The sequence below is a fragment of the Phocoena phocoena genome, chromosome 6 (assembly GCF_963924675.1).
Source record: "Phocoena phocoena chromosome 6, mPhoPho1.1, whole genome shotgun sequence".
NCBI lineage: Eukaryota > Metazoa > Chordata > Mammalia > Artiodactyla > Phocoenidae > Phocoena > Phocoena phocoena.
Window position 1 is genome coordinate 7,142,579 of NC_089224.1, and position 144,179 is coordinate 7,286,757.

Genomic DNA, 144,179 nt, shown 5'->3' on the forward strand with positions numbered 1-144,179 from the left:
TCAGTATTTTCACTTTGCGGTACACCTGAAACTAACACAATGTTGTTAATCAACTATACTCCAATATAAAATAAAAAGTTATAAACATAAAAAGTAAAAAATACAGTCAGTATTTTCAGTCTTGAAAAGACATCAGGGGACAAGCTCCTAGAAGGAGACCTTCAAGGTCCAATATATCAAAATGAGGGATAAAGGTGAGCCTGGAAGGCTGCCTGGTCCTTTACAACCTTGGTTATTCTGCTGATAGAAGGGGACCGAGACTTACAGCAGATTTAGGATCCAGGCCTCGGGATCTTCGTGTCCAGCCCCGTGTCACGATAGAAATAAAACTGTCCACGTTTCTAGAAGGCACATGGCTATGGAAAAGTAATGAGAATGGAGCCCCGAAAATGGTAATTCATGCTTGTTTCTCCTATTAGATGGCTTACATCCCAGTGCCTCCTATGTAGGGATTTATTGAAATGCTGAGAAATGAAATTGAAATGAAGGGAAAATGAAATTACCAAAGCTTTATGTACAAGGAGAAACCAAGAACCTTTGGGGAACTTGAATAGCTATTTCAGGAGACCAGAAAGTTCCCTCAGAGCAATAAGTTGTGTATCAGTAGGCTCAACGTATTATTAAAATATTCTAAATTAACTAACTTTGACTCATTTTGTACATGAACATGTATTGAAAAGTACAAGGAGTATAAGGCAGGTCTCATGCCCTAATTTCGTGGACAAGTGAAAATTTCCTAAAAGCAGAAACAATGCAGTGGAAATGTGAATTCACTAAAACCGACCATACATTCTGACAGAGGTCAGGGGAAGTGGGACGAGCAGTGGGAAGAGCCATGGAATGGGTGGGAAGGGGTCAAGGTCTGAGCTGACCTTGGCGAGCTGGCAGGACGTGGACCAGTGGGAGTGAGAGAGGAGATCAGGCCAGGGGCAGAAGTAGCAAGCCCAGAGGCCACGTCTAGAGATGTTCTCACTCCCAGAGGTTGGCAGACCACACCCACCCAATCAAAAAATAAAATCCACTGAGTTCTTTCTGTCTGAGAGATGGGAAGAGGTGCCAGAGGAGAAAAAGTGTTTGAGAAGGAGAATTCATATTTAACAACTCTCTTCAAAGCTCCAGGCCTTATGCTAATTGCCTTACCGTTGACTCTATACTTAAAAAGTTCGCACTCTAATAAAAGAAATTTTAAAGAACACACCAATAACTACGGTACAAGGTAAAGCTGAAAGTTTTCATATAAGAATTATCGTGTTAGAGAATTTCCAAGCATAGAGATACGACTCTAGCTAGGGGGAATCCAGGAAGGCTTCTTAGAGGAAGAGGCATGTTTAAATAATATAGTTAAATTGTACTCTGTGTGCAGTGAGGGGCATCAGAGGTGTAAACAGTGGAATGGAGTTATAAAAGCTTTTGAGGAAGGTAGTCTGGTGAGGGGGACAGAGTAAAGACGGATGAGAGCCTTTGTTCAGGCAGAGGGAGGGGGCAAGTCACCAGGGGGAGAGAAAAGAGCTGAAGCTGGGAGTGGCTGAGGAAAGAGCTCTGGAATAGGAAGTCAAAGAGCAGAATTTGGGTTCAGGCCCCATCTCAAGGTCCACAACTATATTGCAAATTTGGGCAGCTCCTTTACACTCTTTGACAATCTTCTCACCTGTAAAGAGAGAAAATTGGACAAAAGGATTTTTAGGTCTTTAAGTCTATCATTCTATCTAATTATCATTCTATTTAAAAATAACTAGATTATGTTCCTATTGATATTTCTGGCCAAAAAATAAAGGGTTTTTTTGAAATTGTAACAGTTTCTTTACTAAATTCAAAAGGCCCCTCAGTGATCCCTTGATTAAGTGACTGAGACTTCTAAGTAAAGCCTTGTCAGGAAATTATTTGTAGGTGAGAAGCCTCTTTGCCTTTCATTTTCATCTGGTGTTTTTGATATGTTAAGGTCCACTAACATAAACAGTGCTTTTCCTAATTAATTAGGTTGAGAAAAAGTGTGTGCACAGATAAAATCTACTAATCAACCTTCAAATTATTGAACTTTATGACAGTTTGGTCATCTAAGTGGATCTATCACAAAACTTTCAAGCTCCAAACATCTGGAAGATCATCTAGTTCAAGTCCAGTTGCAGATTCAGAAATTAAAGCCCTCAGAGGTTCAATTACTTATCAAAGTCACATAGTCAGTGACAAAACTGGAACTCGATTTGAGGGACCTTGATTGTTGGACCAGTGTCCTTTGCTCTGGCCACGCTGTCTCTCCATAATATACCTGATCTTTTTTTAAAAAGTTTTTTTGTACACACACACACACACACACACACACACACACACACAATGGACGCATTCCATAACATCAGGCAGCAAGTCCTGACTTGACATTATCATTTGAGTAACCCTAAATTTGTGTGACCCTGTGCAGGTAGAAGAGTACCCTGGAGTTTAGAAATCCAGACTGGTGGATTCACATCCTGGTCCTGCTGCATACAACCTTAAGCAAGGTACTTAACCTCCCTTAGACTCTGCTTACTCATTGGTAAGTGGGGAAAGAATGTCAACCTCCCAAATGCATTATAATATCAAAAGAGAAATGGTAGGTAAGATACTTCATGTAGTTCACTATGTTTTCTTCCTCTCCTCTGTCTCATTTTCTGAGGAAGGCTGATATTCACTTAGTTCTCCTCCAAAATTGAGACATTCTGAATTTTTGGAAAAAATAAGTGTATGGCATGTGATGTATGGTATTACGGAATGAATGGCTTTTCCTGACCATGCTGTATTCTACTACAGTGCTTTCGCAGTGATGTTATTCATATAACTTGCAGAGTAAGTGAAGGAAGGAATGAGTAAGTGACTAGGGAAATGAATTAATGAATGAATGGAAAAAGTGGATGAATAAGAGTTAGCCCAGGACTCTGAAGTTCCTTGGGGCTGTGACGGTCTCAGAGACTTTCTCCAAACTATCGTGGTAAACCCTAGATGAGCTCAAGTCCCGTCAAGTCTGAGGGACTTCTCAGAGTCCTCCAAAAATAGCTTCATGGGGGTCCCAAAATTCTAAGCAAATATTTGCAAGGCTGTGTGCATATGGATCTCTCCAAGGTAAAGCATCCATAGCTTTCATTAGATTCTCAAAATGTTCTATGATCCCCAAAATATTAAGAACCACTGCCCTCCACCTGGCCCACACCTCCTAAGAAAAGGCCTTCCTAACAAACAGCGGGACAGCCTTACGTTTTGACGGAGGCCTTGTTTTATTTGCCAATACCGCTTCACAACCATTAATTGTTCAGAGAGGTAGCTTCCAGATCAGGATCTATTTGGGAAATCTTATTCTGATGTCTTTAAGAGCCAGAGTTAAATACCAAAAGTACATAATACAGAAAGTTTTCTCAGGAAAACAGTGAGGAAACTGTCAAGTATATTCAAGGCATTATGCTGAAATTCAGTGTGAATATGTAGTTGAAATTCAGTTAAATGAGAGGCCTCATTCCATGTATATGGGTTGTACATGGAAAGCAAACTGAATGACAGGAGTGTAATTTATACGTACTTAGTAATCGTGAGGAGGTGAAGTCATGACACTTGGTAAATTATCAGACGAGGGTCAACAAATATTTATCAAGTTTCTACTGCGATTGAAGTTCTTTATATAAAATACTTTGCATTTAGCAAGTCTTCTGACCCACCAGTTGGAACACATTTTATGTTGCATTAAAGAAAGAAAGTTCCATTTTAGCAATAAGATTTTTCATCAATTAGGAGTTGTATCTTTGCATATAAATGTGAAATGTTCTCATTTGCTTCTTCACCCACTCTTAATGTGGCAGTTTTCTTCATGTGTTAACTCAGTTTCTGAACAGTGATTTTTGTACCCCTCGATTTTTCCTAATATCAGTTTCTCAGTGAATAAAACTCCATGAATGTGGCAAGTGGGGCTTTCAGACCTCAACGCGGCCTTCTCCTGAGGTATCCCAGGAGGAGGAAGAATATCTGCAGCCCTGCAGATGTTTTGCTGTTGAAACCCCTACTGGGGACACAAAGGACTCTCCGTGAGATGGAAGATTCCTTGGTGGAACGCTCAGTGGAGCTTCCATTCTCTCTGTTTCAGAAAGAGCACCCCAAGTCTCCTTGGAAATTGATTGCTCTTCTAATCCGAATGTGTGTAGTCCTGATGGAGCTAACTCTACCACCTACTCCAAAAGTGAGTATTTGACCCAGTTCTGGTGAGTGAGAGCAGTGCAGAGTCAGTGTGAGTCAGATTTGCAACCAAAAGCAAGCCTGCTTCGTTGGCCCAAGTTCATGTTTCTTCTGGGACAGTTCTGTCACTTCCAGGTTAACGATGCCAGCCCTCCCATAACTTATATTGGTGCCACACTTCCTTAGCTACATTTCAAGACAGGCTATTACCTTTAGCCTTTGGCAAGAAAACCTATGTTCTCGTGATTATAATAATAACATTTATATAGTGTGTTATGGTTTAGGAAGCGCTTTCACGTTAGAAACCCCTATCTTGTATGTTTCACCTCTTCTACAGACTAAATTTTTCTTCTAACCTTCTCACGACCATTGGAACCAGTTCAAAAGGCCATGAATAACTTACAGGAATGCGATCATCCTGGCTTAAAAACAGAAGAGTAGTCATTTTATTTAATACGTACTGAGCGCTCATGAACCACCAGATTCTTTAGATTTATTTTTCTCATTTACACCTCAAGCATTTCTTCGAGGTCAATGTTATTAATCCCATTCTACAGTTACGGTTTAGAGATGCGAAGTAACTCAACAAAGAGCGCACAGCTCTTCGGTGCTGGGGTAGAGATGAAAACCTATTCCTACCTGAGTCCGGAATCAGGCTGTCTAACCACTAGGTCAGGTTGCTGCCGCACCCACAGAGAGAAAAGCCCGGACATTGAGAAACTCCTGGGGGAGCCGCAAGGCAGGACCTTCCCAAGTGGATGGATGTACGTGTTCTCACAGAAGATACGGTTAATTAATGTGGACTTTATCCCCCGCGGTTTCTGTTCCAACAACCAGGATTTGGGGTACTAAGAACTGAAAATAAGGAAAGCATTGTTCCATGATCTCAATCTTTAAAAAAAACAAAAAAAAACAAATCAGCTGGAGAACATGTACAGCTTGGGAAATGTAATCTCTGCTGAAATGGATAAAGGCATTAAAGTGAAAAATGAAATTGTTAAGCTGAAGTGATGGGAATTAAAATGGGTCAGAGGCGGGTGGGAGTGGAAATGAACTAGGTCTATCTGTTAGGCTGCTCTTCTGTTCAGAGGGGCTGCTGGTGCCGATTTTGAAATCAAAGGTGAACTTGTATTCCATACAGACTACTCCAACCTCACATGTGGACATAAAATTCCAAGAAGGAGGACACAAAAAATTGCTTTGATAGATTTGAACGGATATTGGCCAGTCACCCCAACTATAAAGGAAAAAAGGAAAAGACTGTTTAAGCATCACATGTCTGGCACACTCTTCAGGACTCTTCCTGGAGATCAGTGGGTCACTGCTGGGAGGAAGAAAAGGATACCAGAAGGAATGATTTTCCCAACAAGACCTTGCTGTAAACAGTTTATTCCTTGACCTACAAAAGACCACAATTATTCTTCACTTTTAAAACACAAGCTCGGAATTAAAAAGACAAAGAAAGAAATGTGCGCAAGCTAGTTGGAAATGATCTAATTTGAATTCTACAGCTGTAAAGAGTTCCATCCTAATTGTTCGCTAGTGCTCATCAATTTACCCTCTCTGTCAGAGTCACTGTCTGCTCCATTCACTTATCATCCCAAAGCAGGAAGTTTATCATAATTTATTCTAGGATATTCTAAATTTACCCTGTTGATTATGACTGTGTAAACAATGTCTGCTGTGGGCTGGGATTGGATGATTGAGGGTCGGGACTGGAGCTGCTTTGGAGCTGCCATTCGCTGAAGAGTCCATGGTCGCTGTATCAGCACAGGCTGCAGGGATGTCTTACAAAGAGTTCAGCGGTTATGGAGAAAAATGAGGCTCTTCCTCTATGTCACGGTAATGGCCAGTTACTCAAATATCTCTCTTTGGAGAGGCAAGTCCAAATGGCGTAAGGTTAAAGACCATTAGAAAGTGGTTTGTGCGTGTACAACAACATGGCTTTTCTCATTCAAAAAAAAAAAAAAAAATAGTTGTGCTAAAGACATCTGTGGAGTACAGCACTGCAAAGTCCTCTTAAGGAAAATACCTTCCATGACAGTATACAAACTAAATTGTGTTAAGTTTTCTCGTGATTATAGCAGAAGCTGTCCAAATTGGAAGGAAGGACTTATTTTTTAATTTACTATGTTTCGAGTCATAAGAAAATATTTCAGAATTGATTTGAGTTGGATTGAAGATACTGAGCATTGACTAAAATTAGTGACCCCTGGCTGTTCCTTTCCTGCAGACATGGCTCATGACTCTTCATGTTGTTTTTCCCACTATTTCTCCGGCTCCATTTTCAACCACCTGTTGGTGGTAACCTAGTTATCCTCAACCCCTCAGCCTATGGCATTAAGAACTTGATTCTCTGGAAGCAACCTAAATGTCCATCGAGAGATGAATGGATAGAGAAGATGTGGCACATATATACAATGGAATATTACTCAGCCATAAAAAGAAATGAAATCGAGTTATTTGTAATGAGGTGGATGGACCTAGAGTCTGTCATACAGAGTCAAGTAAGCCAGAAAGAGAAAGACAAATACTGTATGCTAACACATATATATGGAATTTAAGAAAAAAAAAAAAAAAAGACATGAAGAACCTAGGGGCAAGACGGGAATAAAGACACAGACCTACTAGAGAATGGACTTGAGGATACAGGGAGGGGAAAGGGTAAGCTGGGACAAAGTGAGAGAGTGGCATGGACATATACACACTACCAAACGTAAAATAGATAGCTAGTGGGAAGCAGCCACATAGCACAGGGAGATCAGCTCGGTGCTTTGTGACCACCTGGATGGGTGGGATAGGGAGGGAGGGAGGGAGGGAGATGCAAGAGGGAGGGAATATGGGGATATATGTATATGTATAGCTGATTCACTTTGTTATACAGCAGAAACTAACACACCACTGTAAAGCAATTATACTCCAATAAAGGTGTTAAAAAAATTTAAAAAGAACTTGATGCTCGCCATTCAATGTTACCTTTACGTTTGTCCTTTCCTATCTTTCTGAGTAGAGAAAATTGATATAAAATCTTATTTGAATATTTTTGTCTCTGCTGGAATAGTTTCTTGCATCTCTTTATTCCCCATCTTCCTCTAAGAAAAGCTCTATTATTCTTTTCCCCACAGATCTTTGTGTCAGGCAAAAACTCTAATATGCCACGTTTCTTTCTAGATAACACTATTAGAAAGCTGGAAGAAAATGTCACAAAACCAAGAAGGTTTATCTAAGATATTTCTCAGCGCGACTTTCTCCTTTCTCTTCGGCTTTAGCTCAGATCAAATTCGGGCTTGAATTGTTTCTTCTAATGCTGCTTCATTTCTTTTTTCAGTAGCACAGTTGCCTCATTGGACCTCTCTTTAATTAAATTGATAGTTAATGAGTATCTCTGAGTGATATGATTACTGTTCTAGATAATCCATGAAATTCTAAGTGTCCTATTCACAGTCCCATTCTTTGGAAAATGGCCTCATAATGCTATCATTCCTTGCGCAGTATTACCTGCTATCATGTTCATTGAACAAAGACTAGCTTATCCAAGAGGCAGCTCTGAAGAAGGTGGTCACCTGCCTTAATAAACGTCACCTGCCTTTGTGGCATCTTCATGCGATACTGCCCAGCTTGACAGGACAAGCTAACCCAATCACACCCCTTCAGGACACCTAGCTATTCTCTTTCTTCGGACGTTCCTCCTAATTCTTCTTCCCTTTTTCTCCTCAGTTTTTCTTTTGCTACATCCTCTTTATGGTTTCTTCAACCTAGTTATTTTCAATCTCTTAAGTTTTAGCATGGATGAAGACTTGATTTTTGTCACCCAGTTTTACCTTTAAATTTGCTCTTCCTGTTAAAATTTCTTCTCCATTTTGGCTCTTTTAGGGAGGGAAATACAATGTAAAATTTTATGTGGATATTTCTGTCTCTGCTACGTAAGTTACTTGCCTCTCTTAGTTGTCCCTTCTTCCTCTTTGAAAGCCCCTCATTATGGGGGAGTATAAACGTAGGATCCATACAGAAGAGGCAAAAGGGAGAGCTACAGGTACCCTCTGCAGTAAGGAAGGTGAAATGACCAAGGCCCGAGAGCTTCGCTCGAACGCTAAATTAGGATTGTTCCAATTCTACAAAGCCTAGGCTCTAGAATCACTCACTCTACAACTTCCGCATGCTTCTATCTTTCTATGCTCCCCAGGTATCTCTACCAAAAAACCATATTTCTTTGAAACTTTAAAGAACCTCAGGATTGCCTTCCAGTCTCCTTGAAACATTTGTCCTTGAGTAAGTTTATCTTCTTCCTTTCTTCTGATCTTAACCCAGTTTCATCCTGTTACAGGAAAATACATGAGTTCTACTTCAGGGGGAAAGTATAAATCCAAACAGAACAAAGTAAGCTGCTGGAAAGAGCTTCATACGTGCCTTCTGCAAAATCAGCAAACATGGTATTATTGTTTTAGCTATAGTACAGTCAAGATGAGTGAGGTTAATAGTGAACGTATCTCCTTAACTAGTACTTAAGAATACATTAATCCCTTCCAGTATATTTTTCAGAAATTAAGCCAGTATTATATTTTTGTGACATATAATTGTAGTCAGTTCGTTAAATGAGCTGGAGTCAGGAAGAAGCAAACAGAACTTTATTCTTTCTCCAAACTTCCCTCTTTCAGTCCTACCCTATTCTTACTTATTGCATGAAATTGTTCAATTTCAGTTATTAAAAAATCTGGCCATTCTATAAGCAATTCGTTCTCTTTAAAATGCCAATATCAGGGCTTCCCTGGTGGCAGAGTGGTTAAGAATCCACGTGCCAATGTAGGGGACATGGGTTCAAGCCCTGGTCCGGGAAAATCCCACATGCTGTGCAGCAACTAAGCCCGTGCGCCACAACTACTGAGCCTGCGCTCTAGAGCCAGCGAGCCACAACTACTGAGCCCATGTGCCACAACTACTGAAGCCCTCGTGCCACAACTACTGAAGCCCACCCGCCTAGAGCCCGTGCTCCGCAACAATGAGAAGCCCCCGCTCGCCACAACTAGAGAAAGCCCTCACACAGGAACAAAGACCCAAAGCAGCCAAAAATAAATAAATAAAATTAATTAATTAATTTAAGAAAAGTCAATGTCATGATTAGTAACTCAGAGTACTTGGTAGAGAAAACATGGCTTACAGAGATATTGGACTCCTCATGTTAATAATTTAAAATATTGAAATGTACATATAACATTATAAATATATCTCATTAATTAAACATCTAGTGCAAGTATATAAACATATAAAGAACAAATGTTTCAAATCCTAATATCTGTAACAAAATGGGAAACTACAGTACTACCACTACTAATAGCTTCCTTTTTTTTTTTTTTTTTTTTTTGCGGTATGCGGGCCTCTCACTGCTGTGGCCTCTCCCGTTGCGGAGCACAGGCTCCGGACGCGCAGGCTCAGCGGCCATGGCTCAACGGGCCCAGCCGCTCCGCGGCATGTGGGATCTTCCCGGACCGGGGCACGAAGCCGTGTCCCCTGCATCGGCAGGCGGACTCTCAACCACTGCGCCCCCAGGGATAATAGCTTCCATTTTTAACCATCAATTACGTGGCAATTCTGGTCCTGCTAAATTCTTTATACATTAACTCATTTAATCCTCATAGGGACCCTGTAAAGTCACCATTGTCACCATTTTAGAGATAAGGAAGCTGATATTCAGAGGAGATAAGTCACTATCCCCTAAATAACACAAAATAAGTAATTACCTCAAGCTCTTAATCAAGTTAGCAAATAGATCAAAACTAGCCAAAGACTAGGATAATGACTAATTATATTTATTATTTTCTGATGTTTTCCTATATGTTATAGCATATGTGTAATACTGGTAAATACAGTCAGCAAATGGGCCACATGGCCCTTCCCACTGCGGGACAAGAAAAAATTTTTGTACAACCTTTAAAGCATCCAGATATTACACACTTTGACAGAAGTATGCAAATGTAAATTCATGAAATTTTAAACAAGAAATATGACCACAGTTATTATAATACTTATTGCTCTGATGAATTTCTTTAAATAGCATAAGTCAATCTCAGTTGTGCAGATTTGTTTTATTTTTGGCTTACAGGGACAGAGAGTTTTGTTTTTTGGTTTTTTTTTTTTTATGCAGTGTTTCACGGAACTAACCCCCGAGGTTTTTGTTTGTTTGTTTGTTTATAATTCTACAGCATTTCTATTGATTGATTGATTGGCTGCGTTGGGTCTTTGTTGCTGTGCGCTGGCTTTCTCTAGTTGCGGCGAGCGGGGGCCAATCTTCGTCGCGGTGCGCGGGCCTCTCACTGTCGCAGTCTCTCTTGTTGCAGAGCACAGGCTCCAGACGCGCAGGCTCAGCAGTTGTGGCTCACGGGCCCAGTTGCTCCGCGGCATGTGGGATCTTCCCAGACCAGGGCTCGAACCCGTGTCCCCTGCACCAGCAGGCAGACTCTCAACCAGTGTGCCACCAGGGAAGCCCGAGTTTTGTTTTAATGACAGTGTATCCATTTTCACTGGTATAAATACAGATTGTTCAATTTGCAGATGGCAACCTTAAAATGAGAGATGTAGTCTTAAATATAAGCTCTGACAGGGAAGAATACGGAAAGTTTATTTTGACCTCCAAAAAGGAGAGCACCTCTTCGATATTTATAAGGACAGAGACGTACAACACAGAACCAAAATATAAAAATAAAAACAGATATAGGAGACATTCAGGGAACAAATGGGGAAATTTAAATATAAATTTGGGAAAGGCAATGCCAGAAGTATATAGTGTCTTTGTCACTGTGGTGACAGAATGGAGAGCAGCCTCTCCTGGGAGACCTTCCTGCTGAGCTGGGGTTCCTGGCAGTGCCTCTAGGGTTAAGGTCAGAAAAGGCCCTAATGGCTATTCAAAGGGTGCATCTTTTCTTGAGACAACAGAGGGTATCAAATCAGCCCCTGTGGGTTCCACCAGAAGCACTCAGCCTGTAAACATAGTACCCAAGAACACAGTCATGATTTTCTCCCCCAAAACTACCACAATCCAGCTGATCACACACCTAGCAAGTTGTGATGCTGAAATGTGACTTCTGGTTGTCTGTCTCCAGGTATATAAATAACAACCTGGAGAGCCCAGAAATAGAACCCCATGTGCATGGAAGCATCACTCACGACGCACAGCTTTGGCATAACAAGTCATCGGGGCGATGATGCTGATGAGACAGTTTTCTTTCTGGTTGAAAAAATAAAATAAAAGTATCCCACACCACAGACAAAAATAAATTCCAGATTTATTTTTGTGTAAAGAAGTTTAAGATAATATAAGAATATCTTTAGGACACATCCAGATAGGAAAGAATTTCTTAAGGCACAGAAAAGAGAGAAAGGTTGATCATTTTTTAAAGCTTTTGTTAAAAAGTCTTGAAATCCACTGCACACTGCCTTAAGAAAATCTTTCCCTAAGCAACTGCCTACAATTAAGATTTATTAATTTTCCAGAGATATTCCCAACAGTATAAATATCATTCCAGGATAATGTCTATTAAATTTTTGATGCTTGGGTTTCTAATAAAGTTATGTGATTTCATGAAACCAAATACCTGTACAGTGAACATGCACTAATATTTTCCATAGATGGGCATTTACTAGGAAACACTGAAGGTCAAAACGGAGGGGCAGGGAGGGAAGAAAGAAGATGGTTGGAATAAAAACCATCAATTACTATTTTTGCCTTTCTTTTTGTCCACGCCTGCGCTGTCTTCTTGAGAAGCCAGGATGAGATCACTCCTCACATACATTCCTATTTACTCATTGGCTTTTGGTGGCTTTATCTGTTCTGAGTAATTAGCTGGGATGCTGTGGGAATATGAGGGATGTCGGACCTGTCAGTCAGAGGAGCCATGTGGGAGGTCTTAGAAGCACTAGTCGAATGTGGTGCAGCCTTTTTTCCTTTTTTACAAAAAATCTTTTCATCCTCTTTAAAAATCAGTTTGTCAAAGTGCACTCAGTGATTTCTGGTCACATCTGGAATTTCTGTACAGTGAAATTTCTGTGCAGCTGTTTGCAAGGTCTTACAATGAGGGGCACACATAGGTCAAGCATTACATTTGAGACACACAGACACATACACACCCCTAGAATTGTACCTCTATCTATATTAATTATTTTGTACCTTTATGTTTTAAAACTTACTTGTAGAGTTCCCTAAGCTACACAGTAGTAACTGCATGGCTACTGCCTGTCCAGTGAACGACCTTCAGTGAATTATTTTCATTGAAGTGATCTAGAGGAGATATTTCAGTGACTGATTTTTATCTCATTATCCTCAATCAGTCTTATCAGTTATATTTTCCACATTTAGTAGCAAAACTAGGAGTCCCAACATCCGACAAGGACCTCAAGTGGCAGAACAATTCGTCAGCACAGTGTTTCATTTGCCATAGTTCTTTGACCAAATGATACACACGTGCCTTGGATCGTTTTCCTTTGGGGCATTTTTAAAACAAGGGGAAAAGCATGCAAAGAAAGGAGCAAATGAGAATCTAACATTATTTTCTTTTTATCACTAATGCCAATTCAATATCTGAAAATTAGAGAAATGAAGGTGGCTCTAAAGACCTGAGTTTTGGAGAATAGCAGAGACAGAAAAATGGTTTGTGAAGCGCTTTTGAGAAATGGGAGAAGGTACTGGGGAAAGTTCAGAAAACTGACTGGGGCAGGGAGAGGGCAGAAAGGATCTAGTTCTATTTCAGGCCACAGACTACCAAAGAAGCAGCAGTGAATGAATGAAGAGGACGGTTAAGCCAGGGAGAAGAAGGTTAAGGTCAGCAAAGAACAGACCGTCCTAATTTAGTGCACATGACATGCACGGCCCTGCTAGAACATTACAGGGTCTCACAAGTGCACACAGATGGATCAGCCCACAGGCATGTATCTTAGTGTGATCTTTCCTCTTGCTCTGACCCCCTTCCCCTCGAGAGCAAAAGGCTGAAAGAGATTTAGGAACCAATCCCCCCAAACAGAAAAGGGTATAGTTCTACAGGTGCCTGATGGAAAAATTTCAAGTTAAAATGAGAGACTTAAAGCAATTGAAATAATTTGCATATTAAAAGCATTTTGCATTAAACTTTTAGAAGAAAATGCCCTCAAGTAGCTGAATTTAATTACATATAATAATTTGGAAGAGCAAATTAGTGTTGACAGCATCAATCATCATTTTGTCAAGGAGAAGACAAGCCACACAAATTGCTCATATAAACAACATCATCAGGGGCCACGTGATTAAAATTCTAGATTTATGATATTAAATATCTGAGATATTGCCGTCTCACTGCAGTTCCAAGTGACTTGCTAAAAATTAGCATTCAGTGGGCACTGTTACAGTTTTAAATAAAGTTGTTCATTAAAAATGTATTCGTATATTGCTAAACTAAAGGATATTTATGTTCATTGAGGTAGGGAGAAAGTAGCTCCATTACAAGTTTTTATTTGTACATTCTAGGACTGAGGTACAAATTTTGTTTTTTTCATTATTCCTTAACTAAATCTGTATAGGTGAGATGTCATATCAGTGATTTTAATCATGTTACTCTATTGACTGTTTCAGTTTTTTGGGTTTTTTTGTGGGTTTTTTTGCGGTACGCGGGCCTCTCACCGTTGTGGCCTCTCCCGTTGCGGAGCACAGGCTCCGGATGCACAGGCTCAGCGGCCATGGCTTACGGTCCCAGCTGCTCTGCGGCATGTAGGATCTTCCCGGACCGGGGCACGAACCCATGTCCCCTGCATTGGCAGGTGGACTCTCAACCACTGCACCACCAGGGAAGTCCCTGTTTCAGTTTTTTAAAAATATTTTTTTAGACATTTATCAGAAAGACTCTCAGTGTACTATTCTGTGCAAACTACGACCGAAATTATGTTTTCCTACCCTGATAATTAAACCTTTCGTGTCATAAAGACGTTTCTTTTTGCTGTACTGATTAGAGTTGTAACTTAATTTCATAGCCTTAATATCCAGTTTTAACATTACTGAAAACCTATCTCCCACATACTAAATAACTACCATTACCAATATAATAACATATATATTATATATATTAGTATAATGCTTATAATACATTAGTATTATAATACTTATGTATAATACTTATATATGTATATATTTGTATAGTATATATAAATGCATGTATATCTGTATTACATGTATTTGTAGTATAAGTATAGCGTAGTATATATTATATATATATGATTCCTTTAGCTCAAATATTCTGTTTTTGTCATTCTTTGGGTTTTTTTCTTTTTTAACTCTTGAATAGCTTATTTCTGTTTTTGTCATTCTTAGTAATAAGTTTCAGAATAAGTTTTACAACCAAACGGGGTTTATGCCTTGATGGTATCCTGTCTAGCCATTAATCATGGTAGCTATAGCAATTTATAGATTAACCACAGTAAATAGAAACATGCATGTTTTTGAAGAACAATAAATATGACTAATTTTATCTTAACTTTTTACTCATGATATTACCCATTTAAACCATTTCACAAAGCATCATTTTAGCTCATCTATCGAAAAAAAAGTATCATCCTATTCTTATTTTATAAAAGAAATTTTTCAGTGTTTGGAGGAATTTCCAAATTGATGATAAAAATAAACTCAAAGAAGGAATAAAATTTCCAGACTAACATTTTCTACGGACCAAAACTGGCTTTGAACTTCAAGTTAAAGGGAAATATGTCAAGAAAAGTTTATTTTTAACAATTAGTTTCAGTGTATGTCTACTGGGTTTTTTTTTCTTTCTTTCTGTGTGTGAGCTAGCATCATAGCTCTTTTTCATTCTGCTTTTCAAAACACAAAAGATGCTCTGATCCATAAAGTATAGATCTGGAACAGGTATAAGCTTCAGCCATAAAGTTGTGTGCAGAAATGTAACTACTGTAGTGATCAAAGAGTTCTTTTATCTGATATAGAAAACTTCATCTAAGTCCTCACCCTTAAGTAAACTCAACTGGTTACTTTTATCAATCACTGCAGGCTTAAATGTGAACTAATTGAGAATATACCCCTCTCCTGTTTTTTCTTCCTGACATTGGTGCTAAATGCTAGGTGAGTCCTGTCCTTCAGTGATGGGAGGAGTGACCCTCTCAGGTGTCAGATGCCGCTGCCCTCTGCTGACATCCTCTGTCATCTGTCCCATCAGGTCCCCCTGATACCACCACCGGCCAAGGTGCAACCGTGACTCATCCAGTCCCAGCCTCAGAGTCACTCCTCGTCCTCTGTTGGCTTGTCCTTCATCTGCAGAAACATCCGCAGGGGTCTCCATCTCTCTCCCACCCCTTATTCTTCTCCACCTCCTCCGATATGCCCTGCTCTGGGGCAGGCAGAGGCCTCCTAGGATATCTGAGCTCTGGGAAGCTGAGCAGGTCACCCCGCCCCTCGAGTGTAAGTCACCAAGTCACAGACACGGCAGGGCCTTCCCAGTGAGGATGTGTCCTCCTGTTTGTCTGGGGAGTGAGGGACCAGGGCCTCTCTGCTCTCAAGTCCTTACACGTCAGAGGGAATTCTGTCGCATTCTGCCCTGAACTCGCTGCCCTGGGCCCAGGACGGGGGAGGGCGGGGGCCCTGCGACTGCCTCCGCCTCCCACCCTGCGCTGTCCACGGGGCAGAGAACCTGCTCAGATTTACGTTCTTCCAAGTCCAAAGCTTCCAGGTTTCAAGCCCAAACCTAAATTTCCAAATATTCACAAAGTGTGTGTACCTTGGGTTTCAAGAATCTCTTCCAAAACTCACAAAGGCAGTGAAGGTGGGAATCTTTTCCTCCCTGGGGGGAGGGGGAGGGGCAAGACTTATACATCCGGTAAATATAAGAGAAAAACATGTAAGAGAAAAACAAATATATAAGAGAAAACTAACTCTCTGTTAGTATCTCAGGATTATTACCCGGCTACCAGTATCTTCCGTGATTAGCAAATATAAGAAGAGAAGACGAGGACAAGTGTAACTTGAGTATATTTAAAGCACTGAAAGATGGGAAATTTTTCGTCTATAAGTGGCTCTTTGATTTTAATTTCCTAATTGTGACTTATGAACATTATGGCAGTTAAGTTTTTACATCTTTATATAATAAGATATGTATCTTTTTAGTGCTTTACTAAGAAAGAAATAAAAGCACTTCAGAATGCTTAAGGTAATTAAAAATTATCAGGACAAATTGATGCCCACAGAAAGGCATTATTACTAAAAAACCCTTAAAAATCCCCAAAATTTACATCATATAATAAACAGTCATCTCAGAATAGAACATGCAGATGTGTTTTAATTATATACAATGCTTTCTGGTTTCCCTCATTTTATTATAATTACCAATATTGTGTCTACAAATGTCACAATGCTCCATTAAATTGCTTTAAACGTCAATTAATTGAAAAACCCAGTCAAACCAGATGTAAGTCAAAATCACCTCTCGTTTCAATTAATGTTAGTCCACTGACACCTCAAATATACAAACATATATAAGCACCTTTGCTTTTATACAGAATCATACATCTTCTTTAATAAGGCATGCTAGTTTGATATCAGTGAATAGAATAAGATTTTAGACATGTGTTATATAATTTGCCAAGTGCTAAGTCTTACCTGGGAAACTCATCTTCAGAGTCTGCTTCTTACCTCTTTCACTGTCACACTGTTTACATTTTTTAAATGGGATGGTGATGCAAGACAGCAAAAGGGGAAAAGGAAGGAAGGAAATTAGAAAGAAAAAGAAAAAGACATTTTTATATGGTGGTCTTCAAAATTAATCATTTCATTTAATTATTTCTGATACCTTTTATTTTAAAGTTCATCCCTTCCTTCTTCTACACCTGCCCATAGGTTAGCTTCCTCATCTTTGAAAAGAAGGGGTGACAGAGAGGGTCTAGGATTTCAGAAAGGGATGTTCCAAACTGCTGACAAACCACAAGCCAAAGAAAAATGTTCATACCAGTGTTTGTCATTGTAGAACATGAAAGTGTTTACCAAAAATGTAATTGTTTGCTTGTAGGGTATGTTCAATGTCTCAGTGCTAAGAAATCTTCCAGAGCAGATGTAACTTACTATCCAGTGAGGAAACATCCTTGGGCAGTCTGGCTTAATTCTCTTTTAAACTTGTTAAAGACAGATAAGGATTGATCCTATAATTAAACACTTCCCAAAATGCTTTTAACTTCCCCAAATTATTTAGTTATTATTTTTGTTATGGGTTATTGATCCTTTTATAATTTTTTGGCTGTAATAGCAGAGACAACGTTGATCTTTCTGTTCTTTAGTGTACGCTAACGATGATCTCTCTACTATATCCAGGCAATGAATACGAATATGTGTTGATGACCTATTAAAGTGACAATAACTTCTGTAGGAGGATATAAAAATCTACAGTCATCAGAAAACATATAAAGAAAATAAGATACGAATGGCTAGTTTAAGGGAGAAGCTGAATAAAAGGCAGCAAAGACAAAGTTTTATCTGAGCTCAAAAGAGGAACACATACCGTTTGCCTGAGGGCATCAAGATGATTTTATAATGCAGGTGCCAGTTCATGGGGCCTCCAGGTTGGTCAGGAAGTGATCAGGTGAAGCAAAGCAGGCCCTTTCCAGTACAAAGAGCTGAAAAGGCAGGAGAGTGAAATGATTTATCCAGAAAACACCAAATGCCCTAAATCACAAAATCTTCAAATGCTGACACATCCTTCAAGTACTATGGCGAGGGCGGTCTTTTTTAAAATGCAAATTAAATATATGAGCATCCTGTATCAATCATTTAAAATAAAAGCCAATAAAACATAAACCTTTTCTAAGTTTCTGACTTCACCACCAAGCACGAGAAGTCATTAATGTCCATTTTAATGTGAACACGGTAAAATGAACGAGGGTCAGTAGACAATTCTAATACGAATCATGCCATGCGTTTGCTGAGTGACCGGAGGGAAGTTACTGGACTCTCTGGGTCTCACCTAAAGAATGGAGATGATAAAACCTGCTCCATCATTGTCCCATGGTTGTTGCGGCTATTAAAGAAGATGGAATTCAAAGGGAAATAAACACTTTCAAAAATTTATTACTTGGTAACACAGTTATATGTGAATATATACTATGCAGCATGTTGAAAAGTGATGCTTGCATGCTTCAGTTTTCACACACACACAGGTGTTTGCTCCTTTTCTTTTTCTTTTCTTTTTTTTCTTTTTTTTGACTAGAGAGAGACAGCAATGTGTGTCTGGATGTGCTGTAGGAACAGGTCTTCCCACAGCACCACCAAGCCTCCAGCAACTTATCTTGCATCAGAATGGAGCTCTGTCCTCCTTCCATGAGACCTCTGAAGGTCCATCACGAACATCTCCCCAGGTTCTGGACTGACCATTTTAGTCACGGTTGTGATGCTTTCTAGAACACTGACCATCAGGTCCCCAAACCACGCAGTGAGACTTCTCATCTAGATATCAAGAACCACATGTGTTTCCTATTCTTCTTTGCAGCCTTGAGAAAACAAAGGATTCATTTCATTTCAGCCATCAATGAATGATGAATTCAAGTGCAGGTTTGATGTGTGTTATGTGGCTTGAGAGGCACATGTGGAATGCTTTCTTACTCTGCATCACATTTTTAAAAATATTTTTTAGGGAATTCCCAGGCGGTCCAGTGGTTAGGACCCGGTGCTTTCACTGCCAGGAACTGGGTTCGATCCCTGGTCGGAGAAATAAGATCCTGCATGCCATGTGCTGCAGCCAAATAATATATATATATATATATATATATATATATATATATTTTTTTTTTTAAATCATCTTGTAATATAGTAGGCATGAAATTATTTGAATGGTGTAAACTACTATCTAGTTGTATGCTATTACTATCTAACTTGCAGTATTCTTCAAAAAATAAAAAAAAATCTTTCTTTAAAGAATAAAAAGCAAAGTATAAAAATCCTATATCATAGGCTCGGTAATAAAAATAAAATCATCTAATCATGAGAGTAAATGTGCACAGAATGGCTACATCCTACTCTTTATTAAACTAATGGCACAATGGTTTGCTATTAAACAATTGTTTCTTATCTGATTATGGATATTAACAAAAAAAAGAAAAAAAAGAAAAGAAAAAGAAAAGGAGCAAATACTGTCTGTGACCGACTTTATTTTGTATCCACGCTCGAATTATGTGAATTTTTGATGAAAAAATCATTTAGATGCATGCATCCTAAGTTTCGCTCCTAAATCACTTGGTAACAGCGATGTTAATCTTCCTCCAAACAGCCATCTTTGCCAGTATCTCTAAACGACACGGTTGCAGGCAAGCTCTCCATCAGCTGTACAGCTGTGACACAAGATGATGTGCAGTGAAATCTGTCCTGCCACATCTGCTTGGTCTCTCACATATTTAACTAAGCTTTCATCTCTGAAGTGCAAAGATAATTATTTCCAGAAGTCCCTGAAAAAAGCAGGACCATTGGAGGACACGGGCTTTAGAGATTTGCTTGACTTTCAGACGGGGAGCAAAAGTGAAAATCTCCAAAAAGAAGGATTGGTGAGATTCTACAGGAAGTATGTGTTTTACTGTTCAAGTTTGATCTTAGGGAATGAGAAGTCTACTATCCGTCAGTAAATCCCACCAGGGCAGGAAGCGTGCTGTTCCACAGTCATTCATTCCAGTGCGTCGGAGAGCTCCACGGTTATCCAGAGATGGAGTACAAAACCTGTCCTGCAGGCGGAAGAGCCTTTCTCAGGGACAAGGTCCTGGCTTGGGCAGAGGGCTGCCCAGGGTCCCAAAAGAACAAGAAAAAGCAGGCTTTAATAAAGGAGCATTAATTTAAATATTTCTGTTAACAGGCTAAGATCTCATTATCATTCTGCTAAAACATATGTGATTATCAGATATCTTTTTTACTAAATGAACAAATAAAAATGGTTCTCGATTTGCTTAGAATTTTGCAAGTGTTGTTAATTTGGTTTCTATCATGTCATAACATTCTGAAATTGCCTATTCTTTTTCCTTTTCACCCATTCTTGACTTGGTTAGGACAAGATGAAAAAGTAATTACTCATGGGTTCTTTATTTGTGATAAATAATGAAAAAGTTATATCCTATTCAATTAAAACAGGAAAAAAATCATATATAGCAGGGATATACTTGATAGTTATCCTGTTAAAAAAACATAACTTGTAAAAGTTAAAACCGTTCACTTTAAAGATGACATATCAATATTTCACCATGTTCATGATGTTAACCATTACTTTGTGAAGATTACCATTAAAACAATTAATTTGCTTAATATATAGTATGTGCCAAACACTGTGCTAAGAACTTTTCTTGCATTATTTTTTATCTTTTTATACTTTTTATTACGGACATTTTCAATAATACACAAAAATAAAATAATATAATGAGTTCCATGTACCTCATAACCCATTCTCTACAATTACAAAATCATGGCCAATCTAGTTATTTCTATATCTCCACCCACGTCCTCACAAATGTACTATTTTGACGTAAACCATAACCTTCATGTGACCTCATCCGTAAATCCGAATGTCTAGAAGAGAAGGATTTTTTTAAGCAGCGTCGTATTATATAACACTCAAAACAACCTTATGGAGCTGGTCGTATTAATACTCCCATTTCCCAGAGGAGAACCCTAAGGCTTAGAGAAGTGAAGTATGTTGTCCAAAGTACCCCGCTAGTGCGTAGCCTACTGGGGATTCAAATACAGCTCTGTCTGAAGCCAAAGTCAAAGATCCTGGACCTTACATTGGTTCTCTGAAGGAAGACAGTTTCACTCTCTAGAAATTCTTCTGACTTTTTTAAGATCTCAATACTGACTGGGACTCCATGGTGACAACACCAAGGAAGTAAAAATTCTCCTAATCTCTTCAAGAATTGAGAATCTGACTCAAGATGACATGAATTTCTGAAAACCGAGGTGGTCACAGAAATCATCACAGGCCTTTCTTTACTCTCTCAAGTTCATCAAAACTTGTGACCTCAATATACAGACTCCTGAGATTCTGGCTGTACAGTAAGAAAAACCTCTGGTCACTGGTACTCAGAAATGCTGAAGGTAAAGAGCCCTGACATATATCCAGGCAGGCCAGGCGGAAGACTTCCCAGGAGATGGGTAAGTCCCAGACATTAATACTTCACTGTAATTTAATGTTCCTCCACAGCACTGCACATGCTTTAGGTGGGGCAGGGTGGGGCCGGGGGGAGGTGAGGCATAGGTACTGCTGGCTGGTGACACTTTTAGTTGTTGTTTGTTTTTAATGTTACCATTCTACACAGATCCTTATTCAAATAAAATATACCTTTGAAAATAATTTTCCCACCTAGATATTCTTCCCTGAGACGAGTCACTTATGTCACTCTACTACTTGTAAAGCCAGCATGGAAGTATAATACTTTCATGTTCAGCTATATGAATAATAACAACTATTACATGACATAGAATTTCTCAGTTGAAATAGAGCTATATAATCACAGTGATTTCCACGCAAATTATCCTAGACATCATTCTGACCTAAAGAAACCTAGACTGCAATTTTCAATTACCAGATCACATAGAAGTAATTGTCGCAGAGGCAGGCTCACGGAATAGTCAAGGATTCGGCAAAAAAGAGTAGTTTCCTTGGCTATGTGGTGATGGGATGTCTGAGGAGGCTGAACTGAGAGGAGAGAAAACAGAAAAGTCTTTGCTTGGGATTCCTGGAAACCAACTTAACGTCCTTGTCTGCATTAAATAAGATTCCTTTCATTCCAGCACATTTGGACCTTGACACAAACAAGTCAAAACTACACCATAATTTTTCACTTTCCATTTAGTTCATTAGCCTACTTCATTGTAGGATTTGATTCCATAAACAAGCACGATTTGCATACATGGCGAACGCAAATAGGAACCAGTCATAGACCCGCCATTACAATCTGGCAGAGAGAGAAGTACGGCAATGACTATGATACATTGTAGTATAAGATGTCTCAGCTATGAGAGGAAAGAAATTATAAGTAGAGAGTTTTGGGGTTGGAGATGAGGGTCCAAGGAGGGACTGATACTATTCAACTGAGATGGAATAAAACAAGTCGTGACATTTGGGCAGTGGGCCTTAGGACAGCCCCTCTCGGCTTGTTTCACCCCTACTGTTGCTCTGTCTCAGATGAAGGGTCACCTTCTCTGGGAAACCTTCCCTGACTCTTTCTGAATTCTCTGTCTTTCTTAAGTCATTTTTCTACACTATCAACATTTTATTGCACTACAGTATTTTATTATACCACCAACGTAATGTGAAGAAGGAGGATGAAGCCAACCTTGACCTCAACATGCCACCCATGGCCCAAGACCCAAGCATATGAACAAATCCCATAAACCATCAGGGTCTATGCAGGAAAAGCAGGTGACTTTCTCCGAAAGTTTCTCTATTGAGCTCTCCTCTTCACCCAAGGCATCAATCCAGGTACAAAGAGGAAGTCGAGAGCATAACCACCTGATCAGTGAGTTGAGGCTGGCCTGAATGTCTTCTAGAAGGGACCAAGGTGGTGTCATTGATCACTTAAAGTTAGGCACCAATTTCCATACCACCTTTTCTGAATGGATTTTTCCCAAGGCAGGGATAACTTCCCACAGTGTGTACATTGTAAGTCAATCATCCCTGTAGGATACCTTTCAAGAAAAAGTCATCTCATTCGGAGAGACCTTCCCCCCCAACTGACGGCTGCATAATCTACCGGTGGTGTTTCTTCAAACCCTTGAAGGACACCTGTGATCACCCTGATGATGCAACTTACCATATTGGGAGGAGAGAAGCAAGTTAATGCCTGGCTTTTGTACAATAAGTATAAAAGTATTGTCCCCAGTAGTGCATGTGTTGCCCCCGGAAAGAAAATGTTGTTTGCAATGGTCAGAGCTCTCCAAGTGGAACCCAGACAGGTCACATAGCACAGGGTGACAGTCCTCCAAGGCAGCCCCAACACATGAAGGGTCGCAATTTTAGATAAAGTGACAGGGAAAGACTGAGAAGTTAGAATAAGGCCTGAACAATGTAAGACCGGAAGAAACTTTTTGAATATCTGGAGTTGTATCATTCTCTTATTCATGCAGAAACAGAGTGAATAAAAGATTGCTAAAAAATACTTGACTGAAAACTAGGAAACCGGGTTAGAGAGCCAGCACTGCTCCTGACCATTTGTGTAAACTAGGGTCCAGTCAACTGGAATTTCCTGTTCTCAACATGGTCTACAGAATGAAGGGGATAGACGAGGTACGTGTGAAGACCTTCCTGCCTTCCATGATGATGTACACCTGCAGAAGTCTGTGGCACATATGAGTAAATCTTCAGTTCCTCAGCATCAATAACGTCTGTACCTGAGAATCTGGACCCTTCAAGATGACCCCCTTGGCTAAAATGGCTGGTTCCCATCACCATCACCTCATCAAAAGCTGTCAACCCACACTGATTTATTATTTCTCATAGTAATCTTTTCAATCTGAAAGGACATTTTTTATTGTTTATTTCTCTCAGTAGAACGTAGGCTTCATGAGGGCAGGGATTTTGAGTCTTTTTCGCTTCCATATTCCTAGCAAATAAAATAGTGCCTAACAGATAGATATGTGCTGCATGTTATAGTTTAATTATGAACATACTTGAGTTGTCAGATTTCCTACTGAGATGCATGCTTACCTACTTAGAATCCGTTTTCAAGTCAAATGGATCCCAAGAGTATTCCCTACTTATAATTTAAATATCATCCATTTCCTGAATTAGAGACATTTTGCTAAAGATAATGTTATTTTTAATCATATTTCTAACTAAAAGAAAACACATAAAGTCATTTGACTGTATTGCTTTCATTGCTTCAAACAAATACACTAATTTTTAAATTTGCTAATACTTAAAAAAAATTATCTGTTTCAGTAAGGTGACTTGAGGAGGAAAACCAGGTTGGATCTCCTAGATAATCTAATGAAATAATATATTAGTTCTTGGGATGACTGAGCTATTGAACAAGGAATTTATTTTAACTATCTACTTATATTCACATTTTCCCCCTCAGAAAAACATCAGCTTTGTTGATTTTGAGAATTAACCCGAATTAACGAATGAACAGACGTCTTCTTTTTATATAAATTTATTTATTTATTTATATTTTATTTTTGGCTGTGTTGGGTCTTCGTTGCTGTGTGCGGGCTTTCTCTAGTTGTGGCGAGTGGGGGCTACTCTTCGTTGCGGTGCACGGGCTCCAGGTGCGCGGGGTTCAGTAGTTGTGGCACATGGGCTCAGTAGTTGTGGCTCATGGGCTCAGGAGCACAGGCTCAGTAGTTGTGGCACATGGGCTTAGTTGCTCCGCAGCATGTGGGATCTTCCAGGACCAGGGCTCGAACCCGTGTCCCCTGCATTGGCAGGAGGATTCTTAACCACTGTACCATCAGGGAAGTCCCGAATTAACAGATGACTTATTTGTTAATTGTGATAACAACATTTATCATTTTTTGATATCTCACAGCTGTTCAATATGTCAAATGGAATAGATTTTTTTCAACTTTCCATAACATGACCAACAAAACAAAATAGAAGTATACAAACAAAAATAAAACTTTGGACAGGCCGTATAATGTGTGGTCAAGAACATAAATTCTGGAATTGTATAATTTGGATTCAGTTCTGACACTAACTCATGATCTTAGAAAAGTTATTTAACCACTAGAAGCTTCACTTTCTCCATATGTAAAAACTGGGTTAATAGTAGTATTAACCAGTTGGGAAAGCCAAAGGAGATAACATTTGCAAAGCATTTATCACAGTATCTGGCAAACAGTAAATTCTCACTAAACCTTTGCTATCATTACCATTTTAAACTTCAATTGGCTAAACATCTTAATCAAAATCTCTTCTGGCCAGTGTAAGTCTTTAATAAATATTCCACATGTGTTTACCAAGAATCTACTAAGTTAGCGATATCACAGTCATAAATATTCATAATGTTGCTGATACACCCTATTTTATCCCAGTTCCCCGGAAACAGAGCCCCAGGCCAAAGCAGATGTACTGATGCTGGTTGAGGACTGCAATCCAGAAAGGCAGGCGTGGAGGAGATCAAATACAAACAATGCTGGACACAGCTTCACCATGAGCTAGTCACCCATTTTCACAAGGTATCTCCAGTGGGCATTTACAAAGCTACTGAGCCTCTACTCAGTCTTTCTTTTAAAATTTATTTTATCGAAGTATAATTGATTTACAGTGTTGTTTTAATTTCTGCTGTACAGCAAAGTAATTCATTTATACATATATATATAATTCTTTATATATATATATATATATATATATATACATACACACATTCTTTTTCATATTCTTTTTCATTATGGTTTATCACAGGATGTTGAATATCATTCCCTGTGTTATACAGTAGGACCTTGTTGTTTATCCATCCTATATATACTAGTTTGCATCTGCTAATCGCGAACTCCCAATCCGTCTCTTCCCCACTGCCCTCCCCCTTGGCCACCGCAAGTCTGTTCTCTATGTCTGTGAGTCTGTTTCTGTTTCGTAGATAAGTTCACTTGTCTACACAGTCTTTTTATGATGGAGGAAGAGAGTAGCATTTATCCACTAACCTTCCCATGGTTCAAAATTTGCCCAAGGTCATTGACACTTATGTGTAACACATGCATGGGCTCCCAGTGATGCACTGTTGTCTTGCTTCTCAGTAACAGGGAAGCCACAGGGATAGAGCAAGAAGAACCGAGGAAGGAGGGCAAGCTGATGCTTTAGGGGCACATCCATGAACCACACGGGGAAGCAGGGAGCAGCTGCCATTGTAGGCCTATTGGCTTGAAAAGCAGGGACACCTCCTGTCAGAGCCGTGCACAAGCTGACTCTGATACACAAACTAGCTAAGGCAGCTCAGAGTTAAGGAGCTAGGGCTGAACATTCCTAAATGAATCAAATCATGTCTCTTTCCCTTCTAAATTATCTGGGCCTGGGGTATATCAACTTTCTCTGAATATCTAAAGCACACACCCGTGGACTCTATACGAGCATCTCCATTAGGCTCCAAAAACATCTGCTACTGTAATTAAGCTTCAGTCTTTTCAAATACCACTTCATTCTCTGGCATGTGAATGAGCGAAATAACAAAAAGTCAAACACAAACCAAAACCAAAGTAGCTGAAACCGTCTATAGCCACTCAGCTAGAAAATATGTTATGTGTGAAGAACAAAAACCATGTCAATTATTGTTTTCAAGAGTGATGCTAAAAAGTGTTCCTATTAAGTCAAGTGTAGAGAAAAGTATATTTAAGCCTTCCATACAAGTTAATATTTGACACATATTTTACTGAGATACTATGATCCCAAGATATAAACCAGAACTATTTGGGGGTGTATCATATAACTGAAGAATATCTACTTTACCACAAAGAAAATGTAAAATCATGGGAAAATTTTGAGGTGTATTCTGGTTTAACTTGAATGGAAGGATGGGGGAAGGATGGAGTGGGAGTTTGGGGCTAGCAGATGTAAGTTACCATATATAGAATGGGCCAATAACAAGGTCCTACTGTGAAGCACAGGGAACTATATTCAATATCCTATGATACACCATAATGGAAAAGACTATAAAAAAAGAATGTACATATGTGTGTGTGTGTGTGTGTGTGTGTGTGTGTATATATATATAACTGAATCATTTTGCTGTACAGTAGAAATTAACACAACATTGTAAATCAACTATACTTCAATAAAAATAAATAATAAAAATTTTAAAAATGTGAATGGAAGGAGAAGTTGGAGGGTGAAAAACATGAAGATTTTTAAAAGACGATGCTTAGCCCAGAGGGATTCTGCTTTACTCTGTTAGATCAGCTTCAACCAAAGGTAGATAAGTTGCCACTCTATCGAGGTAAGTTTGATCATAAAATGGACAAAAATAACATCAGTTTTAGGAATTATAAAGAATTAAAGGGAAAGTGGTAGACTAGATAATTTAGAGTAGTTCTCTGCTATGTATTAGGAAAGCTGGGCCAAACATATAAAACATCTGCTTTAAGGCATGGGAGAGCTAACATGTTAGTGAAAAGTTACTGCTTCAGGATCTTGAGGTATAAAAGGGAACCAGAAAAGTGAGCACAGCTCTGTGACCACTTTTCATCTTTTTTTTCTTAATTTGAAAGAGGAAGAATGAGAGAGTGAGAGGTGCTTTTGACAGAACAGAGACAGTCCAGAGCCTGCCCATGGGAGTTCCCAGTTGAATCCCGTCCCTTTTGGTTGGAAGGACCACACCTTCAGGTGATAAGGGTGAAGAATAAGATAAGAGTGAGGTGTGGGGTGTGGCACTTGCTGGATCTACAGCTCAGCTTAAAATCATCTCAATACAATGAAATACATCTCAATACAATGAAATACATCTCAATCTCAATGAAATTGGATTAACATGATCCCCACCTCACAAGTGCTCCCGGATGCCTGTTGGAGGGAAAAGGAAATCCTCTCTGGCAATTACAACATTATCTTCTTTTCCAGAATCTTTTTTTTTTTTTTTTGGCTGCACCTCAAGGCATGTGGAACGTCCCTAACCAGGGACCAAACCTGCTCCCCTGGAGTGGAAGCGCAGAATCTTAACCACTAGATCACCAGGGAAGTCTCATTTCCAGAATATTTTTAAAGCAATCTATAGACATTATGGGCAGGGGTTATTATGCAGGGAGCAGGCACAGAAAAGTGACACTACTGAGAAATAACAAAAATAAACAATAGAAACAGTCCCACGGGAACTCCAAATTTGGAGTTAAGCTTATTCTGTTCAAGGACATAAAAGATTAAGACTTCGAATTTTAGCAGAAAACTAAAATCAATTTTTTAAGATAGAAGTTCCAAAACAGCAACAGCCAAACAATTACCAAAGTTAAAATTTCAGTGAGCAGGTTTTATAAACAGTAAACTAAAGATATTGAAGAGAGAATTTGTGAACTGAGATGTAGGTCAGAAGAAAATTTTCAGAATGAAGCATGGAGAAACTAAAGAATGAAAAATGAAAAAGAAAATAAGAATTATAAAGGGATATAGTATAAAAGTCTAACATAAATGTAGTGGAAGTCCCCAAATAAGAACAGAACGAGAATGGAACAGCAGTTATGTATAAAGAGAAAATGACTGAGAATGTTTCCAAACTAATGGAATAAATCAAGCCCATATTCAAGAAGCCATCAAAGTTCAAGTAGAAAAAGCTGAAAAGAAATCAGTATCTGTTCACAGCACGATAAAACGGATGTTGAGAACCAATCCTAAGAGAAATCTTAAAAGCAATTAAAAGAAAAAGGAAGCAACAATTAGACTGACATCTGACAACTGCCTTCTCAACAGAAGCAATATAAGCAAAAACAAAAAAGCAAACAAAAATCCAGAAAGCTATAAAGTATTTAGATAAAATTAGTTTAAATTAAAATTATATGCATGGCAAAAATACCTTCCAAAACTAAAGATGAAATTAGGACATTTTTCAGAAAACAAAAACTGAGAAAATTTATCTTCAGCAGACTTACATTTAAAATCTTTTTCAGGCTGAATACAATTTACCTCTGAGGGAAACTCAGAAATTCAAGAGGAAATAAAGACTACAACCCAATAAATATGAGGATGAATCTAAATGAATTTAGCACCTGATACTCAGCCATAAGAAAGAACAAAATAATGCCACTTGCAGCAACATGGATGGACCTAGCAATTGTCATACTGAGTGAAATAAGTCAGACAGAGAAAGACAAATATCATATGATATCGTTTATATGTGGAATCTTAAAAAATGGTACAAATGAACTTATTTACAAAACAGAAATAGAGTCACAGATGTAGAAAACAAATTTATGGTTACTAAGGGGGAAAGCGGGGAGGGGGGAAAGACAAATTGGGAGACTGGGATTGATAAATACACACTACTATGTATAAAATAGATAACTAATAAGGACCTGCTGTACTGCACAGGGAACCCTTCTCAATACTCAATGACCTATATGGGAAAAGAATCTAAAAAAGAGTAGATAGATGTATATGTATAACTGATACACTTTGCTGTACAGCAGAAACTAACACAACATTGTAAATCAACTAGACTCCAATAAACATTAAAAAAAAAAAGACAAGAGAAAAAACAAAGACTTCTGTGGTGAATGTCTTTATGCTGTTGCTCTCCAAGAACTAAAAGCTAGAAGCATGTATCAGTCTCCATTGTACGTCTAAGCTGGCACACGTGATCATGAGTTCCGCTCTCTCACTTGAGTACACTGCTAATACAGCGGCCACTAGCCACATGTGGCTAGTCTAAATTCAGATAGGTTGTAAATATCAAATGCACACTGGATTTAGAGAACTTAATTTTTTCAAATATATATATTATTAATATTTGACATTGATTAAACGTTGGGATAATATTATGGATTTAGAGAACTTAATTTTTTCAAATATATATATTATTAATATTTGACATTGATTAAACAAACGTTGGGATAATATTATGGATCTATTCGGTTAAATACAATGTTATTGAAACTAATTCCACTGTTTCTTTTTGCTTATTCTAATGTGACTATTAAACCACTACAAATTTCAAAATGATATATATGACTCTCATTCTGTTTTTGTTGGGCAATGCTGCCTGAGAGCATGAATTCTATTACTTCCAAATGGAAAGTTTCCTATCTGATATCTACTCTCTGAAGTCCCTGTATGGAGTTTATTCATAGCAGAGACATAGTAATTCATGAACACTATGACTTCTCCTCTCTAAGATAAAGTCATGTCTTAAACTTATTTATCACTTTAAGAGCTACCTCCATCCTTCAAACAAGAGTCCTTCACAAACTAGATCTGCTTGCTTGTAAGGATATAGTTGTACACAAATATGCAGATTTGCAGGGGTAGGTGGATCCCCAGCACCACAGCATCTCTCCCTTGAATCGCTATGCCTGGTGGGAGTTAACCATATCCACACTGGTGGAAGCTCCAGTCACCTTTGGAATTATAAAACATTCAACCACTAAAAAAGGAAAGCAGTTATGACTTAGGGATGGTTCATGTTTCTTATTTATTACAGTCTCTTGGTAAATACTTCAAGGTTTTGACATGTGAACAGCACATGGGAAATGAAATGAGAAACGAAGACCAGCCCATAAACTGTGACTGTGAGTGTGCCCTGCGCAGAGAAACCAGACACACAGCCCCAGGTGCGTATATATGTAAGGGTATGTATATTACGTATATGCACAAGTCTCCCGTCCTGAATTTGAAAGGACGTTGAATGTGCTCTTCCTCACAGAGTGCTCAGTGATCAGCTGTCTGAGAGGCAGCTTGGTGTCCCTGACATTATCTTTTTTATCTACATTCCAGACTCTGTTCCCTTGGAGGTCAGTGTGTGCCCAAGATAAAGCAGTGATGCTATAGAAATCTTACCAGCTCTTTGTGGGAACAAAGTAGTTCTGCGCTTCTTTCAATTCATACCAAACCTGAAGCCAGGGAGATGATGCAATGGGCACATCGTCATCTAAACCTGGTAGAGGAAGAAGTTGAAGGGAGAGAAGTGATTGAGAAAACACTTTCATGTGCCCATAAATTAACCCCTGGAAGTATTCCAATGTCATTTCTTCAGATTACGAGTCCTAATATCTGTGCTTCTACTTTGCACGTTAAGGTCCTTCACAACCTGACTCCTGCTGCGGTGACCTCACCGCTTCCCCTGGTGGCTTACATCTATTTATTCCATATAAGGAAGCTCAAACCTCACAGCTCAGTAAACCTTCACCTCATTAAAAAAATGATTTTTGAAATCCATTTTAAAACAGGGCAATGGAAAACAGGGAGAAATAATGTCATTCAATCGAGAATAATTTTTTAATTTAATCCACTTCTTAAATTTTTATTGGAGTATAGTTGATTTACAATGTTGTGTTAGTTTCTGCTGTACAGCAAAGGGAATCAGTTATACATATGCAAAGAAAGCCAAAGCCAAAGGAGAATTATAGAATAATTATAACATAGTATCATTATAATATTCTCATTCTGTTCTTTTTTTTTTTTAGATTCTTTTCCCATATAGGTCATTACAGAGTATTGAGTAGAGTCCCCTGTGCTACACAGCAGGTTCTTATTAGTTATCTATTTTATATATAGTTGTGTGTATATGTCAATGCCAATCTCCCAATTTATCCCACCCCCCAGAATAATTTTAACAATTCCATTAACATTTATTCAAATGCAATGAGTTTGTAAAAAAACAAAACAAAACCCCTAGACTATGCATACACACATCTATTAATATATATATATACTTTCATAATTTCTCTCTGAAGATGATATGAGGAATTCAGTGTACACACATGTACATAAATATAGGCACATACAATATTAATGTTAACCAAAAAGAAAAATTTGCCACTGTATTTGTTAATGTTTTGGAAACAAAATCATATTTAATAGTCACTGGAGATATATTTGCTCTTCTTTTGTTGTTAGAAAATTTCCTCACTAAAATGACTAAAAATGTGAGCTTATGATGAAAAACTAAATGGCGCAGTATGCAAAGGGACACCAAATTAAAATCTCAACTTCAGTCATGACAACAAAAACATGTTTCTCGGGCTTCCCTGGTGGCGCAGTTGTTGGGAGTCTGCCTGCCAGTGCAGGGGACACGGGTTCGAGCCTTGGTCTGGGAGGGTCCCACATGCCGCGGGGCAACTGGGCCCGTGAGCCACAACTACTGAGCCTGTGCGTCTGGAGCCTGTGCTCCGCAACAAGAGAGGCCGTGACAGTGAGAGGCCCGCGCACGGCGATGAAGAGTGGCTCCCCACTCGCTGCAACTAGAGAAAGCCCTCGCACAGAAAACGAAGACCCAGCACAGCCAAAAATAAATTAATTAATTTTTTAAAAATTCCTCCATAAAAATACCACTAAACTTTTAAAAAACAAAACAAAACAAAAAAAACCAAAACAAAACCAAAAAAAACACAAAACAAAACATGTTTCTCTTCAAATTTAATTTCCATGAGAAACTATTCTAAATTAAAACCTTCCAGTGCAGTGTCCTTCCATTTTTTGCATTTTTACTACCTAGAGATCAAACAGTTTGACACTGCAAAAATTCTGGTAAGTTAGGAAGAAATGCTGATTGGTTTGTTGGCTGGTGGCCGGGGGAATGTTATGACCGAGTAATTATGTGTTCTGGACAGATGCATTAACCAGGCTTGGGGCTGGAGCCACTGGATATTATTTTAGTCATAAGGGTAGAGGAACTGAATCATTTTCAAAGCATTGGCTGGCTGACATTGTCTCACTGATGCCTGTTCCAATGACTCTTTGGCAGTAACTTCCAATGCTGCACTTATGACATGGTAAACAAAAACTACATTAAAGGTTTGCTTTTTAATCATGAAGGAGTTCAGCATTTCCACTAAGCTCTCTTGCTATTCATCAAGTCACATTGAAGGCCATTGCAGATTTTCACAGCCCTGTCTTCCTACGGAAGAATTTTAACAGCGTAACAGGCAGAAAGGCTTAGATTTTTCATAGCGATCAAAAGGCCCATGATCAAACTTCAAAATTGTGATACATTTTTTACTATTGTTCTCAGCTATTAAGACTGACAGTTGACGATAACTTTCACTTTTACCAATGACTTATTTCAATTCATAAAATGCCATTCCTTATAAAGCATCTATGTTTAATGATTAGAAAAATATACATAATAAGACAATCATACAGTCAACATGGTAACTTTCTGCTTCTAGGAAAAGACAGTAAGTCCCATAATAATCAATTGGTTAGCTTTAGGCAACTTTTCTTTTTATGCCATCTACACTTGAAATTTTACTTTGACATCTGGTACTAACTATACATTTAGTAATAATTTAATTGGAATATTTTCATAATGATTATTTTAAAACAATCTTTTTAACATGATTTAAAATAGAAGAATTTTTACTTTTTTTAATGTGTTTGAATTATGAGGGCCTAGTGACATTTCTCTCCAATGTAGCACTACTGAAGTAAAATGCAAATAATAGTCAGGTTTCATCACATTTGAAAGACTTGAATTGTTTTTTCATATCAGCAAATGATTGATTTTGATAGATAGCAAGGCAGGTGATGGATGAATGGATGAATTAGTAGACAGACATAAGTAGGTGAGAGCCATAGATAAAGGTGGGAGTGTTTCACTGGGTTTTGGGTTTTTTTGTTTGTTTGTTTTTTGTATTTTTAGAATATAATGACTACAAACTTTAAAACTATTAAACAAAAGAAGTATTGGAGGATATTCTCCAAAATCAGATGTGCTTAAAAACATTCTTTGGAGATTCATCATTTTGTTTCAGTTTCATAATATTATTGTGATTTTTAAAATTTTGATTACTCACAAATAATCCACCTGGGGAAAATGAAAAATCACTTGCTGATAGAATTTTTTTCTTTCATTACACGTAAACCCTCAGCAAATTATAGTATTCGTGCATATGCTACAGCTAAGTTATATGTCTCAAGTAACTGCAATGGAAATTTCTCAGAAAAATACTTCATGCAATAATTATAAATTAGCAAGGAAATACATTACTGTGATCATTGTAACCATCTTATTATTTTTTATTAACAAAGTTCACTATTTAAAATGTTGTTTGTTTGTTTTAAATGAGCTCATCCAGGAAATGCTATTCCCTTTTACTAAAGAGTTATCAAAAGTCTGGAGGCCTCGGTTAATTGGAAGGTACTTAATTAACTTGTTAGGAAAAATTTAGAAAAACTCCCTCCTAAACCATCAAGCAGCTCCAAAAATATGAACTGACTCTTCTTGTTATATCCAGGAAGAATTTACTGAAAGAAAACTTTAAAATATATCTGAAAAGCAAAAGACATAAATGAAACCATGATGATGAAAACTGTATTTCATAGAAAATGGAGAATGCAGAAATAAAAAGGAGACGACTAGGTTGGTGAAGAAAAGGCAGAGCAAAAATCACTAGTTGAAATGTCTTAAGTCAAAATTATACCATGTTCTAAGAAATGGTTGTTCATGATTCAAAAATACAGGATATATCAAAATATAATAAATCTAATTAGATTAAAATTTGAAATATATAACAAAATATTATAATGATACTATGTTATAATTATTCTATAATAAAACATTTTAGTCCATTAGGATTTAACACATAACCAATCTAACAGAAAAGCTTTTACAGGGAAAGAATATGTGCTATAGCCCAACATCAAGAACACACTGTAGAAACATCTCATTTAAAAATTTCTATTTCCTTCTTTGCACTAGGAATCAAACATTTGCATAAAATAAAGGGTTTTTTTCTTACTATTTTAATCATTTTAATAAACTTATTTTGCTCTGAATTGTTACTAATTTTACTAATAGTGTTAATTAGTGGAACTAACTAATTGCCAATCATTGGATAAACGAGTAGAATATGAATTAGTGCTATTTTATCATATGTGGCATATTCAATTCCTTTCTGAAAAACAAAAAATCAAAATAGTTTGATAGTGTTGTTTAGGTTGTAAAATTAAAATATATAATGCAACATCTACCACATAACAACTATTTACAAAATATCACAAATAAATAAATCTGTTCTTAATAAATGGGTTTTTGTTTGTTTACAAAGTCTAGTATTCAGGACTTGTTGAAACACTTACTCTTCCCTCATGTATTGCTTTCATTCAGTATATATATTGGATATATGCATCAGTTATGATAATTCCTGTTCAAAAGTTTTTGTTTTTTGATTTTTAAAAAAGCCATACAATCAGATGTTCACCTAGTTGAAGTATCCCCACCTACCCACCCCCCCAACAAAAAAGGAAAGAAACTTTGAAAAAAGAAGTCTTTGAACAAGCAAAGTATAAAATATGGTGAAAATGTTGAAAGGTATTTTATTACCATAGAGTGTAGTAAATGTGAATTTAGCATAGAGTGACCTAAATTAAATACAGAAACTTATACAATATATTCTCTGATGGACCTAATGAAAATACAATTTTTAAGCAAGGTTTTAAAAAGAATACCAAAATTGCATGTTAATGTGAAATGATCCTTCACTAATGATTTCCTTTAAAAAAAAAAAAAGAAAGAAACTTTCTATAAAGCCTGAACAAGGCAGAAAAGACACACAGACACACATCTGTCATACGTTTGCTGCTTTATAGTTACTGCTTTAAGAAAGGATGTGAGTTATGAAGTGAGTCCTTTTGTAAACATTCTAATAAACTCTGAGTAAGATATACAAGGCATCAGAGCCCTTCAAGCTGCTGTTCTTTAAATAATACTAAGAATTATACGAGAGTCTCCAAGTTCTTTGTATAAATTGCTACACCAACTCAAAACACTAGGCTGCTTTATCATTTTTTAAATCTTTTTAAGAAACCTGCGTTATTCTTCCACTTTATAGAGAGGTGAGAACACAGCAGCGAAGAATCTACATTTTATAAGATGCTTTTTGGAGAAAGGTGGTCAGTACATTTAATTTCTGAGCCCTATTTCTTTCTCTGTTTTTTCCTCCTAAAACCTCAAGTCTTAAGCTCTATTGAGGGAGATGGCATGGGCACAAGCACATTCTAGGCATTTATTCTTAAGAAAGAGGTTCCTAAGGGGATACAGAAAAGCCAGTTAACCTCTGATTACTTTATTAACTGTAGTCTTCCAAAACTAAAATGAAAAGACACTAGATTTTAAAAGCTCAGAGCGAGCAGTAGACTATCTCCTCTTGTTCTCACCTGTCTTTTCTACTGAATACTTCTGAATCAAATCACTTAAATCCTTTGGGATTAATTTCCACAAAGACTGTTTGAAGAACTTATACCCCTTCCTGTCTTCAGACTGTAGTAATGCTAGTTCAGCCCTATTCCTGATGACTCTTTCACAGCTTATTCTTATCATTCACTTCCAAGCTAAAACCAACTCCTAAAAAAGAAAACGTTAAAAATCTAGTCCACTAATTGAAGACAAAAATTTTTTTCTTGGTTTCTAAAAATACCTAGGGAAGGCAATGTTAATATTGTAAGAAAATCTGAAGCTAAAAAACTGGACCTAACTCCAGTGAACAAGTTATTATCAAATTATTGATTGTTAACAAGCTTTCACTGTTTCATGACTAATTACAGTGTTACTACTTGAAAGCAACAAAGAAATATAAGCATAATGGCGGAAAAAATAAATTTAAAAAACAGCAACTAACAGATTTGTTTATGGGCTCATGTAGAATGTGGAACTGTAATCAACTTCCTAAGACACTCTAATTAGCGTTTACTGTTATTTCGTAAGGATTTGTGTTCCTTAAATTTACTGTTACATTGAGTCTGTGAATCTAACATTACGAATTTATTTCTCTTTTCTTCAATAGGAATTCCCTGTGGATAAGTGTGGCTACTGAAAAATTAGATGTTAAGAAAAGAAGAAAAATAGAGAGCAAAGAGTCTGAGATGATAGAAGTTAGAAGGATATTTTAATTCTTAACTTTCCTTTCTGTTAACAACACCCAGAAACTCTGGGACTCACCTTCTTTAACTGATGCTATGGAATATTTATGCGTGCATGACAACAAAATATGTTTCAATAAAAATATATTTGAACGAGCAAAGCAAAACTGCTTTAAGCTTTTGATCTGTCTCATAGCTCACATGGCTGAAAGTCTTTTCCTTTCAACAGTTACATTCAAAAAGTCAAAGATATACAGCTGACGATTCAAGCTGAATGACAGCACGATAAACTATGGTTTCTCCTGAAGATAAAATACATCATAAATCCGTGCAACACTTACCTCATTTTAAATATTACTGTCTCCTTTTATCAGGTAACACTATATGACCTCCCCTTACCTCCCTTCTTCCCATATTTTACATGGGATTTTAATTCTAGGCAATGATCACAACCAGAATTTTTTTAATTAAAATAGGATATATGGCTTTAAAGGCTTAGGTTATCTGATAGACAGATTTAATTAAAAAAAAAAAAACAAGGGCAGTCTGACTTCTGATGCCGTATAAAATGTGGCAATAATGGAATTTTATCTATTTTTAAATGGCAATAACGCTTTAAACTTAGCTGCAATTGATCACATGATATAAAATGATAGGCAACACGTTTTAATAAAATAGAAATGCATTCACGACTAAATGGCAAAGAGATATTTTTTGCAGGGAGTGTTATGACAACATAACGTGTAGTTTTTTCTCATTAATGTATCTACTCATGAACTATCGCGACCTTATCAACACCATATTTCCAGTGAACTGCTTGATTTATACTGTCCAGTCTCCAGCCAGAAGTCATCCTTTCTCTGGATACTCAGATCCGGATTACACTCCCCGAACTATTCAATGCATTCGGTGTACTAGTATAAATGCTGATTACCAGCTGCACAGCTTCACGATCGTATGCCGCATCCTCCCAGGCCTGCGGAGAGGTGGGCTGTCTTCTCTGGCTGCAGGGGAGAGGAAGGGGGGCTCCCCTGGTCAGGAAGGGGGGCCCCCAACAGCAGACAGTGGGGTAACCGGGCTGCTTTCTGCCCTTTTCCTTCCACAGCTGCTCCAGAGCAGACGTGAGCACGGCCCTTCCAGTCACCTCCACCTTGTCCATCACTGGGAAACATCCGTCTCAAAGACTTTTCCCATTTTCCAGTTGCTCTTATCTGAACCTGGGGTTGGGCATAGAGACCTGTGGACTCAGGTCCCCAAACTACTCCATCTTCTGTGTTCTTTTCCTCCAGAACACCTCAGACAGAAGCCACGGAATGCACTCTTAACCATATCCTTTCATCAGAAGGGTCACGCCACCAATAGCTGAGGATTATGTTAATATCACACGTGGAGGGAGATGCCCAAGATAGCTGAAAATCTCTTTTTTGATTTCACCGATCCATTTTAAAATTATTACCTTTTTGTTCCTACGCAAGGACTGCTGACTACGTGAGACCTTTGCATACACCGGTAAATAATGCATCCTATTTTCATACAATATGAAAAAGAAAGAAAATGCCTCTGATTCCATTCTATAGATTTTAACGGTTTCCATTGAGGGCATGCTCTGTGGGAGATTTGTGTTGATGGATGTCAGAGTGTTTCACACCCCAGGCTCTGTGAACCGTTCGCCTCCCCACTACCTCTAGCTGACATGGGCTTGGCAGTGCAGCCTTTACCCTTGCATCAGAATAAGGCCAGTTAGTCCCAGCATACTCCCCCAAGGGCTTCCCAAACCCATATTCTCGAAGCCCCAACTTTACCCCAAGGGTGAGGCACCCAGCCTTGAACCCTGCCAGCTCTGAACAGCATTATCTCTATGCTATAGTTTTCTTCCCCTTGCCTCAAAAAATCGACATCCGTCTTCTCCACAAGTAAACATCTCCACCTGGGCTTAATTCCATCTTCTCTTTTCTCCATGAGGACTTTGCACCATCAATTATCTGCCTTTGACCTCCCCACGGACTCCTCCCAACGTGCCTTCCAAGACACATGGATCCAACTGGAAAAACAAAATTATTTCGTGTGTTTCTACCACATTCCTCCAGTTATTTTTCCATTTCTATCCTTTTCACTGCTATAAACTTCCCAAGCACTCATTCTTCTTCTATGGCACATAATCTATACATCATTAATGACTGGTTTCCTGTGTATCTTCACAAGAGATCTATAAACTCCATACAGGCAGAGATTAAGTTGTCTTGTTCAAGGCTCTACCCTCAATGCATAATACAGATTCTGGCACATGGTAAGCATTCAAAAACCATTGATTATTTTTTGGATTATTTCACTTTAATAAGTGCTTCTTTTTTCCTCTTACCAATTTCACCGTAAATCTTGAAAATCTGGTTTCCACCCCTCCACTCACATGAAAATGTACACTTATCAAAAATACATGGTTTATACTTTCTCAACAGTTACTTACGAATCAATAAAAACAAAAGCATTGTCTCAGCCCTCTCTCTTTATGACCCTCAAGAATCGGAGGTTGCTGAGCACTGTCTTTGGGGACCCTCCAGTGCACTGGCTCTCCCTGCATTCCAGTCGCTGGGGCTTCATCTCTGTCTCCTTCGTCTAAACTTTACAAACCCTGGGAATTCCCTGGCGGTCCAGTGGTTAGGAATCCACGCTTTCACTGCCGAGAGTCCAGGTTCGATCCCTGGTCAGGGACCTAAGATCCCCTAAGCCGCATGACGCAGCCAAAAAAATTCAAAAAATGAACTTTACAAACTCACCCCACCGTTTCCACCACAACCTCCTTGCCTGGGATGTTGTCTTAGACCCCAATCTCCCTCGTGTCAATCCACACTGAACATTATTAGGAGACATTTCTCCTGTTCAAAATTTTCAAAGCTTCTCTCTGCCTGTATCATTAAGTCTAACTTCCTTATCCTGGCATTCAAGGCCTTCACAATCTGTATCTTAATCTCTCCAACCCAAATTACTTATAGTCACCCGGGTCTACTTACTAAGACCACAAATATCTTATGTTTTCCTCTGTAGGACTTTCGCTTAATGTCAGTTGAATTCAGAATGCTTCCCCCTCTTTTCAGACTATCCACATAGTATCCGTCTTTTAATATTTGGTCCAGATTACTATTTCTTCATTAAGAAGAGTTCATAATTTAAAAATTTCAAGTATAATGGTGTCCATTTGCACTATTGTTTTGGAAACCAACCATGTACTTAAATATTGATTTTCTTTTCTTTTTTTAGTTTTGGAATAATTTGGTAATACATTCTCGGTGTTCAAAAATCAAGAGGTGCAAAAGCATATACCAAAAAAAAAAAAAAGCCTCTCTCTCTCATCCCCATCCTTCAACCAGCTAGGCTCCCTCCTGGAAGTAACCACTGTTGTCAGCTTCTTGTGTATCCTTCTCGAGATATTTTATTAGAAGCAAATAAAATTCACTGCCTTTTAATATGTTTTACATTTTGTACCAAACAATATGTATCTACTTATCTCCTTTTATAGATATTTAACATCTTATTTACTCACATATTATCTTCCCGCTTATGGAGACTGTGTGTCTTGGCGTCTTTATACAAAAAAATCTGTCACACAAATATTCCTTGATTGTGCAATTCTTTCTTTCAAGTTTGGGATAGAGTGTTCAATGGTAAGACTGAATCTCCACCACCTCCTCCTCAATTAAGGATAAAAATGTAAGCAATAGGGTTTTTTAAAACACTTCCTCCCCATATGCCGCCATTAAAGGAACATTAAAGCATGACTAATCACATATGCAGATGTGCATTGTTTTACTGCGATAGTTTAATGCATTCCAGATACAAGCACATATTATCATATTTCCTTTGGTTCTGATACATCTGCTGATACAAAGATTAACAAAATCACTGATTTGCAATGGGTGATTCTGTTTCATTTTAGAAATCTTTCATTACTGCAGCATTCCCAGTTCACCAAAGGTATGTTTGCATTGAAATTTTTGTTTCAGAATTGTGTCCATCTCCATTTCACATTGCACATATGAGAAATGACATGAAAGCCCACCCACCTTGTTACTGCTTCCTAAATGCCCTACAGTTTCCTATAATTATACTAAACATTTACACCAAACTGTGAAATGATAAAGCCTCCAAAGTTTTAAAATACAGTTATAAAATAATACCTAGGAGTCAAGCATTGGAATCAAAGAAAGTTTCACTCATAGCTAAACATTGTACCTAGCAGTACTAATTTAAAGCATTACCTAGTACACAAGAAAGTACATGTTTGTAATCAAATGGTTTGTTTGGTCAATACGGAGACAAAGCAGATAAGCCAGAATCCCTCAGAATCCATTAGGTAAAGAGTCTTTAACTATGGAATTGGCTGTTTTTAATGGATCAAACTGAATAGATAGTTTCAGATACTCACTTTAGTTCACATCATACCAAACAGAAACTTAATGTATACCCCACACATGTCCCTTGAATTACGATATTTCTTTCTGATTAATCTTGTATTTAAATCAATATCCAAGGTTTAAGTATTAATTATAAAGCCCTAATTTTTCTTAGAAAAAAAGTGTCTTGAACCAATAAATAAAATTCTAGTTTAAAAAAATTAATCTAGATTATTTTTATCTACACTAGTACTGATGCTTTTTAAAATCTGAAATTGTTTTCCTCAGAGCTCTATGGAAAACACTAGCATCTCAGGCTTAAGAATTTTAGTAACTCATTAAATCACCCTAATTGTAACAGTTCTGGTTCATGTTTTTTTTCTTAATGGCATATGTCCTTCCCAACTAAATACATACAAATATTCATGTTTGCTTTTATTCCTATGGACCTTCTACCTAGGAGAGTCTCCTAAGTATGAAATTCATAGTAAGTGATGAAATACTCAGGTGTGAGTGAGATTAAGTGGGATTCAATAATTCTGATCATCCTCAAAAAGATTGAGTTTATTTTTTATCCTCAACTTGGATAAATTTTGTTTGGGGTTTTATTTTAGGACTTTTGCCAGCTAAGAAATGAAGTAACATTTAACAATTGAACATAATGCTCAAGTGAGATGTTAAGACACTCTGAAGGTAGGTTGGAACTACTTAGCTTTGATAGGCATGATATATAGCTAGGGAAGTGAGTGTCCCCAAATAATTACGCTGTCTTTGAAAGAGTGGCCTATTTATAAGTCAAACAGCCAATGACACTGAGGTAGTAGTTGTCAACTTTACAGGAAGTAATTAAAGGAGCAGCATTCTCTTCTTTTACTGGCTGTTTCTGGATTACATAGAGCTTATGAAGACAGACAAGAAAAACGACAGAGGAGCCTAAACAGCCCATCAAACTTTCTACTAAGAAAATTGTTTTTCTCCCCAGATAAACTTTGTAATTAGCAAACGCTTCCAGTTTTTATTTGATACTCTATCATGATTTTTCTCACACAAAAAATTTGATTTCTACATTTAGCAGAAAACACAGGGATGTTTATTCCTCAAAGGACTCCTTCCCTGTTTCACCAGCATTTTGTAATCTTCTCCATCCTCCCTTCCTTTGGTGGCTTGCCATGGGCATTATGCCTTTGATTTCATGAATAAGGTCCCCAATTGTTTCTGCAGCTGCTATCTGGGCAGTCTGACCTGCTGTGAATGGGGATAACAGAGAAAAGCATCTCCATGACTCTCACAGTGTTTCATTCCCGTGGCTCTCTTCTCAGACTGTGCGTTGTGCTTTTCTCATGTTCATTCCTCACCACAGATGGTGACAATACTAGACCCTGGGTTCAAGGAAAATATAAAACTGCACTCTAAAATGGGCAGAAGACCTAAATAGACATTTCTCTGAAGAAGATATACAGATTGCCAACAAACACATGAAAGGATGCTCAACATCATTAATCATTAGAGAAATGCAAATCAAAACTACAATGAGGGCTCACCTCACACCGGTCAGAAGGGCCATCATCAAAACAATAAATGCTGGAGAGGGTGTGGAGAAATGGGAACCCTCTTGCACTGTTGGTGGGAAGGTAAATTGATACAGCCACTATGGAGAACAGTATGGAGGTTCCTTAAAAAACTACAAATAGAAATACCATATGACCCAGCAGTCCCACTACTGGGCATATACCCTGAGAAAACCATAATTCAAAAAGAGTCATGTACCAAAATGTTCATTGCAGCACTATTTACAATAGCCAGGACATGGAAGCAACCTAAGTGGCCATCGACAGATGAATGGATAAAGAAGATGTGGCACATATATACAATGGAATATTACTCAGCCATCAAAAGAAACGAAATTGAGTTATTTGTAGTGAGATGGATGGACCTAGAGTCTGTCATACAGAATGAAGTAAGTCAGAAAGAGAAAAACAAATACCGTATGCTAACACATATATATGGAATCTAAGAAAAAAAAAAAGTCATGAAGAACCTAAGGGCAAGACAGGAATAAAGACACAGACCTACTAGAGAATGGACTTGAGGATATTGGGAGGGGGAAGGGTAAGCTGTGACAAAGTGAGAGAGAGGCGTGGATATATACGCACTACCAAACGTAAAATAGATAGCTAGTGGGAAGCAGCCGCGTAGCACAGGGAGATCAGCTCGGGGCTTTGTGACCACCTAGAGGGGTGGGATAAGGGGGGTGGGAGGGAGGGAGCCGCAAGAGGGAGGAGATATGGGGACATGTGTATATGTATAACTGATTCACTTTGTTATAAAGCAGAGACTAACGCACCATTGTAAAGCAATTATACTCCAATAAAGATGTTAAAAATAAAAATTTTTAAAAAGGGAACCCTTTCCAGTAATTGTTGTTTAAGTATATTCATTCATCTATGACTATGGAACCTATTCATTCCATACATAGTACGTACACATGTAGGATTGTTCACATTCATGGTTGCTGATAATCCTTCTAACTGTACAATTTCTCTCTCCTTCCAACCAGTTGTTTCTTATGTCCATGGCTTCCATATCCACCTAAGGCAAAGTAATCATTTTCAAACTGTTCTCCCCAAGAGCCCAGGGAGAAGAAGTGGAAGAGTTGTGAGGGACGGGCTGCTACCAGTCTAGTCGTCAGATTATGGGTCCAGCACCACCCTGTCAACCAGGGCAGTTCTTTTTGAATGTATTTCATGTATTGAGCTTCCAAGTAAAATTCCATTTGGAGAAGGGGTTTCCCTACTAATTTAGAAGGTAACTGAATTTACTCACTACTACAGGTGTCCTCAGGCCAGTTCAGCCCGCAGATGGACAATATGTCATTGTCGTTGAAAGGGTCTTTATTAGCAACCTCCCCCAGGACATCTCCCCTTGTGACAAAACTGCCTAGAATCTCTACTTCTAGGCCCACCCTTTTTTTAAGGCATCGAAAACATCAGTTTTAGGGGAACTAGAATAGATTGGCCAGGAGGACTCATTAAGTCATCCATTAGCACTTTCATATGTATAAGGTTGTTTATTAATTCATGGGACCTAATGGGGTCTGGAGAAAACCTGGTAAGTTTCAGGGGAGGGGAAAAGAAGGAAAGGATTGGAACCGTGAGCAACAGAGGGCTGTGATAGGAAACCTAGGCTGTGAAAGTCGATGTCTGTGAGCCAAGGAGAGAGGAAGGCTGATGGCTAGTCAGGGAAGGGGGTGGTCTTCACCTGCCGCTCCTTTCCCCACCTCCCCAACCCTGCCTTGGTCAACGGAGCTCCTGTCTCCAAATCAATAGAGTTTTTCTTCTAGGATAAAAATACTTTATTCTTCTGATCGTGTCAACTATAAAAATGTTTGTTTTAATTGAATTTTATTCTAAAAGGCTTCTGTTGTCACCAATACCAATAATAATGCCTAACATATATTCATCTTGAATTCTGTTACTTTCATAAAGCCTGTCTATTCTTCTCCACATTCAGGCAAGAAAAGTTCTCAGATCTATGCACAAGGCTTATTATACACACTGATGTTTAGTGCCCCTATTTTTGCACAGGAAGAGACTGATAAATACTCATCTAGGGTACAAAGGTAAGACGTAATGCCATAAATTCCCTCAATTACATTCTCCCTGTAGCAAGGTATGGGCAGAGTCTTGCACAATTTGTAGAATGAAGGAAGGAAAAGCCTACTGGGTCTAGTTTTTACATTACATTAAAGTGATAAGTAAAATTGAGTTACAGCCGCGACTCACTCCCTGCAAATTGCTAATCCCACGTCTCCAGGCCTGCACTGGAGGACGTTTCCCTGAAGCATACCCCTGTACACACAGTCATGCTGTGCTTCTGAATTGAGGGTGAGCCGTGGTTAACTCTAATGCCAAGTTTGCAGGCAGCTTAACTGTACAATGGAAGAGGAAGGTAACAGGATTGTATTTTGCAAAGATTGTGTAAAGTTTCAGTAAAAGTCAATTTCAGATGAGAGTGGAAGTGAAGGAGAGGTGGCAAAGAACTTCAATGAAATGGAACCAGAACTCTACCGAGAATTTCCTTACCAATCGTCCCCATATTTGTACATGGAAGTTTCAGATACACCTAGTAATAGCGTCATCTAATCCTTTACAGTTGAAGAAGTGCTTTCACGTGCATTTTCCCTTTTCTGCAGGCTGTAAGCCCTGGACATCAAAGAGTCATCCAGGATGCTACTTGAGGCTAAAGAAGAGCCCTCTGGACCTCAACTTTCTTCAGGCACCACCTGTGGGAAGGGACACCCACGCGGAGCGCCCCAAGGTCCGCGGGGCCCAGGACTGCGCATGCGTTGGCGTGCACACCATCTCTACGGCAGGTAGCATGGTCAAGGAACAGCTGTACCTTCCTGCAGGTAAGAGCCCTCTCTTCTGCAAAGTCTACTGTCCATCACATTCGGAAGCCACACCGAAGTCCAAACACCCCTCTAAAGCTCTCAGCGCTACCAACGATGCAGACAGTGATGCCTTGCTGAGTTACCCAGTCCTTTGATGATCAGATAAAATCAAGTCCTGTTCCTCGATGCTGTTTGATGTGCAGCTACATCCAGGGAGCCCTGCCTGTCGTTCACGCCTAGCCTCCCAGTCCCCTGGCATCTGTGAAGGGACCGATGGTAGGATGCTCGCGGCAGGCTCTTCCTGAACGTTCTGGGTGTCTTTTTCTAAAGCTCTATTTACATAAGTTACTTCTTCCTTTTATTAAGCAACCAGGATTTATTTTCTCTTCTCCTTGTATCAACCATGCACACACACATTCGGTGCTGGAGAACCAACCAACGTTTTGTGTTCTTATTTATCTTTATTTCTAATGAGGCAAGTTCAAATCAAACAGCAAAGACAGAGAAAATAATCACACAGCTCGAGGAGGGTTTTTTGCCTTTGTTTTTAGTCTTCTCTTTTGTGGATCATTTTCAACTCTCTTCTTCATCAAGGGGCAATTAAATCAGCATCCCTGCCCCCAGAAGGGGGGCAGGCCATAGCCCCAGGCTCAGGCAAAATCGCTAAGGCCCTGAAGCCTGCCTTACCTTGGTAGTAAATGGGCAACTTCCCAGGGGAGACTTTCAGTGGAGGAAGAGAGAGGGATTGAAAGACTTTCCAGCAAAATCAGACACTGCCTAGAAACTTGGTCAGTACTGGCTGCCCTTGAGGCGATGCTAAGTCTTCCCCAGGCAACACCTCTGTCCCCAGAGAGGAAGAGGCAGTGAGATCCCAGGTAGGTAGGGGGAGAAAATTCCCTCTGTCACTGAGGGACATGACCTGCTTTTTGTCTTGGAGTTGGCCTGGTGTCACTGAAGGTCCATGGGGCCAAGATTCCATAGACGACACTAAAAATATTGAACTGCTGACTCCATGGCTCGAGTCAAGACCAACACTAGTTGAGAAGCAACACCCTTCTCCCACTGCCTCACAGATGGAAGTGGGCTTATCGAGGGGAAAAGTGTAGAGGGTGTTGCTATCTGCTCTGTAACACGGCGGGTACGCGTTGTGGAAAGGCTGGGGAAAGAAAGGCAGTGTGACTTGACTTATTATGTAATAGGACTGCACACAATAAAGAAACCTCTTAGGTGACAAGGAGATAGGTTCCAACCAGATGGCTAGGACTGTGCCTTATGCTGCTATTCAAAACTGCATCCTCTCAGTGTCCAACCCAAAGTGAGTCCTAATATAAACCTGATCCTCCCCGCTAGAGTGGACGCTCTAGAAAAGGGTTTTGTTGTTGTTGTGTTTTTTAATTGCTGCGTCCGGAACACCTGGACCAGTAGGCATCCAATACATATTTGTTCACTGAGTGGTAGAACAGCAGAAGTGCCCCTCCCTCCCCACCGCCATGAAACAATGGGATTTACAAACCAAAACCAGTGAAAGAAGGAAGACGCTGGGACTGACATGCTCTCTACCCGCAGTTTTGGGAAGCAGTGGCCACCCAGGAAGATAAGGTCCTGACTCAACAACACCTTCACCTACTCTTTACAATAAAGGGAAGTAAAATCACACGTGGGAAATGAACACTCATAACGACCCTTCCTGGGATTCTTGGAGAAAAGCGATCCCGGGAACCGGGGGGCCCAGATGGAAGGCAGCATAAACATCAAATGTATAAACGCAAAACTGCAGACCTTTCAACTACGTAAAGGAAGTGTATTCGTTCAAAATACAGCTAACTGGTAAACGCCTTTTGGAAACGGCTCTGGTAAGAGAATTGTTGATCTTGGACCTTCGGGTTTAGACTCTTTCTCGGCTTCCCTCCTGTGGGTCCTTACGGAAAGGGGATCCTCCGTGGCCAACACCAGTGTCCTCTCGGCCGCTCAGAGATCAAACTAGACAGTCTACTCCCTCGACGCAAGGCCAACGGAGATGCCAGATTCGGTTCCCGGCCCCCCGTCGCCATCGTCACAGCCCCTGCCCCCAGCTACTGACCGAGGCCGCGTGCAGCTGCCATAATGTGTATACAAGAATCTCACCCCAGAGATTGGTTTCCTCTGTTCTTGTGATGCTCTTGGCAGATCTTCCACGGTTTCCGCGTCTCTTGGGAGTCTGAACAGACATCTTCTTGATTTCAGACTAGATGCAGAGTGTTAACTAGCTTGCGCCCTTCCTACACCCTCCCTCTCCTCCTTCCAGCCGCGGTCGCGCGGGGGCGCGGGCGCGCGCGCCCTGGCCGACGCCAGCCTTTTGTATCTTCCACGGGCACAACCTCCTTCAGAACCAGGACGATTCAAACTGCCCGTGGGTTGTGCGCCGCCCGAAGACAGAGGGGCCGGTGCGGCCACGTTACAGCTGCTGCGGACAGAGTGCTACTGTCCCCGGAGTGCGTGCGCCCAGGCCCCCGATCTGCGGCCAGCTTTTCAGACGCCAAGAAAGCCTCCGTTCATTGGAATTCATCCCTTCTACCGGTGGGGAGAGGAACGGGTGAAGCAGAGCCCCCGTGGAGGTGGGCTGCGGGGCAGGGGAACTGGGAAATGGGAACTACGCCTCTGCTGACCTTGGGGTACTCGGCTTTGATTTGGGGCGGCGGCGAAGTTGGCTAGTTTCGGTCCTGGAGCTAGTTACGGGCGATCAGCTGGTGCGCGGTTGGGGCAATTCATTAGGCAAGAAACGGATTCGTTGCTTATTATCTATAAACATTCTAACCACAGCAACCAATCATAAAACCGCGGAAGGGCCTGTAAAGTAAGGCAGCAGCAAGCCTCGGTGTGGGCAGTGCGGGCTCAGCCATCGTTCCTGGGAACGAAGGGTCGATTAGAGAGAGAGAGAGAAAGAGAAAGAGAGAGAGAGAAGGGATTTGGGGGGCGTGGAGTCAACAACAAAGCCATTTGTCGGAAAATCACTTCCTAGATTGGGAATCACGATTTTTTCTTTGACTGAACGGGGTAGCAGAAAATTTAGGGTGAGTAGGAAAGGGATGATGAGAGTGAGGAAGAAATAAGGCGTGGAAGGCAGCATTGGGTCATAAGTGGGGTTGATGCCAGCAATAAAACTATTGATTAAGTGGGGAGAACAATTTAGTCTTTGGTTCTTGGTGAAATCGTCACCCACCAGGAAAGCAGCCTAATAATATTTTATGGAGGGAAATTACATTTCAAACTGGCCTCTTTCTAGTGACAGAAATTCACTTTTGAGTATAGCTGAGATGCTTCTTAAAATTCTCCTTTGGGATAAAGCATTTTCTAATAAGAGTTCGTCTCAAACAATTAAATACCGTTTTAAAGTATGAAGTCTGGTTGTTGTTTTTTTAACCAAATAGCTATTTCGTTTCTTTAGCAATTCTCTTAAGACAAGATTTAAACTCTCATTGCTTATTTGATATTTTACTATATTAGAAAGTCATCCGATTTTTATGCTGGTTTTCTAATAACTAATTCAAGTACATTGTTCTCAATCTGATTTAGAACCTATTACTTAGAAATCAAGTCACTGGTAAGTTTCTTAATACAGTTTAACAAATATATTGGTTTGGAAATTTATTAGAAATAAGTTTTAGAAGGTCTAGTGACGTACACATATACCAGAGGTTTCCTACATCTTAGATGTTTAAAACTTAATGGAAGTATAACTATCTAAAAAGGGCCATGAATCATACGCAAAAAGCTTGATAAATTATTAAAAACTATACATCTTATGTAACTACCTAGATCAAGAAAAGGATTACTGGAAACCCCAGAAGTCCCCCTCACTTAAAAGAAAAATATTTTAGCTTTTTGTTTGGAGATATGCTATTTTTAAATAGCTGCTCATCACATGCTCAGATTTCTTTTCAGGACCAGTATGGTGGGTTCTTTTTTTCTAGGGGATTATCTTCTGGAAAATAAAAATAAAATGCTCTGCACTTTCCTGTGTTGAGGAGGGAACAAAAACAGGCTCCAAATCCATTTTCCCCCCCGGCAAGCCACAGCCCTTCCCCCAGCTTTCCTGAGTCCACACCGGGAGACATAACAAACAAACGATTACATGTTGAAAAACACATCTGAAAACAGAAAGGTCACGTTACCACTGAGTCCTGGGGAACATTAATCTCGTGTTTGGAAAACAGTTGACAGTTGAAGGTTGGGGGTTCTCTCTCTTCTACTGTTGGACTAAAACAGAGAGAGAGAGAGAGAGAGAGAGAGAGAGAGAGAGAGAGAGAGAGAGAGAGAGTCATTTGAATGAGAATAAAAGGGAAGAGATCATCACTGTGGCCTCTTCAGAAATAAATGCTTTGGGGGACTACCAACTTTTCAACACAGATTTAAATGAATGAATGAATGGATGGATGGATGAATAAATAAATAAATAAAGCCACAGGGACAAAGAATCTGAAATGGTTCGCCTTTCTCAAAGTGTGGAGGGGTGTATGTGTACTTTGCTAAAACAATTAATGCGAATAGTGAGAAATAGTCACGGGAGCGTCAAGTCCAGAACGCCTAAGGGCAGAGTTTGCTGGACGAAAACCAGTCCCTTCCCTAATAGCTTGTGGGAAGGTGAAAGCTGACTGCCTGACCACTCGCCTCGCTTGGCATTTCACTGCGCCTGCGCCCGCGCCCACTCCTGGTCGCCCACCTCCCCAGTCCTCTGGCTCTGCTCAGAATTCCTCTTTGTGGCTTTGATGGGCGCCCAGAAACCACTGCCCGGGGGCCAAAGCGGTGGGGAGGTGAATTGGGTGACTAGCACCCTGATATCTAAGATCGCCAGACATTCCTCGTATCTGAATTTGTGAAGTAGAATGAGGAAAGATCTGAAGTACATTCCTGGGATGATAACTGGAAATGTCACACTGAAAATTATACTGATCCATTGCAATGACTGCAAACAGTGTTCCCCTTTTACAAGCATCCTTACATCCTGCTATCTCTAAAACAATGAACTTGAGAGGCTGGACGGTGGAGGGACCAGGCAGTGATAGCGGGAATCAAGGGACTTAGGATCAAGCAGCAGTTTTCCTAGAGCTTTACGTGACCTTGAGAATGTCACTATAACCTTGATGGGCTCAGGCTTCCCCGTGCACAAAACGATATCTGATGATGCGCTCTCGGGCTCTCTGACTGCTGGACAGCAATCAGGCCCTGGCGTGCTGAGGCGGTCGGTTGCTAGAACCATCTCCCCGCGCCCTTTGCCTGTCTGATAAAGTGCAAGCGCGTATTTAGAACCCAGGAGACGCGGATGGGAAGTCTGAGGGCAAATACCGCGGGTCGGGGCATTTCGCGCAGAGCCCGGGCAGTGAACCAGCCTAGAGCCGGCGTGGTCAGGACGAGTGAGATAGCTGTGCCCGCTCTGTCCGAGCTGACAGTGATATATGCACCGGTGACACAAGCTGGCCGTGAACCTGGATGGTTGGACGGTACTTGGGGGTTGCGCGGAGTTAAGGCAGCACCGCGCAGCACAGGGCGGAGGGAGATCCTGCAACCCGCACGCCTCTCCCAGGCCTTCACGCCGGTGCTCACAGCTCCAGGGCGCGGAGATGGCAGTTCTTCCTGCTTCGTTCGATTCAGTGTCAAAGCCCTCGGTTCACTGAAGGCATTTCCACTTCTGGACGTGTCGCCCGCGGGCCCCGTGGCTCTAGACCCAGCTCGGGATGCAAGTCCCGCGCCGATGGTCGGAACCAGTCGCCCTAGAGTTCAACGCCAATTGCCTTGATGATGGCGGGCGGGGAGGGCGAGTGGGGAGCTTTTGCCTAGGGGAAGAACTATCCGTGATCATCTATTTTAAGATGTGAACTCCTGCGGAACCCAACAGCGGCTGTGGCCTTAGCCCCAGCGCCAGGCAAGCGGCCAAACCTCGCTCTCTGTGAAGCAGCGAGACGGTTCCATCCGGTTGCAAATATACTGTTTTTGTTTTTTGTTTTCTGTTTTTTTCTTTTTTTACAACCACCGTCCACAGCAGCTGCAGCACCGAGGCTGGCGGCGGCCTCCCGGGATCACGAAGCGAACGCCTCTGCCGGGCAGGCCTCCGGCGGGGCCGCGGGACACCTGATGAGTTCCTTGGATGCTGGCCTGACCCTTCCCGGTTCCTTTACCAACCCAGGGATTCGAAAATTCATTTTATAACCATCTCCGGACAAAAGCGCGCGACTAAGATTGCCAAGAGTTCAACTGAAGTCAGGCATCCATGTTTCGGGGAGATTTTCCCTTGAGACTGGGGCAAGGGGCTGTCCCCCTTTACGAGTCGCCCTATTTCTTCCAACTCTGTGGTCCATTTGGTTCCAGAGAGAGAGACGTGGACACGGTCTGGAACCAGACAGGGCGGAAAGTGCGACTCCTGTCCCTCGCTCAGGTGTGGAATCTCGAACCCACCCCCATCGCCCCCACCCCGTCCCGGAGGCAGGGATGCGGGAGAAGCGCGCATCTCCGGGCACCGGTGGGAAGATGGAGAGACCAGGATGCGACAGTCAGGCCTTAACGCTCTTCGGGGATGAGGTTTGGAATCTTGAAGGAGTTGCGCCCTGCTTCCCTGCTGTGCCTCTTGTTTATAGCGCGCGCGCGCGCGCGCACACACACACACACACACACACACACACCACACACACGACGCACACACCTAGAAGTGGATGGAGAGGGGCCTGGAGAGACACTCCCTCCGCCATCCCCACCCAAACCTCACCGCCGCCACCCCCAGGCGATCAGACTCTCCTAAGGCCACGGGATTCGCCCAGTTCTGGTGGAGGTCACAGAAGATGTTAATGAGAAGATTCAGGAAAGGTCCGACGCGGCAAAGCTCAGAAGGAGACAACCCTCCTTCATTCATAAATATTTTACTCTAATGTATTCAAGACCCTAAATGGCTTTTATTCTGTTTGGAGTCTTCGCTGAAAGGGACCTGGTACGGTTTATGCTCGTCAAGCGCCAGAACGGTTAAAGTGAAAGGAAAAAGGCAACTAAAAGAGTGTTTAAAAAGATGCACGTAACATTTTAAGACAACCACATACAAAATGCTCACATAATTCTTATGAGAACAGTTACAATGAAGAAAATCCATCTCTGATTTAGTAAAATGTAGTCCTTTTAGTCGTTTCCACAGTCATTCTAAGCTGATGCTGTTTGATTATACAACTTGACTTTGCAGAAAAAATAGTACCTTTGGCTTTTTAAACATACACAGTTATTTTGAAGCAAAATGTTTTTTAACTATCTGGCATGCACACAAAACGCTAAAAACACGGTCACTGTGTTTTAGAAATTGTCATAATAAGTTCTCCTCTATGAAATCAGAAGTTGCCCCATTTAAACCAAGAAATAACAACTAACTCTTTGGTTTCAACAGGTTTTTCTTCTTAATTCCTAGGTGTGGATTGAAAAGTAGTGAATGAATATTTGCAAGAAATCATTAAAAAGCAAGATTAAAATGGTGTATAATCTTCCTAGATTATAAAACATTAACATATTAAAACATAATTTACATACATTTCATCTCTGCCCATATGAAACTGTCATTTATAAATTTTACACTTTTATGAAACATAATTCACTTATGTTATATGTATTTTACAACAAAACAGAAGTCGTTTAGTTTAAGCACATATTGTATTAATTCTTTTCTTGATTTATTTTTGTCTTTAAAAAACCTCTCTCCCAAATGAGAGGACTTTTTGTTTAAACAGCAACTTATATCAAAATATAAAATCTGAAGGAATTGTCTATTTGAAAGACTTTCAACAACTTTAGAGATATTTGTTGGGGTTCCTTTCCCTCTTTCTTTCTAATTTCCGTAACTTCTCTATGTGAATATGCGTTTGTGTGATCTTCACTATCTTTTCCCACATAAGTCATGCATATCAGGCAGGAAAAGTGAATTTTGAAACTCTTATTTGCTTTAAAAATGTTACACACTGTGTGTTTGAGGCGAATAAGCCAAATTTAGAATATCTCTAGTCACAATGATAGAGCAAATGCAAGGAATACTAATTATTGCTGTTAAAAGACAAAACCTCTCAGGTAGAAAATCAACTACTTATCTTCTTTTAATTAAAAAAAATATGTACATTGAATTCTTTGGTCAGGCTCTATAAGTAATGTGTCCTCAATAGCTTTGATTGTCAGTAGTAATGTTGAGATTATGAGCTAGATTTAAACCAATTAAAGAGAATTTCTGAACAACACAAACATAAAAGGGAAAAGACATCTCCCCCCCCATACCCACACCCCGAACTTCTATCCCCGATGCAGTAAGAATAATCTTTTTATTCCATTAAAATTGTCACTAACCTTATAATGATAAAAGAATGTTTCCATCTCTTACCTGAAGGAGACTTGTCAGTATAACAGCAACTGAAATTGGGACTGTTTTGTGTTGTCTATTACAGTACAGGGCTCTGTACTGCTTTGCCTCTTTGAAGGCTGAAGTAACAATGTATGACTATTGCCTCCTGGGACCTTATGAAAATGAGAGAAATAGCTGGTTCCAATAAATGCTATAGACCTTGACCCTGCGACAGAGATGAGAAAAACAAATTATTTCACATACACTAAAAAATAATTTAAATGTTATTCTAAACTTTGTTTTTCTTGCATATGTTATTTTGTATGTGCATCTGATGTTATACTCGGTCACTCAAATATGTAAGAAATGATTTTACTTATAAAAATACTACTTAAACCTTTTTAAGAGGGGCAAAAATCACCTTAGAAAGCAGCTGCATTGCAACTTCCACTTTTCAAGTATGTAACATAAATGAGTTTTACATAATGAATATACATGCTTTCAGCTAAAAAAGAAAACAAGCTTTGTATCTCAACAATATATTATGAAAACATGTTAGGATATTGTCAACCTAAGATCAGCCTGATTTGAAAACAAAAAGAATAAGTTCTTTTAATGAACTACTAGTCTGTGTTATATGTATACTTATTTTGCTGATTTCAGAATGGAAATTAATTCTCCTGAGAAAGAAATTTGAGGCAGATTACCTATGAATTTTTTTAGCCTAAATGTTAAGGTACTAAAACATAGTCATATGTTTTGCTTTTTAAAATATTTGCAAAAGACAGTCTGAAAAATCAAAAAGACATTAGAGGAATACTGAATTTAAAAGTTATTCTGCTTTTTTAAATTACCAATCTTTACGCCAGGAGAAATATGTTTAAGAATCATTAACACTTTAGTCTCATTGAAGTAGAAGCATGGAATGTTATTTTGAAAAAGAAAAACATATTTATACATCTGCATATGTATTCTTTTTATAAAAAGAGGGCTAAATGGGTTTAATAATTTTTGGTAACAAAAAAGGGAATAAGAAGTATCACAGCCTAAAGCAAGAAGAAAGCCAGTCATGGTTTTTAGTCAAAGGAGAAAGGGCATTTTCCAGGGTAAATTTAGTTTTATTTGGAGCAGTTGGGGTGAAGGAGGGGTAGGTGCTTATATCAAGTTGAAACACCTGGATATCTGTCTACACAGAGCAATGACGTCCAGTGGTAACTGATCCTTTATTAAACAGCTATCTACTGATGGCTTACTAAGTGCCAGGCACTGTTCCAGGAGCACCAATGCACAAAACAAACAAAATCCTTGCTCTAGGTTGACTCAGGGCAATTCTTCCTGGAGGGTATGGAAATTAATCATTGGGTGGGGGGAGGGGAATCTTGTAGTTTTCAGGTTGTCCACTAGGTGGCAAAATGTGAAAAACCGACCGCAACGTGGAGCAAAACTTGGTGCAAAGAAGACAGTATTTCTCTGAAAATCTCACTCATATTCTGTTTAAAATGTCTCGTTTTGAGCACCACGGTTAACGGCAAATGGTCAGGATACATCTTGTGTTCAGTTTACAAAGCATTGCCAGCTGCTTTCCCCAGACTCACGTCTGCAAGATCCCGAAGCTTATCTTAAGAAATTTTGCTCTTTTCCTTCCCATATTTCTCAGTACCTTCAGGTGGGCGGTGTACAGAAATTTGCCTAAGGATATGAACATCTGGCTTTGCCTAGGGCCCCACGAAGGCTTGGATCAAGTTCATTCAACTTTACATAGATAAATTCAGGCATTCGACTTCAGCTTGCTAACTTGGGGAGTTACTGTCCAAAACACTAACATCTTAGCATAACATTCATGCTGACAAGTACCAAACACATTTGCTAATATATATACACGCATGCAATCATGCATAGATTTTGTATTCAGAGACCCCTTAAGTAAGACCTCACACTTACATTAAAGAAATACAATTACTTCATTTAATCAGATCTGTTCTTTGGCATAGAATCAAGATATTAGTTCCAAATAAAATCAGATCTGCATTCATTTTTAGATCTTCCAAAGACATGTTTAAGGAATCTCCCGTTCTTAGAAAAATGGTTTATACAGGATGTAGAAACACTTGTAGAGGGGCTTAAATGAAGAATTTGAGATTTTTCTCTGCTTTTGTACTTCTGTGAAGTCAGGATCTTTGTTTCCAGATGAGTGTTCTTTCGATCTAAAACTGAAATGTTAGAGATAAACATGTCTATGTGGAAAAATGCTCTGTCCAACAAGTCTGTGTGCTCTTTTCCTTAAGGACAGTATTAGTAGAACATTCACATTTTAATAAGTGTTGCGGAAAATTTTCTCCTTGCATTTTCACTCTGGCCTTGGGAGTTCTTCATGCATTTGAAATGCATGGATCACAGCAAAATTTATCAGTTTGGTCATCGGGTTTGATAACAGCTGTGGATAAGAAGGAAAGCTTATTTTATACGGAAATTGGAAGCGTGGGTAAGTTTTCTGGCAGATGTGGTTGGTTTTGAGTTCGTGGAGTTCTAGGGTAACCGCTATTTAAAGGGAAGTGAAAACATGCACATGAAGCTCAGGGCTTTCAATACACACCAGGCACCGGTTTATACCCGCTCTGCTTCCCTGGGGGTCCCACAGAAAGTTGAACTGTAACAACATGCATTCATGCAGAAATCATTTGTATAAAATCCATTTGGAGCTCTCAGTATAGCCAAGCTAAGGATGTGGTGCGGTATTACTACTGAACGATCTCTTCTTAACGTGCCTTAGCATGGTAACAGGATTTACCTGTCTGAACAAAAGAAGGAATAATTAAAAGGTGTTCACATATATGAAGCGCTCCTCACTGAAGCTGACGGTGAGTTGTAATCCATTCCCACTGACCGCAAAACAAGAAAAAGCCTCGAAGTGAAATATAGGGAGACTGGGGCCCTTATGGTAGAAAAAGGTGGGAAAATTCTAAAGAAATTAAGGTTATAACATATATATATGTGTATAACTGAATCACTTTACTGTACAGCAGAAATTAATGCAACATTGTAAATCAACTATACTTCAATAAAATAAATATTTTTAAATAAGAAAGAAATTAAGGTTATAAGTCATGGAATGGATTATAATGGGAGCTCATGGAATCTCCTTCTCTTGAGGACTTTATCAGTAAAATGTTATGTCAATAATCTGGGTTTGACTTTCTTGTTTTGTTTTGTTTTTGTTTCTCGCTCTCCCCAAATGTCCACATTAATTCTGCTTCGGATCTCAAGACCTGGGAATACAGCTTTTACTGGTTTCATAAAGATTCCATTACAACATTCTTTAATGAATTTATTATAATGAAATTTTATTCTGCATTGCAATCATTTTAGACTTTTCTCATAGACTTACAGCCTTTTACTAGAATTTTGCTTTTTATATTTCACAAACAATATTATAACAGGAAGAGTAAAGCTTCAAATGAAAATGTTTAAAACACAAAATTCTCAACAAATCAACGTCTTTATGCAACCATATTTTAAACTTATCTTTTTCAATATACAAATATATCCTCTTCACAACTGTAATTATTGTATACATTCTGACTAGGTTTTTTTTTCACTTAATATTTTATTACAAATAGTCCCCTCTATTCTTAACTAGTTTTTATATTTTTCTAGGTTAGTAGCTAAACACACTTGAATTTCTTTCCTAAACAAATTCTTCGTCATAGTAAATGGCACCATCATCTACCCAGTTTTTAAAGCCAAAAATCTCGGAGCATTCAATTTTTTTGTATCTCTGCGGCCACTGCCCTTTTCCAAGCCTCTGTGACTTTCCATCTGAACAACCTCAAAAGTCTGAAAACTGGCCTCCTTACTTTTATTCTTCTTCCACCCTATTGTCCATTGTTCACACAACAGTCAGAATGATTGTTTTAAAAACATAAATCACATCACATCACTCCTCTTTCTAAATCCTGCCGTAACACCCCACTGCACTTGAACAGAACCCCATTGTGTTACTACTGCCTACCAAGATCCACAAGCTATGACCTCTGCCTTCAGCCCTAAGACCATTTTCCTCTATGGGTTCTCCTATTCATTCATTCGTTCATTCATTCATACATTCCTTAAATATTTACCGACTTTTTCTTATGCTTCAGTGACTTTTTTAGGTGCTTGGAATAGAAAAGTGAATAAAATGTCATCTTCCTTCCTGAAGCTTCCATTCTACGGTACAGGGGCCAAACTTGTTCTTGCCCCACAGCCTTTGCATTTGCTGCTCCCTCTGCTTTGGCATACCCTTTTCCAGACCTGCTCAGGGATGGATGGATATATTTGGATAGATACAGATGCGCAAATATGTCACTATAGCCAGTATATCCAGAACTCACTAGCCTGTGACCTCTAAGTAAAGTCACGTTTATGTTCTCAGCCTGCACTTGTGAAGATTAAATGAGTCAGAGAAACATTATCTGTAATTTTGATTTTATTAAGATCATTGCCAAATAAATATCTCCATAATATTTCCAGAGATTTCTGAGACACAGTTCCTTAGGGTTTTGACCAAACTACAAAATGCGCTCCTCTGTAGAGGGATTCTAAGTTACAAAATGCATTTCCAACAAGCTGAAAGATTATTTCCCTCCAGAGCCAGAGCTCTGCTGTGTAGCCTGGTGCAAATACCCGCGGCTTAACGGTATGGTTTTTATCATGGATGCTGACTGGAAAATAATTTAGAGATGTTTTTGATTGGAAACAAATTTGGACCCATCGGTGCATTGCATCTAAAATGTTTCCCCTGCAAAGTGTTTAAACTTTTATTTTTGCATTTATCACATTGTATTATAGTCACGGGTAGAGCAACCACAATTCCTAGTTTACGCCTGTTGTCTTGAGTACCATCTGGATTAGCATTTTAGCACTCTCAGAAGTGTCCTGGTATAGACAATAAACTCTAGTCCCCCAGGTTATGAGGCAGGTGCCTGGCTGGAGAAGCTGAGGCGTGCTGGGTGGTCCTAAGCCGAGTGTGGGTCTGTTGGAGAAATTGGTGAGGCTGGTGACCCAGGGATGTCTGGCTGATTTGCATGCAGAGAAGGGCTTTGAGGGGAAACTGACACGCTGGAGGCTGAGGGCAGAATCAGTGGAGGAGAGTCAGGAGGGCCTCAGAGATTATGTCTAAGCCTGTGAGGAGAGAGTTTCTCTTCCCGTTTCTGCTAAGAACACATCATAATCTAAGACAAGGAAACTGCAGGGAAGAGTACCATCTTAGTTATTTATTTATTTATTTTTAAAGAGGACCATTCTTAAAGTCTTTATTGAATTTGTTACAATATTGCTTTTGTTTTATGTTTTGGTTTTTTGGCTGCGAGGCATGTGGGATCTTAGCTTCCCGACCGGGGATCAAACCTGCACCCCCTGCTTTGGAAGGTGAAGGCTTAACCACTGTACCTCCAGGGAAGTCCCCATTTTGGTTGTTTCAGAGCTTAGTTACGTTTGTATCAGGAACAGCATCCTGGCGGAGGAAATGAGGGCAATGAGACATAACCCGAAGGTACTTTGCAACCCTCAACCTCAGAGAGCTGTGAAAGCAACTCAACCTGGGCTTCTAAGGATTCTGAGAAATATTCAGGTTGGGGGTTGGGTAATGGATTTGCGTGGGTCTTAACCATCAGTGCAGGATTTAACTTGGTTTGGTATCATTTTAGTTTTGAGTCCTCAAGTTATAGGGCCAATTGCAGCCTATCCATTAAAAAAAAAAAAGGCTATTTGATAAATAGAGCCCTTCTTATCCTGGCAGGGACGTGGATTGGCAAGAGGAAACTTTTCTGAATAGATAGGACCTTGGTGATTTAGTGAAAGGTTCTTTCCATTGCAACAGGATGCTATCTTTCTCTATCCAAGGCTTGCTATTAAAGTACTCCGAGATTTTTGGATATTTGAGAACACTTATCAATATCAACTTGCTCATTCAACAAATAGTTCTTTAGACCATACTATTTTCCGTGCCCTGTGTGAAGTGATCATGACAACCTCAGTATATGGATCTATTCCTGTGGTTTCTTCTGTCGTGTGTATGCAGAGGACTCTCCCGAAATGTAAACTTAGCATCTATCTCCAATCTCTGCGCTAGATTAAGTTTCAAACTACCTGCTGAATTCCTTCACATAACTGTCCTGTCTGCACTTTAAATCTACTGACCTAAAGGGGATTCATCCTCTCTCTCTCGTCACCACCTTACCTCCAACCCAAGTCAGTTGCCCTGCACTTGTGTTCTCTCTGTTTATAACAGCAACGCCTTCTTCAGACCATTTGGAGTCTTTTTTTTAAAATTTTTTTATACAGCAGGTTCTTATTAGTTATCCATTTTATACATATTAGTGCATATATGTCAATCCCAATCTCCCAATTTATCACACTTAACTCCACCTTTATGGCCAACATTCAGTCTTTCCCCAAGAGGGTTTACTTCCAAAATGCCTCTCAAATCTTTCCTCTATCGTTTCCACTCCAACAGCAATACTAAAATTCAGATTTCCACCTTATTTCACTTGCCTAATTCCAGTAGCCTCTTCACTGGTTTCCTTATCCTACAATCTGTTGCATTTCTGTTTGACATTTTAGATTGGCTTTAGAAAGTTCTTCCCAAATCACAGATCAGAAATTCCATCTTTGTTCATGAACATTTCCAATTGCCTACAAAAATAAAAAGTCCCAACTCTCCATTTTAGCATCTCCTTTGTGCAATCTATATTTTCCAGCCCTTTCTTCCACTATGTCATTGCTCAGACCTTACCCTCCAATTCCAGCAGATTATTCACTTCCATGACCGCAGACACTTGGATGTTTCCAGGCTTTTGGTTATGCTATTGCCCTACCCGGGAGGACACCTACTGAAATCACATTCCTCCCTTTATACTCAGCTGGTTAGTACTAATTGATCACTCTCCTCTTCCTAAAATACTAGGTTTGGTTTTGTTTTAAGCTCTTTGAACACACTTCTTCTGCTGTACATTACGGTTAGTAATACACCAAATGTACCTGGGGGTCTGCCTCCCCTGATCCCTATAAATGGTCATGTGAATTTCCAAAGCTCACATAGCATCTCCAGACCTCTGCAAAGTTGCAGTGGTAGATATAAAATATTATAGAACTGTATGTGATTACGGTTGCCTTCCTCTCACTGAAGTCTTGGATGACAGGGCACAGTTTTTTTCATTTTTGTCCTCTTTCGCCACACCTGGTTAACTCCTTCCTTGCACAAAGTGAGCCATCTTTGAAGACTTAAATATTTATGTTAAAACTTCACTGTCATGTAAAATGTAATGCCCTAAATTTATGTCATATTATAGGTACTTGGGGGCTATAGTAATCTTGAATATGTGAGAAATGAGATTTCTCTGAAATAGAAAAGCACAGAATGCATCAGAATAACTTTAGGAGAGCAGGCCATGCCCGAAATGTGATTGACTATAGTAAGGTTTTAAATAAGTTGATATAATAATAACAAAAGTATTAGAGACATTCTGAGTCGATGACAAGGGAAATTGCTGAGAAGGTCAAAACACTGTTGCACTTAACAGCATAAAATAAAGAGACACACAGCAGCAAATACTGACAATATCTGGTGGCCAGTGACTTCAGTTATCAAAATGTATTCATGCATTTATGTATTTATGTCTATTTATTTATTTATGGCAGTAATCCCATTCAGGAGGGCTCCAACCTAAGACCTAATCACCTGCCAAAGACCTTACCTCTGAATACCATCTCACGGGGGATTAGGTTTCAACATATGAATCTGGGGGGGACACATTCAGTCTATAGCACTAGGAAGTTTGACTTGAACTAGTGTGGCTTGCTCTTTGCTGCCCTTCCCAAAACATCTGTGGCCCCCTCCATCCCATTCTTATCACAAAACCCACGGTAGTCAAAATGCAATTCTGATACGGGTTGGAGTCGTTCTTCGGTCTCAATGATACCCATCTCAGGTTGCCAACTGCCTGAGAGGTACTTCTTTTGGGGGTATTATAATGCGTGAGTATTATTTTACTAGTGTATTTGTATAAAGTGGAGGAAACTGCTGCTGTTTACCTGGTGTGCCATCTCCATGACGTACGCATCCCAGTCTTTGAACAAATACATGCATTTATACACATACACACGTTGAAAAAGGCAGGGCCACTAGCTCCAAGCAGCTAATGATGGGGTCCTGGAAGTGGGAGGGGATGGGAGGGACAGGGTCCCCCCTATCATGTCCTTTATACTTTTCTTACAATTTTTTCAATTTTACATTTTTAAATTTTAATTTAATTTTGTTTTCAACTTTCAACTGTGCAAAACTCATCTCTATTGAGAGAGAGATGCATTTGGATATTTTTGTCTGATGCAAAACACAAAGCATTTGATTCTGGTAATTTTCCCTGCTCTGATTCCATGACCATCAATCAACTTTCTGTAGGCTGGTAAAGAGAATGTACTGATCACATTCGGTAAGTCATCACAGTAACATCCCCTTTAGTTCTGGATTTAAAAATCAAAGCCACAAATAACCAAATTGAAAAAAGAGTGAGAGAGAAAAAAAATAAATCACACAAACAAAATATCAATGCCATGAAAAATATACTTTTTTTGAGGTGAGTTGATAAAACCAGATTTCTGAGGAGGTAACCAGACCAAGAACACATAGAAATTCAACCTGGTAATAAACACCACCTGCGAGAGCTGTTTGCATGGGCTTCACCTAACCCAACAGGAACTGGGCCTCATGCAAGAGTTTCTCATTTCTCTGGTTCATTATTGACAATGGCCATAATCTTTTTTGGATGTATTATTTTCTTTGTTCCAGAAAAAAGGAAGGAGATTAATTGAGGGAGGGAGAGAAATATATATATATTTTGATTTATGATGTCAGTAAGGACAAAAATCTCCAAAGTTAACTAAAATAAATAACTGTGAATTCCTTCATAAACGCAATTGTCTACATTAGGGGAAAAATATACAATATAGCGCCCAAACTGCAATAACACGAAAATTCACACACCTTGAAAATAGTGTCTATAGTTTCTGAGAATTTTGGAAATGCAATAAACTATTCGATGGCCTCAAGATTGCAAATACTCTGGAAGAAACTCACTGCAGGGCAACGTGATAGGTGACAGTGGTGCTGGTATATACACACAGGGCCTTATTTTGTTTCTTGTGTTGTCTTCTCGGCAAGAGCAGCAGCCTCGATCAGCTGTTCTAGGCCTCTCCACTTTTCTGTGATTTTCTCAGATTTCCTAGCACGGGAACGAAGCCAACAGTCAATGGAAAGCCCGGCCCTGGCTGAGGGTCTTTCTCTTCAGGTTGTGTACACGCACACAGCTCAGAAGAGACCACCATCCTGATGCTGTTTAACAGGAAAGCACTCTTTGCTAATTTTTTGCTTTGATAAAAAAAAAATTGGCAAATATACATTATGTTATATTTCTACAAAGATAGTCCTACATTAGTATGGTTTCCTTATGTGGTTAATTAAGCAACAAAGCAAAAACACATATTGTATTTACTCCTGATAACTGGCCACATTCAGTAATTTTGTTTTAGCTAATCATATCATTGAACATTTTAAAATGTAAGTTCATAAGTACGAAAGAGTGTATTATGTCAGATCACAAATTTATAGCTTATTTTAAAAACTTGATGACAAAATTAGGTCATGCTAATGGTTAAAAAAAAGTATTTTCGAAAGTAAAAAATAATTCTACTTTTTAAAAAAGTTCCACCTTAATTCTTTAAGCAAAAAAAGAAAAAGAAAAACAGCAAGTGAGCGGAGCTCTTGGAATTCCTTTCTTGTTTAATTTTTAAAATAATTTAGGGGGAAGGGACATACTGGTAAAGATTTTGTCTTTAAATAGTTTCTTTTGGAAAACATCAACAACTGAAATATTTAAAAAGTGATTAACCACTTGCAAGAGACTGAAAACATCCTAGGTATGTGCATTCCCAAAACATACATTTTCCAATTGAGACTTTTAAACTGTCGATACCCAGGAGACAATGCCATTGACGTGTACCTGGCACTAGTTCTGCCAGTTAATTTTTTCCCCAGAGAGTACTTTTGGGCGACAGAGTGGCGTCCTGGCTTCCCAGGTTGTTGCATTGACAAACTGCAGTGGAGTAAAGTCAAGGGGCCTGACAAAATCTCATTAATCATTTTAAATTAAATCCAACCCTCCTGTCCAACCAGGCCGAGAAGAAAGCCAATTTTTTTTTTTTTTTAAACAAATGAAAATTTCCTCTGTAAAGATTTGGTATCTTTCTCTGGTTGGTCTTTAATTTGATTAGACAAAAATAAAATAAAACAATCCACTTCTCTAAGCTTGAAAACAAAACATTTGTCCAGATATGATTTAACAGATCAGCCAAGTGTCTTTTAAAAATGAAACAAATTTTGAATAAAAATACCTGGAAACATTCTGAGGGGAAGCAGTACTAGTTAAATTAGGAACACTATCTTTATTTTCTGAATACTTCAATGAATTTATTTTGCTCTATCGAAAATACATCATCCTTAATAACATCTGAAAGAAGAAATAAGAGAAAAAATCCATTATCCATAATATCTTGGTATCTTGTATCCCAGTCTGTTCTTTCCATTCATAGGTTTTTGCTTTGTTTTACATAGTAACCATAATGTGTGTATATATGCAATTTAATCTTCTTTTTAATATTTATCATTATTTATAACTGTTAACTCACATTATTCATAAACATCATGGCATCATAATAACAGGTCATGAGGATGCGTTCTGGTCTACTTGACCAGTGCTTAGCACGCTGTCTGGTACCCCGCGTGTACTCAAACATTGTTTATTTTTTACAATAGCCCCAGGTTTGGGGCATTCCAGTGGTTTCTATCTTTTTCTTTTTTTGAAATTAAAAACAATGACGTGACTAAGAGTGTACGTACTGCCTTTCCTCTATTTGGGATTATTTCCTTAGGATGGCTTCCCAAAGTGGACATATTCACTTACAAATGCTTGTAAACAACTGTAGGGAGTTGAGCTATTAATAGCGATATTAAAGAAAAAGTTCACTTTAAACACAGGAAAAGACTCCAATTAGAATAAATGGGTTATTATTTTAAATATATAGACTTCTGAACAAGCTAGCTCTCATTGAGCACCATATTAATAATATCGCCAATCATGTAAGAGATCAGTTTAGAGAAGTAACAAGATCAATGGCTTAAACTCTCAAAATTAAAAAAAGGACAATCAAAGTAGCAGTAATTTATGCAAATATTTGAAATTAGAAGGCCCAGAGAAATGAATTTACATCCAGAACAATACATAGGTTGAATCTGTATTAGTTTTTTTAAGTTTGCTCTAAACATTCTGATTTGTAAATTGTGTACACCTGAAAGGTCTGGTTATATTTTTTTGAAATGCAAATAGTAAAGTCATCTTTCTATATACTTATATATTAGAAACTAAACCAGGGCTAAAATAATTCAGTTAGGTTTACTGAGAAACTGCTTTGGGCCAAGGTCTGTGTTAGGTACTGAGGGAGACATAAGAAGAATAAAATTTCCACCTGCAAGAATTGAGAATGTTGCCCTGGAGGGGAATGAGTCTGAGGGGACTTTGAAGGACAAATAACATTTCAACAGGTAAAGAGGCAGAGGGGTTACGAGCTTTCCAGAGACAAAGCACCACAGATGAGATTAGAGAGTGTTAGTTTGAACAGAGTGCGCTTAGAAAAAATCCTGTTGATGATCAATTTGGAGGACTCGTAAAAGTTTTCTAGCATTTTCTCTTTTCCTTTTCTTAAAAAAATATCTGTACTGTATTTTAAAAACATAAGTAATGATGGTGTATAGAAAGGATGCACTAGCAGTATGCAGTTGGTATGGTGTGTTCTGGGCTTGAAACAACACGGCCCTTACCGGGGAGGAAGGTGTAGACAGGTCTGAGTTGCAGTGGACCATAAATTCTCTTGTGGGTTTCCGCAGAGCTCAGATTACACACTGAATAAGGAGGTATTTGGGCAGAGACGATATAAAAGCCATTAGCGCTACTATGATTTTCTAGCCTCAAAGAACTCAGCCCCAAGTGGAAAAGGTAGACTCTCGAAAAGGCCTGAGTGTAGATGAGAAAGGAACAATCTACTTGGGCTGCAGCACATGCAAAGCTCAGCGTCCTTCTTGAAACTCCCCTTCCCTAGCTCTCGGGATGCCATTCTTCTCTGGTCCTTCTACAGTTTGTTTGTTTGTTTTTTGTTTTTTTTTTTGTGGTACGGGGGCCTCTCACTGCTGTGGCCTCTCCCGTTGCGGAGCACAGGCTCCGGACGCGCAGGCTCAGCGGCCATGGCTCACGGGCCCAGCCGCTCCGCGGCATGTGGGATCTTCCCGGACCGGGGCACGAACCCGTGTCCCCTGCATTCGCAGGCGGACTCTCAACCACTGTGCCACCAGGGAAGCCCCCTTCTACAGTTTTAAAGAGCCCTCATTTTCTTTCTTCTTTTTCTCTACAAAACCTGAAATGCTGTGTTTCCCAAGTATTTCTTTTTACTCCACATATTCCCTAGAGGAGGTGTCTTTTCCCATGCTTTACCTCGTATAACGACCCCCAAACTTACATATCTAGTCTTATTCTGTACCTGCAATGTTCTATTGATTCTTTCAAATTCAAAACATCCAAAAATTGGAAACATCATCTTTTCTATTTCATCCCATTGGTTGCTTCTCCTAGTAGCTACCTTTGATGATAGGACAACCAGATCCTCATATTAGAAACCCTTCCCCCAAATCACTAAATCCTATCAATTTTCAGTTGTTTTTAAAAATTCATTCCTCCTCTGTAAATCCTCTGCCACTCGCCTAGTTCAGGCCTTACAATAGAATCTGACAGGCTGGGAGCAATCCTTGACTTTAAGAAGATCACATTTTGATAAAGAAGTTGGACATGTAGAAAATTAACACCAGTAGTATGTGTGATAGAGACAGTCTTTGATAGCTTTGACCAAGAAATTAGATTTGAGGTGGCTCTTAGGTGATAAGTTGGGGGACTTTAAATATTTACTTGGTCCCACCGGGTCTTAGCTGAGGCAGGTGGGCTCCTTAGTTGCAGTTCGCCGCCTCCTTAGTTGTGGCATGCAAACTCTTAGCTGTGGCATGCATGTGGGATCTAGTTCCCTGGCCAGGGATCGAACCTGGGCCCCCTGCTTTGGGAGCGCGAGTCTTAACCACTGTGCCGCCAGGGAAGCCCAAGGGGGACTGTAGATACAGGAGGGAGAGGAGGATGCTACAGAAAGAACAGCTTGTAAAAGGCAAAGACAGACCAGACCACATTTGAGGAATGTTGCTGGAGATGAGGCTTTAAAGGTAAGCAGAGGCCATGGGCTTCCCCGGTGGCGCAGTGGTTGAGAGTCCGCCTGCCAATGCAGGGGACACGGGTTCGTGCCCCGATCCGGGAAGATCCCACATGCCGCGGAGCGGCTGGGCCCGTGAGCCATGGCCGCTGAGCCTGCGCGTCCGGAGCCTGTGCTCCGCAATGGGAGAGGCCACAGCAGTGAGAGGCCCGCGTACCGCAAAAAAAAAAAAAAAGAAAGGTAAGCAGAGGCCATGGGCTTCCCCGGTGGCACAGTGGTTGAGAGTCCACCTGCCAATGCAGGGGACACGGGTTCGTGCCCCGATCCGGGAAGATCCCACATGCCGCGGAGCGGCTGGGCCCGTGAGCCATGGCCGCTGAGCCTGCGCGTCCGGAGCCTGTGCTCCGCAATGGGAGAGGCCACAGCAGTGAGAGGCCCGCGTACCGCAAAAAAAAAAAAAAAAAAAAAAAAAAAAGGTAAGCAGAAGCCAGATCGTGAAGGGTCTTACATGCCACACTAGGGAGGCTACACTTAATTTTGTAGTGAGAAATGAGACATTGAAAGACTTTCTCTAAACTCTCCCTACTGATCATCTAAGAGCCACCTCAAATATAATAATGTGGGTAAATGCAAAAGAGCTTTTTTTCTTAATTTATTTAAAATATATATGACTGTCCACAGCAAATTATACCATTATATTGTGGAGTTTATAACATAGGCTATATATTAGACAGATGATAACTATAAGATAACCGACAGGGTAAATACACCTCTATGGTTACAAAGTTTATATTTTATATTAAGGGGTACAGTGTTAAGTGCATATACATTGTGTAAGGTTGCATATCTTGATATGGGCTTGGTTTACACAGGTGTATGCATTTATGAAGACATTGATTAGTACACTTATTAGAATAATTTTGTCATAGAATTCAAAATTATGCACACGTGAAATATATTTAGATATCTGCTTCAGAATCTTAGAAATTGTTTACTACCAGTCTGAAATTCCCTTTGATTTTCAAAAGTTGTTTTGGTTATCTTATGTTTTGTCTTTGAAAATTCTGTAGTACATCGTTCAGTTGTAATATCAGGGCTAGATCTGGAAGGCAGGACTACTCCCTGTTGTGGCCTCTCCCGTTGCAGAGCACAGGCTCTGGACACGCAGGCTCAGCGGCCATGGCTCACGGGCCCAGCCGCTCCGCTCCGCGGCATGTGGGATCTTCCCGGACCGAGGCACGAACCCGTGTCCCCTGCATCGGCAGGCGGACTCTCAACCACTGCGCCACCAGGGAAGCCCTACACTGTTCTTTATCATTCCAATGTTGTGTTTTAATGATTAAATAACTGTTAAGATATACATCATACGTTTGCTCTCCATTAAGCAGTAGTTTTCCTCTCATTACCCAATCATGTAACTTCTGTGAAGGCAGAGCCCATGTCCAGGTATCACTAGTACCTGGCACAATGCTTAGCACATGGAAGACCCTTGATAAATATATACTGAATGAATGAATAAAGACTGTTTACCATCATTCACAATATTCCTTTCCCAACTGATTCTGAACAGAAATCATCAAGATTAGGAGAGGGCCCTCTAGTGGTGCGGTGGTTAAGCATCCCCCTGCAATACAGGGGACACGGGTTCGAGCCCTGGTCCAGGAAGATCCCACGTGCCGCGGAGCAACTAAGCCCATGTGCCACAACTACTGAGGCCTGTGCTCTAGAGCCCGCGAGCCACAACTACTGAGACCGCATGCTGCAACTACTGAAGCCCATGTGCCTAGAGCCCGTGCTCCCCACAATGAGAACCCCGTGCACAAGGAAGAGTAGCCCCCGCTCGCCTCAATTGGAGAAATCCTGTGCACAGCAACAAAGACCCAACACAGCCAAAAATAAATAAATAAAATAAATAAATTTATAAAAAAAAATTAGGAGAATAGTAAGGTTTGACTACTTCAGATATAAGTTCTAATGACATTTTGTTCTTATGTGTGGAAACAGATTTTAACGTGTTTTGCTATGGTTTAAAGGACTTGAGACTTAACTAATGCAGAAATTTAAAAAATGAAGTGATTAATTTCTGTTATAAAAATAAGTGCCTGTTTGCATAGTAACAAATCAATACTCTTTTCAAAGTTCAAAGGAAAGAGAAGCTGGTACTGCTTTCTATTGAAGTCAGATCCAACGTTTATGAAGACAGTAATAATTTCATATCAGAATCAAATAAATTTCAGAACTCAGTTTGAGAGAAAAAGGAAAGGCTTTAGTTAAAATCTTTACAATAAAATAATTATGATTATAAATCTTTTTAGTTAAATATGTACACATTACATGGTATTTTAAAAAAGAATGGAAATGAATAAAGTTTTTCAGGCAAATCTAATGCACAAATATACCATCTTTTTTAGAGTATAATGTCAGTTTAACATTCTTAAACAGCTGTGTCAGACAATGGCTCTGCTTTGTGCAAAACATGATAAGCAAAATTAAGAAAAATTCTGCAAAATTCTTTAGTTCCCCAAGGAAATTACTAAAAAAGAAAAGAGTAAAAGAAAAAAGGTTGTACACTCAAGCTTGATTGTATACAGAGGCTAGAATGACCAGCACTAATGTAACCCCCATATCCTCTAAATAAGTCCTTGGGTAGTTTTAGTTTGAAGTTAAAAGTTAAAGTCCTAGCAATTGTGCTCTTATGCAGCCACATGGCCAATAAGGTAGATGTTGTCATAAAGGTGCCCCACAAAATCTTCACTAATGTTCTGAGCAGCACGGCGGGTATTTCGAATAAATTCTCTTTTTGACATTTTATTCTTCACATGAGGGCTAGTGAGGTCAATGGAAAGTAGAATCAAAGAGTAGCACAGTACATAGACAGCATCTGGAAGGAAAAAGAAACACCTTGAATTACTGGCTGGTTTTTAAACTGTGGTCTCAAAGGCAAAACTGTTCATAATTTCTAAAGCTCAAGATTAGATTATAATTAAACATAATTGCCTGGGCCTTCCCCAGTTTGGTGATGAAAGTCCTGTGTCCTAGGAAACTCCTCTCCTGGGCAAACAGGGATGTCGATCATCCTAACTGAACACCAATTCAGTAAGCATTTTCTTCAAATAGTTTAGGAGTTTATAGTAAAAAGTCATTCTAAATTTAAAAATTTCAGAATTGGCTTTATTTGTCTCTTGCTTTCAAATGTGATATTCCCATTCAACTACGCATTAAATACATTTGTACTGTCAGTATATCTTCCCATTAAAAAAAAGTCGGGGGGTTTCCATGGTGGCGCAGTGGTTGAGAGTCCGCCTGCCGATGCAGGGGACAAGGGTTCGTGCCCCGGTCCGGGAAGATCCCACATGCCGCGGAGCGGCTGGGCCCGTGAGCCATCGCCACTGAGCCTGCACGTCCCGAGCCTGTGCTCCGCAACGGGAGAGGCCACAGCAGTGAGAGGCCCGCGTACGGCAAAAAAAAAAAAAAAAAAAAGTCGGATGTTTATTTTCAAACGCTTTTACAAAGACCTAATTTAATTAGAAAGCATTTTTAATGACAATAAAATGTATTAACTTGGTACTAGAAAATAAAACGTAAACATCTCACAAGCTTATTAAATTACCCTTGTCATTTAAGATATGTATTTAAAAGGTCTATGGAATTTACATATTAATCTCAAAAGTAAATCTTTAGGGAAAAATTGCTAAACTTGAGCCCACGCAACAAAAACTTTCTTCTTTATATTGTTCAGGGCAATGGTTGATGTTTACTGTTAAAACAGTAAGGAACCTCATGATACTTGCTACTACTACTTGCTACTACTGTGGTGTTTATTTTTCAGAATATTGCAGTCTTAATAAAGATTGTCTTGCACAAGCATGCTCAGCAAATTTCATATGATAGGAAAAGGCTTTGCAATCTCTGCAGTAAGAGAAGCACAACAAGATTTTTTGATATGAAGAGAGAAATAAATCCGTATCACATGAAAAAAATACATAGGTGACTCAGGCTATACCATGCCCATATACACATACACACAAACAGTGAAAACTAGTTGTATTAAAAACAAATTTTAGTAGAAAAATTCTAGGTGTTACCTATGTAATGTGTGTATTATTAAAAGCTTTAAAAATAATCTCTCAAGTTTTTGATTAGACTAGTAAAAATATCCAATGCTTAAACAAGAATTTTAAAGAATTCATATACCTAAGTCTAACTTTCCTCCTAAAACAGTATATTTACTACATGTAAATAATAGCTATGACAAACTAGTTATTGCTAGAAGCAATAAGACAAGTATTTGTAACTACAGGAAGCATTTTTCCCCATAGTGAGAAAAATATCTCATCTACTACTATTTTTACCTAGAGATGGGAATGGGAGCAGGAAGGAATTCACTATATACATTCTTACCAGGACTAAGGCCAAGTTCCCTCATTAAATCAGGGTTACAAGCACAGAATCTATGTGAGAACTTTGTTATAAGTGTTTCAAGATACTCTCCGCGCTCTTCAGGGGCATGGATGTGACGAAAAAATTCTCTCAGTGCATTGGGCAAGAACTGATTTCTAAAATTATGCAGTGTTACAAGGTCATCCAAGACATCTCTCCTAGTAGAAAAAGAAAAAGGTACAGCTTTAGTTAACTTTTCTCTATTAAAAAAATGATGGGAAAAATCACAGATTATTCATTTTTTGGATGAAAATACTTTGTTGATTACCACATCAGCAATCCTATAAAGTATATGTGTCTTAAAATTTTAAAACATCAAAGTATGTTTATAAAATTAAGCAATTTAAAAATCTTCATGAATAGAATAACAAAACAAGGTGAAACTAGAAATTCTAACTATAAAATGAATTTTCAATATTAAAAATGGTAACTTTTTTCAAGTATCTTCTTGGCTAAATCCAAATGACAAACAGAATTCTTTATTTTTTTAATTATGAAAATAAGGAGAATCTTCACTTTCCATACCAATCCACATCACCAGAGGTAACAATTGTTTATGTAGACTTTTTTTAAGTGTCTACATATACCCTATATTGTTCTAGAATTTGCTTTTGCTTGTTTCATATAGTGTATTGTGAGCAGCTTTCTGTGTCTTTACACAAAGATCTAACTCTTTCATTTAAATGGCTCCACAGTAGCGTATCTTATGGATATAAGAATTCTAATGATATAGATTTAGGTTGTTTACAATTTTATAAATATTTGTGTACATATGTGCATATATACTTATCTTTTATCAAGAGCGTTCTAATAGTCACACTTTGTTATAATATGCTTCAATCCTTACTGAACTCAAGTGTGATTATATGACCATGATTATAGGAATCTTAATTTCTACCAGTTGCTTATGGCAGGGATAGGCAAACTACAGCTAGTGGGCCAAATACTACAGCCCACTGCCTGTTTTTATAAATAAAGTTTTACTAGAACACAGCTATACTCACTTGTTTACTTATTGTCTATGTCTGCTTTCATGACACAATGGCATGTGTTATAAGTTATAAGTAGCTGCAATAGAGAGCATATGTCCTTCAAAGCCTAAAATATTCACAGAAATATCTGGTTCTTTAAAGAAAAACTGCTGATCCCTAGGTACCTAGCATTTAAGGACAAAAAGAGTTAATGACACCATCTTTACGTAAGAAATTTCTTTCAATGACCGATATGCTGAACTATAAACCCCTCAAGGACAGGGATTATGTTTTAATCAACTGCATACTGCTACTTCTAGCAAAGTTCCTGGAATATAATAAATACAAATTGTTGTTGAAAAATCCTGAGAAATAAAAAAAAAAAAGAATTACAATGAAAAGACAAACACATTTTTGAGCCATTCTTTAGATTTCTATGAGATCTGTAATTTTTAAAATGGTAGTTCGGTGACGTCACATCAAAATATTTTCACAATATTTTTCTGTCTGTTGATACCCAGAATTCAAGAGGACAAATGAATGACTATCAAGTCAAAACAGCATACGAGGCACTGTCTCTGTAAAGCATGCTATTAAATCACGCTTCCGGGATTTTCAAGCTTTTATGTGACACTTTTGTGTAGTATGATGCAAATATACACACCTTATAGGGTTTGTGTTTCTGAGTACTATTTGTCCATTTGATTTGTATATGGACAATTTCAAAATTCAGAACTTTTAGTTACCAAACACTTAGATTTTATGTCTAGTTTCGGTCTGCGATCACAAAGATGCTGGACTTCCATTTTGCGTCTGTGCTTGGGCTTTTTTTTTTACCTTTACAATGCTAAATTCCTCATCAGCTCGCAAGAGAAATGATTTGCAAGGTATAGGAATCTTTTTCCTGTCTTCACTCAATTTTGCAACTAGATGAATGCTACGTAGTACAGTTTTTAAGGTAAAACTTAACTCATTAAAAGCAGTATTTAACTCATGTCTGATGAAAAATTAATTTTTTTTTACCTTTCATCAAGATAGATTCTGAGTTTTTTCCAATTTAGTGTTCTTGTACAGAAGATAAACTTTGCTATTTCCTTTGGTGAATCATCTAGGATGCCCTTGGACATAAAGTAGTTCACTCCCTAAGACAGAAAGACAAGTCTACATAAATAAAATCAGTCTTCCTTTGTAAATTTAACAATTAGGCAATAGCAGAACAATAGCTATAGATTCTTTCCAGCATTAATAGACTGTTTATAGCTTTAACATGCAAAATACAAGCTAGAACTTGAACTGAAACTGTTATTTGTGGTTGATAGTTTACATGCAATGAAAAGTAGGAAATTCAAAGTTAAGACTTCTAAGGACATCCTAATTCAATTTTCTGGCTCAGGTCAGTTAAAACTAACTATCCAGAAATATGACCTAAATTGGGGGTGGGGGGAGTGGGGAAGAACAATTACGCAGACTTTAAGAATAAGCCTTACAACAAACACTTCAATTGCCTAATGGAAAACATGATTTCTAAAGCTCAGACACATATTCTAACACACTTTTCAAGGAAATAGCTTCTTGAGAAAAAAGGATTCTCCAAATCAAAGACTAACAGGTTTTTTCTGGAAAGAATAATCATTAAATTTACTTAAAGTAAAAGGAGCAGAGTTCCAGACTGGTTTATGGGTTGTATACACTTTGGCTTCAATACATTCTGTAAGAATTTAGCTCCAATACACACTGAGGTTAAACATAATAAGACAAAACAATTTCAGTGTTTTTCATAGGGTTTATCTTTGAATTTCCTTTTCTCTGCATGCAAAGTTTTCCAGAGAAGCATTACCCGTAAGGTTGTACCCTACTTTAGATTTAAACCACCAACAACAAAATAGCAACAGAAAAATCAAACACTGAAACCAATGTTCTCTCATGTATATGAAGGTCACATTCAAATAAATGCCTTATGTGGATTTGAATGTGCAGTTATTGAAATAAAAGCAGGTGTGTTTATTTCAACTCACAGTTATCCAGATACATGCATTCCCATGAATGCTCATGTCTGGGTAATAGCACAATGCGTGCAGTTAATTGGTAGAGAAAATGACATATTATATACACACAACATACTGTTTTCACACATAAATTTCTTCCGCATTTCTTCCCTTTACAAACACTTACATAGTGATCAGAAATATTGCATACATTAGGAATTCAAAAAATTGGAAGAATTTTAACAAAAACTCTCATAAAATTTTTATATTACATTTTTTAAGCAATTTGGTACCATGAGGTTATGCTTTTGAAAGGTTATAATTATCTATAAAATGTAATTCAAAGATAAGGTTTTTATATAAAACTAATTTTATGAGGATAGCAGGCTATTAGCAATGTTATCAAATTTTCATAAGAATTTGAGAAGTATAAAAACAATCCTAAAGCACTGATTTTAAAAAGCATATAAAGAGCAGAATGTGAGAACGTGAAACTTTGCCAACTCAGTGGTAAGCCATATTTCAGACTGCACCCTGGATACAAGGCTAGAGCACATAACATGATCAAGATGAAAAGCCAAAGAACTCGTTTGGAATGAGGCTCTCAGCAATTGTCTGAGGGGGCAGGAACGAGAGAAACAGGAATGCTTGTTCCATCCTTTCCTCCATTCGTTTGAACAATCGAGAGTTGACTGTATATTTAATTGATCTACTCTGCAAAATTAAGCCAGGTTTTGATTTTTTTTTCTAAAACTCCTCCATTTAAAAAGCATAACAACATATTAGAAGTATTACCAGTGCTTAATTTTAATCCAAGTGATTCAAAGACAAAGGAATGTCAATTAAGTAGTAATTAATAGTTTCTTTATTCATGCTTACTTGTAAATCAGTATTTAAGAGACACAAAACTAATTCTAACTTACTTTTTAAAAATTTACAAAATGTAAAAAAAACACTAATGTGATCTGTTAAATAGCATGTAATTCTCTAATTATATATACCATTGTTAATATGGTTTGATGCTCCTCAGTTGTAAATTAACACTGGCATTTGCCTTATGCAAGCATCATACAATTGTTGGTCATTTCCTTTTTTTACGGAATACATGTTTGAGAATTTAATATGTAACCTCACTTGAGTTCTCCAAAATCAATCAGATGCAGAGGAGTAAGCAGATGGTTTTCAACCCAGTCCTGAAAACCGGCTACACAGGCTTGAAATCAGCCAACACTGCTGGTTTTGAGGAAAGACAGCATCAGTTTCAAGCCCGGGATTCCTTTGGAAAGGAAGATTACTTTTAGCAGGGCTTTCAGAGTGAAGAGTAAGGGATGACAAAACAGAAAAGGACATGGGACCAGATTATAATTGTCTTCAATAAGCAAGATGGCCACCATCTGAATTCCTATCTTGTTTTGTAAAAAGCAATAAAATACGAAAGAAACCATAGCATGACATCTGTTGAATAACTACGTATTTGTTTAATACATGTATGAGTATTTTTTATTTTTAATAATGTTTTACAAGAATGGTACAGAGGAATCCCTAGATCATATAGCATTAATTACAGTTATTCATCAGGACTAAAACTCTCAGCAGTATATGTGTGTGTTTCTGTGTGTGTACATGTGTGCATGCACGTGTGTCTCACAGGCAGAGAGGAAATCATGAACATTAATATTAGCCTATATTAACATCGTTTCCAGAAAAAGGAAGGTTTTAGCTCATTATCATCTACGTGATTCACTAAAAAGTGTCCAATTCTGGATGTCACATTTTATGGGGCATACTGACAAATTAGAACTATCTGAATAAAGGAAACCAGGGCCTGATTGGATTGTTGGAGGGTCTAGACTTCATGTTATGTGAGGAAGAGTTGAGGGATACAGGGACATTAGGTCTAAAGATGAAGCTATTTAGGAAAGAAGAAAAGATTAAGGCACTAAGACATCTGAAAAGATTAAGACTTATGACATCTGTGTCACAAGGAAAAAGGAATAAACACTGTGTGTGGTTTGAGTGAAGACCTTAAGCTGATGAAAGCTATGGAACATCTTCCCCAAATAACGCACACTGCCAGGTTTACAGTGATAGACACAAGTAGAAGAGTTTTGCTTTAAGAAACTTTTAAAATAATGTCTTTCAAGAGGTCCCTTTCCACAGAGTTATGGGAACTCAAGTCCAAGTAGAAAGCTAGGGGATGAGCAAGGTAAGGAAACTGAGCACAGCCAACTCACTTGAAAAATGTATTCGTATATAGGAGGGAAAAAATGGCAAAATTAAAGCGCAAAAAGATAAGAAAGAAGATAACTGGAGCTGCAAGTAGAGAAGAGGAGAGCAGGCGAAAGGAATGAAAACACAGGTGGGGTCTAACATGCTTTCTCAGCCTGGAAGACAGGATGGCGGTACTGGTTTGGAGACAGGTGCACGAAGAAAATGTTAAAAGACAAAAACAGAGTGCATGTTGGTTTTCTTTTTAGGGAGGATGAGCCATCTGGAGAGAGTTGAATAAGGGAGCTGGCTTGGCTCCTTGAGCAAAATGGTAAAGATTTCTACCAACAGTGGTGCAGGGTGTAACAGGAAATCCACTAGGAATAAAGAAAAGGAGGGCCAAGCAGCAATGAAAACCCAGGAGAAGTTAAGGTGAATTCATCTCATCTCATGCTAAGGTTTTCTTTAATAGAACACATGCTGTCAGTGATTCAAAGACAAAAAAAATCAAGAAATTCTGTAAAGCATTCTCCATGGATTATGTCACTAAAAACTGTTATGCAAATGACAGCACCAAGACTTAAACACTCCAATTAGAGCGGTAAGCTGTTTAGACACAATGTTTATTTAGGTGGCAAACACAAATAATTCAAGAAAACATATGCAAATAGCTAAAGCCAATATTAAGAAGGAATTCAGAGTGGAGAAAAGGATGTGTTGGAGCTCAGTCCCCTACCTAATGTATCTCTCCATTTGCTTACTATGATAAGAATGGCTCCTTTCACACAGCAATTCCTGTTTTTATATCTACTTTCTTATCTTTTATTATATAAATACCCATGTTTTTCTCTCCTCTTTTAATAAAACCTATTTTTTGGAGGCAAATCATTATTATCCACAGTGTGCTTCAAAAGTAAAATCTACCATATATATGTTCAGAACCAAAAAATATGTATTTGGGGACAAAGTGAATTCTAGTAAGCTAGGCATGCAAAGTACTGACTGCTGTGAAGCTAAAACTGCTCTTAATAAAAAAGTCTTAATTTTTTTTTTTTTAAAGTGCTGACTACTAGTACTGAAAGTACTGGCAACTGGCCCAGACACTTGGCAGACACACTGTGTAACAGTTGGTATCAATAAAAGAAATCACTAATAAAACAAAACTGACATGCTAGGGAGTACCCTTAATTTGTTTCCCTAAAGAACAACTTAGGAAAGAAATTTAGTTAAAAAAAATTTTGCTTTAGCTAGCTTTGTTCAAATTGGCCGTTGTATCAAATGTAAAAATCAAGTACCATGGCTACTGCTGTTCAGGTAATAAATCTGTCCTTTGAACATTATACAATAGAAAGCGAACTGGACACTGCATTTAATTTTCTTTTTAAAAGGACATTTGAAAACTTTTAGAATAACTATCCTTAAATTTTAACAATAAATATTTATAAAACAAAATACTTCAATCTAGATTTCTAATCTATTAATATTCAAGTATACATTTTAACCAGTGAAATGAACAATTGAAATGTAACATTTTCGTACTAAAAATACTGTAAAAATAAGATACAATATATATTGTGAAAGCTTTTATTTTAAAATCTTAATTATTTCTAAAAAGTTAGCACACCAGAGTGCAGCCCTCTACAGGTCAGAGTATTCCCATTGTCTTGTTTGAAAATAGCAGCAGCAGTGGTTAAGATGACATCTCTAATACTATTTCTCCTTTTTATAGTGCTAGCAGAATTGCTAGTGAAAATGTAAAATCTATTAATTTTTATCTAGTCCAGCAGTTCTCACTCTTCCGATTTAATTAGAGAACATGTGCTCTACAGTTAGAGGAAAAAACACATAGACCTTGAATAGGTGAAATTCTTCTAGGGATATGTATTCTGCAAATTAAAAAAAATCAACACCTTGCTTTTTAGCTGAAGTGAAACAAATGCAGAAGATTACTTAATGAGAAAGTTTAAGACTAGGTATCTATGCTTTTACGCTGTCATTTCATTTCATTCTGCCCACTAAGCTTTACCATGCAACTCTCCTATGTATATAACACTGACCTTCAGCACACAACTTCAGAAATGTCAAACAACAGTTTTATTCATGGTAATTTTATTCATGGGAATTTACTCTAATTATTCCTAATCTAGTCACTAGATTGAAAAAACTAAAGCAAAAACTATGCCCAAGTTTTTTAAGTCATCTATGTAGAAAGATTATTTTATAAGAGTAATAAGTAATGCTTTCCTCTGACTGAGGTACCCACAACTAGGCTATTCACTGGAAGGTTCTATGTGACTTATAACTAAGAGGAAAAGGGGGGTAATAAACGTTGGGAAAGATATGTAAAGATAATGTTGATGTCAGCTTCAAATCTGAGCTGCAGATTTCAGTCTTGTCAGTTCCCTGGGAAGAACAGAGCGCACACGCTGTCCACACTTACATGGAGAAGTGACAGTTGTGGAGAGAAGAGAGAGGGCCCATGTAGCCAGTTCCCTCTGATTCAGTTACTGAAATTGGTCAGAACACCACATTCTATCTGGAGGATAATGAAAAGTCATGAGTACGGACTGAAGTCAGCTTATTCATGGACCTGTTTGCATTGGCAAGGTTTTCAGCTTCCAAGAACAATTTATGGAAGGCTGTTCGTACGTGAAAGTGCACAATGCTGAGGAATTGCTAAGAACAGTCACACATACGCCCTAAATTATTTGTAGCTAGACGATGTCAATAGGAAATTCACAAAAAGGAGGGATAGTTCAAAAAACATCAAAAGAAAAATGGAAGATCATCTCTAATGGAGTCCAGGAAAAATGGAGGAGAGGCGTGGGACAGATCTTCTGCTTCTTTTTCATAGGAGAGAAAGCAATGACATCGGACAAACTAACATGAACTTCATCACCTAAGGTTTCAAATAACAATAAAAAGTCCCTATTAATTGGTTCTAATAGCCTCAAACAGAAAACGAGCCATGTCTGTGAGTTCTAAGTCTCCAAGGAGTCACACCCATAACTGGGCTAGATCACTGCATGAAGATGATGTTACTTGTGATAAATTACTACTAATAATTAAATATAGCAATCATTACTGCAATTAGTATTGACAATTGCTGGTTAGTGATGTAAGCTTCTAGAAAAAGCCCCATCTCTAATCTGTCTGTAAATTAGAAAAACACAGCATCCTAATCAAAATATGGAGATAAAACTCTATTAGGCTAAGGTATGATAAATAACACTTCAAACTAATGATAAAGTGACACATTTGAGCACAAATGTTAGTTTAGAATTCCCACTTTATAAAAACCACACACAAATATTGCATTGTAATATGTGCATTTATAGATATACACGTACATACCTACACATATGGCTATTTAAATGACTGACTCTACTTTGATAAATAAATATTACAATTTTATCATATTACCTAAATTCTAGAATGTACATTTATAAGTATGTTTTAACAGCTCTGAATCAATTTTTAAATAAACAAAATTCTTTTTAAGTGTTCTCCTAACAGAACATATACTTTCAAAGGGAGGTTAAAATTAAAAAAAATTTTTAAAGCCCAAATCTTAATAGTAGACAAGCAGAGAAGTTAGGATTTAAATGGTAGTTTCACTGCCAACACATGTGCATACTTCTTCATGTAATTAAAATATCTGTTCATCCTACCACCATTTCAGCCAAGACACATTTTAACTTGAACATAATTTTGGACCTCGATTTATTGCTTAAAATGTCTTCAAGAAGATTAAACCAAACAGTACCACTGAACTAAAAAGTTATTGTATATGCAAAGATTGCTCATCACATATCAGAAAATGAAATTAAAGGCAAAGTGTATCACCATCTAAAGCTAGAAGATGTTGTTGTGACTGATACATACTTCATGAAGGACCGTTACTCAGGTGTCAAATATGTATTTACTACAATCCAAAAGTTCCAGGAGAGGAAGAACCTCCAAGCCTAGAGCAGTGCCTTCTCCTGTGTGTGGTGTGTGTAGCTCTACTTCTAGTATAAATATAAGACTACATTTTAGTGAGCACTTAGAAACACTAAGCATTTAACACATATAATTTCATTAAATTTTCACAACACTACCATGATATAGGTACTATTATTGTCCCCATTTTTTTTTTTTTGGTCACGCCATGCAGCTTGTGGTATCTTAGTCCCCGACCAGGGATTGAACCTGGGCTCTTGGCAGTGAGAGCTCAGAGTCCTAACCACTGGACTGCCAGAGAATTCCCCTATTGTCCCCATTTTAGAGATGGGGAAACTGAAGCACGGAGAGTGTAAATAATTTGCCCAAGGTCAAAGTCATATAACTAGCAAGTGGAGAGATACTTAATAAGTGTCTGTTGAATGAATATTTGAATCTCTCTGTATAAAGCTTCCAGATGACTTTCAAGAGAAGCTGTAGATTTGTAAGGATTATATAATTCAAATAGGGGAAAAAAGAGAAAATAATAACATAACAAAAGAAAAAAATAACATAAAAACCTATGAGTTGGAGCAGTACACTGTAAATGCCTCAAATTATAAACCCCCAAAGGTCGAAGCAACCATTCCAAAAATAAAAAGCAACATGTCATTCTAATGATATATTTAACTGCTAGTAAGTGATTCAGAAAGATGTTAAGACTTTGATTATAAAGAAGGCATCTCTAAAAACTTTGATATGAAAGGAGAAAAGGTTACATAATCTTATGGATAAATGTACACTACGATTAGTTGGTCAAAAAATTGCATTTAATGTAGTGTTTCCTTCGAACTTCCATATTTCAAAGCTGTAATTAAATTGATGGATGCTGTACAAGTGATGACATCCAATAATTGAGGAAATATTGTCTTTTCAATTACTGAAAAAAAGCACTCATTGTGACACTGGCAGCAGCAATTTCAAATTCAGGAAAGAGATGTAGGAGAGACAACTACCTTGGACATTAAAGCTGAGAACTTAAATCTAGAAAGTGATGTCAAGTTTCACTGAAAATGTGGTCACATCAGATAAAGAAGAACATGGTGGAGGTGCCAAGGTGGTCAGAGAGGGTAAAGTAAGGAAACAAAAGGCAAACAGGTTTTTCTTTGAAATGTACTTAAAATATTAATACAATACTGCAAAGTCTTTAGGTACACTTATCTAAATTTGTAACAAAATTCATAAAGAAAAAATCTTGTTCATTTTAGCATTTCACATTTTAAAATTTGTAGTATGAGTGTTGTGGTGCTAAGATATTACAATTAAAATATTCTAATTTTATTCTTTCCTCTAGACCAAAGTCCTAGATCAGTACATTGTGCACTAATTTCAGTATGCTTTTACCCCAGACAATTTACACTTAAATGAGGTAGCAAATTCGTATTTCCTATAACAGACTTAGGAAAACAAAACCAAAGCCCATCAGGTGGTTTGAGAGATGAATAAACTATGGAATACTCCAGGCCTGAATCTTTTTCAATTAGATACAGACTAGCAAGCAGCCTGGGAAATTGATTCTCTTTGAAGCTTCTGAAAGGTTTATACTGAGTCTACCAGTGTCTTTCTATGGACTGATTCTAAACCACATGCTGGAATGCCTCTTGCAGACAAGGAAGGGTAAGGGAGGGTGACCACAGATATAGTATGGTCAGGGCAGAGTGTAAAATAAAGTTGACCTCATAGACACAGGATAAAGTTTTCTTCTTAATCATAAAATCAACACACGACAGATCAGATTGAAACAGACAGAAACATACATCCATATATACCCACACACACATCATGTTTCCCTGAAGAGAGTTAATGGCCTCTAGTTTAGTATGACTTGACCAGCTGTACCTGGATGAAGGTTATTAACTTATCGAGAGGATAATATTCAGTGTCTGAGAGGCATAATTTTGCCCTTTGACGCTAAGGATGATCAAGGTAAAGGGACTTTGCCGATGAACGTGAGCGTTTTAGGTCTTCGGGGTAAATAATCTTTATAGAGGAGAAGCTATATTTGGTGAGGGACTCCTCTCATTGTCAACTAGCTCTTTTTACTCTAAACTCTCATCAGCAATCTAGAGATAAAATTAAGTTGCTAATGAGAATTAGTGATGCTTATTTTTATGAACAAATTTTTGTGCAGGATTTCACATCAAACTCCTACGAGTTTGGGTAACAGCAGTGATGATGATGATGATGATTGATGATGCAGCGTTAGGATGTTTTGATTACAAACATAGGAACCTCAATGCAAAAAAAGTACAGGGATTTATTACCTTGTATAAGGAATCCCAAACTACTAAGGCTCCAGGTTTTTAGGCTCACACTTGGCATCATGGGACCCAATTCTTTCCTTCCAATGTGCTATTCTTGGTGTGTTAACAACCTGCATGGCTTCAAGGTGGCCGCAGGTGTTCCTGTCACTGCATCCTTATATACCGATGTCCAGAACTGTGTGTGTGCACATACAGTACTCTTTTGTCACAGGGTCTGTGTCACAGGTCAGAAATGGATTACATGGATCTCATGGAAGCCAAGGGGAATGGAAGTAACATGATTAGCTTGGGATAATCTATATTTAGCTCTTGAGGAATGAAGCCAGCCTCTCAGCTGGTCGAGATTCTTTATCTAGTGATGGGATTTAAACCCTGCCCCTACAGGACTACTGTGATCTTTCAATAACTTTCACAGTTGAATATAATGGAATTAGAAGAACTCTAGACATCTCCCGAGTTCCACTTGTATCCTTTTGTTTTTCCATGTTGTGTAGCAGTAACTATTTCCTTCTGGTAATCAGGTTCAGTCACTTCAACCACAACATAATTATCTACCCTCATACCTTTTTAATTTTTTCCTTTTGGTCTGTTTGCTCAGTGGCAGGAGGACTAAAATGGCAAGAAGGTAGCCTCCGCCAGCAGTCTGAATTGTTGTGCCTCTGGTGTCAATATTCCTGCCTTGAGTATTAAGGTGTCCAAGCCAGCAGAGCCGCAGAAATAAGGGAAGCAAAATCACACATTTTTCAAGTGGCTCACTAGTGAAAATAGTGTTGCAGATGCTTGGATGCCTTCCCAAAGGCCGTTTCGCTCCTTCACTGCTTCTAGCATCTCAGCCACAGTTGCTAAATCACGTTAAGCCTAAGCCAATCACATAACCCTTCTATCCTGTTTTCTACTGGTCTACGGGTGTTCACGTGATTCAGTTCTCGTGAACTGAAGGCTCCCGAAAAGAATTTTTTCTCTCTAATAAGCATAAGGAATTTGAGGAGGGAGTTTGCCCCCTTTCTTTGTGCTGAGGGTACTTTCATATGAGAATGTGATATCTCGAGTAGTGGCAGCTACTTTGTTATCAAGAGAGGGCAAAAGTCAACACACTGAGGTCCCATGATGAGATCACTGTATCACTGAAATAACTCTGGGATACCCATTCTGGGTGTCTTCTGAAGTAAATAAATTTATATGGTTTAAGCCTTTATTAGGTTCTTTGTTCTTTCAAGCCAAAAACACCCTAGATGAAACATACAGGGAAGGTGGGTACTATAGGTAGCAGATCATACTGAGTGCAGCAGCCTGGTGCAGGGCACTGAGGACCCAATTATTCCTATCTATACTTTTTATTTTTTAATTTATTTTTTAACATCTTTATTGGAGTATTTTTTATACTTTACAATGGTGTGTTTATACTTTACAATGGTGTGTTAGTTTCTGCTGTATAACGAAGTGAATCGGCTATACATATACATACATCCCCATATCTCCTCCCTCTTGCATCTCCCTCCCACCCCTCTCGGTGGATACAAAGCACCGAGCTGATCTCCCTGTGCTATGAAGCTGCTTCCCACTAGCTATCTATTTTACACTTGGTAGTGTATATAATAAGTCCATGCTACTCTCTCACTTCGTCCCAGCTTACCCTTCCCCCTCCCTGTGTCCTCAAGTCCATTCTCTATGTCTGTGTCTTTCTTTATTCTTGTCCTGTCCCTAAGTTCTTCAGAACCTTTTTTTTTTTTTTAGATTCCATAAAAATGTTAGCATACAGTATTTGTTTTTCTCTTTCTGACTTACTTCACTCTGTATGACAGTCTCTAGGTCCATCCACTTTGCTACAAATAACTCAATTTCGTTTCTTTTTATGGCTGAGTAATATTCCATTGTATATATGTGCCACATCTTCTTTATCCATTTGTCTGTCGATGGACACTTAGGTTGCTTCCATCTCCAGGCTATTGTAAATAGAGCTGCAATGAACACTGTGCTACATGACTCTTGTTGAATTATGGTTTTCTCAGGGTATATGCCCAGTAGTGGGATTGCTGGGTCGTAGGGTAGTTCTATTTTTAGTTTTTTAAGGAAGCACACTGTTCTCCATAGTGGCTGTATCAATTTAAATTCGCACCAACAGTCCCAAGAGGGTTCCCTTTTCTCCACACCCTTTCCAGCATTTATTGTTTGTAGACTTTTTGATGATGGCCATTCTGACCGGTGTGAGGTGATACCTCATTGTAGTTTTGATTTGCATTTCTCTAATGATTAGTGATGTTGAGCATCCTTTCATGTGTTTGTTGGCAGTCTGTATATCTTCTTTGGAGAAATGTGTATTTATGTCTTCTGCTCATTTTTGGATTGGGTTGTTTGTCTTTTTGATATTGAGCTGCATGAGCTGCCTGTATATTTTGGAGATTAATCCTTTGTCAGTTGCTTCATTTGCAAATATTTTCTCCCATCCTGAGTGTTGTCTTTTCATCTTGTTTATGGTTTCCTTTGCTATGCAAAAGCTTTTAAGTTTCATGAGGTCCCATTTGTTTATTTTTGGTTTTATTTCCACTTCTCTAGGAGGTGGGTCAAAAAGGATCTTGCTGTGATTTATGTCATAGAGTGTGCTGCCTATGTTTTCCTCTAAGAGTTTTATAATGTCTGGCCTTACATTTAGGTCCTAGATATATTTTAGTTCATAATATTAGCTAAGAACTTAGGCATTCTCTCTGTCTTCATGCTATGAGGCACTGTTCAAAGTACACCCATTTTATTGTTAACCTGCCTCAGGTTCTACTATCTACAGCTTAAGTTTATTCCTGAGAGACTGATCTAATTTTGGTGAAAGATAAAGTCAAATTTCTAGACCTGTAGAACTAAGGATAAAACCTCAAAAGGCAGTACGTTTGCCGAACTAAAAAGCATCTAGCGGCCTGTCAACCTTCCCTGGGAATACTCCTGTGTTTCAGGAGACGTAATAGAGTTAGTGTAGAGAACGAGATACCAAGAATATAATGATGAATGATCTGTTCCAAGTTATTTGACACGGATACTTAATCAATGTCTACATGTAGTTACTTGAATACAATATTGTTATTAGGTTTGTTGTCCTACTCTTACTTTCCAAACTAACGTTTTCCTTAAACATGTTAGACTACAATCAAAATACAGGACATGAATAAAGCTCTTGGTTGTCAAGACTCAACTCTGTTTTATTTTATCTTTTTGTAATTAATACTCTCAGACCAAAGGAAAGAGAACAAATAATTATAGATCCATAGACTTTCAATAAAAAGAAGATTACAGGTAAAATAAACATCAGGTAGCTGTCAGTGAACAACAGGATATTTCAATCATTCAAGCCAGGTGTCTATTCATTTAAGAACGCATATTCATTTACACATAGAAAGACTGCAGATAATCTACAGGAGCGTATCTCAGAATGTGTTCCCTGGAATGTTACTTTATACTCCCCCCACCCTGCCCACCTGCCAAAAAGACACAATGTCAAATAAACCTGCATAATACGGCATACAATACCCTCCCCTTGAGCCAACTAATCACAACCTATCATGGTCAAATTTATTAGACTTGGGAAATCCTTTGACTATGTCCATTATCCTGTGGAATAATTATTACAAAGAATACATTTGGGAAATGTGTAAATTCTGATGATATCAGGGTTTTGTATCTCCAGGAACAAAAGTTGTTTTTCATCATTGTTTCTATGCTATGAAGTAATGGCAATGAACATTTTGCTGCAGTATACTGGAGCCAAAAGTAAGATTTAATATATGAGATATTGTAAAATCTGAGTATAAACACCTGAGTTCTTTTCTATAATGGAGAACTCCTCCAAATTTCCTGTTTATATTTTAGCTGGTCCAACAACAAAAAGAAGATGATATCTCAAAAATAGTTTGTGCATACATTTCCATCTAAAACATATGCTTAGGTCAAATTTAAAATGTTTCTTCTAATAGATTCTATTCCAGATCAATCTAATAGAATGCATACGATTGTATGCATGTGGGTCTTTCTACATGAACAAGGAAAAATGTGCTTACATAGTTTTAAAAAAGACTTCTTTTACCTGACCCCAATGAGGACATAATTTAAAAAAAATATAAACATATTTATAGAAATATGAATAAATAAACCTATAATATAAAGTTAAACCACATTCACTACCAATTTCAGAAACTCTAGTTTTAAAAATAACTATGTCAAGAAAAAGTTTAATACTAAATGGAGCACAGGGAATATAGCTTACTGGTTGATAAGTAAAATTACTTTATTATAATACTGCTGTGGAATAAAATCACACACGTAACTTGTACATGCAGGGGAAATACAGCCTAATGTAAACAGATGGTTTTTAGCACATTCCTTTACTAGAATGTGGTCACCTGCCACAAAGTACACAAGCTCATGCATAAGATCAAGACTTTACATACAGCTGAGATCACAACATCATGCATATAACAGCAGCGTGCTAGACAATCGTACCACAAACTGTGCGGAAGTTCTCCCCCACCCCATAAGCCACTGCCAGCAGCTGCTGTGGAGTTTGGTTACCCATATCCGTGACATGAACGATGTCCTTTGGAGAATCTCGTTCCCTGTGGCTGTAAGTATTCTTATTTTTATAATATTTTAATGATGCTTGCTATCAAAATGTTAAGTACATAACTAGAAATTATGGAAAAGTAGACTTGTTACAATACTGAACAATTATATACATCTTATCTCAGGTACTTAAAATAAACACCACTTACATTTAAACATATCATCAAAAATAATTTACTTCTCAGGCTTAAATGAACCCAAATAACACATCTGATGACAGTGTTCCAGTGAAGGGGGAAAAAAAATCAACCTCCATAAAGTATTTCCTGACTGCTAGCACTAAAAAATCATGGCAAGAGTCATTCTAAGACCTGGCTAAAGTATGACTCATTGTAGGTAAGTTCTATATAAAAACATCTATTAGGATAATCTTTCAATTATATTTTGGTTGGATAAACAACCAAATTGATATTGATTATTTATTAGTCAATGAAAGCAAGTGTGGAATAGTTATCAAAATACTTCTCATTTCCCTGCACCTACAAGTGTACTTCAATGTCCTTCCATGCCTATTTATCTCCTAAGTATATTCTGGTAAAGAGAGAATTCTATTTTGTTATTAGGCGACAGCTGCTTGCTGAGTTACTGATGTTCATAAAAGCATAGAAGCAGAATTCTGGAACCAAAAGTCACTTTGAATGGTTCAGTTCCATGCCGCCTGGCAGCAGTATGTGCCCCCTTCAAAACAGTAAATTCAATACTTCTGGAATGCTCCAGGATATCCTTGAATCAGGCCAGGGAGTAAAGAAAAAAATACAGCCAACTCTCAATAACAATGGTAGGTAGGATGGATAAGTAAAAATCTGAAGATCTAAAAATCTTATTTTAATTAGTAAATTGAATCCCCTCTTTAAGTAAATATTTGACTGAAAAATTTTAATATTTTTTTGCCAGATAAAAAGAGGACTTTAATTTTGCCTCTTTTCTCTGCCCCCACCCCCGCCCAAACACTCTAGAGGAGGTGAAGAACTCTATAGTCTGATATATGTAGCTGCAAAGATGGAAACATATTTTGACATCTAGCTTTTCCAATTTAGATATTTAAAACTACCCATATCATATTCTAGTATATAAGGGCCTATCTACAGTTTCATCTTTGCATAATAAGGATGCTTTATAACTTGTTTAAAAATTAGTACTCCTTTAGCAAGGAATGACTACTTACCATAATCAACATGAGCAGTCACAGCCAACTTGTCTGACTTGGACAAGCCATAACTCAGTACTTACCAAGTTACACTTTCCTTAGAATGTAACATTTGCAAGTGATATGAAGTGAAGATGACAGTTTTACTCAACATTGGTGTTAATTCATGACTGGAGCCAGTAGGCCTTGATAAACTGGGCATAAGACAGGGCCTGTAATAGCTGCCTTTCCTGATTCCTGTGTATCTGGAGTAAATCACTGTACTACTCTGACCCAGTTCTTCTCCAGTAATCATCATTCAATTACCTCAAGATACTGATGCGAAATACTTCTTATTATAACGCTAGTCATATAACTGTTTCAATTAGCAACATCCATATTATATTGGTTTCAAATGTGTAATTTGAACTTTAACTTCTTATAAATCATTCTACTTTCATTAAAAGTATCAGTCTTCTATTCACTGAAAGTAAAAACTGGTGAAAGAGAACAAATATAACATATTTGTTGCGTATAACATGTTTGCTTTATAACATATATACTTTGTTGTATTTGGGCTAAGACTTAACTGATGATGTATATGTATTAGTAAACCTTTGTAGCAGTGTTATATTTTTATTCATGTACAAGAAAAATTTAACAGAGAAGTCATATATAATAAGCAAAAGTCAATTTAATTTCAAAATGTCATTTGTATTATTATGTGCATATTTATAAGATCAGTAGTTCTTTAATATGAATTAATATTAATTAAAGAATATTAATATTAAGGTAACTAGGGAGTCCTTAATACCTCTACAACAAATGAAGAACGTTGGTTTTTGAAAATTAAATAAATTAACATAACTGCCAGATAAATTTTTCCATAGAAAATGATCCACCCATAAGTATTAGTTCTGAGTGTTACATAATTTCTATTAGATTTCTAAGAGTGAGTCTAGTAGATACTTAAACGTTTCTGAAACTCTGAATCTTTCCAGAATATATTAAAATAAGAACAGGGGTAAAGGGGAATCAGAGAAAGAATTGTCTTCACATTTTGATCACTCATATGTTATGTTAAGAAATAATTAAATAATTAATTAATTTCAAACAGTTCTTTTTGCTTCTCCCACTCTCCCTGCTCTCTATTCGTGTTTGCTTATTGTCTTAAGAAAAAAGAATTAAAGAATTAATGCAAAATTATTCAGTTTTATAACAGAATCTATAAGTTGTTTCTATGCCATCATGTATTAGATTGTTAAAGGCATTATTTAAAGACATTTTGATGTGTCACAAACTAGAAAAATGTCCTTTGTGATTATCTCTGATAAAAATAGCATTGTTAGTAAATGGAAATGATGAAACAAAGAAAATGCTGCAGATAAAGTCTGATGAACATATTTTGTGCTCTCAACTTATAATGTAGTAGTATCTCAACCAAGTCCAGTGGCGGGCTGCATATATGTCATGGAAGCTGCCATACAAAGTGAGCAGTAGCAAGATTAGAACATGACATGGTAAGGTAAAAAGAAATGACTAAGTCACATAGCAATAACTTCAAATACCGGGCTTTGCAATGATTGAAAAGTCATGTTCAGTGACTTGTAATTTACTTGCAAGTTTATTATGTTGGAAAGCTGCAGCAAGACAACAATAAAGTTCGCAACTGTTACAAATATTCAAATTCTTCACTTACCTCATCTGGGTTGGCATTAAAGGTGAGGCTGCCTTCATCCAGCTGCATGTACAATTTTCTAAAAGAAAATCCTAGAGGTGGGTTCTTATTGTATATGGAACAGTGACCCCAAGTGGATTTACACAACCTGTAAGTAAGATAAAAGCAGACGAGAAAACATGACTATATTGAATTTTTCTAAGTTAAATATGTATATATATGATAAAACAGTGATATGAAATAACATAAAATTGGATTTTACAGCTCTAAAGTATAAAATGTTTACTTTTATACTTGTTTTATTTGTTTACCAGAGTAAGATAGACAAATGTCTTCAATTTAGCAATTTTGACAGCACTTAATAAATGTGAGTTACAAAGATTAGTAATATTTGTGAGTCCTACTGAAGTTAAACATAAATAATGATGATAATGATGATAGCCAACATTTACCAAGTGCTTACTCAATGCCAGGCACTATTTAAAGCATTTTAATAGTATTAACTTGCTCAGTCTTTACAACAAGCCCATGATTTGGTGCTGCAGATAAAGAAACAGACACCATAAAAAAGTTGCCCAGGGAAACACAGCTTGATCTGAATCCAAGGAGCTTACTCCTGAGTTTGCAAACAGGCTCCAGACGCGCAGGCTCAGCGGCCATGGCTCACGGGCCCAGCCGCTCCAAGGCATGTAGGATCTTCCCGGACCGGGGCACGAACCCGCGTCCCCTGCATCAGCAGGCGGACTCTCAACCACTGCGCCACCAGGGAAGCCCCTGAGTTTGCAATCTTAACCAAGAGTTTAAATAGAATTAAGCAAGTATGTGCTCTATTGTGAAATATAACCGAATTGGTGGAAGGAGGAAGGTTGCTGGGCAGAGGGAGAAATTGTAATGCTATAACTTCAATACTTAAATGAAAAGTTGCAACATTAAGTTTAGCAGTTTTTAAGATACTGCTTCAAAACGCTGGTTCTTTACTATCACAGCTATATATGATTGTTTACAAAATCTGTAATACTTAAAATGCTAATGGTTCATACCTCAAAACACACTGTTTCTACACATTGGTATACCTGTTTCCAACTCTGTTTGAGGCATTAGCTACTGGTTGTTATTTGAAAGCTAACGTTTCATCTTATTACAATGCCTGGAAATTCTGGATGTATTCATCCAGAAAGTGAACCATAGTTTCACTTTCTGATATTCATCATTGATTTTTGGCTCAAACTTCCTTCTTTTCTCACACACACAGCTTACAAGAAAACAAAAAAGTTACCGTCTCAGCCTGTAACATCAAAATTTCTGAGGATAGTGGGTAAAATACCTAATTTTGTATGGGAATATCTTCTTAATAGTTAATTTATATCCTTGCATTATTTTTACCAACCAAATGAAATCACTGATTTCGTAACAATGAGTTTAGTAACTTGTTAGAAAATTATCAATATTTTAGCAGTCTCTTTAATCTAGTCCCATAGCTTTTGATTTTATTACTAAGCTACATGAAAGCAACAGAACCTCTCAACATCCAAATTAAAAAAACAAAAAACTAAGCTAGCCTTTAATTTATCACTAAGAAAAAAAAAATCCAAGCATCAGATATATAGGCATAATTATGTGGTAAACACTAAAGGAAACATTTCTTTTAAAAATGAACAATCCAAATTTAAATCCCAAATGAAAACCACATTCTGATTGAGTTCATATAAGCATAGAAATAAACTCTTCTACAAAGTTCAAATATAGGATCATAAATTAAGTTTGATGGGAATACTAAAGTGTAGAAAAGAGGTTATAAATAAAAGTGAGCCAGTTTTAAAGTACTTTGTTTTTTAAGAAGATGTTGGGGGTAGGAGTTTATTAATTAATTAATTTATTTTTGTTGTGTTGGGTCTTTGTTTCTGTGCGAGGGCTTTCTCTAGTTGTGGTGAGTGGGGGTCACTCGTCATCGCGGTGTGCGGGCCTCTCACTATCGTGGCCTCTCTCGCTGCGGAGGACAGGCTCCAGATGCGCAGGCTCAGTAGTTGTGGCTCACGGGCCTAGTTGCTCCGCGGCATGTGGGATCCTCCCAGACCAGGGCTCGAACCTGTGTCCCCTGCATTAGCAGGCAGGTTCTCAACCACTGCACCACCAGGGAAGCCCTAAAGTACTTTCCTTTCCTCTTACACTGAACAATTAAAACTTAATAACTATACTTTAAATATTACTAATAGAATTTCCTCTCACTTCCACAGTAACTTCATTATGACAAGACAAGGGAAGAATAACAAGATGATATTGATGATTTTTAGCTATTTGAAGGTTGAGAAATGAACTACATAATTAATACTATAATTCTGTAGCATCGGGAAGCCTGAGTTAAAAATGTCATTGTTGGTAATACATTTTTACTAAAGTTTGGCTATTTAGATAATTGATTCTCTCCATAGATTTTCATTGAAAAATGGTTTTAAAGTCTCAAAAAACTTGTTTTTAGACATGTTTTACTCCGTTCAGAAGTTTCATTTTAAAATAATGAGACTTAAGTAAACTTTGGTAAAGAATGCTAGAAAACCCAAGATTCAATGATTCTTTCATTTTCATGACTCATGTATACAATCTGTTAAGGAGTAACTTAGGTTCCATAGATTCTATTGCACCAAAAGTTCTTAGATTTATAGCTTAAATTTAACCTGGTAAAAGAGCTGCTGAAATTTCTACAGTCTACTTTCACTTCAGCAAGTAGATTCTCTCTCTGCTTTCCAATACTTGCCTAATTCATTGAACAAATAGTGGTTAGAAAATATAAAAAGTAGATGAAATATTCACCAGTTAAAGTTTATGCTAACAAGCAGCACCAACCCCCCCCAAAAAAACAAACAAACAAACAAACACAAAAAACCCACAACCTGTAGGCAAGATTCTACTTAGAGCTTATCTGGATCCAACATGGTGGGCTGAACTTACCCTTGCCAGAGAAGTTCATCATTGGCCAGGTCCTGCCAAACACAGGAAGCTAAGCAGAGGTCAGTTGCATTCAGGTAGGACAAGATGGTAAAGCTTAGCTCGGGAGGCAACATTTCCAAATTAATGAATCCTTCCTGTTCTTTCGATTTCCTTGTCTTCAAAAGATGATATATATCAATGCCCCCTTGGACTTGTTTGCGATGACTGGTGTTAGAAATGCTGCTGGCAGCCATCCTCCTGCCCTGCTCTCTGCTGAGGTAGCCTTGCTCACTGTAGCCTTCCTGCTGTAGCTGCTGGTTTCTGGCCACTCTCCACAGCCCCTGACCCATCTGCAAGCCTGGGAGAAAGCCAGAATGGAGTAAGAAGGCGACATTACAAAAGTAATCCACCTCTCCCTGCGGTACAACAAGTCTACATGAAGCATTCATTTATCAGAATGAACATTGCTCATTAAAGCGTATTAAATGGAGTAGGAAATTACAAATAGTTGGAACATAGTAAGTATGAAACTTGGATGGAGAACTATTTAGTTTGATTATCACCTTTATCTCAGTTTGCTAACCACTTTTAAAGTCCACAGGTGACATAATCATTTTTCACAAGGTAAGATTTAAAAGTTACTGATGTCTTAAAGACTCTTACAAATTATAATTATGTGGACTTATGGGCCAGTATTAAATACAACTCTGATCAGAGCACAGGACTTCACTTAAAAGGCCTGTACACCCTGCTTTTTATCACAACCCAGGCTAAGCTAAGCTAGGCCCTTTTAACCAAATTCCCAGATGCATAACAGCTGTGAAACAGGCTTTTCATTTAATTCTTGCCAGTCTGCTCTTAAGTTGTAGGCTGTAATAAAATGTAACATAGGCCCTGAAGTCTAATTCAGAAACCTTATAAATTAGACACGTAGGACTCCATGATAAAAAGCTCAGTAATGACTATTTGGTTCTGTTGCTGCTTTAAATACAAATCATAATTTAGACTAATTTTCCAGTTCTTCTCCAGGAGCCCTATGGACTCCTCAGAGGTACCTGGGAAAAGGCAGGAGAAGGGATGGGAGTGCTCTAGCCTCTTCTCTCTCCACTTGACCTCCAACCAAAGTAGCTCTACATTTATCTCTTACAAATATCAGACTTCCTCATATACAAATATTTAGAAGACTATTGGCCTAGACTTTCTATTTCACTTGGTTTTGCAAATAAGTAACTTTTCCTGGGCAAATAAATTCACTGAGAAAAATGAAATCAGGAAGAGCTTTTAACTAACACAAATAATTATTTTCATGATCTCTTTTACAAACAAAATATTCTTGTTTTAAAAGCCCAAGTTGATTACTGGGACGTGCGTGTTTTAAAAATTTGGAGGAAGAAATGGATTTTTGTTCAAAATCATTAAACTAAATTTCATAGCGTGACCTAACCTTAAAATATGGTTTTGTTTTAATTGGCTGCTTACAATAAGGAGTAATAATCAAACAATAAAAAAGCAACCCCTCCCCAAGCCCACTGGTGACCAGAAATTCTGAAAATTATTAGGAATAATTTGAATACTGAGTAGAATTTCAAAGAATGTCACCGAGTATTTTTTCAGTATTTAAAAGGGCATGTATATTTATTGAATTATTGTCTGTTAGTTGGATAATGGCCACTGTAACAGGCTACTTGTTGATTAAAACAGAAAAAACAGTCCAGGATAATTTTTCTCTCTTTGTCCTTACTGTGAACTGCTTGGAAATCCACAAGCTTAAGCTATAAAGAGATGCGGGAGGGAGGATACAGAGAGAAGGAACATATTAATAATTTTTAAATGTGGGGAAATTTGTTTTTGCAAAGAAACCACAAAAGGTAGTAACTTTTCCTCCCTATGACACATACTACCATAACGGTAGCAGTTCCTGAAGTAGTGGTTAAGCTATTAATAATTAAATTCTTATTTTCTATTAGAATGATTGAAATCCCAAACTGACAACACCAAATGCTGGCAAGGATGTGTGAATTCAAAATGGTACAGTCACTTTGGAAGACAGTTTGACAGTTTCTTACAAAAATAAACATACTTTTACCATATGGTCCAGCATTTATGCTCCTTGGCATCTACCCAAATAAGTTGGGAACTCATGTCCACACAAAAGCCTGCACACAAACCTGCAGCTTTAGTCATAATTACCAAAACTTATAAGCAATCAAGTTGTCCTTCAGCAGGTGAATGGATAATTTACTGTGGTACACCCAGACAATGGAATGTTTAGTGCTAGAAAGAAGTAAGCTATCAAGCCATGAAAAGATATGGAAGAAACTTAAGTGCATATTACTAAGTGAAAGCAGCCGATCTGAAAATGCTATGTCATATGTGATTCCAATTATAAGACATCCTAGAAAAGGCAAAACTACAGACAGTAAATTAACACAGAAAAAAATACAGAATATCAACAAAAATTTGTAAGGAGCTATAAGTTTCCTTAATGTTTAAATATGCTATGTCATGTTACAACGTAAGTACAACTTAATTTTGACACAAAAGACTCATAAACATTTAAAAATTTTTATCATAGCCACTTCTCTGTTTATCTTAGCAAGAAAATATCTAGAAATTGAATTGATTGCTAAGCTCACCCAGTGTATCTGTCATCATTTTAGATAATTATATTTATTCTTCTCTTTTGCATTTGCAGCACTAAAGGTAAATAATCAAACGTGGTGACTGATGTCTGAAGTCTCAAGATTTAAGGCATTTAGTATCAATTTTGTATGTACTTTCCCTACAACATCTTTCTAGTGACATATGGTTAGGCAGCTGTTATTACTCTCAGGGATGTTGCTAGGGGACACAGAATCAGGGTGATTTCCCTAGGCTCTGGACTTTAATGGGGATCACTTAAATAGAGCACTGGATAAAGTGATTCGGAGAACATCCAGCAGGTAGAAAAGAGGTTAAGCCAACAGCCGGTTCTTAGGATTAAAAAAAGTTGATGGGGAGGGTGGAGGTTTGAGGCTCATCTACACGTGCTTCAGACAAAGAAAACTGCATTTTCTATTCTTCTACTGCTAAATAAATATTCTTCTATTGCAAATTACCCTTGCAGGATGTCTTTTTCCCTTTAAAGCAGCTCTTGATATGGAGCACGAACACAGTATGATAAATCACTTGAGAAGGATTACTATCATATATTTATCCTTCGGAGAAAGGAAAGGGTGTCGACAGTGTTCCACCCCACTCCCAGTCTTCCTTAGGGTAATAGTGGTGTGGAATGTGGACAGAACTGTCAGAAAAGTGATAAAACTCTCAAAAAGACAGGAGATCCACTACAGAAGCTGCGAAGCAAGTCACGGAGGGAGCATGGTGCTGTGGACTCTGAAGTTGAACAGACTTGAGTTCAAATCCTGACTTCACTGATGAGCACTTACAGGACCTTGGGGAATCTACTCGACTAGTCTAAGCTTTGGTTTCCTCATATTTAAGGTGATAATTTGCATATAATATAGGGGTAATACATATAGCTCAGAGGGCTGTTGTATTAAACATTACATATAAAGTGCACTTACAGCTAATAATAAAATGTTAGCTCATTTGTTTTGACAAAACCATATTTTCAGAGTGAAAATGATGAGCATTTCAGTAAAACTTATTGAATGATACTTCAATTATCACATAAAAAAAAGAAATCCATGAGTGAGTCTACACTGATGATCACTAAATATTACATGAAGAAAGGAAAGCTCTTCCTTATAGTAAAATTCTGAATAATGAGTTAGAAAAATCATCATTTAACTACCATCATAGAAAAACTAATTCTTAAGGCAAGAATTATCAGTGGGTGCTGAATCTGGAATTTGATAAAGAATGGAAGATTTACAGAGTCTCAAATATATTACTCATTAATCACAAAAAGAAATTAAGAAATCAGACAATATTTAACCAAGTGTTCAAACTTAACATTTACCAATAAGAGACAAACGGACATATATGCCTCTCTGGACATGATACCCTGAGAAGGATAGGACATATATGCCTCTCTGGACGTGATACCCTGAGAAGGATATAACAATTATACAGTACTCTGGCCAAAAATGTATAACCTTTATCTAATCATGAGGAGTATCAGAGAAACCCAAGAGTCTATAAATAATCTTTTTTTCCTTCAAAATTGCCAATGCTGTGAAGATAAAGAAAGGAATCGTTCCAGATTAAAGGACACTGAAAAACATGACATCTAAATGCAGTGTGTGGACTGGATCTTAGCATGAAAAAAAAGTGCTAGAAAGGACATTATTGGGATAACTGAAAAACTAGACATATGGGCTGTAGATTGGATAAAAATACTTATATGAATGTCAACTCTTCTGAATTTGATAACTGTACAGCGGTTTTGTCAGAGTATATTCTTGTTCTTTAGGAAAAAAACTGAATTATTAAGGCATAATGTATAAGACAGTCTCAGATGGTTCAGAAAAACAAACATCTGTCTCTATACAGAAAGAATGTTAACGCAATGTTGCAAAATGTTTAAAATTGGTGAATCTGGGTAAAAGGTACACACCAGTTATTTTTATTAATCGTACAACCTTTCTGTAAACAGAAATCTCCTGGTTGAGGAATCCAAGCATGTGAAATTTGAAAATAACTGAGTTTGATGTGCACTAAGTATAAGAATTACTGCCCTAAGAGCTTAGCGTCATACAGACTGAAAACCATCACGGAGATAAATGCTCAGCATGAGAGTTTAAGAGTAGTAGAGACCCCTGTCAAGGCAAACATCAAAATAGTAAGAATTATTCTTGCCAGTTGTGGTAGAAAATTTTCTTTTAAAGGCTGAAGAAGTATTTTTAAAGACAGTAGGGGAAAAAAATACCCCTTTAACTTTGCGTGTGCAGATTTCAGGCTTGGAATTCCTGGCTGCGTTCCCTCCTTTCATACATAATATTATGTGCACAACATTTTTAACATAATATTTAATAATATAAATATTAAACCATAATATTGTTTTTGTACTATAAACCACAATTTATTTAGTACTTACTCTATGCCAAGCATTGTGGAAGTTTTAATACATTTTCTCATTTTTGTCCTCAAAACAACCTTCATAGGTAGATATTATTCTAATTTTACAGCTGAAGAAATAGTGACTCAGAGAGGTTAAGCAACTTTGCCCAAGATCTCAGAGCTGGCAAATGGAAAACTCAGGATTCCATCTCAGGTCTATCTGAGTCCAAAGGTTAGCCCTAACCACCAAACCTTATGCCCAGAACTGGCAAAGACGATCCACCATCTGCTTCTTCATCACTAGCTCTCATCTCTTCTCCCTCTGTCACTGCTTATCACCTCCATGCTGCTCCCAGCTGCAGCCTCTCTTTAGGCTACTGTTCTTGTGGAAAGCACATACACTTTGACGTGAAAAAAGATCTGGTTCAGACTCCCACACAGAATCTGTTTAGCTTATAGTCTGTGGTACTCATTTTCCTCACTAGATAAACAGTGAATAAGTCTTATCCCATGGAACTTAAAGGGGTTAAGAGAACCTAAGCCATAGGGAATTTATCATAACAGGTAGTTTTGTAGTCACCACTCAGTCCCCTTTAAATGATAACTCTTATTTATTTTGGTTCTCCCATTTCAGAGTACACCTGGTTATTCTGGACCTAATGATCTGAGTAGTTATAATCCTGGTTCCAAATTCCATTAATTGAGGATCTGTGAATTCGGAGATGCCATTTACCTTCGCTAGGAGAAAAAAATAACAACTAGTAAATATATAAAGTTAGAAGAAACTAACTTTGCTTAGGCTGACAGCCTTAGCTTGGCAAATAAGGTCAAGTATTTAGTTATCAGTCAGTGATAACAGAGATACCTTTTGGCATTTAAGTACTACCATCATCTTTAATCACTATAGACATGTTTCTAGAAATGAAAACTTTAAGACTTCATGGGAAGATTCAACATATCAGGAGTCCTTATGGCGGTATCACAAAATAAATCGATTAATAAGAAAGTTCTACTCTAGATCTTTATGACATCTTCACATCCCAGGAACTTGAATTATAAAGAGCTTTATGGATAGAGTGTCAATTTCTTGGATCTTTGAAATCAATGTTACAACTGTTGAGATCTATATTTTTAAAGCATATTTCTTGATTATAAAATACGAATTAGGGGCTTCCCTGGTGACGCAGTGGTTAAGAATCTGCCTGCCAATGCAGGGGACACGGGTTCGATCCCTGGTCTGGGAAGATCCCACATGCCGCGGAGCAACGAAGCCTGTGCGCCACAACTACTGAGACTGCGCTCTAGAGCCCGCAAGCCGCAACTACTGAGCCTGCATGCCACAACTACTGAAGCCCACGCGCCTAGAGCCCATGCTCCGCAACAAGAGAAGCCACCACAATGAGAAGCCTGTGCACCACAACGAAGAGTAGCCCCCACTGGTCACAACTAGAGAAAGCCCACGCACAGCAACAAAGACCCAATGCAGTCAAAGATAAATAATAAATTTAAAAAAATAAAATAAAATACGAATTACTCAAACATATGTTCCTTAAGATGACAATAATTTTGGAACTCACCTATCATACTGTGCTTTATTATTGTTTACTAAAAGAAATAAAAATTTAAAAATATATACAGGTAGTCCTTGCCTTGTACAGTACCAAGCTAAATACTGGCTGACAGTTCCATGGGACTGTGCACAGCAAGGCCACAGTTCTAACACTCACGCATTTCAGTTTACATGGTACTGTGCAGAGTAAGAACTGCCTGTAAGTACTAAGATGGGGGACTAATTCAACACAATAGGCTACATGGAAAAATCCAATACCAAACACAGTGCCTTAGACCTACAAAGCACTCAGTAAATATTTGTTGACTGCAAGAATGGATGAATGGTAAACAATAAGAAAAACTGAATTAGATGAACCTCGACCTAAATATCACATCTTTCAAAAAGTCATCAGAATGGATCATAGACTTAAATGTAAAGCATAAAAGAATAAAACTTTTAGAAAAATAAAGAGAAGGAAATCTTAGGGATCTATGTCTAGGCAAAGAGAGTTCATCAAAAGTACAATCCATAAAAGTAAAAGTTGATAAAGTCGACCTCATCAATATTAAAACTTTTGCTCTTTGATAGCCCATGTGAAGACAAAAACACAAGCTACAGGCTGAGAGAAAATATTTCCAAACCACATATCTGACAAAGGACTAGTAGCGAGAATATATAAACAATTTTCAAACTCAAAAGCAAAAAATCAAACAATTCAATTAAAAAATGAACATAATATTTACAATAGCCAGGACATGGAAGCAACCTAAATGCCCATCAACAGATGAATGGATAAAGATGTGGCACATATATACAATGGAATATTACTCAGCCATAAAAAGAAACGAAATTGAGTTATTTGTAGTGAGGTGGATGGACCTAGAGTCTGTCATACAGAGTAACGTAAGTCAGAAAGAGAAAAACAAATACCCTATGCTAACACATAATACATGGAATCTAAAAAAAAACCTAGGGAAAGGGCAGGAATAAAGATGCAGACATAGAGAATGGACTTGAGGACACGGATAAGGGGAAGGGTAAGCTGGGACGAAGTGAGAGAGTAGCATTGACATATATACACTACCAAACGTAAGGTAGATAGCTAGTGGGAAGCACCTGCGTAGCACAGGGAGATCAGCTCTGTGCTTTGTGTCCACCTAGAGGGGTGGGATAGGGAGGGAGGGAGGGAGACGCAAGAGGGAAGAGATATGCGGATATATGTATATGTATAACTGATTCACTTTGCTATACAGCAGAAACTAACATACCATTGTAAAGCAATTATACTCCAATAATGATGTTAAAAAAGAAAAATTGAACATAAGACATGAACAGATATTTCACCAAAGAGGACATACAAATGGTACACAATCACATGATAGACGTTCAGCATCATTACCCAGGAGGGAGGTGGGTGTAGTTATAAAAGGGCAGCACCAGGGATCCCGGTGGTGTTTGAACTGTTCAGTGTCTTGACTGTGGTGCTGGATATGTGAATCTGTGCAGAATCTCATACACACAGATACACATTTGAGCAAAAATAAACTGGGGAATTCTGAATAAGATAGGTGCAATGTATTAATGTCAATATCCTGGTTGTGATAGTATATAATGGTTATGCAATATGTCACTGCCTAGGGAAACTAGGCAAAGTGTACAAGAGATCTCTTGGTATATTTCTTGCAACTGCATGTGTATCTACAATTAACCGGAAAAAAAAAAGGACAGAGTATTGTACACTTAAAATGGGTGAATTTTACGGTAAATGATACCATAATATAGTTTTTCAAAGAACTAGAGACTCTAATAAACACTCTGAAGAAGGTGACCAAGGACACAGCAAGCCTAGTGTCTGTGACAAATAGTAACTATTTTAGATTTAAGGATACCCAACTAATTATTAAAAATCTATGACCTATGAATCACCTCTGACTTCGTGGAATGTACTGTATAGATTAAAAGAAGACAGAATCAAGGAATACGAATACTTAAGGATACAGATCTATAATAATGTTTTGACTATTTACCTAGGAAGTATCAATAATGGAGTAACAGTATAAATGCAAAAGGACTGATGTGTGCCTGTTACTTGGTCTAATAAAAAAAAACCCAGCATAAATGCAAAATACATTAAAGAAAATTGGTTTAACTACTCATTAAAAATCAAAGTACATAAACTAATGTGATTTAATTTGGATTGCTTCAATTCCAATTTTATAATATTTCTGATTTGTGGGAATAATGATCCAATTTGGTAAAAATATTTTAAAAATCAGTAAGTTGTTTAATCTCCTTACTACTTAGATATCCTTGTTTCTATGAAAATAACAGCGACAATAATAATAGTACTTTTTTTACACATTGACCGGATAATTTAGAAGTCTGTATTTCTTAATCTAAGTATTTAGGCCTTTTGGTTTTTAAAATTAATATCTAGCTTTATTATGCTGAGACTAGAGAATGTGGGCTCTATGATGTGTGCTTGAGAGAAATGTATAGGTTTTCTTGACACTGCTACTTTGGAGAGTGAATTTAAAGTTGGAGTTCCAGTTATGCCATATGCTGTATGACCTTAGATATTTCAAACGAGGTTTCTGATCTTCGGTTACCTACAAAATAGGGGAAATCACTCCTATCTATTTTACAGGACTGCTATAAGCCTTAACTGAGATAACATATATAAAAGCATCTTTTAATTGGCAAAGCAGTATGTACGCCCTGACTCATTTCCTTTTTTCTAATGCAAAAATCTGAGAAACAGCTATATTTTTCTGACATATTTTGGATGCACTTTTCTCATTTTTTAAAAAAGAAATACAGTGGTAGTCTAAACAAATCTGTTGTAACATAGCACAAAGGCACTTCCACTTAGGACGCAGCATAGATTAGATTAATTACCAAGAACTCTATCAAGTTAATTATTAACGTTTATGAGAACAATACTTTTCTGTTATTGTAATGTCTTGTTCTCTTTTCAAAAGAGTAGAGTATTTCCACAAAAGAATGATAGAGATTACTTTATTAATACCTGTTGGTATATCTAATATAAAATTATCTTTAAAATATATTAAACAGCTTTAATCAAAACATCCCTATGTAACAAGTTAAACATCAAATAAAGTACTATTCTAAAAGAACACACTGTACCACTGCTTTTAGCAATTTTATGGCACTAAGCATTCAAATAGCACATGCTGTGGAAACAAATATATGTAATAAAGAATGGATTATGCACCATTTAGATGGATGGATGACACGCAGTGGAAGATGGGAAGAACACAAAGCAGCCTGGAGGTCTCAGGAAAGCATTCTGCTTTAAACACTTTTGTCTGAAGCAAACGAGATTCCATAAAGTCTCTTCCTGAGCAAGCAGTGTTAAATCACGGGTTTAACATGAATGAGCTACTTTATGAGTGACATGAATGAGCTACTTTAAACACTCATTATAAATGGTTAGTTTTTTTCAATATTTCTTAAGTGTCTAAATAGTGGGGTTTACAAATAAGAAATTTCCTATCTCAGATAAAGATCTAAAATGTGTACCAAAAGAATTATCTCTAACATGCAAATTCTATTGCCTTAAAGATGAGGAAATTCACTCATTTATATCTTCTTAGAGATTTTCAATTTTTTTCCAATGAGAAAGTAACAACTAGATTTTTGGTTACTTTAGGTTTTAAAAATCTTTTTAAGTGTTATCATGTGATATTACTCAAAGGCATAAGAACATGGGAGATTCTATGAGAAAATATTTTATACATATATAACCAAATTGGCAGCCCAACATTTACTTCTCTACTTCCAAAAGAGCAGACCACCAAAGTAGTTTAGAACAGACTGAGTAGAGGGGAAAAAAAGAAAAGAAAAAAACCTGATAACCAATCACACTTCTAACACTGAAAGGCAACAACTGTAGAGAAATGAAGGAAGGGTAAGTCCACAAGGAGGCCTTTTTCAGGAGAAAAGGGAAATAGCTAAGTACTAAGAGGTCACAGGGTACATTAAAAACATAAAAAAACAAAACAAAACAAAAAAAACCAGTCATTAAATTTAAAGATCTGGTCCTGCAAGAGCAGTTTTTGCTACTAAAAAGCATACCATTGTAGGTTTTTATTTTAATTCGAAAAAGATTTACAATATTACTTTGTTTTCTGAAGGTTTTTTCCTGTTCTTTGATTCTGTAATGAGTGTTACCAAATGGTATTTAAACAAATGTAAACATTAAGATGTCATTTAAAATGTAACCAAAAAGCAGAGAATTGGGGGCTTATTTAATTTCACTTATTTCTTCAGCTTCTTTTGCAAGAGATGTTCCACTGTCTGTTTTAACTTTCAAATAAAATAAATTTATTGAATTTCTCACTGGCATTATTTTTAATTACACTGATTCTTTAACTGCACTCTTTACTCAACCCAACTGCAATCAGCAGTGGTCATGGCAGCACATCCCAACCTACCTCCTCATGGCACACCACACTCCATGCCCACTGACTGCAAAGCCATTCCTATGAGAGTTGGGGAATTAAAAAACAAAACGATGTGTTTATTAATGCCACTGAACTGTACACTTAAAAATGGTTAAGATGGGGCTTCCCTGGTGGCGCAGTGGTTGAGAGTCCGCCTGCCGATGCAGGGGACACGGGTTCGTGCCCTAGTCCGGGAAGATCCCACATGCCGCGGAGCGGCTGGGCCCCTTCGCAAAGGGAGAGGCCAGAACAGTGAGAGGCCCACGTACTGCAAAAAATTAAAAAAAAAAGCTAAGATGGTAAATTTTATGTTATGTATATTTCACCATAATAAAAAAAATGGGAAAACAAAACAAAAACTGTAATTCTCACTGAATTGCTTTTACACAAATAAGACAAGGTATTAACATAAAATAAATATTGACAGGAGCCAATAGGAAAGTCAGAAGTGAGATGAGAAAACATCTAACAATGAAAACAGACTGACACAAAACATGAGCTTGATTCAGGCTCCTTCAACTAGTTGTGAGTAGAGGGCACAATACTCAAAGCCTCACTTTCCTCACCGGTAAAAAGCGGGTTTTGAACTTGATGATCCCTAAGTTCTCTTTTTGCTATAAAATTCTATGATCCTATAAAAATGAGAAAATCCTAAAAAATTAAAATAAAAGGAAGAGGTGATGGAGATGGACGTATGTGTGCCTGTGTATGTGTATTTAGCACCTGTCCTTTCCATCTCTTTCCCCCCATGTCCATGACTTCTACAAATCACTGCTCAGGATGAGCAGATAGGGGCTCTCCAAGCATGGCTCACTTGCTAAAATCTTGTTCCTTCTTTCAAATAGCTTATGAAATCCCCTGCAATCTGCTCTTGCAGAATACACAAACTGCTGATCACAGAGCTAAATTCCCAAACAGCCTAAACTTGAAAGCAAATATCTTTTCTCATCTCTATCTACATCACAAAAGCACTTGCCCTAAATAGAATATAAACTCATTCAAGTTTCACTGGAGAATCTATGTCAATAAATGTCAGTAAAACAAAACCACGAGAAAAAAATAAAGAAATGGAGAACATAAATTTCTAGAAGTGGATGTATTTCATTAAAGTTGTTTTAAAATAGTAAGTAAAATAATTCAATGGAAATGCAACGTGAGTTAATGTATAATTCATAGACTTCATGTTAATGATTTTGACACATTATCATAGGTCAGCCAATGGATTAGCCTCAGTTTCCAAATCTGAATCAAAATGTAGGAAAAAAAGAGAGTTGTATCAATACATAGCAGTTGGTTAAGTAATGAATGATAAAATCATAAATTTGAATGACTAATTTCAATGCTTTGTGATCAAAGAAAAGGTAATTTCTTGGTAATTCATGTTTTTGTATCGTGAAATAAGGAAAATAACTATCTTTTAATTTATGCAATTCTAAGCACAATAAACACACAAAACATTCCCTATTAAACTGATAATAAGTGTAATAAATTACAAGACATGGTTCAGCTTATCTAGTTATTACCATAAGATATTTTGTGAATGAAGTATTTCAACTGTGTTATTTTAGCAAGCACCTGTTTAAAATCTGGCAGACATCTAAGGGGCCAAAACTAAATTTAGCAGACATCTAAGGACCCAAAACTACACTAATTAATTGGTTGTAACCTACTATAAATCAACTATGTTAACCTGATAGGGAGTACCTATTTAAAAGCCAAATCTACAATTTGAGGATTGACACAGTCGGGCTGGCGTTAAGCACCTGAGGTATAAAAGATGACAACATCTTTCAAACCTGGAAGAAGCATAGGCAATTTTACAGTGGGTCAAGGCCAAAACAGTGTCACAATAAACCCGGAAGCCCGTACCTTTCATTTCCAATAAGCTCATTTGGTTCACTGACAAAAGCTGTGCTGGTGATATGCGCCCAGGTAATGCTGAAAGAAGGTGGTACCTGACATCTAATAATGCTTAAAAACAAACACACAAACACATTTCTGTTCTCAGACAGACCTCTCCCACCCGTGTGCTCTCATACCAACATACAGACTGCCACATTCTTTCTACACTAGAAAGGTTTACCTCTAGCCTTTCCTAACTTCTTTCCACCTTTAAAGCTATCTTTGCTCATGTTTATTTTGAAACCATTTCAACCATATAAAATGGCAATGGGTAAGGAATACACAGTCTCCAGTTGTGATATGCTCTGTTCACGTACACCTTAAAAACACAAACTTTCCTCTCACACATGTCATTCCTCAAGCAAAGCCTTCCAAGAAAAATAATAAGCCTCTCTTCAGGCATTTAGCAGAAAAAAAAAAGACAACCCCCCCCCAGGAAAAAAAAAACAACTTTCCAAGAAATAAAATCCATGTATAAGTTTGTCTATTTCATTACAATCAGGCCTATTTTTGCTCAGTTATTTCTATCTATTAACTCCTAAAAGTTATTAGCCAGGGTGTCTGTGTTAGGTCGCCTCTAAATGGCTCCCATAGGCCCTTGCGTCTTGGGACTCACGCCCTTGTGTAATCCTCTCCACAGTGACTGAGTTGGATTTATTGACTCCTATCAACAGAATATGGCAGTAGTGATGGGATGCCACTTCTGAGATTAGCTTACAGAAGACTAGAGAGAGTCTTGGGTGCTCTCTCTTGGATTGCTCACTTGAGCGAAAGTCAGCTGCCATACTGTATACAGTATCTCAGACAAACTGTCAAGTTAACTGGATAAAAATGGCGAGTTTCCTACTCAACGCGAAAAGAGAATAAAATTTATTCTTAATTCTGATATCTGCTCAAGTTTGTGAACCATTTTCGTAGGGGGTAAAAATTCTCCCTACCCCAGAAATATGGTCACCAGCTGCAACATTAAAAAAATATATGTAAAGCTGAAATGGAAAACATAAATTAGCTTCACTTTGCAATAATAAAGGTCATAATCTATTGATATGGAAATACCTGGGATCCTTGAAAATAAAGACTCCACTTGTTAAAAGAAGTAGATTCAATTATTAAATTACTAAATACATACAGAACCTAAAAATAAAACAAAACCCTTAAACGACTGAGGATTGGGATCCATTTGTGATTTCACCCAATTTTAATAATAAAGTGAGCACCCACCATATAAGAAACTAGAACCTAGTCACAGAGAAACAAGCAAGAGACAAGTTAAGAATCTGCCGAGTTTATAACCAAAGTTTAACGGCTGAAGCAACTGGCAATCCATCGTGACCTTAACTGGATATGTTTGCATTCACGTTACTGTAAAAAGTATGTTAAGAGCCAAAAACTCTGCCTATGCACCAAAAACACATTCTACTTGGAAAGCAACACCTGGGCTAGAAGAGCGTAACCTCTGCTGTTTCCCGGCTTTATTTCAGAGTGAAGCCGGGTCCTACCTGGGGTCCCAAGCTGACCTAGGGGTCCCCAGTGACCCAGGAACACAAGGAGCACACCTACTCCCGCCTCCTGACACGGATTCCTCGTTTTAATTAGCCAACACCGCTGTCACTCAAGGTGCTTCGCACAGCCATTGGCTCCAAAGTCTCGCTGGTTGGCAAGTTTCTGCCAACTGGAGCACCGATGGTCATCATTTCCGAGAAGAAAAGTAGGGGTGTACAGGGAAGAGAGGCAAGAACTCTGAAATATCTAGGAGGACACCCTTACCTGAGCGACCTGCGATTCCCCACCGCCGCCGCGACGAATCGGCCTCTGGGCGGGGGCTTTCAGCCAAAAAGAAAATGGTTCAGCCGGGAAGGGGTGCCCAGGCCATGGAGAAGCCGGTTCAAACTTTATTTGTTCACGCTGGTGGAGGTGAGGTCGGGGAGAATCCCAGAAACAGCACCTGATCCCTCCGAACTCAGCGTGCCCCAGGCTGCAGCAGCCTGAGCGGCCGACTCTCCGAGTTTTGACGTTTCCTATTGTTGCCGGAAGTGACGTCCGTATTCGGGGGCGCTTCAAGAAGAAGTATTTTTATCCCCTCGATCTACGATTCGCCACAGAGTCCCGGTCTCTCACTTCGCAGTCCGAGCCCCTGTGAGCCTCAGAACCGGGCAGACTTCGAATCTGCACCTTGGGATCGGACTGGACGTAGAAAAGACTCTCGGCACGGTCAGTCTTTCCAGGGCTCTGTACGAACGTGCTGTGGAATCTGCAGCGGGGAATCCAGGAGCGCAGGGGCGCCGGCAGCTTGGAAGGTCCTGCCGCGGTGCGTGGCGGGCTTCCACCCGCTGCTCAGAATACAAACGGTCGGCGGGAGAAGCGCGTCCCGGCATCGGCGTCGGGCCGCAGGGAGTCGTTGCTGGAGGCTGGGCTCCTGGGGCTCTGGGATTGCACATGCTACCACCTCCTCTGCCCGTTGTGCGGGGCCGGAGGCCTTTGGAGCCTGTTCTTTGCTCGGCCGCTGCTGGGTGAGCGCGGGGGTGCAGGCGGGGCTGCGCCCCGGGATGGGCCGGGGTCGCCTCTCTCTGCTGCCCTAACCGAGGCCCCGGCTGGGGCGAGTGACCAGGGCTGCCTTTTCATCCTTTTAAATCAAGTGCAAGGGAGGAGAGCGCTAGACGTGCCTTGCCCATGAACCCGACTGGGATATCCTTTTGATAACGAAGAAATGGGAAGAGCTCATATTCTCAGATCAGGTTGTAACTTAGGGTGGGAAGTCCTAGACGGACCGATTCTTGCTGTTGGAGCCTCTGAGCTGAGGGGCAGTCCGGCTCCTCGGAAATACTGATGAGAAGGAAGAGCTGAGAATAGTTGATGTTTTCCTTGCTTTACATTTCCCTAGTGTTTCAGTGTTTCTCCGCTTTTTCCCTTACCGTAAAAAAAAAAATCAATCTTGAAATTTGGATTCCGGAATTAGGGCTGTAGTAGACTGTTTTTCTAAAATTATCCACAAACCTTTTAACGGTTTTATATATGAACACAGCAATCCTACAGAGTTATATACTTGACCCTTACTCCCCGTTTTCCCCAATTTTCTCCTCTATTTTTTTTTTTTTTTTTTTTTTTTTTTTTTTTTTTTGCTGTACGCGGGCCTCTCACTGTTGTGGCCTCTCCCGTTGCGGAGCACAGGCTCCGGACGCTCAGGCTCAGCGGCCATGGCTCACGGGCCCAGCCGCTCTGCAGCATGTGGGGTCTTCCCGGACCGGGGCACGAACCCGTGACCCCTGCATCGGCAGGCGGACTCTCAACCACCGCGCCACCAGGGAAGCCCTCTCCTCTATTTTTGATAGATAATATTTAGCGTTATGAGCTGTCACAAACTCTTAGCCCTCGACCGTCATCTTTACACCAGTCGGTGTAGTTGCTTCATTCTGAACAAAAATCACTGAGTTCAATGGCATTCCATTGGAAGGCATCATTTAATGACCTCTAACAACGGTGAGATTCAACTAGATTAAAAATCTTAAAAATGCTATTTTATACCATTTCCACGATGTCTCCTGTAATAAATTCAGTGGGGCAGACCTAACTAGTAGCAGAGAACTCTCTGGAGGAAGCTAGGAAGCAATATGAGACCATCTTAATGGTTGAATCTGTGCTACAAGCTGAGTGATATATGCTTTTGTCTTTTAATTTCTTTTTATAAGGGTTATAAAGCGAAAATGTTAAGCGATTTCTTAAAAAGTTACTTTTCATGTCTGAAACTACTATGTTTAAATGTGCACAAGTCCTAAATTGGCTTTTTTTTTAATGTCTTAATTTCTAGGGTTTTTTTCAGTTTTATAATAGAAAAGTAAAGCCTTTCATGAAAGTGTAGAGCAGTAGCTGTAATTTTTTTCTATAATACTCAAAAATGTTTTAACCCCTTTGTTTTTTCTATCCTGTTTATCACTTATCTCTTTCACCTGCAGATCCCAGCTGTACCTGTATCTTACTCTTCTTCAAAATATTTATTCTGCTGGTACTGAAGAGGATGTGTTCCAGGGACATACTTTGTTGTCAGAAATTCCATTACCAAAGGTAGAAATAATGAGACATTGGTATATGTTACAGGACTTCAGAGAAAGGAAGGACGGAAAGATACCTTAAAGTGTTAAATAAGACAAAAATTCCATGTACCGCAAAGATGGAACATACATCTGAAAGGATTAAAGGAAGTCTGTGGGAAGAGATAAAATTTATATTAAAATTATAGAATGTCTTAGGAGAAAAGGTCCCCCTAGAAGAATTGTGTTACGATACGTGGGTCTGGAACTTAAAACGAGCTAACACCTACTATATTGGCCAGGGGCAACACCCAAGAATATATATTTTTTTGCATTCAACAGCCAGATTAGTTCCCACTTTGTCTTTCCCAGGAAAATATGACTGGTCTTGGGAAGTCATCTTCAACCGCTTCCATATGCACATAAATCCCCCAGTCATCCTAAAAGATGTTAAAGAAGGTTTACCCTTCTTGGCCAATATATTGTAGAATGTGATTTTTAGGATCACTTCCTCTTTTCTCTAGTTCCCTCCCATTTGACACTACTTGAAATTCCCTCTGCCTAAAAATGTGTTTAGTTGAAGTAATTGGTTGGCTGAAAAATATTGACTAAAACCCACGCGTGAGCATTTAAAAGTATATTCAATAACGTGTTCTTTACCATTTTGATAAAGGAGAGGAAGCTTGGAACAGGAATATTCTATGTTCTTTAAGAGGAGGAAAGGGTACAGAGCTGGGTGGCCAGTGGCTTAAAATAGAAAGCTTACTAAATTTAGGATTTGGGGAATTGCTAGCCCACCTCTGGTTATGTGTAGATATAGGGAAGGTGTGTAAGAAGGTGATTTGTATCCTAGGCAGCTGCTGGGATGTTGACTAGGGGGAAATGACCGTACTCACTCTACTTCACCTGATTTATGTGTTGTTCTGTTTTGTTTTTAATGTCAGTGACCTATTTTTCTATTTGTCTTACATTTTACATGTAGATCTTCAACAACATACCTGGAATTAATTATGAAGGATGTGAGGTACCCTTTACATCAAGGGGTCAGGATTTATTTATCCCATTTGGATATTCAGTTGACACAGTACCATTTATTGAAAAAGACCATCCATTTTCCAGGGCTACTCTGCATCAAGTTTGTCATAAGTCTAGTGTCATCGTATGCATGGTCTGTTTCTGTACGTTATTCCATTCCATTGTTCTGTTTGTAGATATTTTCAATAATTCTAAATTTAACTTTATACTGAGTCTCACTATCCAGTGGTTGAATTTTCCAATTTTGATCTTCTTCAGCATTGTGTTATTTATTGTTTATCTTTTGCATATCTATGCAAATTTTGGAATCGGCTTGTCAATTTCCACCTTTAAAAAACTGCAGGGAGTTTTGGGGAGGGATGGCATGGAGGGAATACATTGAATTATGGATCGACTTACTGAGTCTTTAAATCCTTGCTCAAGATGTAGACCTCTTATTTAGGGCTTCTTTATCTCAGTGAAGTTTTCTGGATTTTTTGTTTTGAGGTCTCACAGATCCGTTTTAGATTTATTCACATGTTTATGATATTGGAGGCTAGTGAATTATTTACACATATATTTTTTAACATATTTAAACATAATTTAGAAACTATTTGGGTAGTACAGAGAAATAACAATTGATACTTGTATATTGGCCTGCTATCCAGCAGCCGTGCTAAATCCATTTGATTTCTTTTGGATTTTTTCAAATACAATTATGTTGTCTGTGACTAATGACATTTTTATTTCTTCCTTTTTAGTCTTTATTCCTTTTATTTCTTTTTCTTGTATTTTTGTACTGTCTAAGACCTCTAGTACAGTATTGAATAGAAATGGTGAGAGTGGATAAGCTTGCCTTTTCCCAGTCTCAGGAAGAAAGCTTTCAGTATTTCACCTTTACATATGATGTTTGCAGCAAATTTTTTGTAGGTATCCTGCAGATAACTGCAGGCAGTTCCCTTCTATTCCTAACGTCCTAAGAATTATATCCTAAATGTTGAATTTTATCAAATGCCTGAGTTTGTTGTTGTTTCAGCTTTGACCACTGGAAGCTGTTTCATTTGGTTCCTGTGTCCCTATGACATACGTGTGGGATTGGTTTGTTTGTTTTGTGTGTAATTTCTTACTTTCTAGAATTATATAATGCCTCAGGCTCATCTCATATATTTCCTGACCCAGTCCTAGAATTGGCCATTTCTCCAGGAATCCAGCATTACACATATTCTGCATCTATACTAAGCTAAACATGAGTTCATACTTGCACGTCTAACTAAACCATGAGGCGTGGCTCATTCCAATCTCGTCCCCTTGCTTATCTGTAAACTCCCACCCCGGCAGTGCGAATCCTGGCTTCTACTATTTAGCCATCCATTTGCTTAACTGTTCAATTCCAGCATGTATGTGGAATTAACTCATATGTACACGGGAAACAACTTTATACACTGGAGTACAGTGTTTCTGTGCAGCTCATTGTGCCTTTAGTCTCACAGGCTCCACTCATTCCCAGAGTTACTTAGCAGCTTTTCCATCCACCCCCTCTGTGAGGTAGCTTTGCACATTACCTGTATGTGACCCTCCCTCTTACCTTTGAATCCTTGCAGCCGTGGTCTCTGTAGTTTTTATTGTCTCTACAGTTTTGCCTTTTCCAGAATATCATAAAATGGAAACCAAACAATATGTACCCTTTTCAGACTGGTTCCTTTTACTTAGCAATATGCATTAAGGTCCATTCGTGTCTTTTTGTGGCTTCATAGCTCTTTCTTTATTGCTGAATAATGTCCTGTCGTATGGATGTGTTAATTTTTTAAACTCATTTGGCTATTGAAGGACATCCTGACTGCTTACAGTTTTGGGTGATTAGGAGCAGAGCTGCTGTAAACATTTGCATGCAGGATCTTGTATGTGCATTAAATTTTCAAGTCACTTGGGTAAATAACTCTAAGCACGATTGCTGATTGTATGGTATTTAGCCTTGTAAGAGTCTGCCAAACTGTCTTCCAAAATGGCTATGCGATTCGCATTCCCACCCACCAAAAATGAGAGTTCCTGTTGCTCCATATGCTCATAAGCATTTGGTACTGTCAGTTTTTTGGATTCTAACCATTGTGATAGCTATGCAGTGGTATCATTTTTTAAATTTGTAATTACTTAAAGACATTCGATGTTGAGCATCTTATATGCTTACTTGCCGTCTGTGTATCTTCTTTAATGAGATTTTCAGATATTTTGCCCATTTTTAAATTGGCTTGTTTGTTTTCTTACTCTTACATTTAAGAATTCTTTGTATACTTTGGAAACAAGTCTTTTATCCAGTGTGTGTTTTATGAATATTCTGACTGCAGCCTGTCTTTTCATTTTCTTAACAGTGTATTTTGTAGAACAGAAGTTTAATCTTAATGAATTCCAAGTCAATTTTTTTATGGGTTGTGCTGATATTTTCTAAAAACTCATTGCTAAACCTGGGGAATCAGAGGTAGTTGCCTATAGCTGAGCAAGTTATATGTGTCTGGGAGTGGGGGGCGGGAGGGGAAGCAGAGGGAAAGTAAAAGTCTAGGGTTTAGCAGCTTCTTATACGGACTTTCAAATATTCGTTCTTATTTCAAGGCCATGGCCTTACCCTTCAGCCTTTCAGAAGTATCAGGTCCCCTCATTTCTGAACCTGTTGCTGTTGTTGGCTTTCCTCCTAAACAGGAGGATGGGATTGACCTACCTTTGCTCTGCTAGGTTGGTTATCACCCATCCATCCATTTTCCATCTTCCAAAATTTTGTTGACGCATCCTTTGTCATGTGGAATCCCCTCTGGTTTTCTTTACCCTGATGAGTATATATGGTTTCTAATCATTTACTTTCATTTTAGTGGTGTTTAGAAAAGGGAATGAAGGTAACATGCATTTAACCAGCTGCCATATTTAACCAGCTGAATTCTGAATTTGTTTTAACTTATCTATTATTTTTTTTTTAAGCAAACGATCTGATTTACAACTATGTAAGTTCAGAACCCTGGGAATACTGACCAAATCTGTGCTAAATTTCTTTGTCTCCATTTCTTACTGATTTTTATTACGTACCCTTTATAAGCATCCACAATACTCATTGATGGAGATTATTTTAGGGTGATGTGTCTTCCCAAATTGTACTTTGTTGTACCATTAAGTATTTGGGAGAGTGTCATATGATATCAGACACACTGTTAGAAGATGAACATAAGGCAAACTTATTTTTTTAGTGAAAAAATATTGAGGGGGGAAAAGTGCACCTGACATTCAGGAGTATATGGAAGGTACAAGACGTTACTACACCAGTAGGGAAGATGAATTAGGGGAGAAATAGCTGAGATAAATATGGTAAGTGTGTACGAGATTGAACAAAAGAGATTAGAGAAGCTTCAAAGATACAAAGAGTTGAGCAGTGTTTCATGGATTTTTTTTTTTTAGGTGAAAATTTAGATAATTTCCAAAGCTGGAGCTGAATCGAATGTTAAATAATGGCAACAGGTGACTTAAAAAGAAGCTTACGGAACCTAGAACAAGTGCTTCGCTCGCTGAATTATCCTAGAGAGGTGGATTGTGTAGGGTGAGCTACAATATCAAACGTCTTTGTATTATTTTCAGTAATGATGTGAGGTAATGCTTGACATGAGGGGAGTATCTAAATAAAAATCTGGATTTTATCTGGGTCCTTTACATTTTTTCCTTGAAATGACTAAGAGACTTTTAGAAAGCAGTCAGGAGTTTGTTTCTAAGTAGGAATTAATGACAAATTCCAACTCAGGAGATTTAAAACAACTTTTAGAAGTAGGAGCACAATATTGTTAGAATCAGGTGTGGTCTCTATACAACGTTTAATCTCACGGAAGTGTAATGGATTTCATTAGTTCTGTAATTTACCACCCTTGCACACTGAGTTGGGTGGTATTCCTTTTTGATCCGGGAGAGTCTAGTTAATAGATTTCTTATGACAATTTATACCATGTTTGAAGATTGTTATTAAGCTATCTCACTTAAACCTTTTGCTTTAGTTTCCACTTTCCAAGTGTGACTTACTCGCCTTTGTAGAATGCCACAAGGTACATTTCTTCTCTAATTCTGCCAACCTAATACGGTACTCCCATCATCCTCTTATCGTTTAATACCTCTTTTTCTTCCTCCCTGGGATGGCTGACTGGTTAAATGTTTCCCCCCCACTAGAATGCAGCCTGACATCTGGGGCTTTTTGTTTAGTTCACTGCAGCCCCCCACATCTAGAACTGCCTGGCACATCTTAGAAGCTAATTAGACATTTATTCAATGACCGTGTCGAGGGACAAGTCCAGATTAGGCATATGTTCAAGAAGTGAGGGAAACTGGGTTGGTTTAACCCAGTAGAATCCTAGATAGTCTTGTAAACTAGGGAAAGCTAACCAAGAGAAGGCTGCAAGTGAATGGATACTGAGGAGACTAAGGAAGGTTTAGCTCTGATGACTGTTATTACGAGCATCGTATGTGAGGAGCAGAAGGCATTCCCTAGTCTGCTCCCACAGTGTGTACCAGTCATATACTGGTTCCTCAAAACAGGGAAATCTCTACTATCCAGACTGGCAGGGGCTGAGTCAGTTTGAGTAGCCAAGTTTTCTTCTTCCCACTTTAAGTATTAACATTTTAACAGACATTTTGGTTAGGAATAATTCTAAAATATACTGATGATTCTCCTGTCTTCTGAATACAGCACTCAAACATTTGATTTTCTTATTGACCCAAGAGTATCATTAAGAACAAGTTTAGATTATCTTATAAGACAGTAATGTCTGCAGGGTTTATTGAGACGGGTAGTGCTACTTGCTGCTGCTTCAGGTTGCGCTCCCCGATCCGACATGCACACGTACACGTACAGATACACACTCCGCGTATTTTGATTCTGTATACTTTTTGCCATTTTAAAATTTTTTCCTGACATCTGCTGTTTTTCGTGTTGGCCTGTCAATTTATAATGTCTGTTTCTCTTACTGTTTCTAGTCTAAGTCCTTAGAAACTAGGTAACCAAGATTTTTGAGACTGTTTAACTTAAGAGGTATTAAATGCAGACCTGGCTGTTTTCTATTCATAATGTGGATAAAATGGACACATTTTGCTCTAAAAAAGTACTTTTTCAGTTCCTGTTTTGAAGTGTCTTACAGAGAGACAAGGTTGCTAGAGCAGTTTTCTCATTGGGTAAATTATAATTTTACCCACGAACATAAAAGAGAAACAATTTATGTTTGTCCTGCAAAAAAACAAAATATAATCTTATCATATTTGTTCTCTGCCTTATTGAAAAAAATTGGGCAGGGATGGGGAGATTTATGTATGTGTTTGAATTTTGTGGAAAACAAATGTTCTAAGTAAGTACATTATCGCATCAGTTGAACAAATACTTTCTGTGCCTTGTTGTGAGAGAATCAGTGAAGGCACTTCTTGAGAAACAAGATCTGTGTGTGGAGACAGTTAGACAACAGTACAAGGCAGAGCATCAGGTGTCAGATCCTGAACACCTGGGGAGTCGTTCTGAGAGAGATCCTTGTGGATCAGAAAGATGGCTTCACGGGAGGCTTGAGATTTGACTGATGATTCACAAAGAATGAATGACAGATAACAGAAGAGTAGGATACCTTTCTGGGCTGGAGGAATTAGCGTAAGCTAATAAGGTAGATTCCAAATGGGCCTGATGTCAGGGGAAGATAGTAAACTGGTCAGCCTGGTCACAGTTGATAGCTTTTCCAGCCCTGTTTTCCTCATCTGTAACTTAGAATTCCTAATGTTTTCCCTCTGCAGCTTTGTGATAAAGAGCAAGTGAGGTAATGTGAGAAGTGTTCGCAAAACTGTAAAGCCTACTTGTGTACTGTAAGACCGTACATTTGCTTTATTAGTAGGAGAAAATGGGCTAGATCGAGTAAGGCGAAGCTTTGGAAAATCAATAAATACTGTGGTAAATAGACTGTTGGTACTAAAGAGTTTTTGTTTCATAGTTACTTTGCCTATACTGGTTTAGAGTAGGGGATGGAATCTAAAGGGTCTTGTGCCTCACCTAATTATTATGGCTATTGTGTTAAATTATGAGTTTTTGACAGCATTTCTTTTATTTCCCTGATTATCCAACTTCGTGGCATTAAGCTTATTAAAAATCTTTTTCTGTTTTTCCTAACAGTTTGGTAAAGGGAGACACAGCAGCCTCTCTGCCCATCATCAGCTATTCCCTTACCTCATATTCACCTTATGTAGCAGAACTTCTGGTGGACTCCAATGTAGAGCTCATAGCAAAGAATGACTTACGCTTCATAGATACTGTCTACAAGGTATTTTGAATTTATGAAACAATAATTCTTTTAGAAGTCATTGAATGGTTTTCCTAAGATTAATGTTATTATAACTCAAATATATGCCACATACATAGTTGACAGAGTATTTTCAGATGCGTTTATCTCCTGTAAATGCAGTCCCTGTTATAATCAAGATGCCATTCAAGTTTGCTGTATGTGTCATACTCTAATGAATATGAGGACTGGTAATTGTCATTGGTTATCATTTGCCTTTTTTATATCAAATTTTAGTAAAATTTGGTATACTGGCAGAAGTTAGAGAGAAATGTGGTTTTAGTGAGTAAAGTTTGTGGTTCAGAAAATTGTGAGTTAATTTAGTTGTTTATAAGAAGGGACTACAACTTATGTTGGAACAACTTGTGTTCCTTGAGGTCTGAAACCATGTCTTATTATCTACTCTAGTACCTGCACTTGTACTATATGTATCCTGAACTTAATCTCATGTTTGATTTTTCAGAACCCTACTTTGTATCATTAATTTTTGCTCACGTACTGTGGTTTTCTTAACCTTTTTAAAAAAATAGTAAAGCCCATTTATCAAATCAAATCTTGATTTTTTTCTTTTTCAGGTAGAGTTTGATGAAATGGTAGCCTTTAAATATAGTCTCTGTTTAATCTTCCCTTTCTTTGTCTCTCACCCCAGAAAGCTTCCATGGAAGCCTGAGAGGCACTTCTAGGAAATCCCAGGGTCCACAGAGCACACAGAGCAGGTTTTGAAAATTGCTGGTTTAATCTGTATCTCTCATTTTATACATGAGAAATCGAAACTCAGTAGCCTACCAACTTGTCTAAAAATCAAGTCATGATTTCTATAAACAAATAGAACTGTGGTTTTCTGATATCTGCTATAGTAATCTTGTTCAGCGAGCTAAGGAGTTTTTTTTTTTTTTTAGTACCTATGAGGATATTTGAACTTTTTATATCTTTTTTCATCTCTCTGGACAGCTATCTATCCTCTGGTACATCCCTAGCTAACTGTTTCCTACCTGTTCTCCTACCTGGTCAGGACTCACAGCACCCCTACAGGTTTCTTTAGTGCCCTATATATAATGGCTTAATCCTCCCCTCTCGCCTCTCAAAAATGGCAGTATATCCCTGACCAGGTGGTCATTTATAATTTTGGATTTTTGAAAGAAATTGCTCCCAATTATTTCATTGATCTGTTTCCTCTTTACAGCTTCTTCGTGATCAATTTAATTATAAACCAATCTTGACGAAAAAGCAGTTTCTCCAAAGTGGATTTGCAGAATGGAAAATCCAAATTATATGTGATATTTTGAATTGTGTGATGAAAAAGCACAAGGAGTTGAGTGGTCTTGAGAAGGTAATTTTATTAATAGATTTTAACTTAGGCTAAGTTGCTATATTTTAATGTTAAAAAGTCAATACCCTAGTCAGCAAATTAATGCATAGTGCAATTACTGCACTATTCACAGGTCTGGGTAACCTTACAATGCCTGATGTTTGCTTTAAATACTAGTGACTTGTTTTTGCACATTTGTGACTTGGAGCTACTAGTCCTAAACTAATAGTTCAAACATAATACATTTCCATCACTTTGTAGTTTTCAAGAGACGTGTAGTCTCATTAGACTCGGCATTATTTGGCAGTCACATTTCATATGAAAATTTAAGTGATAGAGGAATTTAATATATACATCATGCTTTCCCACATAATTTATGACATCTTAATACCTTTTTTTTAGGCTCCATCACAACAAAGAAAAAAAATCAGTTCTGCTAAGTCAGAACCTTGTTCAAGCGCTGAGAAGACATCAACTGAACCTGTGGGCATTGACGTCACTGGCAGGTTTATGACTTCGGGAAAGGTGGGAAAATACAAAGAGAATGCATCGTGTAGTGTTAAGAGTTACCTACCTAGTCAATCCAACGTATAAGGTTCACTTTTCTGACTAGCATCTGGTAAAACATTCTGCTTAGACATTAGAGTGTAAGGATTTTTAACAGTGCATATCACATATTATCTGGGAACATTCCTAAAGTTATAAGAAGAGGGTAGAAACGTACAACTGAACAGCCTTTCTCTTTATATTTCTAATCTTTAATTCTGCCTCTTGCGATCATGAACATTTGCACTTAATTACGTATCTAGTCTTCCTAAAGACCCTCCCTTTACTTACAGTGATAGGTCACGATTTACGTACATTCATATTTCTATACCAGGACTGTGAATTATCCAATGATTGATAGTTCCTTAAATCTATAATCTGGTTTTGGGGTAGTGTTTTGAATATTTTCTCTTTGTTGGTAGATATCTTCCCTGCCCTTGTCTGCTTCAAGCACCTGTAGCTGAATGAGTCCAATGCCTTTAGGGATAGTTTTTCCATCTCCAAGGGAAAATGAAGCCAAAATATTATTTTATAATGGTAAATATACTTTCAGCTGTCTTCCACCTTGGGCAAGCCCTTTGAGATTGAAAGATAGACTACCAGATGAATAACCGATGTGTCATTAGATAAAGGAATGTGAGTATTTTTTGGCTGAAGTAAAATCTAGGGAATTATTTTTCCCCAATTCAAAATATGAGTTATATAAACAGAATCTGTGAAGATATTTATACTTTATGCCATTTTAAAAAGTAGTGACATTTAACTGTAAGAAAAAGGCTCTTATGTCAGTAACTTTTAAAAAAAATATGCCTGTTTTGCTCCAGGTGATGAGGGCAATATGAAAAGGAATGTAAGTGTCTTGTATCCTTTCCCAACTAGAATTTATCTAAACAGGGATTTTCTTACACTGATTTTTTTATATTCCTTGTGCTTAGCACAGGATTAGGTCCACTGTAAGGACTAAGTATGAGTTGATAGAACTGAATGCATTTTTCAATCTTCTATTTCAGTATGGGGGCTGAGGGGTGATCTAAATTGTCCTAACAAAGAAAGATAAAAAATTTGAAGACATCAGACTTTTTAATTTTCGTAAGATAAAGTTTCCTTTGTTATCCATCAGAATTTTGTAAATCACATCAAATTCTTAATTCTCAGAAATTTGAATAGTGATTGAAAGTATTCCAGTTTAGAAAAGTTGGAGTAGTAAGTGCATTCCTTTGTTTACATGAAAAACTGAGTCAATACTGAAGCAAGTTGTCTCCTCCCCAGTGCCTTCTCTGGGGTGGTAGTTGTGACTTCTATGTCACATGTGCTGAGTTCATGTTCATACGTGGATTGCCCGTAGAAAAGGAAGTAGGCAGAAGAGTCCTACGTAAATGCGGTTTGACCTGGTGCCTTTACTCTCAGGACTTTCCCTTAGTTTGAATTGTTATTGACAGTTTTATGTTTTGTTTAATTATTATTTAAATAATAATTTAATTTAAATAAATTAAATAACAAATTATTTAATTTGTTTAGTTATTATGTTTTGTTTAATACAAAAAAAAAATTGTAATGAGTCCTACTCATAAAGCCAGTTCTTGATTATCTACATGTGAATAGTGTGTTAACCTTTTAAAAATAACTTCTTCTTATGGAACATTTCACACCTGTACAGAAGTATCCATTCTGTGATTCAGCAATTTGTCAACTCTTTGCTAATCTTGTTTCTTCTTAATTGTAACCACTTTTCCCAACATCTTTTCTCCCAAACCTGAAACCATTTGAAACAAGTCCCAGACATCACTGAATAAATATTTCAATACTTTTGTAAAATATAAGAATGCTTTTTAAAAATCATGACCACAATTGTATCATCACACCTAAAATAATAAGTTTGTAATATTTGGTATATGCATATGTGGTAATTTAAACTTCTGTAAATCTTAAATGGAAGATAGGATGTTTCTTTTGAAAAATTACTACGTGTATGTTTAAAAATAATTGTGGAGAACAGGGAAGCATCTCTGACATGTTTTTCTCTGTGCAGAAGAAAGCTGTGGTGATCCGGCACCTGTACAATGAAGATGGTCCTAACATTCCTGAAGATACAGTAACAGATGTTAATGAAGCATTTGATATTTGTGACTTAAAGGCTGCTGAAATAAAGATTCCTGAATTACAGGTTCCTGAAATTAAGTGTGAGCGGCAAGTAAGAATCTGGGACTTCTTTAACAGATGCCAATATTTCTTGCTTTGATATACGTGATTATTTCCGCATCTAATCTTTGGAATGTTTCTAGCCTTTTAAATTATTGATCGTGACATGTTATCTTTGTTACCATTACTTAAGAATCAATAAGTCTTACTGAATATAATTCAGAAGATATTATTTGCTGCTTATATTTAGGGTACTAGGAGAGATGTCATGGGTAATGCAAAGATGAATAAGACATAGGACTTGACTTCAAGGAATTGACAGTCTGGTGAGAGATAGAGATATACTACTTTGTTTAGTGAAGGTTCTTTATCACCTCTTCCCCATATTGATGAATGGAAAAAAATGGTGCATTACCACCTTTTCATTTTCCTTTTGGGGCCCTTGCTGTCTTTTGCCTTCTTTCTCTCGGAATATCGTTGCTATTACTTTATTGCCACAGACCCCATTATAGTGTCTCGTCTCTACTGCTTCTGTTAAAACTTCTTTTTCTGTCCGTCTTCTCTGTCTTGTGACTTCTGTACATCTTGGTATACAGTGGCATTTAAAAACTACCAGATGGGGCTTCCCTGGTGGCGCAGTGGTTGAGAGTCCGCCTGCCGATGCAGGGGACACGGGTTCGTGCCCCGGTCTGGGAGGATCCCACATGCCGCGGAGCGGCTAGGCCCGTGAGCCATGGCCGCTGAGCCTGTGTGTCCGGAGCCCGTGCTCCGCAACGGGAGAGGCCACAACAGTGAGAGGCCCGCGTACCGCAAAAAAAAAAACTACCAGATGACCATTAGGCTTACTTCCCGTTTATAGCAAACGGAACAATCTCATTTCTCGGTCATTTCCTCTTAGCTTTCTGCTAGATCTAGTTAAAAGAAGCTAGTCACTTATAGTTTTATTATACAAACTGATACTGTTCTAAGAGCTTTATACAAATTAATCCATTTAATCTTACAAGACCCAAATGAAGTTGGCACTCTTGTCATGATAAGGAAATTGAGGCATCGGGCATCTCGCATGAGCTAGTTTAAGTGTCCAAGGTGCCTGCTCCAGAAGTAGCGCTCTTAACTCTCATGCTGTCCTGCCTGCTGTAACTATTGAAACAACACGTGGAAATGGGAATACACTGAATTACAGGTATTTTAATCTGTGTAATATTTTTAATCTTTCTGATCATTTTAGGATACAGAAGTCAATCCTGAGATTATTGCACTACAGACTATGCTTGCTGAATGCCAAGAAAAGCTGAAGAAACTGACTTGCATAGAAAGTAGATTAGAATCTTTGGAAGAAAAAATGAAAGGGAAAGTGATGGTGAATGAAAAAACCTGGGCTGATCTTCTAAGTCGTGTCACTCTTCTTGAAACAGAAATGCTTTTATCTAAAAAGGTATTTTCTTTCCTTTACATTTATAGAATATCTCAAGATACAATAAAGTAATTCCTTTGTTCATTATTATTCTCTTATTTGGAATGTTAAATAAGAGAATACTTAGGTAATGGGAAGTGTTCAGTTGGGATGAAGGCCTGTTTAGGAACACCCTGTTTGGTGATGGTTGTTGTGACTATTGCTTTTCTCTTCATCAAATAAGATGATCTGACAAACTTGTGAGCTGAGCTTTTAGAGACAGTTATGTCATTTCTGGTCCTAGTCTGTCTCTCCTTCCTAGAAAGTTAGTAGATTCAAGTTTTCTCTCTCCTTCCACATTTAAGAGATCATTTTTTATAAGTAGGAATTTTATGTTTTGCTTGTAAATAAAATAATCAAAAGTAAGTATTTATTATGTCATCTATATATTTTATGCTTAGCAGTAAGAGCATAAAAATGAGAACATATCTTTTTATTTTATTCTAAATACTAAACCATATCATTCCAGAATGATGAATATATAGAGTTTAATGAGATGAGTGAAGACTGTGCTTCTAGTAGCGACATGGATAATCTCAATCCGGGTAAGTTCTTGGCGTACTGGAATTGGTGATATGGTAAGGAGTTTTCACAAAAATGTTTTTATAGTATTTGGTCATTTTAATTATCCTCAAACCTTATTTTTTTAGAAATTGCAAAGCTCCTAAGAACAAAGAAAATATCAAACTTACAGACTATAAGTCAAGGATTGCTAGAAAAGCCAACTTACATGTCTTACATGTAGTAGTTGCATAAATTCCAGTGTACAAAATTGCAAACTTTTAGAGATGTTTTACTCTTTTAATTGCAAAGTGCTTTAGAATAATAAATGGACCTCCAAAGTTTCTAATTTAAACTTAAGTAGTAGCTTTTGCATATGTAAATAATATATGTAAGAGAAAAAAAACACATTTGTCAGTAACCTGTAAAGTGTTACAGACCTCTTGCATTTCAGCAGTTCACTGATGGTGATAAAATGAGAAGGACCTAAAATTAGGACAAATCTTCTCCGTGTCACTTAACCTCACTAGGCTACTGACATTGTCATCGTGACGGAGCAGCAGGGATAAGATTTCTGAGCGGCTTTTCAGTTAAAGCTTTAATTTTTTCGATTCTTACACTTTTTGAAAAGACAAAGGTCTAAATTTTGTCGTGTTTGTAATTAAATCATATTTGCAGAAGAGATATTTTGTCCAGTTGAGAATTCATAATGAAGCTAACTTTTTAAATCTGTGGGTGTTTAACCTCGTTAAGTCTTTCAGCTACTATGTGTATAACAATTTAACAACAACACATTGTAGTGGTAACTACAGGCCTGCACTGTTCCAACTGCGATAGTAAAACATTTAATTCTCAAAGCAAGATAAGTGCTATTATAACCCATATTTTACAGAGGAAGAGAGATTAAATAACTGCCAAAGGCCATACAGCTGTTGAATGATGGGACGTGTTTGAAAAGAGGCAAACTAGCTTTGATGTTTTCTCTTCAACACTACATATTCAGTGCACGTGCCAGTTTCATTGCACAGAAAACAAGTTCAATAATTAGGTTATTAAATAAAATTATTTGAGATGCATTAAATAAAATTATTTGAGATGCTGCTTCTGGCAGTAGATTTATTATAGACTACAAATTTCAGATTTGGTAGAAGTTGACTTTTTTCCATTTATCCTTCATTCATTACTCAACAAATTTCAAAGCTCAACTCTAAGATCCTTGAGAGCAAGAACTTTATCTTACGGTCTGTCTAATATAACGTCTGTGCTTCTGTCACCAGTATCTATCTGTATATGGTAGAAATCAAGTTTTTATGCATTGAAAGAATGCTGAAGTCTGCTATTTGCAAAACATTGCCTTTTCCAAGTTCGATTTCACCTGTTTGGGCTTAGTACTTTTTAAATAACAGGTTACAGAACATACTTTTAACACATTAGTCCTATGCTAGGACTTAAGAGTGATGAGCAGATAGACCATAGATTATGAATGATTTGAATACCTAGTCTCAAAAAATGTATAATCTGACCCTGATCAGTTGAGTCAAATTTATGAAGCCTGACACATTACACCTTACCTCTCCATGCTACCTGGAAGCAGAGGGTTTGAATTCCTTTTGATGTTGAGAGCGACAGTTCACCAGTCTGATCTGAGGATCATGTTAAGTTGGGAATGCTTTTGGTGAAGTTCATGCCCATTAGTAAGTAGAGGAATGGAGCAAACAGCCAAGAGAAGGAGACAGGAGAGACTGTGGCTCCATGAGAGACCAGAGTCCTCATGTGCTAACACTTTGTTCCCTGATTGAGGTTGTCTGTGTAGGCTTACGGTTAAACTATGTAAACCAGTTTAAATGGGTACCTGATTTCTTTTTTTTTTTTGGCCTTGTTTTTGCAGCCAAATGTACCATGACTAAAAACATAGGGCTTATGAGATTGGTTGGACAGGAACTTATCTCTGATGTTCTATATCCAATTTGATGGTAGGAAAGACTTGCCATCATTTTGTTGAATAATATCCAGATACTGGAAATGGAAAGTTGTTCAGTTCTTTAGAGTAATAAATCTGTGAACCTGAATTTTAAGCAATTTTTTCCCATACATATCAACTTAGGGTAGAATGTTTCCTGATTTTTAGGAAGTACATATAGTCAGTTTTAGTAATAGTTGCCACCATTTTAAGAAAAGAATATACACGGATCAGTAGCTTATTTAAAAATACATTAACCTGCATATTCAATTGATTGCTATCATGATAAAGATAATGTTACTTTTTGTGATCTTTATTGACCAGTTTTTAACATCCAGATCTCCATACGCAGGTCATTATCCTAAAAGAATATTAAAAACTCATCTAGACCTATACCAGTAGGCACTTTATATTGAGAGGTTTATGTTTCTTCCCTCTATACATAAAATTTTAGATATTTGACTCTACTATGAAAGGAAAAGGTAACCTAAAAATTAATTTCTCCACAGATAGAAAAAGCAAAGAGGAAAGGCAAGCAAATATTCCTTTGTCCTCTGGTTATAGTATGGTATCATCCGATTCAACTCCCAGAACCTCAACTATTAATTACTGTGGTTTGAAAGAGATTTCTGAGGTAAGAAGAACTACTTAGGTGATTTCCTCTGTAAGGTCAGGAGAGCAAGCAAGCATTAGATTTAGTTACAGCAGCCATGGGCAAGAAAAATAGTGAAACTGTAAATCTTAATCTCATAAAAATTCTTTGTGATAAATAAACGGTACTTAATGCAATGTTTTAGACTGTGTTTTATGTGTTCACGGTCCATCTTTGATTATGGTTTACTTTGAGAAATGGCCTAAATTTGTTGCTTTTAAATTAAAGGAAACAACAATCCAGAAAATGGAAAGGATGAAAAAAATGTAAGTAACAGAAAGGGGCAACAGAAATTCATTTCTCTATAGGGAATTGTGTTGGATTACGATATATAAAGAATGTGCATGTGTGTTTCAAACCTTGAAGGTCTCTCAATCAGGTGTGGAATTTCCTTCAATACTCCAGTGGATAATAAATCCACCTCCAGTTATGCGTTTGTGAGATAAGTCACTGTTTTTGTTTCCAACAAGTGATGTAAAACATTGTTAATGGAATTAATTGGAGGTTAAAGAGTGCAGTGATGTTTTTGGTTGATAATCAAGAAGTTATCTATTTTTGATAACTACTTTATCAAAATATTAAATTGTGTATGTAGATGGATGGTTTGGAGACATTTTAAGTATTGTGAAAGTATTGCTAGTCCTTTTCAGAAAATTGTTGGTATGGTAGTACTAAATGTGATACTTTTATCTAGTACAAATATGAAATTACATGATTTTTTTTAAAGAACAGTTGAAAGAAAATATGAAATGAGATTGTGTAAGATTATCATGTAGCCTACTACTTTAAAAAACTATATATATATTTTTTTTTTTTGGAAATTGAGATGCGCCGAAATAACTTATGCTTCAAGAATTAAAGACACATAATTGACTCCAGTTGTTTTTCCTCCCCTTCTGGCCATAGTATACTTATTAACAGTAACTACCTATAAATAATCACTGAAATTTATTTAAGGCTCAAAAGCATAACTGCAGCAACCTAGTTCCTATGCCTCACTATGAATTTGTTATTTACTTAATGTATTATTTATGTATTATATTCCAGGTTTGAAGAAACTGCAGAGTTACTGAAATGTCCAAATCACTAATTATAGAATTTTCTGCATGAACCTCTCTAGGACTTTGGCTCCTGTACATACAGTTCTCTATACAGTTTTAATATACTGTAGTATTTTTATGAGAATTTGAATTCCATTTGGTATATTAGCTTTTTCATTCAATGTTGAATAAATACTTAAATATTTTTGTGCTGTGCTTATACCGCTTTACAGTTTTACTATTCTTAGGAAAGCTTAGGTGCCAGTACATTTCTTTTACAGCGTGAAGTCATTCCAGCACTGTATTTTTGTGTTGACATTTGTTGGCAGCGTGCTAAGTAGTTTTTTAAAGTACAGGCTTGAGGACCATGGTTTACATCCTGTTGGAAACACTCCACCTGGGACTTGCATGTTGTCCCCAGGAGGCTCTCATACATACCATCTTGCCATCTGTACTGACGAATATCTTGCAGTGAAAAGTTAAATATGCTCATTGAGATTGAAATACAACAAAAATACAGCTATTTCACGCTCAGTCAAAAGGCAGCAACACGCTTTCAGTTAACGTTGAGGAAGTTAGGGCATGGTTCTCCTTTTGTATTTGAAAGCAGGTTGGACAATGGTGAAGATGTGCCGGGTATTTTAGTGCTCTACTCTGTAACACATTTTAAGGGCAACAGCTCAGACCCAGATGGTGGCCATTCCTGTATTACAAGTTACACAGTGAGGGTTTTTTTGTTTCTTGTTTTTTTAAATGATGGGAAGTTATATATCTTTCTAGAGAGAGAAAAAGTCCTAGAGGAAGTTAAATTAAAAGAAAAATGAAATTCATTTTAAAATACTAGATAAATTCTCTTATTTATTCCTGTGCTTATATAAATGTAATTTGATATTTGTCACCCATGGAACATTAATAGTAAGTTAAAATTCTAAGTAGAGATAACTTTTAAGAAGGCATTTTTAATATTCTACTACAGGTACATGTGTAGTCATCATACTTTAAAATTATGAACTTTTGAAGTTAGCATACAACTTTGAATTTAGTAGTTTCAGTAAATATTTCTAGAATTAATGAATCCAATTAGCTTAATTTTTTCGATTGTAAAAAATTATGAATCGAGATTATAAAAGAAACTACTTTGTCAATTAAACTTCTAAAAATTCAGCATCAGCATGGAATTGTAGCACCACCTTGTGGTTTACATGCCAGTATTTTACTTTTATTGAGATATGTGATTTCCTGTAAAACATAGGATCATATTTTCCCTTTTGAAAAACTCAATTCCAATTTTAAAAAGAAGTGTTTTTGAAATTTTCTTTTTTGTGCAAGAGAGAAGAAAAAATCGTCTTCTTTTCTCACGGTCTCTTTTCCCCCTCCCTCTCCTTTTTCCTTTATGTTAGTGTACATATATACCAATTAGATGATTTTAAACATTTTAAATTTCCTGATATACATTAAGTGTGCCAAGTATAAGTTTCTATTGAAAATACAGTAAAAGATGTCTTATATTATCTAGTGGAAATTTGGAATCCAAATTTTTTTCATACTTTTATCTAACAACTTAAACAGGAACTAATGAAATCAACACAGAACGCCACCAGACATACTTACAAAGAATCTCACTGTGCTACTTTGACAACGTAATCTTTGGGGAAAAAGAAAGCAAATTTGACTTCTCTGAAGTTATTGAAGAGAGAACAATTATTTGTTATTCTAATTCTCTTAGAAATAGTAGAAAAAAAGTTTCCCTCTTAGGTAATTAGTAGTTGGTAACCACAGACCAGCCCCTTTTGATTAACTTGAAGGTCTTGAGAAGGTAAGGGAGGGGTGTCCTGGAGAGATTTGGAGCTACATAATTAAACCCGTAGTTAACTGGAATTTTCACTAACTCCATCCCCTTAATTCTCCCGTAAGTGGGATGAAAGGTAATGTATTATACTGCCCACAAAGGCGTCAGCAGCTGGTGTGGCCCTATTTGTACTATGCGCTGTGAATACAGCTGCACAGAGGTCAAATAGAAACACTAAGAATGCATAAGGTGAAGTAAGAAGAAGTAAAGTCAACCGTATGAAAATTCTAGGCAAAGCCAAGGACTATTAAGTTGGAAAAAGTAGTTCTATATTTGTTTGTTTTACTTTAACGCTTTGTAATGTAATGTTTTAACATGTAATACATTCCCTAAAAAATGGAACTTCAAGCCTTTGGAGCTGCGTTTCATGCTACTCATTCCTCACAGCTTTACATCATTGACAGGCACTTGGGGAAGCATTAAAGCGCAAGAGAACCTTGTCAATTTTACAAGTTACAACACTTTTTGAGCTCCAATAACATTATAGATTTAATTTTTACTTTTTAATAATCCCAAAGTTCTCCTAGTAAAAACGTCAGGTTGTTTATACTACTCATTCAAAGGTGAAGAAAGCGGTAGCGACACTGAGAACGTGCAGATTTATTGGGGTGGGAGGGGATTTTTTAAAATCCATACTCATTTTATCATGGTTTTTATTTATTTCTAATACATGTAGGAATGGGTACTGTATAGTATGTATGTCTTATTTTTCTCTGAAGTCCACTAAATCACTAATAGAAATTATTCGATTAAAAACATTTTTAACGCAAAGCATTTTGAAATTAAGAACCAGGGCACTTATTCAATAAGTATCCCGAATGTATGTTATTTGAATTATACGTTATAGATGGGTGTTAAGAAAAAGGAGAGAATCATAATTTTAGTTACCCAGGAAGGTTGACAGGTGGGGATTAGAGTGATGGGAAGGCTGAGTATTTTGGAACACTAACTGGCACCTAGTAAGTCCTAATCTGTAGATAGAATCCTTCAGTTCACTTAAATTGCTGCGTACTTGGAGTGTAATCAACTTATTAAATCATGGGGCAGAGCGCTTCCATTCGTTTGGTGTTGAAATCCTCAAAGATGTGTGTCTTGACTGTCTCTGTGGATGGGCCTCTCGTAAATCGTGCTTTTGCATACCTTCTTTTGCTGAGAGTGACTTCCCCTCCCATCTGGAAAATTTCTGCTTATCCTCTAAGACACCGTACCTTCCTTGGAAAGACTTTTCACAATTGCAGAAGCCAAATTATATTCTCTCTCTTTGCTGCTTTATAGTACCTTTTTTATATGTCTTATTTTTACACCGATTTCATAGCTCTTACTTGTTTATATGAAGTTAATATCCATTACTTCTGTTTTTGAGGGTTTTGGTTTTCAATCTTTCTTCCAATGTTTATTTCCCTTAGTGCCTAGCATTTGTTCAAAGTAAGTGGTAGTTAATATTTATCTGGTGGCCAAATTAATATCAAATTATAATGAAATTATAATCAAGGTTTCCTGATAAGTAAGATTTTATCAGGTTGAAGCTGTGGTCTGGTCGGTCCTGCTACATCCTTTCTATGGAAGGAATGTGTTGACAGAGGAAAGATACAATCAGTATACGTTCTAGACAAGGGTTATCATACCTTATATGTATGCTGATGAATACATTTACAATGACGCTTCAAGTGTTTACTAGGTGCCAGTTAGTGTTCCAGGCACTGGCCATAAGGAGAGTACAGGTATAAGCATGATTCCTGTTCTCCTCAACTAACAGCTGAGCAGGAGAGACAGATAAGCAATAACAGTGTCTAGTAAGTTCTAAAAGGGAACTATCATGCATCTGAGGAATCTGGGGTAGAGGAAGCGGCGTTAACCTGAGTCCTGAAGGATGAGTGATGGGGGCGGGTAGCCAGGGAAGAAGGGGTAAAGCAGAAGGCCTAGCATGAAAAAAATCAAAGGCCGGAGAGGAAGGCCGCTGGGACGAAGTCCACTAGGGCCGATATGCGGAGTGTGTGTAGGTGTGGGAGGCGGCGGTACAGTAGCTGAAGATCAGTTTACCCAGGCCCCAGCAGAATATCAACCAGAGTTGGGTTTTTGAAGGATTTGATTTAGCTGTTTGGTATGGAGAATGAATGAGAGGTGGCAGGCCTAGAGGGAGAGGAACCATTTAGGAGACTACTGCAGTAATCTAAGAAACGTGGGAAGCAGGACTCCAGTTATGATGGCAGAAGAGATGGAGGCACATAATGGGGTTTGAGAGCATGTATTTTTTCCCTTGAAGGCTGTCTTACATAAGAAGCTCAGTAAGTCCAATTTAAGGACTGTCCGATTTGGTATCTGCATTGGGGGATGGGGGATGATACCACGCTAATGTTTAGTTTAATACTTTGCCCAATTAGTCCTGGATCTACAATCTTATTAGAAATACAAAATCTTCAGCCTCTCTCCTGACCTACTGAGTCAAATTCTGCATTGCACTGAGAACCCAAAGTAATTTGTAGCGACCTTTCATTTGAGGAACTCTAATTTACATTTACAAAGCTCTTGCTTCATTATCATAATCAGCATTTGGTCTGAGCCTTAAATTCAGATTCTTTTGAGTTGCTTTCTTCTAAACACGACGTTTTATAGTCCGTGTTCAATATCTTGGACATTTTCCCATTTGAATGGATGGCTTTAGGCTTTTGAATGCATTCATCGAAATGATTTTTTAAAACTCAGTTGAATTACATGTAACTATAACTATAACATATAACTATATATAACTGAATTAAAACATCCTTTCTCTAAAGTTAGGTGTAAACTTTATACAAATTAATGTTTGGTGTCTCATCAGCAGTGGTCCCTCACTAAGCATGTGTGGGACATACCAGTATCTTCTGTCTGAAATACCTGCATGTGTGCTGAGAAATTCCTAGTTTTTTACCTTTATTATGTTGCCCAAAGTGTAATGGGCAATCTTCTTCTGCATACATAGAAACTTTTCAGTATTATGTCACAGAGTCACCTTTTTGAAACCATGGAAAGTGATTATTAGCGATCTATATTTTACATGTAAATTTATATTCAGTGATATATGTGATATATGGTCTTACGAATTTTTTTTTTTTTTCCGGCCACGCCATGTGTCTTGCTGGATCTTAGTTCCCCAACCAGTGATCGAGCCTGGGCCCCTGGCAGTGAGAATGCCGAGTGCTAACCGCTGGAACGCCAGGGAAGTCCCTTACAAATGCTTAAAAAAAGTCCCTTACAAATGCTTAAAAAAAGAAAAAATTTATTAAGTACAGCCCAATTTGAGAAGTGTTAAAATGAGAGAGGAACAAGATACAGATTTAGATTTAAGAAACATATTTAGGGAGCAGTCTCAATAGATGGATCGGGCCTGAGGAGAGGAGAGGAAAGGAAGGTGCAAGCCACTAGGAGTTCATCAGCTTTACCGTGCCCTCTTACTAGTCTAGGATCTCATTTGTGTTTTCAAATTCTGTTAAGTGGTAGTCTGTTGATGTTCAAACTAGAAAACTAAACACCACAGCTGAAGACTTTAATGACTGTTTAAAAGTTGAAAGCTTCTCGGTATTCCATTATTCTTTTCTCAAATTTGCAACTTTCTGGAATCACTGTGTTCTCTACTTTCCCTCTTCACATACTGTGCTGGCCTTTCCACGACTTTATCCATTCTGTTCCATCCATTTGAAATGCTCCTTACCCACCTCTCTGTCTCCTGCCCTCTGCACCAGGTCTAGCTTACTTCTTCTCATCCCACAGCTTTCAGATCAAACATAACTTCCTTCCGGTCACATCCCCTAATTCCCTAGCATATTTTAGACTCCCTATGACATACTGTTAAAGCACCCTGTAATTCCCCTGCATTTCAATGTGTACATTATTAAAGCCCTTATATGCAGTTACTGCATGGGGTCTCTCCTCCCTGCTATGTTTCACGTGAGAAAGGAGGTGAGTTTTGTTTACTGATGTGTCCTCCATCCCCAGCACAACACCTGCTACATAGGACATTCTGAATTCATTTTGTTGTTTGTTAGATGAACACTTTAAGACCCCCCCTAACCGCTCCCCCCTGTATTTATGTAATTTGAAATTGGAGGCAACTTTTACTGATTTCTAAATCCGACATCCTAAATTAATTTCATTAATATCAACTCTTTATTTAGATGTTATATCACATTGATCTCTCTGGTAATATATTTAAATGTGGAAAAAATATGTAGCATTAATTTCTAAGTTGGTAACTTATAATTTCCCGTACTTTAAGCAATAATAATTTTGAGCCTTAATACAGTGAGTTTCTCCTAATAAAAGTGAGCAATTTTTAGGAACTACCACGTTTTTAAAAGTTTGCATAAAACTACCTAGGTCTCATTTAAAGCACTAAAAGCCAGCGAATTTTTACAGAAAGTGAGATTTGTGCTTGCAGCAATACAGCAGACAGGCTATTAAAAAATTTTAAGAACTCCTGCAACAAATCATCAAATATTCTGGAGGAAATACACTAAATACTTATCATAAGAAATTAAAAGGAAATTCCTAAGGACCCAAAGAAGAGGAAGCAGAATTCCAAGTATTAAGCTTGCAGCTGCCCTGAGGTAGTTTGCTGACAGTAGGAACCTAAGGCCTTGAGGGTTTTTTCCTCCTGTTTTTCCCTCAGCCTTACTGTGGAATAATTTACATACAATAAATTCGCCAGTTTCCATGCATAATTCGGTGAGTTTTTACAAATACATACGTTCATGTGAAGACCTGAATCAAGATCTAGAACGTTCCCCTCTGCAGCCAGTCCCCTCCCTCCATCCCTGGCCCCTTAACAACCACTGATTTACATGCTGTCATTTTAAGGTTGCCATTTCTAAAATTTCATGTAAATGTAGTCTCTACAGTATCTTCCTTTTGAGATTCACCCACGTTGTATTAGTTCATCCCTTTATATTGCTGAGCCATATTTCATTATGCGGAAATACCACAATTTCTTTATGACTCAGTAGTTGATGGACATTGGGCTATTTCTGGTTTGGGAATGTTACGAAGAACGCTGCCGTGGACATTAGGATGCAAGTCTATCTGAACATACACTTTTGCTTCTCTTGGGTAAATAGTAAATACCTAGCAATGGAATGGCTGGGTCATGTGACAGGTTATGTTTAACTACGAGGAGCTGCTGCTACACTTTTCCCAAGCCGCTGTGCCCTGTTACTTTTCCCACCAGCCCTCTGAGAGTTCCACTTGCTCTGCATGCTCGCCCACACTTGGTTTTGTCAGTCTCTGAGTGGGTGTGTGGGGTGAAAGGCGGAAAGTTAAGGCTTAACCTTGTGTGCTGCCTTGACACCTGGTAAGACTGGGAGGGTCTCACACGGCCCCGCCACAAGCTCCCCTCCCCATTCTGCTGCCGCGGGAAAGGTTCTCTAGCCAAATGAACCTCCTTATCGGGGGGCAGGCACAGTTCCTGCTTGTCCCTGAGTGGCTGCTTTTAGTTCCATGCCAGCCACAGAGTTATTCAAAGAAACCAATCACATCTTCCTGCAGCAACCAGGGGTCACCTCACCCTCATAATGCTACAAAGCATGCTTCCTACAGCCCCCAGCTGGCCGCTGTGCCCAAGTGCACCCCCCACGTGGCCCTGCTTGGCCCGTAGCATTGTCCTCCCACAGGTGGTGAGTACATGTAACTTATAAACTGTTCAGGGATCTCCCCGTCCTGTGTTCAGCCATCCCCGTCACCCTACGGTGGGACTCTGCACCTCACCAGTGAATAGTGAATAGGAGGTGACAGTGTGTAATGGTATCTCATGGTGGTGGAAGTTTACATTTCTCTAGGATGTTGAGCATCACGTCCTTATTTGCTATCTGTATATCTGCTTTGGTGAAGGTTTGTTCAGTCCTCTTCCCTATTTTGTGATCTGGGTTGTTTGTCTTCCTACTGAGTTGAAAGAGTGCCTTGTTGAATACACGTGTTGCGAAGATTTTCTCCCACTCTGACTTCCCATTCACTTCCCTCACTGTGTACTTTGAAAGAGCAGAAGTTTTACGTTTTAATAACATCCAGTTGATCAACTTATTGTTGAAAGACGGGTGTTGAAATTTCCAGCTATGATTGTAGTTGGAAGCCACAAAAAATTCTGATTTTTTTTGAGTTTTGTCATGTATTTTGAATCTGTTATTAGATGCATAAACATTTTGGACTATTATTTCCTCATGATAAATTGACTCCTTTAACATTATGAAATGGCCCTCTTTATCTCACATAATTTCTCTCTTCTGAAATCTACTTTGTCTGATGTTAATGTAGCCACTCCAGCTTTCTTTCAGGAAGTATTATTATGGTATTACTCCCGATCTTTTTATTTTTAATATATCTGTGTCTGTATTTGAAGTGGGTTTCCTGAAGATAATATATACTTCAGCCTTGCTCTTTCATCCGATCTGAAAATCTCTGGAGTGTTTAGATCATTTACATTTAATTTGATTATGGACGTGGTTGGGTTTAAATCTACCATCTTATTTGTTTTCCTTTTTCCTGTTTGGCCTTAGTTCTTTTTTTAACCTCTTTTTATGCATTATTTTGCATTAGTTGACTATTTTTTGTATTTCTATTTTATCTCTTTTCTTGGCTTATTAAGTACAATATATCTTATATTTATAACGCGGGTGGTTGCTACAGGTTTGCAGTATACATCTTTAACCTACCACGGGCAACCTTCAAGTAATATTATACCACTTCAAGTATAGTATAAGAGCATCGTAACATTATATTTCCATTCCCCCTGAAGCCCTTTTTTATTAAGCATTTTACTTCTACGTGTGTTATAGCTCCACAAAACATTGGCATTATTTTTGCTTTAAACATTCCTTTATTTTTTTAAAGAGGTTTCCTATAAGATATTTGAAATTATTATAAAACTATAGTAATATAACAGTAATTACAGTTGTCAAGCAGTTGCAATAGTGCAGGGCAGACAAATAGGCTATTGGAGCAGAGTAGAGAGCCTGCTACTGGACTCTACATAGAATAAGGAGTATGACAAATACTGCATTGCTGACTAGTGGGAAAAGGATGGATTAGTCAGTAAATAGTTCTAGGAATACCTGGCCGTCAACGGCGGGGTGGGGGCCGGCAGTGGATTAACTTAGAACCTTATTTTACACCACTCAATCATTTACAGGTAGGTTAAAGACACAAATATGGAAATAGAAATGGAAGTGAGGTCTGTGAGCCACAGCGCGGGCATCACCCACGAGCTAAATCTGCATTAAAAATACGCATACGAACACTGGGGGAACACTGGCAAAGGAGATGATCTTTGGGGAAATAGTTGTCAACTCAAAATGCACAAGCCATGAAAGAAAACATAAATTTGGTATGCTGTACTTGGATTACTGGCTAGAAAGATGGTGGCTTCCTGAAGGGTTGGCTGTTCGTGCAGAAGGTAGCCCTCCCTGCGAATACGTCTGCTGGAAGGTGCCTGGAGAGCAGCCCCAGCATCCTGCATCTCCTGCACACATGGCTTAACTTAAACCGGCTTAAGCAGGAAAGGGCATTTACTGGCTCATCGGTGTGATGGGTAAAGGGAACCGTAGACATGGCAGAGCCCAGAAATCTCACCAAGAAGGAGGAGGAAACAGCTGTGGCCGTGCAGCCATTCCAGTCCAGAAGGGGATGAGAATCAGACATTGGGGCTCAGGCCAGCGTGGGCAGCCCCGGTGTGTGTGAAGGAGATGCAGCTGGGGCTCGTGACTGCCTCACCGCCTCCCCTCCACCCCCGACCATCCCACAGGACGTCTGCCCACAAAGCCCAGGTATGTATGCTGAGGGACAACTGTCTAGACCTGTCTGAGGAAATGTCAATATTAAAGGGGTTTAACGGCTCCAAAGCCAACACGCTTTGTGTGTCTCAGAAGATGATTTCGATGTTCATGCGGACAAAACACAGGATGAGTTCAAAGAGGAATGAGTTAGTGCTGGTGGTTCTGGCCTGACTGTCAAGCCAGACCTCCATCCCCAGGGAGCTGTTCAGCTGCTTTATACCAACTGGAGATGCACCTGCAACCTGGAAAGCCTCTTCCACCTCAACCGGCGAGAGATCAAACTGGCAGTCATGGAGAATGGCCATTTCACATCTATATTGACTACTTTGTCCTTAGCCACGCCGCCCACTCTGTGAACCCTGATCGTCCCCAACAGAGCACGTGAAGTAAATGGTTCCAGTGCTCATATTTCTTCTTTGATGTCGCTTAAAATGTCCACAGTGGAGCCAGTGAGATTGCAAAGGTGAGCTGGCTACCTGGATGCCAAGGATGCAAGGTCAGCTCTGGGGTAGCACTGGCTGAAACCCTCAGTTTGCACATCTGGGAGCCAAACAACTGGAGTGGCCGTGCTGGAGAAGGAGAGCAAGTCGTCCGAGACCGAGGCCACCATCCAAGCACCCTGCCACTCCAGAATACTTCCCCATCCTTTCCTTCCTGATAGCAGTGGTGGAGGGGGCCACCACCAGGGTTCTTGGGGGCAAGTAGCTCAACCTCTAAGCTTGGTTTCTCCCCCTGTGCAGGGAAGTTTGGCCCAGGGCGGTGGTCCTCAAACTTGGCACCACGGAACTTTTGGAGGTTCCAGAACTTACTGGAGGGCTTTGGTAGGAAGCATGGAAGTTCTAAGAGGAACCCCAGGGGCTCTGAGCACTCATCCCTCATGACTCCCAGCTGATGCCTCACTCTCCATTTGTAAATTTTATTTTTATATGATTTATTCCCATGTGATTTCATCACTGAAATAAGCCATGGGGACCAGAATTCCGTTTTATGAAGATTACCCTGGTGGTGTTTTAGAGGGGAAGTAGAAGAGGACAAAGCTGGAGGGAGGGGTACTGGTTGGGGAACCCCATAGGGTCCAGGAGATAAACAAGGCTCAAGGTAAAGAAAGAGCATCGGAGATGAAGGGGGGACAGAAAAGGAGAAAGAAGGGATGTTTCTGTCTCAGATAGATGATAGTCACCAGAGGACATTGACAGTAGTCCCGTGGAGTCACTTTAAAGAGCCCTATCTTCAAATGGCTCCAACAGGATTAATAACCTCCAACCTAGAATTTCAGATAAATAAATACATTGACTTGTTGGATGGACTTGTTTATACGTGGTTGATATGAATTTAGTATAATGTCGAGCTCAAACAATGCGTAGCGGGGGCTACTCTTGGTTGCGGTGCGTGGGCTTCTCATTGCGGTGGCTTCTCCCGTTGTGGAGCACGAGCTCTAAGTGCGCGGGCTTCAGTAGTTGTGGCACACAGGCTCTAGAGCTCAGGCTCAGTAGTTGTGGCGCACGGACTTAGTTGCTCTGCACCATGTGGGATCTTCCTGGACCAGGGCTCAAACCCGTGTCCCCTGCGTTGGCAGGCGGATTCTTAACCACTGCGCCACCAGGGTAGCCCCAAACTTATTTCTTTACTTCCTTCCTCATGGCAAAGAAGAACTATTCGATACACATTCTTTAACTGTAATATTTTGACACATGTAAAAGATACTATTATACAACTCAAGCTAATTAAATTCTACACAGAAGGTATCAATTGTTCTTAACCTTCCAGGTCCAAACCATCATTTAAGAACAACAAAAAAATTAAAATAGCTTTTAAGATCTGAAGTTATATAGAAAAATTTACAGTGAACCATTAGCATTTAAGGTTAGGATGTAAAGAGTAATGGCAACTATACTTTCCCATTTTATTAGCAAAGTGAATCAGGATGAGTAGGAAAATACACAGGAAATCACTTTGCTCAAACACAAAAAAATTACATTTTAACAAGAGCTGGTCATAAGAATTTTCAGAAAAGTCGCTACCTCTTCCCCTCAGTACAGTTTTAGTTGATTTTTAAGTTGTAAAAGCTAAAGTTAAAGGAGACATGTGTTTTTAAATTGTTTTTGGTGTATCTTCAAAGTTATAAAGTAGTCAGTGTTCAAATATATTTGGTAGTTTAACAATAACATTTTGCTTCCAGGATAATGTTCTCACACTTTATAGCTTTAAGAATGTACTTTACTCATGGGAACTAAGGCGGTTATGAGAAACTGAAGGGAAAAAGTTCAAAAGGTAGTCCATGACTTTTTTTTTTAGGTTCTGAAAAAGGATAAGACTGTTTGGATTATGTTGTTCTCTGATTTAGTAAAAAAAAAAAAAATGCTAATGAATATATGTTAACCTTGAGGTTATCAACATTCTTGCTCCAGATAGATTTATGGTAAAAATAGACTACTGAACTGTCTTGTTAAATTTTAAAAGATGAGTTTGGAGGAGTTACAAATAACATCCTTTACCCTGAGGTCAAAAAGAATATGTAAACTCAAATTTTTTAGATAAGAATACTTATTATAGTTTCAACTTTCATACTTCCTATTAAAATGACTGTGTAAGAATATACAATCTTTTATGGTTTTATTCTGAATATATACCACTCTCCCTTTTTAACAAATTCAAAGTAACACATGTTCATTTTATTTTCATTTTGAAATTTTTTAAAAGTACAAAGAGCACATTGCACCCAGAAATAAACTTTGTTAATAGTTTGGTGTTATCTTTTTTATTTTTCAATCTACGTTGGGTTGTGTGGGTTATTAAAAAAATGGAGATTATATTTTAGACATAATTTTAATTTTTTCATGGAACTCGCGAGCATTTTCCATGTCATTATATACGTTTCCGAGTGCAAAATCTGGATTTTGATAGCTACACTCTATTCTCTCCTAGAAGTTTAATAATCATTTGACCTTCTTCAATGTGTCAGGCATAACACCATAATCTTCTAAATAATTTCTCTATTGTGCATTTTACTGGTTTATAAAGTTCCTAAATATAAAAAGCACAATGATAAACATTCCTACATGTAAATCTTTGATGATATGTATTATTTCCTTAGGATATGTTTTTAAAGTATGCACTGATTAAGGTAATTGTTATCTATTTCTGATTTTATGTCCACAAAAGTTATATCTTCTACAGGAGTCTTTAAGTATACACTTGCCACAATTGAATATAGTCACTTTGTAAATTTTTACTAATTTGTACCTACATTATTTCATCATTGTATTTATTACTAATTTTTTGTTGTTAGATTAAGACAATTGCTGAGGTTTCGTATCCCCACGGCTCTTCACCTGAGTCCCACTCCCCAGAGGAAAAAATCTTGACCATTTTAACTGTTTGTACGGTGTCTAACTGTGTATTTCAAAATAATATGGTTAGTTTTTTTTTATTTGGTCTATTTTAGGCATTATCTCACTACCTGTCATGGAAGAGTAAGAACTAGCGCACTAACTCCTATGTACCCATCCTACTAATCTGCTTATATACTATCGTAATCTATCACGTTGTGTTTTCTTCCTAGAACCTTCCCACGTGGAGTGTCCCGTCCTCTTGTTCCCACCCGGGCCGGCTGCGCTCTAGGCCTGCTCCATCCCATTCATCCTGGACTCTCCTGGGCCCCTCTCCTGGGTTCTGTCTTCGTTTCTGGGATCCCATGTCCCCCTTTCCTTGCTGCACGCGGATGTGTTAGTGGAGCTCCTCCACTAAACCCAGAGTTCCTCTTCAGCTGCAGCTCTCTCACTGGGTGGATCTCCATCCACGGCTTTTCCTTCCTGCTGCATCGCACTTGTCCATCTGATTTCCATTTCCCAGCAGTTTGTTAAAACCTCTGCTGACAACCCCTCGCCCATACTCTTCATGTGGGTTTATAACGTTCACACCCCTTTGTCATGGTACATGGGGGCTATAGAGGGCGGAAAAATACATGCTTTCTGAAAATAGAAGACCTGCTTCATTCACTTAAATATTTTCCTTGACTTTAGAAAAAACCCCACAAAATTAGTGCAAGATCACTAGAGAAATATTCAGATGTCGCCAAAGTAGCCCATCCCTACTTTCCTCCCATCACTGATGAAGTCCACAGAGAGGTAAAGTGTTATGTACCCAGAATAGTGAAAGGGACGAACATGGGCTGAGGAGGTAGGAATTAAGACGTAGCTCAACAGTGAAAACTAGGAAGAGAGCTGGGCAGGGCAAATAGGACAGTTTTCTGTAGGGTTGGTAGCCTAAGGGCGCAGTGTTCACTTAAGCCGGGGCAACAAGGAGAAGACAATTGAGTTCCTGTATCTAAGATCCCTGCTCCTGGGTTGATTACATGTTCTAAGCTACACCATCTCACTGGTTTCAGTGGAGCAGGAGAAAGCAGCGGCAAAGGAAAGAAGGGAAAATTATGGGGGTAGCATCTGCTCCTTGTGTGCGCCTGGAGCGTCGGCAACACTCGCTTCATTCTGTTAATTGCATCAACCGCATCTTGTAAACACATTTCCAGAGACCACATGTGATGGGCCTTGGTTCCATTCAGCCCCTTTTGTTTTTGTTTTTTTTTTTTGCGGTACGCGGGCCTCTCACCGCTGTGGCCTCTCCCAGCGCGGAGCACAGGCTCCGGACGCGCAGGCTCAGCGGCCATGGCCCACGGGCCTAGCCGCTGCGCGGCATGTGGGATCCTCCCGGACCCGGGCACGAACCCGTGTCCCCTGCATCGGCAGGCGGACCCTCAACCACGGCGCCACCAGGGAAGCCCCCAGCCCCTTTTTCGACTCCTCAAATAGTTAACGTATAATTTTTTTTCACATCATTTTCATCAAATAAAATTCACTTTCATTTTTATGACCATTTTTAAAACAGCAAATGTCTCCCCAAGCAGTCTTGGGTTTCAAAGTGGCAGCGATTTTATGTGCTGAAGCATGTGAACGGCCAAGGAGCTCCCGCGATGTATGCGTTAATGACGACCACTTGGAGTTCTTGTTCAGACGTTTGCTCAAAGCGTAGAGCTACCGTCAGAGAGTACCTCAGCCTAAAGAAACAATTCTTCCAGTTATGCAGATCCATAAATTCCAGCTCAAGCAATGTATTTTGCGGGTAATAAACACGTTTGTTCCTAATTGGAGAGAAATAATGCTTAGGCTTGGACCTGTTGCCTTCCTGGAACCGAAGTCTAGCACACATGGAGACATTCCTCTCTAAAGAACACAGTCGCTAATAGAAACAAGCAGTCCACCAGGATGTCGAGCCAACACTTCCTGCAGAGGGCAGAGTTCTCTGAATTTACTGAAAGTGGAAAATTGATTACACTGGGCACAGAGGACATTTATATTTATAGAAACACTTTAGATAAGACAAGACTTTTAAAAGCCAGAAATCACTTTTAGGGAGATTTCAGAAAAGTGTTGTAATCTTTTTTTATTATTAATAGGCATAAAAAGGATTGTTATATTGATATTGACAGAAATTAGGTGATTAATTGAAGATTTTAACTTGAAAGGATGAATTGCCCCAACATTGGTTTAGAATTTTTCATTATATACAGTTCAATCTTGTGGTCTGTCAAATGCCCAATAGCCATTTATCTAGTACACATACCTTTACGCTGGATTTCCAAATATGATTATAAAATTCATATGATAGAGTGTCCTGAAAGTAAATATGTCAGCAGGCTTTGCTTTATTTTATGCATTTATTCTGGATGTAACATAACTTGATGTTATGTAACACAGACGATGCTCTAAGACATTTTGCCAGAGCTATTCAAGTACAGCATTGTTTGAGGTTGTGGAAGGTGATTTAGATACACCTGGATTGAGTATTTCTATCCATGCTTTAAATCCTAGAAGCCTTGCAGTTTTATAGTCCTTTCGGGGAAAGACAGGAACTACATCAACACTTGTTAGCATAACAGTTAATATACTTCTGAGAAAGATTTTGTAAAAATTTTGAAAATTATGCCAAAAAATTAAAGGGAAGATTAAAAAGGATTAGTGTTTGATCAGCCTCTGTAGGTTTAGGAATATTTTTTAGAATATATATTTTTAGAAATATTTACATCTTTTATACTTGGGGGCTTGGGAACATGAAGGCAACACGCGTTGGAACAAAATCCTAAATCTTACATTCAGATGAGCATCATCATTTGTGGTAATATTCATGGAATGGAGCTCAGCGTCCCAGCTAATGTCAAAGCAACAGTCGATGAGATTACTGTATTCAAGTTGCTCTGTGTGGTCCACTTGGAACCTCTGTCTCTTTGATAGTATTTGGACGCTCTCCTCTCTCCCTCCCTTACACCTCGGTCCAGTAGGACGCCACACAAGACAAAAAGCTCACGTAATTTGATAGAACGGGAGCTGATAGATTAGTAGGGAGAAGAACCATCACGTTTCTTCCTCTCTGAACCAGCAACATATTTGTATTAACAGCTGTGGTCTGGACAAGCGCCTCCACCTTTCTTGTCAAGAAGGGTAATTTTCAGCCAGTGTAGTAGGAGGGCTACACTGTAGCTCCTGATGTAAATATTTTTTCAAAGTGGGAAGTTTCATAGGCTATGAAATAACATATTAGCCACATGAAGTGTCAGACTTTTGAAAAAGTCCCCTCTCCCACAAGCTAAAGATTATGATAATAACAGTAACTCTAATCATGGCTAACCTATCTGAGTACTCACTCTGACCGGCCAGGGTGGATTATATATATTATCTCATTAAATCTCCCAAGAATAGATAACCAATAAGGACTTACTGTATAGCACGGGGAGCTCTACTCACTACTCTGTAATGACCTGTATGGGAATAGAATCTAAAAAAGTGGACAGATGTGTATGTATAACTGACGCACTTTGCCGTACAGCAGAAACTAACACAACATTGTAAATCAACTAAACTCCAATAAAAAAATTCATTAATAAAAATAAATAAATCTCCCAATAGTCCTATTAGGTAGGTAACTTCTGTTATCCCATTTCACTGCTGAGCTATCTATCAATTATCTGTTGTGATTAACAAACTCCCTCCAGAATTATCGGCTGAAACTATCAACCCTGAATGTGATTCTGTGGATAGTGATTTAGGCAGGGCTTCGCTGGCTGATTCTTGGTCTTGACCTGGTCTAGGTGATCTGGCAGAGCTGTGAACTTGTGATCACAAGTCACTTTGAGGCTTCCTAGTCTAGAAGGGCCTTAGCTGAGACAACAGGGCTCTTCTCTAGCCTAGAAACCCAGGCTTGTTCATGGGATGCCCTCCAGATTCTAAAAGCTGCAGAGTGGAAACTCCAAGACCTCCTGGGACCCAGGCTTGGAACTAGCTCAGCCTCATTTCTAGTGCATTCTGTTGGTC

General features: G+C 38.2%; 2 protein-coding genes across 2 annotated transcripts; one reads left to right on the plus strand and one right to left on the minus strand.

Annotated features, from left to right (window-relative positions):
* Positions 1-69,345: 69,345 nt before the first annotated feature.
* Positions 69,346-108,225, minus strand: FBXO8 (F-box protein 8). The gene is made up of 6 exons (XM_065879156.1): positions 107,973-108,225; positions 93,303-93,639; positions 90,378-90,504; positions 73,536-73,654; positions 71,503-71,699; positions 69,346-69,982 (listed from the first exon to the last, which is right to left on the minus strand). Exons 2-6 carry the CDS (start codon positions 93,629-93,631, stop codon positions 69,795-69,797), a joined length of 960 nt encoding a protein of 319 aa, XP_065735228.1. The 5' UTR covers positions 93,632-93,639; positions 107,973-108,225; the 3' UTR covers positions 69,346-69,794.
* Positions 108,226-114,729: 6,504 nt separating this feature from the next.
* CEP44 (centrosomal protein 44) lies at positions 114,730-127,220 on the plus strand. The gene is made up of 10 exons (XM_065879652.1): positions 114,730-114,818; positions 117,405-117,552; positions 118,754-118,900; positions 119,282-119,404; positions 121,455-121,616; positions 122,793-122,999; positions 123,487-123,562; positions 125,988-126,112; positions 126,359-126,396; positions 127,178-127,220. Exons 1-10 carry the CDS (start codon positions 114,730-114,732, stop codon positions 127,218-127,220), a joined length of 1,158 nt encoding a protein of 385 aa, XP_065735724.1.
* The last annotated feature ends 16,959 nt before the right edge of the window (positions 127,221-144,179 follow it).

Excerpts from the sequence above, each read along its gene's own strand:
- FBXO8 (XM_065879156.1), bottom strand. The coding sequence starts at position 93,631 with ATGGGTCAGGGGCTGTGGAGAGTGGCCAGAAACCAGCAGCTACAGCAG. Across the intron at positions 90,505-93,302 it reads GATGAACTTCTCTGGCAAGG|GTTGTGTAAATCCACTTGGG; the intron begins GTAAGTTCAGCC and ends TCTTACTTACAG. Across the intron at positions 69,983-71,502 it reads GGAACTTGGCCTTAGTCCTG|ATGCTGTCTATGTACTGTGC; the intron begins GTAAGAATGTAT and ends TTTTCCTTCCAG.
- CEP44 (XM_065879652.1), top strand. The coding sequence starts at position 114,730 with ATGGCAACAGGTGACTTAAAAAGAAGCTTACGGAACCTAGAACAAGTG. Across the intron at positions 123,000-123,486 it reads AAATGCTTTTATCTAAAAAG|AATGATGAATATATAGAGTT; the intron begins GTATTTTCTTTC and ends ATATCATTCCAG. Across the intron at positions 126,113-126,358 it reads GTTTGAAAGAGATTTCTGAG|GAAACAACAATCCAGAAAAT; the intron begins GTAAGAAGAACT and ends TTTAAATTAAAG.